The sequence below is a fragment of the Gopherus evgoodei genome, chromosome 2, assembly GCF_007399415.2.
Source record: "Gopherus evgoodei ecotype Sinaloan lineage chromosome 2, rGopEvg1_v1.p, whole genome shotgun sequence".
NCBI classification, from domain to species: Eukaryota; Metazoa; Chordata; order Testudines; family Testudinidae; genus Gopherus; species Gopherus evgoodei.
Genome location: NC_044323.1, coordinates 28,954,291 through 29,098,469, shown reverse-complemented (window position 1 = coordinate 29,098,469; position 144,179 = coordinate 28,954,291). Strand labels below are relative to the sequence as shown.

Genomic DNA, 144,179 nt, shown 5'->3' with positions numbered 1-144,179 from the left:
GAGTGATTGGGACATTACAAAACCTAAATTTCCCCCATACTAATTTCCTCCTACTGTTACTCACATCTTCTTGTCAACTGTTTGAAATGGGCCACTCCCATTACCACTACAAAAGTGATTTTTCCTCCCTTGGTATCCTACTGTTAATTGAATTGTCTTGTTAGACTGACCTCCCACTTGGTAAGGCAACTCCCATCTTTTAATGTGCTGTGTATTTATACCTACTACTGTATTTTCTACTTCATGCATCTGATGAAGTGGGTTCTAGCCCACAAAAGCTTATGGCCAAATACGTTTGTCTCTAAGGTGCCACAAGGACTCCTTGTTGTTTGTATCAAAACTTAAGTTATTCATACCTGTTATCTTTGCTACTCTCTCTCACCAAGGCTGTGATACACTTTCTGAAGTTTGTTCATATACCATAAACACAGCAATATCGATGGGATCTAATAAGTGCATACTGTTTCTCCCACTATACAATTAAAAAAAAACCCAACCACCACCAATTTTGCCTTTTACTGCTGCTTTGTACTTGGCTGAAGATTTTAATAACTCTTCCACAATAACTCCTTTTCTGATCAGTATGCTGGATGATTAGTTTTTCACTCCTTGACCAAATTTTATATATTTTAACTCTGATCTAAATTTATCTGCTGGTTCAGTGACCAAAAGACCAGTTTTTGAATCTGTTTTCCCCCAATCCCCACATTTGCTTAGCCTTCAGCATGAGTTCTTAGTTTCAGTTCTGTAATTCATAATAGTTTTATATTATGAACAGACAGGGGTGGCTCTAGGCATTTTGCCGCCCCAAGCACGGCAGGCAGGCTGCCTTCGGCGGCTTGCCTGCAGAGGGTCTGCTGGTTTTCCGTGGCTTCGGCGGACCTCCCGCAGGCGTGCCGCCGAAGGCAGCCTGCCTGCCGCCCTCACAGCGACCGGCAGAGCGCCCCTAGTGGCTTGCCACCCCAAGCATGCGCTTGGGTTTCTGGTGCCTGGAGCCGCCCCTGTGAACAGAGGTATTAAAGCATACCCTTGATATTTTTAACTTTTAACCTCTTTCTACCCTGAACTGTGTCTATGGCTGTCATAAACAGATAAGTAAGAGTTAATAGAACAGAAGTAGTTCATATTTCTTTTGCCTGGAAAGGGTTAACAAGATCAGTGAGCCTGGCTGTCACCTGACCAGAGGACCAATCAGGGGACAGGATACTTTCAAAATCTTGAGGGACGGAAGTTTTTGTGTGTGCTGTTAGTGTTTGGTTGTTGTTCACTCTGGGGGCTCAGAAGGACCAGACGTGCAACCAGGTTTCTCTCCAATCTCCCTGATACAGGTTCTTTTAGATTCATAATAGTAAATACTAGGTGATAAGGCGAGTTAGGCTTATGTTTGTTTTCTTTATTTGCAAATGTGTATTTGGCTGGGAGGAATTCAAATGTGTATTTGGCTGAAAGGATTTTAATTTGTACTTGTATACTTAGGCTGGGAGGGTGTTCCCAGTGTCTATAGCTGAAAGACCCTGTACCTATTCCATTTTAAATTCACAAAGATAATTTTTACTGGCTTTTCTTTCTTTAATTAAAAGCTTTTCTTGTTTAAGAACCTGATTGGTTTTTTATTCTGGTGAGACCCCAGGGGACTGGGTCTGGATCCACCAAGGAATTGGTGGGGAGAAAGGAGGGAAGGGGAAGAGAAAGGTGAATTTTCTCTCTGTGTTAGGATTACTTTCTCTCTCAGGGAGAGTCTGGGAGGGGGAGAGAGAAGGAGGGGGGAAGGTGGATTTTCCTCTCTGTTTTAAGATTCAAGGAGTTTGAATCATAGTGATCTTCCAGGGTAACCCAGGGAGGGGAAGCCTGGGAGAGGCAATGGTAAGGGAAAGGGTTTACTTTCCTTGTGTTAAGATCCAGAGGGACTGGGTCTTGGGGGTCCCCGGGCAAGGTTTTGTGGGGACCAGAGTGTACCAGGCACTGGAATTCCTGGTTGGTGGCAGCGCTACAAGTACTAAGCTGGTAACTGAGCTTAGAGGAATTCATGCTGGTACCCCATCTTTTGGACGCTAAGATTGAGAGTGGGGATTGTACCATGACAATGGCTACATAGTGTCTTTCTCCTAAGCTTGTTTTCTGTTTAACGCCTCACTTTATTACTTCACGTCATAACCCTCTACCTTAGCCATTAGTCTCTGACATGTTTGCGTCTTTTTAATCCTAAGAAATCTTATCCAAGTCCAGTGAATTAAATAACATCTAAGGTTTTTGTTTTTATTGCTTCCTAGATGATGCACGTTATTAGGATCTGGTGTTGTCTGCATTAAGTTCATTTGATTCCCCTTCTCCCCACCCCTGCCATATGCATCTAAAAAATTAATATAAAAATAAGCAGATTCAAAATGTAATAAAGTTCCAGTTAACAAGAGTATCAAATGTGTATGGTACCTGCATGCAGGAACTGCTTCAATGACAACCACAATAATCTAATCTATTTTTACACTTAGATTTTTACAATTTATTTCAGGCTGCACTTTCCACAAAAAATTTATATGACCATTTTTTACTTGTAAATTGAGCATATTTGATATATAAACATGAAACCCTATAATGCCATATTTAGTCACTTTCCAGAGTGGAACCCCCTTAAACGGTTTATAGACCATGGCTGAGCCACATCTGTCTCCTTATCTCAAGGCTGAACATCTTTAGAGAACTCCTAAAATCCGTGCATTCTCAAAAATCTCCAATGCAGCCCTCCCCAGCACCTTTTTTACCACCTCCATACCAGTTTTCAAACTAGGAAACCAGAACTGCATGCTGTACTCCAAATGAATTCTAAGTGCACCATTATCTGCATGGATATACAGTAAGTATGGTCTTGTGTATACACAAAACCTTGTGTACTCCGTAGCAAGTCAGACCTAAGGCCATGTCTACATTATTGAATTTACAGCTCTCCTGTCAGCATAATAAAACCACCTCAACAACCTGCGGAAGCTATGTCAGCAGGAGAAGCTCTCCCACAGACATAATGTTGACTTATGCTGGCAAAACTTGTCTCTCTCAGGAATGTGTGTTTTTTCCCCACACACTTGAGTGACATAAGTTTTGCTGACGTAAGTGGTAGTATAGACATGGTCTTATACTATGGCAAGGAAAGAAAGCTACGCTTAAGTGAAAAAAGATCTTTTAAATTAAATATAAAAATGAATAATACAGTCAGTATAGTAGCCTCTTATATTCAGTTATGTTACTTTGTTTTCATGTTCTCTGTTCCTGAGAAGCAAATATTTGTTTTTTTGTACTGACAATCTGGAACTGTATTGTAGAAGTTGGTGATGGTGCGGAAGCTGGGAGTTTTTTGATAGCTGGGATGGAGACAGTTTAGGACTCTGAGGACCCAAGAAAGCATGTGAGATAGTTTTCTTTTCTGGAATAATCCTTAGCAGGATGTTTCTACTAAAAAGATCAGCAGTGAAATAAATAAAATGTAAGAATGTAAGAACTTAATCTAACACCTGTAGGCTTCAGAGTTCATATCTCACAGAAGAATGCGGCAACTTACATCTCTCAAAATTATTGTTTCAGGTTGTCTGCAGACTCAAAGATACTACTGGATTTGTTTATGCTCAATTCATGTTTTGAAGCTTATTTTCATAACCATAAATGCTAAAACATTTTTTTTTAAATAATAAAAGCTTGGTTTTGGAGATGAGTTATGTGACAAAGATGGATTTGTGGCAGTAGAATCATGGAATATACAGGGACAGGGCCCTGTTTATACATGCTAGCTGATAGTTTGTAATAAAATTAAGGTAGAGGCACACTAATTCCCTAATTTACTTCAGTATTTCATCTATTGTATTGTATTACAATACACTGTCAGCAAAAGCAACAAGGAGTCCTTGTGGCAACTTAGAGACTAAAATTTATTTGGGCATAAGCTTTTGTGGCTAGAACTCACTTCATCAGATGCATGGAGCGAAAAATACAGTAAGCAGTATAAATATTACAGCACATGAAAAGATGGGAGTTGCCTTACCAAGTGGAGAGTCAATGCTAACGAGGCCAATGCAATCAAGGTGGACGTTGCCCATTTCTAACAGTTGAGCATGACAGAAATTATCTAAAATTCCTCTGCCTTTTATGGGGAGCCCACAAAAATATGATGAAAGTGAATATTCAAATATCTCTAGACACTCAGAGAATGCCAGAGTGCCTTTTTAGGGCTTTTGGAATTGGGACAAATATTAGGAAAAGAGGACCTTGATACCTTTTTAACCTCCTCTGCACTGAACCCCTCTTCTCAAATCTTCCCTGAAGGAAATGTAGATTTCCCCTGAGCCTTTTCTTGCTCTTTTCTCTCCTGGACCTGCACCAAGGGGGAGAAGATTGATCAGCTCCAATAATACATAGGAGGGGCTTTTTAAGAGGGCATTTTCACAAACCAGTCCCTGAGCTTGAAGATTCAGCGATTGAAATGCACCACTATACACTATCAGGAGGTCACCTCTGTCTGGAAGGATGAGTCTTCTTCCTTAGAACAAGTGGAGTAGGTCTGCAAGCCACCCCGGAAGTATCCCAGGCAGGGTTATCACTACCAGACAACTCCTCTCTCTTGGCCTTAAAGACTTTGCGGATGATGAGGAATGGAGAAGAGGGAAGGCATATCCTCATGCCATCAACCAGCTGATCACAAAGGAATCCTGGAGTCAGCAGTTCCAAATCCAGCTATCTGTTACAGTAGGAGTTGATCATTTAGATTGGACATGCATACAGCCAGAGATGACAAACGTAATTATTGCTATCCACTAGAAAACTTCTTTATGGAACTTCCATTTGGCTGGGTGGTTCTAAGTGCAGTTGAGCCAGTAAGCGTGGATAGTGAGGTATACAAAGTGCCTTCAAAGATCTGTAGTTTCTCTCTGCTCAGTAATACAGTAGGATGGTCTACTTCAGGAGGTGCTGGTTCTTGGTACCTCATAGGTGATTCAAAAAGACTACTACAACCATATTGTCCAATCCCATCAGGACATGTTGCCTTGTCGATTGCCTCAAAGAATGTCTGACTGCCCAGAGTTATAATAAATTGATATGAAACATCATTATTTGTGAGGCCAGGCCCCTGAAATAATCTTATGGGAGAGTTAGTACTCCATCTCCTCAGGCTGGCACTGGAGTTGATGGCAAGTTGCAGGGTAAAGGAAAATTGTACAGGAGGTACTCTTTTAGGAAATTAGAACTGTCCAGCCACCAGGTCAGAGATATCTTCACTGACATGGGGACTTCAGTTTGATTTCATTGGTGGTTTGAAGCAACAGGAGGAACTGTTGCAGGAGCTGAGAGCCACTGACACCAGGACATCAGGTCTTGGCAACACACCATAGTTTCCAGAAGGCACATGTAATTCCTGATAGGTGTGTGTCTCATATGCTGATAGGCCCAGATCTGCATCTTTAGCTATTTAATCCCTCCTGGAGATGGCAGCACTTTTCTGTTATTTGTGGTTATCACTGCTCGAGATGGGTGAACCTTTGGGAAAGGATCAAGAAGCTCTTGTTCTGATTCATTATGAGCTTCAAATGAGCAAAAAGATTTATTTAACACCTCATTGGCCTCCTGGAGGAACTGGACTCACATGAGCAAGTCACCCAGATAAGGGATTATGCAGTTGATATTACTGCCTTCATCCTGAACAAGGTCCAGGAGGCAGAGGCATGCCCAATGGTAATGCAATATGATTCACTGAAGCACAGCTGTCTGACTGAGAACCTGAAGAAACTCGGATGATCTGGAGCTATGATGATGTGTAGATGCACTCCCTTGAAGTCAGTGGATGCCAAGAATTCCTCATCATTGGTCACTGCCAGCATGAATCACAAATTTTATATTAAGCCATTAATTGGTTATGAATTTGTTAAACCATATCAAATCTAGAATAACCACAAATAATTGGACCTCTTGTGGGCTACAAAATATCTCGAGTAGATCACTTTGCCCAACAGGTCTAGGGAGAAAGGTGTGATGGATCCAATCTAGAGAAGATGGGACAAGGTTTCAGCTACTTCAGCTCTCGTCTAGTCTGATGAAAGTGGAGGATAACTATTAAGTAGTGCTCGTGAACTACTCAAAAGGATCTATGCATCCAGTCTGATGCTGGAGCAGACGTGCAGGAAATCTTTCCTCCTAGGATCTGCAATTCTGAGGCAAGAGAAAATAGGTTCTAAGTATGTCCTCCTTTACCCAAAGTTAGGATAAGATTCCAGTCTGAAGTCTGTCTTTCAAAAGGACTACTTGTTGGCGCTTGTCACTGTTGGACATTAGGTAAACTGGAGAACACTAGTGAAGAAACATCTTCTGTGAGACAAGGAAGAAGCAGAAATGGAGTCTTGCTCAAGTGGCTTCATAGAGTAGGGAGAGAGGTTTCTTTTTCTGAAAACTGTTGAGAGTGAAATCAAGGAGTCTTGGAATGGACCCTTAAGAGCCAAGAGTCTGAGCTGTGAGGACATGTCCTCTCTCCAAGGAAGAACCCAGAAAACTGGGTGAGGTAGCACCGAGGAAGTCAGGATGCTGGCTCTTACCTGAATGGAGTCTTGGGTCATGTTGTTTGCCACTAGAAGACACCTGGAGAGGTTCCTATGAGCCAAATTTTGGGAGATGGTGGAGAGATCCCAGTCAAATTGACTTTGTTAAGCTGAGCTCAGAGATTCTTGTCCAACATAGTCTCAAGAAACTCTCTGAAGAGAACTGAGGAGGTGGCTGTAGGTGCAGAAGATCAGGGCCCTCTCTTAGGCTATTTTGTGGGAAGAAGTATTGAATAAGAAGGGCATTCTCACAAAGACGGAGCAACAAGGCTGGATAAGCCTCACTAAACTAAGTTCTGGGCCCCCACTGAATGGAAAGAGGGCAAAAGAAGAAACAAAGATCCCTTTCCTGCATCTTTACTTGGAATTCATCCTCCTCACTGTCCCCTTGCTGGCTTCACTGAGGCAGTTATTAGTCCTACTGGGCTGGGAAGAATGGAGCATTCATCTAGTTCCCACCTGTAAGCATTCCTTTGACCCAAAAATCAGGACTGTCCCTATAAAATCAGCACATCTGGTCACCCTAGGGATAGCTTAATGGTTTGAGCATTGGCCTACTAGGTTGTGAGTTTAATCCTTGAGGGGGGCCATTTAGGGAACTGGAGTGTGTAAAAAAAAAACAAAACACAACAACAAAAACACACCTGTCTGGGGATTTGTCCTGCTTTGAGCAGGGGATTGGACTAGATGACCTCCTGAGGTCCCTTCCAACCCTGATATTCTATGTCTTCAAGTCAACATTGGGCATGGCCACACTATGGACTGAAGCAGGCAGAACTTTCTTCTTTTGCCTGCTTCTGCTCTGTGATGAATCATAGCCTGGCTGAGGTAAACTGGAGCATCTCTGCTGTCATCCTGGCAGGAAACAACTGGGGACTCAAGCCAGGAGAAGGAGGATTAGATCCAAAATCCTCCAGCAGCACTCCTTGCCTGTCTCACAAAAGGAGGAACAGCCAATGTCTGCAAGGGCAGAAGCCACACCTCAGAAAACTCATCATGAAATATAATATAGATAATACAGTAGAAAGCTGATATATTGACTTTTTTGTTAAATGCAGTTGCTGGTGGTAAGTAGAATGAAATTTGCCCATTTTTGGAGTGTAAGTTAAGATTTCATTTAAATAAAAAAAAGTTAAGTTTCTAACTTTTCTGAAGGTGACCAGATGGCATACAGTTGTCCTCTTTCTACAGCTATAAACAACAGAGATATAAATTGCCTGTATTTATCTCAACAGAGTGCTAACTCTAAAATCTGCCACTATTTGCATTAGTTCTACTTCTCAAAATGGCTATATATTTAGAAGTTCTGGAAGGCAGTAATATCCACACCCTTCCAAAAGCTTTGTGTATTTTGAGAATTGGCAGCAAGTATGAGGAATTTTTTGGTTACAGACTTACTGATTATTTGTCAATGGTTGATTTGTTACATGCACAGTTATAAAAAAGATTCTTGAATGAAATTACATTTAGTAAATTTCTACTGCAGTCTACACATGATGCAAATGAGTCACTTATAAAGTCATCTCAAAATGTCCATTGTATATTACTAAAACGATGGTGCAACTGTATTATTTACAGGATGATTCATAATCACTTTTCACTGATGCAAGAACAATAAATAACTCTGCTTCTGCTGATCTCTGGGAGCAAAAAGGCCATCTACAGGTGAGGTCTAAATGATGCAAAGTACCAACAATCTTTACTAGTTCAGAAGGCCCAGAACAGATTAGTGCAGCCTAAAAACAGAGTATTGTATCTAGGGAGGCTAAAAGATGCACTGATACAATATTCTGATTTCCAGCCTCTGCCAGTGGGGCATTTTTGAAGCCTTGACTGCTGCGTAAAGCTGACTTTTCCTGGCAGAAGCTCCAGGGGAGCACAACTGTTTGACCCCTGCTCACCATCTCCTGGGATGCACATGTCCCCACTGAGCAAAGGTTCAGACTGCACTTCCCTGAGCCAACCAGTTAGGTTGCTTTGTTTAAACTGTCCATGTGTAAATTATAATCACAGGGATGGTCTAGACAGTATTTGATCCAGCCATGAGAGCAGGAGACTGGACTCGATGACCTCTTGAGGTCCCTTCCGTCCTAGAATCTATAAGTTTCCCCCCAAATTAAATATCTAAATATATTCAGATTATTGGAAAAGACATTTGGTAAGTAAATGTGTTTTAAATATGCATTTAGACCTTTAGAAAAAAGTTTAGAGGATCAGTAAAATACTGGTTAGAGGGACAAACAGACTTCATTCTAGAAGATATATTTGATAAAAGTATTTCTGATGCAACAATTTTATAATTTGTAAATGTGACAAGGATCAAAATTATTATTTAAAACTGTATATACAAAGCATGTGCATAAGTCAAGTTATAAACGGTCAATTACACAAAAATACTCCATATAAATAGGCAAATTCCTTAAAAAAAATCTTTATTGTTCTCCACACTTAAATGTATTGGTTAACCTGTTGAGTTTTCTAGGCTGTGTTCGGATTATTTCAAACCCAAACAATGAACTAGTGTTTTTTAAACATGTTATTTTGCTTTAAAGTATACATATCTAAGGCCTGACTGTATCTTCCCACTGAGCTTTTAATTTTCTTATAAGCACAATACAGAGGTTTGCAGATAACAATGCATGTCTTTTGTGCCCTATAAAGATTTGGCTATTTACAGTCTTTTCTGTAGTATAAGAAAAAATTAAATGTAATGTTTTTGTCTACTCTTGCTCTAATTACAAAATAGAAATTAAACAAAGCAAAAAAAAACCCATAAATGCATCTGTTTCAGAATTTGGAAGAAAACTATTGTAGGTTTTACATTCCATATAGAAAATATGGACATTGAAGTAACAAGGGGCCCAAGCCCTTATTCATGAACAATCAAACTCCGGAAGACCTCACTAGAAGATTTGCATGTGCAAGGAATAGAGAAATAGGGCCCTTAATATTTAACTATCAGCTATGAAAATAATGTTTAACTTCACAACTGGCAGACAGTGGACTACTATCACTGTAAATTTATACCAAAACCTTCCCCAAAGTATGTATATGTAAAATGATTTCAAAGATTTTCATTTGAAGCCACTGCAAGATCATTTTAGGGGTGGGGCTAAAATCTTATTGAAGAAAAGAAAATTGATCTAGAGAGAGGATTAAAAAAAAAACCCTCCCTTTTCTCATTACACAAAAACGCAAGAGGCTGTGACAAAATGTTTGTTCCGATCCCTACTTCACCCAATATTTAAATAACACAGTTTAACGATCCGCTCCGACTAAAGTGCTCCACTTTGATAAAAGAAAATGAAAAGATACAATAGATCAAATCTTGCCCCACCTTCTCCCCCACCCCCCTTTCTCTTAGTGAAACGGACATACATTGTTTAAGAGCACCACAGCGCCACCAACACAGATCAATGCAAAACAAAAAAGATCTCCCACCGTGTGAAAAAAAATGCGCCTAGAAAAATGCCAAAAATTACAAAATGTCTCCCAAATGCACCTTCTCGGAGAAAAACAAGACATCTCTGTGAAGTGTGGCTAAATAGGAGCCTTTGTATAAATATGGCTTTAAGCTGAGTGCTGTAAGAGAGCTCATTTTCAGATAAAAAGGCCACTGTTTAGAAACAGACATAACAGGGTTTATATTAAGTTATGTCAGTCTCCACCTTCATATATCAAGGGCAGTTTTTTTCCCCTGTAGTTTGAATCAAAGTAATCCATCAAGAGCTATCAGAAACGGCATAATAAACTAGTTTAGCTACAGCCACAAGAAATATATTAAGATAATATATCCCTATATAAATTAGCCAATCCATTATATTTATAAATTGTGTGTAGATAGATATAGATATAGCGATGCATTTATCACTCCGTACAAAACAAGTCCATCTTAAAAATATTTGAGTTCTCATACACTTCGCAATAATTGAAGTGCCGTTTGTGCTTCAAATATATTAAACCTTGAAGACGGAAACAAAACTGATTGTCTTTTAATTGTCGAAATTAACTGGACAACGTAGGGTGAAATACGCACGAGATCAAAGGTAAAGAAAAACACAAAGATACATTTTGTTCAGTAACATAACGAAAATCCTTTATAGTAGATATTAATCGCAAAAATGTAGCAACAAATATTTTAATTTTTTTTTTTTACAAACTTACCTTTAGAAGCGGCAGAGATGATAGTCCTTGCAAAATGACTGTAACAATATAGGCTGTATACTTGTTCTACTACAAACAGCCATCTCCATGCAGCAAAGCGATATCCAAACATCTTTAGAATATTTTGTAAATAGAAAGTGGTACTTTCTTCCATGATCGCTGGTTGAATTAAGAGGTTTTCCTGAGGCTCTGTAGGCGTTTGGAAAAATCGGAGAAATATCCAAAAAAGATTAAAAGCAGCAGGAGCCAGAAGACTCTGGGGTTAACAACTTTGTAATGGCAAACAGGCGTGTTCTGATTGGTTAGGAGGGCAGTGTCCCTACAGTCTGCACTATCCCCCGCTCTCCCCCTTCTGCAGCCTGGAAAAAAAAATGCAGTGTGCCATTTTACACTTGAATTTTAAACACACAGCCAACAAAATCACCAAAGTTTATGCTTGATATTTAGTGACAATGCAAAACAAGAAGTTCTTTCAAGAGTCTACATTGCTATTTCAGTAAAAAACTCTTTAAAAAGCCCACAGAAATAATTCAGTCCTTTTCAGCCAGAGGCTTTGCCATTTTTCCGTCTACTTCCCTTAAGCAAGTTTTTACCAAGAGACACATTAATCAACATTTTTCAGACATCTCATGCAATTTTAAAATAAATATATCAACATTATTATGGTTTAATAATATTACAGAATCTAAGAAAGCCAGTCATGCCTGAAACAAAATCCATGACTCCTTGATATTGGAAGGCTTACATCCCAGAGAATATTCAGTTTTTTACAAATCTAAATACCTACCTTATAAAAGAACTAAAATAATATTAATTTCAACAGATACATCCATTATGGCAGGAATAGTTTTTCCATAAATACTGTTTAAAAACCCCTCCTTTAACTGACTGACAGAATTTTACCATGCTGCCCACAAACAAAATGGCTGTGGCACTGAGTTTTTCGGATCCTCCCACTGTGCCTCCCCTTGGCCTCAAGGAAGTGGTAGAAATCCAAAATAAAATCAATACTAAAAGTACAATGCATAGTCTAAACTGCATATGACACCATTAGGCATCCTGGACGGTGAGGAATATTTACAAATGTCCTAATTTCTCAGGGATTTTTATTGTTTTAAAAGGGAATCAATCACTGGACGTTTCCACAACTGTGTTATTTGAACTTCCTGCTTTACATATTTATAAAGTCTTTCACCTATTTTGGCAGGCTTTCAAATTAAGTGGGTTGGGAAATTTGATGCTGTGGCTCTTTAGCTGTGAGCTGAGTCAGGTACTCAGTGGCTTAACTTGTGTTCTTGAAATGAAGGCAAATTCTAACACTTTAATATTCAGTACAAAATTTAAAAAACCCTAACTTATTGCAATGTTATAGTGAGAATTTAAATACACAAAAGCCAAGACATTCAATGTATGGTTCCCACACTAACTGTAAGGTAGGCCCCTTGCATATAAAAAAGCATTTTGTATTCTTGTATGTTATTTATACTTATGGCTTAATGTAATGTAGGCGAATTATGGTTTTTGTGAAATAATCCGGATTTTTTTTACTTAATAATGATTTGTGTATTTTTGCAGCTTATAGCTTTTTAAAAATTAATTTATAAGAAAAATTTAAAGGGAAATGATTGCACATTCAAATCAAATTTGCTCATGAATAATTTAAAATGTTTAACCCATCGTTGAACCATGATGCTATTTGGTACTTACACCTCTCTTGTTGCAGACAGTTCCCTGGGATCCATAGGGCCTGACTCAACTCCCATGAAATCTTTCTATCTACATTAGTGGAAGTTGATTGCTTCCTCAATGACCAAAATGAGATCAAGATGTCAGTTTAAAGGCTTCCCTGAAAAACAGCAACATTTGAAGTGGGAGACAAGAGGAGAGGTTGCTGGACTTGCTGAGCCTAATTCAATGTCATATGAAAAATTGTAGATATAGATTCCTTTCCCCTTCCCCTCTAAATCCCTCTTAGAGGCACTGGAAATGACTCAGTGGGGTGAGTGGATTTTTTTCCTGACTCACCTCCCACTCCCATTCCTAGGTCACAGATTTCAAAAATTGCCTTGTTTTGGAGGATAAATAAAATGGCTTATGATCAATTTGTGTTATGAAAAAAGTCATGACACTTTTTGAAGGAATAAAGGTCGTGTAGTGGAGAGCTAGTCTGGATGACTATGTTCTGCCTATTTTTAAATTATTATTTATTTAGTGAATTCAGTGTTTATGACACTGTGGTTAGTGCTAATTATTGTGATGGTTTTTTATTATAGAAAAACCCGTTTACTAGACTCTGGACTAGGAGTGGGCAAACTACAGCCGAGGGGCCACATCTGACCCTTCAGACATTTTAATCTGGCCCTCGAGCTCCTGCCGGGGGGGGGATCTGGGGCTTGCCCCGCTCTGAGTGGCTTCTGGAAGCAGCAGCGTGTTCTCACTCCAGGTCTTACGCATAGGGGCAGCCAGAGGAATCCATATGTTGTCCCAATCCCAAGCTCCAGCTCTGCAGCTCCCATTGGCCAGTAACCACAGCCAATGGGAGCTGCAGAGGCAGCACCTGTGGATGGGACAGCATGCAGAGCCTCCTGGCCATGCCTCTGCATAGGAGTTAGAAAGGGGACATGCCACTGCTTAAGGTAAGCGCCACCTGAAGCCTGCACCCCTGGCCCCCTCCTACACCCCAAACCCCTGCCCTAGTCCTGATCCCCCTCCTGCCCTCTGAGCTCCTTGGTCCCAGGCCAGAGCACCCTCCTGCACTCCATTCCCTCATCCGCAGTCCCACCCCAGAGCCCGCACCTTAACCCCCTGCTCCAGTCCAGAGCCCCCTCCCACACCCTGAATTCCTCATTTCTGCCCCCACTCCAGAGCTCTCACCCTCTCCCATACCCCAGTCCCTAATTCTGTGAGCATTCATGGCCCACCATACAATTTCCATACCCAAATGTGGCCCTCAGGCCAAAAAGTTTGCCCACGCCTGCTCTGGACTGAAACCACCAGCTCACTGAGCACAGGTACTAAACAGACCTCAGTTGACCACAACTTTTGGTCACTATCAAGTTTTGTCATGTCCAAACTGGCAACCTAGAATTAAAAGGTTCCTTTCTCATGTTAGTTCTCTGAGACATGCAAACCTCACCTCCTGCAGTCTCTATTATTCCCTGCCCTAAACCATCATTTAACATTAATAAGGTTTGTTAAACAGCTTCTATGTTCTACCCCATCTCTGGTAGCTGCCTTGTAGTAGTGGATGCTACAGAGTTGTAAAGCTCTTTGTGGTTCTTGGGATGAAAGGTATTACATAAGTGTAAGATTATTATTAATTATTATTATTATTATTATTAAGACAATGTGAGGTGCTTGTGAAGTATGTTGGCTATCCATGATATACTTTAGATTTCCAGAAAGCCTTTGATGAGGTCCCTCACCAAAGGCTCTTACATAAATTAAGTTGTCATGGGATAAGAGGGAAGATCCTTTCATGGATTGAGAACTGGTTAAAAGACAAGGAACAAAGGGTAGGAATAAATGGTAAATTTTCAGAATAGCGAGGGGTAACTAGTGGTGTTCCCCAAGGGTAAGTCCTAGGACCAATCCTATTCAACTTATTCATAAATGATCTGGAGAAAGGGGTAAAAAGTGAGGCGGCAAAGTTTGCAGATGATACTAAAACGGCTCAAGATAGTTAAGACCAAAGCAGACTGTGAAGAACTTCAAAAAGATCTCACAAAACTAAGTGATTGGGCAACAAAATGGCAAATGAAATTTAATGTGGATAAATGTAAAGTAATGCACACTGGGAAAAATAACCCCAACTATACATACAATATGATGGGGGCTAATTTAGCTACAACGAATCAGGAAAAAGATCTTGGAGTCATCGTGAACAGTTCTCTGAAGATGTCCACGCAGTGTGCAGTGCCAGTCAAAAAAGCAAACAGGATGTTAGGAATCATTAAAAAGGGGATAGAGAACAAGATGGAGAATATCTTATTGCCCTTATATAAATCCATGGTATGCCCACATCTTGAATACTGTGTACAGATGTGGTCTCCTTATCTCAAAAAAGATATACTAGCATTAGAAAAGGTTCAGAGAAGGACAACTAAAATAACTAGGGGGTTGGAATGGGTCCCGTATGAGGAGAGATTAAAGAGGCTAGGACTTTTCAGCTTGGAAAAGAAGAGACTAAGGTGAGATATGATAGAGGTATATAAATCATGAGTGATGTGGAGAAAGTGAATAAGGAAACGTTATTTACTTGTTCCCATAATATAAGAACTGGATGAAATTAATGGGCAGCAAGTTTAAAAGGAGTAAAAGGAATTTGTTCTTCACACAGTCCACAGTCAACTTGCGGAACTCCTTGCCTGAGGAGGTTGGGAAGGTTAGGACTATAACGGAGTTTAAAAGAGAACAGGATAAATTCATGGAGGTTAAGTCCATTAATGGCTATTAGCCAGGATGGGTAAGGAATGGTGTCCCTAACCTCTGTTTGTCAGAGAGTGGTGATGGATGGCAAGAGAGAGATTACTTGATCATTACTTGTTAGGTTCACTCCCTCTGGGGCACTTGGCATTGGCTACTGTCGGTAGACAGAATACTGGGCTGGATGGACCTTTGCTCTGACCCAATATGGCTGTTCTTATGTTAAATTAGCAGTTTTTTTAAAAAAAGTAAATATGAAGTGTAAAATGCCAAACTGTTTTCAACTGAGATAATGATAGAAATATACACTGCAAATTTATCTGTTATTTGTATGACTTTAGTAAAGAAAGATGCATTAAGTATATCCTTATGCTTTGCAAATTGCCACAACTCGCCCCTAAATCAATTTTCTTATTGCTAGAAGTGATTCCAAAGTGTGCTACATTGCTATATCCCTCCTGTACTGGTTTCCTTTGTGAGTTGTGTCCAGTGAAAGTTTGGTGTTAATATGGAACTTTGAGAGTTGACATGGGGAGTTTCTACTCAAAAGGCAGAGAGTATAGCATACCCTCTACTGAAACAAGAAAACAAGCCTGCTATAGATTCAGAATTAGATTAAAGTGTACACAGAAAAGTGTGTGTGTACAAATAGCATCTTTTTACTCAATCTCTCTGCTCCCTTTATATGTTCCGAGTTCCGTCTGCTTGCATCACATACATACAAACAAAAGGTTTTGCTACCTTTTACTCCTATTAGCACTATATAGACAATTCAATTAATCTCTAGGAGAGCTAGTCAAATTGTATTTTGGTTTATGCATTTTTAATAGAATTAATGACTAGGCTCCAGTTGCAGAATCTTTATTAGTGGTGGTGATATGTGAGCCAGAAAGAACACAACTGATTTTTCACTGCTGATAATTAGAAAGCTCCTTTATTTTACTTGTAAACTGAGTAGATTTGAGCTGAAGTAAGTCAAAAAACAATATACAAGGAGGCTTACAAGGCCAGTTTCAGAATCTTTTCAGACTATAGCTGTACTTGATCATTTTATTGCAACTGGAGAAACAAAACTATAACATAGACCTACGTATTATTATTATTAAGTGGTCTTCTGAGCTTGCCTACCTTGGCAGTAGGTAAAGTATGGCAAATTTATGTAATTAGCACTGTGGATCTTCCAAAGCATCTATGAAGAGAACTGTTTCTTCAACTCAGTACCCTAATGCATTTAAAACAGATCCCAGGCTTTAACCTTAGTAGCATCTTCTTATCTAAAATCACTATACTGTTTATGTAAGTTGGACATAATTGTACTGTTAAATAAATACAGATATATAGATAAAAAGATTACTCGTTATACAAGATTCTCTGTAATAAATCCTCTTTTGAGATAAAATTCGTTCCTGTTCAGAGTGTCCACAACGACCTAAGCACTGACTATCTGAGACTGAAACGGTACCTATTATTAGTGAATGCACAGACAATACAGTAAGATGGAAAAGGTCCAAAATACAAAATATAAAGTTGGGAGATAAAACAGATGTATAAGTCAAAAAAGATAAAAATGTCAAAAGAGGTTAAGTAAACATCATACATGTTTTAGCTATTCAGTAGCTTCAGGGTCAGCAATATGCAGTCTGAAAACCCCTTGGTCCCAGCCCAGAGCACCCTCCTACACCCCCAAACTCCTTATCCCCAGCCACATCCCAGAGCCTGCACCCCCAGCCAGGGCCCTCACCTCTTCCCGCACACCTACCCCAATTTTGTGAGCACTCATGGCCCACCATACAATTTCTATTCCTTGATGTGACCCTTGGGCCAAAAAGTTTGCTCAACCCCCTGCTCTACCGCAAGAGCTAAAAGCAAACTGGCTGTTAGCTAAGGGTGTAGAGCAGACTTATTAATTGCTGTCTAAGTGGTCTCAGTGCCACTATATGGGACAGAACACCACACCCAGGAGGTGTGTGGGTTATACTAGCATGAGATGAGCAGCCATCCAGGAGGTGTACAGCATCCTCAATTGCATGACAGCTACACAGATGGCTGTTTCTGAGTCCACAGATGTGGTCATTTGCTGCACACTTCCCTGCCCCACCTCTAAAATGGTTGAGCTAGCCCGAGAAATAGGATGACAACTCAAAGCCAGGCAATGTCCCATCAGGTTGAATTATGAGGAAGAACTTCCTTACAGAGGGAGCATAATGTGACAGAGCCTAGACCTTGTGCATTCATCCTCAATGATATAACTAATATCTTGGTTCCCAAACAGGTGTACATCTTAAATAAGTATGATGTAATTTGTTTATTGCTGCTTAATGTGCCAGGTATGTCAGAAAAAGCAGCTGGTCCAACAAAAGGTATTACCTCACCCACCTTGTCTCTCTAATGTTTCAGAGAGATGGCAGACTTCTAGCATGGCTTCAATCTTGATGGCGCCTTTTTCAGACTAAGAGCTGGACCAGGCCATAAAGCTTATGAAAACAGGAAAGGCTCCAGGATTGTATCCCTATGGAGTTCCTTACTTTACCTAGTCCGAAAAGTTGACTGCTTTGGTTCAATTGATGTTTCCAATACAGTTGCCTCCCAAAAAATGGGAGTGGGGCAAAGGTCATAGCCATTCCGAAACCAAGAAAGCCACTGAAAGATCTCAAGAGTTACTGACCAACCTTTTTCATTTGTGTCACATATATGCTTATGGAAAGACTGATTCTGATGTGCTGATGCCACAACTTCCCTTTGTTTAAGCTGGCTTTAGACGAGGATGGTGTACTCGAGATCAAGTTATCTGGCTAACAAAAGACATCAAAGATGCCTTTGAGAAGGGCAAGAAAGTTGACACTGCTTTGGTCGATCTGTTAAACTGCATATGATAATGTCTGGCAAGAGGCGCTGACCACCAAGTTGTTGCAGGCTATTCCTGTATGCCCAAGGTGCAGTTCATCATGAAAATTATAATGAATTGAAGTGTCATCTTACAAGATGGAGACCAAGTCAGCTGGCTCAACTGTTTCCATAACGGACTCCTGCAAGGATCCATTCTAGCTCCTTTGGGCAGTGGGTATAATACCTGGGCCATGGTGGCCCCGCTTGCCCCTTCTCCAAGGCCCCCACCAGCTGCTGTTACCTGCCTGTCTGCCATGTGTCCTCCACTCCCCCACATCAGAGGTCTCAGCTGCTCATGGTGTCCCTCCTCCTTGGGGACAGAGGAGTGAGGAGGGACGCGGAGAGCCAGTGGCAGGTGGGGGAGTGAGGAGGCTCGGCTGGGTGCTTGGACTGGCGGCTCAGCTGGGGTGGGCCTTCAGGGGCAGGGGAGGCTGGCACCTAGGGGGGCAGCCTGGTGCTTGGGAGCTGGCCTGGCGCTAAGGAGGCTGGTGACTCAGCCTGGGTTTGGCCAGGAGAGGACCTTCAGGGACAGAGGAGCGGGTGGCTTGGCCCAGCGCTGGGGCTGGCCCAGCAGCTCAGCCCAGTGCTTGAGGGGGGCAGTGGGTTGGGAGGCCAATGGCTCAGCCTAGTGTGGCTGGGGTGGGCGGGCCAGGGCTTCCCCAGTGGTGGTGGGGCCCCTCAGGACTTCTTCTGTTTGGGGAGAGTTTGGGGGTCCGGCGTCGGGGGAGAGGGCTTGTGCGGAAGGGGCAGGGCTAGCCTCCCCAAAGCGGGGTTCACCCACTGCCCAGGGCTCCTATCTTTTTCAACATATATACTTATGATCTACCAACAACTAAGGTCAATAAGTACATATATGTGGATGACATCTGTCATGTTGATGTGGTTAATGACCTATCTTATATCGAAGGGTCACTCAGCCAGAACATGAATGCTCTGGGCACTTACCTTCATCAGTGGAGACTTACATTAAGTGAACCTTAGGCCTTGTGTCAGAGTTTTGTCAACGCAAGTTATGCTGATGATCAAAGCCCATTATAATTACATTGCTTGTGTATGTTCACACAATGATCCCCCTGTTGGCTGAGTGCATCCACAGTTGGTGCTCTAGCATCGACAGTGAGAGCAGTGCATTGTGAATAGCTATTCCACTATGCTACTTGCCACCTTCTGCATGTAGGAGTTGTGGAAAGGCGGAGTGGATCGCAATGCATCATGGGTGCCGGCTCATCATCTCATGATGCAGTTTTTTTCTGTCCCACCATTCCATGGGCTTCCAGCTGCATTACTCACCATTTTTCAATGGCTCCTATTTACTGTGCACCCTCTATCTCTGTCTGAAAGGATGAATCCTGCACTGCTCTCTACTGTTGTGATCATTGTTATGAAGACATTTTGGATGGTCATGCAGTGTATCATGAGCTCCTAATCTGAACAGGAATTTGAGGTTCATGACCTGCTGTGTGCCATGGAAAGAAACAACACCAGATTCCTTTTGGCATTCACGGATCAGCTGCTCATGGTGGACCATCACTTTTGGGATTGGGAAACAAGCACTGAGTGGTGGGATTGCATCATTATGTAGGTCTGGAATAACGAGCAGTGACTGCAGAACTTTCAAATGCGGAAAGTCACCTTCCTGGAACTGTGTGGAGATCATCTCAACACTGTGGCACAAAGACACCAAAATGAGAGCTGCCTTCTCGGTGGAGAAGTGCATGGCCATTGCTGTGTGGAAGCTGCTACTGATCGGTCGCAAATCAGTTTGGAATTGGGAAGTCCACCACTGGGGCTGCATTAACACAAATGTGCAGGATCGTTAATCATATTCTGATATGAAGGACTGTGACTCTTGGAAATATGCATGAAATAGTGGATGGCTTTGTGGCAGTGGGATTCCCTAACTGAAGCAGGGCAATAGATGGCACACATATCCCAAATTTGGCCTTGGACCATCTTGCAATGGAGTACATCAATAGAAAGAGGTACTTCTCTATGGTATTGCAGGTGCTTATGGATCACTGACATCAACGTGGGATGGTAAAGGAAGGTGCATGACACATGAATCTTCAGGAACACCGGCCTGTACAGAAAGCTGCAAGCAGGGATTTTCTTTTCAGACCAGAAGATTCCAATAGGGGATGTTGAAATGCCCATAGTGATCCTGGAAGACCCAGCATACCCCTTACTCCTATGGCTTATGAAGCCTTACACGAGAAACCTGGATAGGACAAAGGAGCATTTCAACAATAGGCTGAGCAGGTGCATAACGACCGTTGAATGTGCATTTGGTAGATTAAAAGCACACTGGTGCTGCCTTTATGGCAGGTTTGACCTAAATGAGGAAAATATTCCCATGGTCATAGCAGCCTCCTGTGCACTGTATAATATTTGAGAGGTTAAGGGTGAAAAGTTTCCCCTGCGGTGGATTGTGGAGGCTGATCACTTGATTTTGAGCAGACAGATACCGGGGCTATTAGAGGGGCTATTCGATATCTGTGTGTAAGTCCAGCTATCATTTTGGAAACTGTCCGAAAGGGTGGAATGAATGGGGTACTGAGATGGACAGAGAAGTTACAAGAAATGTATGGGAAGAGTTTGGGGAAGGCATGGCAGGCAGTTCTGTATATGCTGTGGGGCGGGCAAGCATGCATGTATTCTGCCTGTGGCGTGATTAGGGTCTGCAACATCTCCGTTTGCGCCTCCATCACTTTTATCATCTGCTCCAACTCATTAAAATTCCTCCTGGCTCTCCTTTTTATCCTGCCTATTTTATAATTTTCATTTAAAGATTCTTTCCATGCCCTGTATTCTTGTGTAATTGGAGTACCTCTTGAAACATGTCCTTGCTCCTTCTTGGTTGCTTCTTTGTCTGGTGAAGGTGTTCTCCTGAAGGCCACATGTGTAGAAGCACAAGAAATAGAAGCATCATTGTTAGTGCACTCACAACATTGAATCATTATAGTAAAATACACCTCTTTTTAAATACAAATCAGTTTCTCACAATCCCTTAGCAAGCACATAGCTTGGCAAATGCTTTAAACATAATGATTTGACTTTGGGGGAGGGGGAAGCTCAAAAAAAGGTAAAGGGTCTACATGCTTTTTTAAGGGGATCACTGCAGGTGAGTCGGGACAAAATTGTAAATTCTGCCACTATTTTCCACAGGCAGGGAGCATTGAAGCTGATATCTCACTCCTGAGGGTAACCAAGAATGCAAGGGTGCATCTCCTGCATACATGTGGCTTCAAATCAGGTCCCTATGTGTGCCACTTTGGTCCCTGCACAAGTGATTGCCAATTGGCGCATGTAAGTCTCGTACAATGGGAGAAGGAACAAAGCAGCTCTGCCAAGGAACCTTCAACAGAGAATTGGCGAGTACCTCCAGGAAAGTTTTCTAGAGATCTCTCTGGAGGATTCCCATGAAATTTTGGTGTGTATTAACATACTGTTCCACCCCAATGCAAAGCTGCACAGGGGAATGTGAAACTCACAAAAACACAAGCTAGTCTTGTACATTTCTATTCCGTCACTCTCTTCTAGCATATAACAAAGCAAAGAACAGCTCTACCTCATATAAATGAGAAGCATCAACTCAAAAAGATCACTTGCAGACCTCCCCTCTCCTGCATCATACATGCTAGAGATGGAGTGCTGGGACTGGCTCAAACCCTCCTGGGTCGAGAAGACGTTCACCACAGTACTGGATGACCCTGTTGCCAGTCCCATCTCATCCTCCAACTTGACATCCTTATACATGACTTTGTGCTTGAGGTTAAGTCTGCTGTCTGCTGTCTCCTGTCTCCAGCCCCTCCGAAGTATCCACAGGGTTCTTGGTGGTGACAGTGGGCATCCAGCTCCTTATAGAGGCACAGGTCTTTGGCACAGCATCAGAGCAATAGTTTGACTCCCTTGCCTTCTGATATGCCTGCCTCAGCTCCTTTATCTTCACACTGATGTGTGTTCCATTCATAGCCCTTATTCAACATGGCAAGAGAAATCTGATTGTAGGTATTGAAGTTCCTGTGGCTGGAGCGGAGCTGGAACTGCATAACCTCTTCTCCCCACAGAGCCAGCAGATCCAACAACTCAGGTGTACTCCAAGCAGGAGAGCATTTGCTGCGTGGAGTTGCCATGGTCAGCTGGGAAGCTGCAATGTGAGCTGTCCATGCTGATCAAACAGGAAGTGGATTTTCAAAAATTCCCAGGCCTTTAAAGGGGGTGGGGTGGATGCCTGTGTACCTAGGTGCAGGTCAGCGAAGTTCAAACTGCTGATCAGAGTGGTCAGGATGGGCATTGTGGGACACCTCCAGGAGGCCATCAATAGCAATATAACTAAGTGCAGTGTCTACATTGACACTTTGTCAATATAACTTTGCCATAAAAAGCTCTACACCTCTCGTTGAGATGGTTTTATTTTGTCAGCAAAGCAGGAGAGTTTTTTCAGTGGAAGGAGCAATGTTGTGCATACACCTCCTCTGTTTTGTCAATGAAAGCTGACTTGTAGACAAAACTCTGTAGTGTAGACAATTTCTAAGACAGTGGCTGCAACTTCCCATCTGATCAATAGCCTGGAAATCAACCCCCTGCCCTCAATGGGACTGGCCACTCCCTCTCCAGCCAGTTGTCATTATTATTTAGGAGTCAAACTGAACCGCATTTTAACATACCAGTCCCATCTAGAAAACAATCACCACTTGCACTGCTTTGATCCAGAACCTAACAGGAATCTGTGGGGAGCAGAAACCAATGTTCTTCGTCAAGTGATGATCCCTATGTGGATTCCAAATGCAGGTGCACATGCACACCATGTGCTGTGGCCGGAACTATTCACTGTAGTGTCCGTTGACCTGCACATGCATCATGTGTCGACTGCATGGCATGTCCAAGGCTTTAAGAGATTGTGCGGGTCGATGCTGTTCCAGTTCCCTCTTACCGCCCCACACAGGCCCTCTCAGAGGTCCAGAGAGGCCCAGGCCACTTCCAGCTTTTGAGGCCCCTAACCATAATAAAAATAAAAAATGACAACACATGAAAACAAAATAAGGCACCAAAAAACAAGTTGCGAAACTTATCAAATGCCAGAAAATTAACAAGTGTCTAAATTTGAGGCCCCCTTTGAGCTTGAGGCTCAGGCCAAATGGCCCTCCTGCCCACCCCCCATGATTGGCCCTGCCACCACATGGCCAGAGATGGAACCCCTGTTCCTAAGTGCTCTTAGCTCGCTTAGAGAACTGCTCTTTGTTTTGCTGTTCATAGTTTCAAGTTAGATATAGTTTTCCATTAGTTTTAATAGTTAGTTAGCTCTCCCTTGGACTTCTCTCCTCTGGGGGTTATTTTTCCCTGCTCAGGGACTATGCTCCAGCAAGCCAGCTTCAAGAACTATGCTTTGTGCCCTTGCTCCTTCTCAGTGAGCAATGAGCACACTCTTTGTTTTTAGTATCTAGACAAAGTCCACATCGTCTCTTGTTGCTCCATTTGCCACTTGTTTCCTTCCTGGACTTGAGCAGCTGGTGAACTTTGCCTCTGCAGATATCTGATGGAGGAGGCGATGTGCCCATATGCACAACTAGACCTGACTCCAACACACCCACTGGAACGATGCCTATCTCCAGCGATGAGTACTTCACTAGGCCCCTTCCCTGCGGTACTGGTGGCATCACCTCACCGGCTGAAGCCCTAACATGCACAAGAAGCGTGGGCACAGGCATAAGGGCACATTTCCAACAGGGACCACCTCAAATCATAGCATTACCTACCTAAGCTGTAGGTAGGGCAAGAACTCATATATAGCTGTGGATGCTCCTGCTCCAAAGAAGGCTTGTATGGAGGACCTTCAAAGCACCATTGTACACTACTGGCCCTGTCTTCTGCTCCAGCATTTGGTCCTCCTCCTTCGCCCTTGGTGACATTGATACCACCAGGAGGGGCAAAAACATTTGGAACGTAGGTGTTGGTAAGAAGAAATCTTCTAGCAAGAAAAAAATCTAAACATTAAAATAAATAAGTCCATTAGGCTTGAGGTTTTTTTTTAAAAAATTCTGGTGAATTTGAAAGTGAGAAATGAATAAGGAGTCCAGTGGCACCTTAAAGACTAACAGATTTATTAGGCATAAGCTTTCATGGGTAAAAAACCTTACTTCTTCAGATGCAAGAAATTAATATCAATTGACATAGTACCGCATGGAGAGATACAGTTGTCTTCCATGTCCATCCTGTTCTGCTGACCACCTTCATCCTGACAAGCATTATCCTTGTTATCCCGTTCCTGTGCCTTTCTTTGGCTGACTATAAATTGTTTTGAATAGTGATTTTCTGATTTGGACAAATGACCACTAGGGGTTAGAATAAGATTACCAAACTAATTTTCACTTTGAACCAATTCTAGCTTTTGAAAAATAAAAGGCAGTACAGATCTTATCTGAAACCTATTATTTCCTTATGAAATTTTTGCTAAACAAAATAAAATAAAAGAAAAACTTGCTGAATATATGTAGTAAGTGTCCCAATGAGTAGCATGAATTTAATGCAAACTGCTGGTACATATTTGTCCTTAACTGGGATCAAGAATGGAGCAGAAAGCATTTATCCCTCAAATTAGGTCTCATGCCCTGTACATTTTATTTTTAAATATGAAGCTGTTTGTGGACTACAAGGGCAGAAGAAGTAATAGATTACTCACTTCTCTTATTTATTTTATAATTCAAAACTATATTTACATTTTATGACAGAGACCTCCTATATCAATTTTTAGATAGGAGTAAATTATTACTAGTAAATTATAAAATACCTGAAAATTTGTATTTACAATGTAAATGCATATAGACTTTCAAGTTAAAGCTGTGTGAATGGTGGCACTATAATAATGACCCCTTCAGTACAGGCAATTTAATTTTTCCACTACCACACATCTGTAGTTTATACTGAATTTTTTTTATATCATTTAGTGATTGTTGAGAAGAACCACTGTGCTTGAAAGAGATGCTTTTGCCTCATCTTCTCCATTCCATTTCTGTGGCAGATGAGGACTTTGGTTTTGGAATGCAAGACTTGAAATGAGGAGCATTTTCAAGGAAGGTTCTTCCTCAATCAAGCAAGTTAATGTAACGTTGACTATCCTAATCAGATCATTCAAATTTACATTTCTCATTTTTCATACATCTTTGTTCTGTGTTTCTCTTTTCTTCCCTGAAGAATACTAGTGTAATTCTTATCCATTTTTGGAACATCTACTGTGACCAACTGCAGCCTGAAGTGATATGCCAGGTGTCATATCCAAAAAAACAATTATTCTTCTGTTTTATATAGTCAGCATGCTACCTCTGCAGAGGAGACAAACCCCACCATATTTCCTTAGGTCTGGGTATTAGTAACAGGGCCTGCTCCAGGTTTTCTACCACCCCAAGCAGCAAAAAAAAAAAAGAGCTGATCGGCGGCACTTAGGCAGCAGCTCAATCGCGCCGCTCCATTCTTTGGCGGCAATTCAGCAGTGGGTCCTTCACTCCCTCTCTTCCTCTTCGGCAGCACTTCAGTGGCAGCTCAAAGAGGAAGAGAGAGACTGAGGGAACCACTGCCAAATTGCTGCTGAAGACCCGCATGTGCCACCCCAATAGCGAATGGAGTGCTACCCCTTTGTATTGGCCACCCCAAGGACCTGCTTCCTTAGCTGGTGCCTAGATCTGGCCCTGATTAGTAATGTGCCTGGCAATTCGCCTGAACTTAGAATGAGTTCCCAATTTCTCCAGACTTGGCAACACAATCTTATTTCGTTCAAGTTTCCAATATACTCTGCTTAGTTTTACAGCAGTTAGATGCATTTTCCGCCCTGTGACTCGGTGAAACCAGCACAAGCTGAAGAGTTTTCTTTTCACTGTCCAATCAGATATGAGCAGCCACTCATAATGCAGGAATTTTAAGATCTCATAGAAGTTTTTCTACTGTATTTCCTTCTTTTCCTAGGTGAGCTCTTCCGTAGTTGAAAGATTTTTGGTTAGTCTACTCTATATCCCTGTGCAACTGAGAAAAAACAACTATATACTTTCACTGAAAAATGTTTACCTTCTGGATAGAGGTTGGTGCTTGTCCAACCAGAGTTCGTGGGGGAAACAGGGTGATGTGGAGGCCCTCTTGTCCCTTCTATGCCTTGATGCGATATACCTGGGTCAGCGTCTTCCTTCCAGATTGCTGGATCTCATAGCCAACCTCCTCCATTTGCCTTACCACCTCAAAAGGCCTTGCCACCAGGCCAGTAACTTAGATTCTGATGTTGGCAGTAGAAGAATACCCAGTCTCCTGGCTGGAACTTGTGCAGCTAGGCTGTCTTGTTACAGGCCTGCTGCTGGTTGTTCTGTGCCCTTTGCAGGTTATTCCTAGCAATCCAGCTTCAAGGTCTTCAACTTCTCTCTGAGATGTATAACATACTGCACTACATTGGTTGCCCTGAGTCTTGCTTGTTCCACATCTCATGGTGTAGGTCTAGAATTCCTCTTGGCTGCCTATCTCTCAATAATGTGAATAGGGAGATGCCTGTGGATGCCTGGGTTACCTCATGGACAGCTAACAGGAGAGGTGGGACCAGGTGGTCCCAGTGTCATGGCAACAAGCTTCCCCAATGTGTTCTTCGATATCTTATTATACTGTTTCACCAGTCTGTCAGTTTGGGAATATATACTGAAGTTCTCAAGAACTTGATCTGTAGCAGGTCACACAACTCCATTAACTGGGAGGTGAAGTTTGTCCCTTGATCTATTAGCATCTCTTTTGGGATCCCGACCTGGGAAAACACCTTCAGGAGCTTACCTGTGAGGACAGCAACTGTAGCTGTCTATGTCCTGAGAAGGATGGCCTTAAGATATCTGGTGGAATAGTACAAGGTCACCAGTATGTATATGTACCTGGCTGCAGACTTTTCTAATGGACTTACAAGTGCTACACCTATTCTTTCAAAGTGCACCCCTACTATAGGCAGTGGTACCAGGAGGGCTTTTGGGACTTTTTCCTGATGCGTTTACTGGCACTTGGGACATGACACACAATTATCTCATACCTCTGAATGGACGCAGAGACAGTACAACTTTATAATCTCTCAATCAATAGTCCTTTCTCTCTTCTAGAGGCCCTATCATAAACAGATAGTTAAGGGTTAATTATCAGAGGGGTAGCCGTGTTAGTCTGGATTCGTAAAAGCAGCAAAGAATCCTGTGGCACCTTATAGGCTAACAGACGTTTTGGAACATGAGCTTTCGTGGGTGAATACCCACTTCGTCAGATGCATGTAGTGGAAATTTCCAGGAGCAGGTATATATATATGCAGGCAAGCTAGAGATGATGAGGTAGTTCAATCAGGGAGGGTGAGGCCCTGTTCTAGCAGTTGAGGTGTGAAAACCAAGGGAGGAGAAACTGGTTCTGTAATTGGCAAACCATTCACAGTCTTTGTTTAATCCTGAGCTGATGGTGTCAAATTTGCAGATGAACTGAAGCTCAGCAGTTTCTCTTTGAAGTCTGTCCTGAAGTTTTTTTTGCTGCAGGATGGCCACCTTAAGGTCTGCTATAGTGTTGCCAGGGAGGCTGAAGTGTTCTCCTACAGGTTTTTGTATATTGCCATTCCTAATATCTGATTTGTGTCCGTTTATCCTTTTCCATAGCGACTGTCCAGTTTGGCCGATGTACATAGCAGAGGGGCATTGCTGGCATATATTACATTGGTGGATGTGCAGGTGAACGAACCGGTGATGGTGTGGCTGATCTGGTTAGGTCCTGTGATGGTGTCGCTGGTGTAGATATGTGGGCAGAGTTGGCATCGAGGTTTGTTGCATGGATTGGTTCCTGAGCTAGAGTTATTATGGTGCAGTGTGCAGTTACTGGTGAGAATATGTTTCAGGTTGGCAGGGTGCCTGTTGGCCAGGACTGGCCTGCCACCCAAAGCCTGTGAAAGTGTGGGATCATTGTCCAGGATGGGTTGTAGATCCCTGATGATGCTTTGGAGGGGTTTTAGCTAGGGACTGTATGTGATGGCCAGTGGAGTCCTGTTGGTTTCTTTCTTGGGTTTGTCTTGCAGTAGGAGGCTTCTGGGTACACGTCTGGCTCTGTTGATCTGTTTCCTTATTTCCTCATGCGGGTATTGTAGTTTTGAGAATGCTTGGTGGAGATTTTGTGTGTTGGTCACCGTCTGAGGGGTTAGAGCAGATGCGATTGTACCTCAGTGCTTGGCTGTAGACAATAGATCGTGTGATGTGCCCGGGATGGAAGCTGGAGGCATGAAGGTAGGCATAGCGATCGGTGGGTTTTTGGTATAGGGTGGTGTTGATGTGACCATCACTTATTTGCACCGTGGTGTCCAGGAAGTGGACCTCCCGTGTAGATCGGTCCAGGCTGAGGTTGATGGTGGAGTGGAAGCTATTGAAATCGTGGTGGAATTTTTCCAGAGTCTCCTTCCCATGGGTCCAGATGATGAAGATGTCATCAATGTAGCATCGGTAGAGAAGGGGCGTGAGTGGACGAGAGCCGAGGAAGCATTGTTCCAGGTCGGCCATAAAAATATTGGCATATTGTGGGGCCATGCGGGTGCCCATAGCAGTGCCACTGATCTGGAGATATATATTGTCCTCAAATTTGAAATAGTTGTGTGTGAGGATAAAGACACAGAGCTCAGCAACCAGTTGTGCTGTGGCATCATCAGGGATACTGTTCCCGACAGCTTGTATTCCATCTGTGTGTGGGATGTTCGTGTAGAGAGCCTCTACGTCCATGGTGGCTAGGATGGTGTTTTCTGGAAGGTCACCAATGCATTGTAGTTTCCTCAGGAAATCAGTGGTTTCACAGAGATAGCTGGGAGTGCTGATGGCATAGGGTCTGAGTAGAGAGTCCACATATCCAGACAGTCCTTCAGTGAGAGTGCCAATGCCCGAGATGATGGGACATCCAGGATTTCCGGGTTTGTGGATCTTGGGTAGTAGATAGAATAACTCTGGTCGGGGCTCTAAGGGTATGTTGATTTGTTCCGGTGTTAGTGTAGGGAGTGTCCTGAGTAGATGTTGCAGTTTCTTAGTGTATTCCTCAGTGGGATCTGAGGGAAGTGGCCTGTAGAATTTGGTGTTGGAGAGTTGTCTGGCAGCCTCCTTTTGGTAGTCAGACCTGTTCATGATGACAACAGCACCTCCTTTATCAGCCTCTTTGGTGATAATGTCAGGGTGGTTTCTGAGGCTGTGGATGGCATTGTGTTCTGCACAACTTAGGTTATGAGGCAAGCGATGTTGTTTTTCCAGACCTATAAACTGAATGCTTCCGCCGATGTGCACAGGCAGAAATTGTGGAAAAACATCGCTTGCCTCATAACCTAAGTTGTGCAGAACACAATGCCATCCACAGCCTCAGAAACCACCCTAAAGTTCACAGTGGGGAAGGAACCTTGACATGGTGAGCAGCGGTGTGGGATATTTTTAGGAACCAAAAGCCAGTAGGATTTTTTTCTCTCTCCTTTCTAGCTCCTTGGAAAGCAACCTGAAGGCAGAGGTGTTAAGTTTTTTAACAAGGGTCTTTGTTAAGAGGAGGCTTCAAGCTGTGAGCAAGCAGCCAGCAAAAGGAATTTACAAGCTGAATTGTTTTCCTTCTTTCTACCTCTCGGGTATAGCTAGTTAGAAGTCTCTGTTAACCAAGCAGCCCTGAGCTGAGTGCGTCCCAGTTTCAGTGAGCTGCAGAGGGGTGTGGCCAGCACAAGAAAGCAGGAAAATGAGTACCAGTGGAGCAACTAACAAACTAGAGCTGGCTAGGCTGGAAGCAACAGAGAAAGACAACGAACATAAGAGACAGATGGAACTAAAACAATTAGAAATAGCCAGAGAAGAGGCTGCCCACAAAAGAGCTATGGAGATGAAACAAAAAGAGATGGAGGCGAGAGAAAAAGAGATGGAGATGAAACAAAAAGAGGTGGAGGAGAAAGAAAAAGAGAGAGAAAGAGAAGAGAAAGCCAAAGAAGCTGCCCACAAGAGAGCTATGGAGATGAAACAAAAAGAGATGGAGATGAGAGAAAAAGAGATGGAGATGAAACAAAAAGAGGTGGAGGAGAAGGAAAAAGAGAGAGAAAGAGAAGAGAAAGCCAAAGAAGCTGCCCACAAGAGAGCTATGGAGGTGAAGGAAAAAGAGATGGAGATGAGAGAAAAAGAGATGGAGATGAAACAAAAAGAGATGGAGATCCAGAGGGAGGCCCACCAGCAGGCCCTGGAATTAGCAAAGGCTAAGCCGGATATACCCACCAACCCTAACAACCCTTCTCCAGGTATTGTTTCCCATCCCAGAAAATTCCCCACCTACAAGGCAGGTGATGATACTGAGGCCTTCTTAGAAAATTTTGAAAGGGCCTGCCATGGGTACAGCATCTCTGCAGACCAGTACATGATAGAGCTGAAGCCACAGCTCAGTGGACCCTTAGCAGAGGTGGTGGCTGAAATGCCTAAGGAACACATGAACGATAATAAACTTTTTCAAACCAAGGCCAGAATCAGAATGGGGCTAACACCTGAGCATGCCCGTTGGTGGTTCAGAGCCCTAAGGTGGAAACCAGATGTGTCATTTACCGACACGCCTACCACATTGGAAAGAATTGGGAGGCCTGGATATCAGGAGCAAATGCTAACTCTCTGGAAGAGCTGTCCTTCCTAATGCAAATGGAGCAGTTCTTAGAGGCTGTTCCTGAGGAAATAGAAAGGTACATCCTAGATGGGAAGCCCAAAACTGTAATCGAGGTGGGGGAGATTAGAGCCAGATGGGTGGAAGTGGCAGAAAAGAAAAAAACTACTAGCAAGGGGAGCGAATATCAGAGGGGGCAAACCGAAAATAAACACTATCACCGGGGGCAATCCAAGACCCCACCTACAACCCAAGGAAAGCCCCAGACATCCTATTGTCCCACCTCACCAGTCTCCAGCAACCCACCTTGGCCCAGTGACCAATCAGCTGGGCGACGTTTTAATTGTAATGAACTGGGACATAAAAAGGCCCACGGCCCCAAGAACCCCAACCGATTACAGTTCATTACACCTCAATCACACCAAAGATCCCCAGGCCCAGATGCCTCTCAAATACCCTCGGAGCGAAGGGAAACCTTGAGAGTGGGTGGAAAGAAGGTTATCGCGTGGAGAGACACGGGGGCACAAGTGTCAGCTATCCACCAATCCTTTGTGGATCCCAAATTCATCAACCCAGAGGTCCAAGTGACAATTCACCCATTCATGTCAATATCTGTAAACTTGCCTACAGCTGAATTGCCTGTCCAGTACAAGGGCTTGTCAAGAATGTGGACTTTTGCAGCCTATGACAATTATCCCATCCCCATGCTACTGGGGGAAGACTTGGCCAACCATGTGAAGATGGCCAAGAGGGTGGGAATGGTCACACGCAGCCAGGCCAAGCAAGCTTCCACACCCATCCCTGTTCCTGAGCCGTCCACAGAGGCCCCATCTGTGTTAACAGAGACCCAGACAGAGGTGGTGGACCTGGATCCCCTGCCAACGACTGCAAAAGCCATAGTGCATCCAGTCCCAGAACTGGAACTGGAAAAGCAACCAGCACCAGAACCGTTGCCAACACTGACTCCAGCGCTTGCAAACCCATCTACAACTTCAACGCCAGAGGGCACGAGCAGGCCTGAACTGGCAGAAGCAGCAGACAACCATACCCAAGAGGCTCAGCCAGAGCCTGAAATATCACATAGTGCACCAGCGGAAAGTGGTTCACAATCAACGAAAACAAACCCATCATCTACATCGCTTCCAGAGGGACCAAGCCCAAGTCCACAGTCTAAGGAGGAACTGATGTCTCCAGCCTCAAGGGAACAGTTCCAGGCTGAGCAGGAAGCAGATGACAGCTTTCAGGAAGCTTGGGGGGCGGCATGGAGCACCCCACTGCCTCTCAGCTCTTCTAATCGATTTCGGTTTGTTGTAGAACAAGGACTTTTATACAAGGAGACTCTTTCTGGTGGACACCAGGAAGACTGGCGTCCTCAAAGACAGTTGGTAGTTCCAACTAAGTACCGGGTAAAGCTCTTGAGTTTAGCTCATGATCATCCCAGTGGCCATTCTGGGGTGAATAGAACCAAAGACCGAGTGGGGAACTCCTTCCACTGGGAGGGAATGGGCAAGGACGTTGCTAATTATATCCAGTCTTGTGAGGTGTCCAACGAGTGGGAAAGCCCCAAGACCAGGTCAAAGCCCCTCTCCAGCCACTCCCCATAATTGAGGTCCCATTTCAGGGAGTAGTTGTGGATATTCTGGGTCCTTTCCCAAAAAAGACACCCAGAGGAAAGCAGTACATACTGACTTTCATGGACTTTGCTACCTGATGGCTGGAAGCAGTAGCTCTAAGCAACACCAGGGCTAAAACTGTGTGCGAGGCCTTAGCAGACATTTTTGCCAGGGTAGGTTGGCCCTCTGACATCCTTACAGATTCGGGAACTAATTTCCTGGCAGGGACCATGAAAAATCTGTGGGAAGCTCATGGGGTGAATCACTTGGTTGCCACCCCTTACCACCATCAAACCAATGGCCTGATGGAGAGGTTTAATGGAACTTTGAGGGCCATGATACGTAAATTCATCAATGAACACTCCAATGATTGGGACCTAGTGTTGCAGCAGTTGCTTTTTGCCTACAGGGCTGTACCACATCCCAGTTTAGGGTTTTCACCATTCAAACTTGTATATGGCCATGAGGTTAAGGGGCCATTACAGTTGGTGAAGCAGCAATGGGAGGGGTTTACGCCTTCTCCAGGAACTAACATTCTAGACTTTGTAAGCAACCTACAAAGCACCCTCCGACACTCTTTAGCCCTTGCTAAAGAAAATCTAAAGGATGCTCAAAAAGAGCAAAAGGTCTGGTATGATAAACATACCAGAGAGCGTTCCTTCAAAGTAGGGGACCAGGTTATGGTCTTGAAGGTGCAACAGGTCCATAAGATGGAAGCGTCATGGGAAGGGCCCTTCACGGTCCAAGAGCACCTAGGAGCTGTTAACTATCTCATAGCATTCCCCACCTCAGTCCTAAAGCCTAAAGTGTACCATGTTAATTCTCTAAAGCCCTTTTATTCCAGAGACTTAAAGGTCTGTCAGTTTACAGCCCAGGGAGGAGATGACGCTGAATGGCCTGAAGGTGTCTACTACGACGGAAAAAGTGACGGTGGCGTGGAAGAGGTGAACTTCTCCACAACCCTGGAATGTCTGCAGCGGCAACAGATCAAGGAGCTGTGCACTAGCTTTGCCCCAATGTTCTCAGCCACCCCAGGACGGATCGAACGGGCATACCACTCCATTGACACAGGTAATGCTCACCCAATTAGAACCCCACCCTACCGGGTGTCTCCTCATGCCCAAGCTGCTATAGAACGGGAGATCCAAAGCATGCTACAGATGGGTATAATCCGCCCCTCTAACAGTGCCTGGGCATCTCCAGTGGTTCTAGTTTCCAAACCAGATGGGGAAATACACTTTTGCGTGGACTACCGTAAGCTAAATGCCGTAACTTGTCCCGACAACTATCCAATGCCACGCACTAATGAGCTATTGGAGAAATTGGGACGTGCCCAGTTCATCTCTACATTAGACTTAACCAAGGAGTACTGGCAAGTACCACTCGATAAACCCGCCAAAGAAAGGTCAGCATTCGTCACCCATGCAGGGGTGTATGAATTTAATATGCTTCCTTTTGGGCTGTGAAATGCACCCGCTACCTTCCAAAGACTTGTAGATGGTCTCCTAGCAGGATTGGGAGAATCTGCAGTTGCCTACCTCGATGATGTGGCCATTTTTTCTGATTCATGGGCAGAACACCTGGAACACCTGGAAAAAGTCTCCGAGCGCATCAGGCAGGCAAGACTAACTGTTAAGGCTAAAAAGTGTCAAACAGGCCAAAACAGAGTGACTTACTTTGGACACCAGGTGGGTCAAGGAACGATAACTCCCCTACAGGCCAAGATGGATGCTATCCAAAAGTGGCCTGTCCCAAAGTCAAAGAAACAGGTCCAATCCTTCTTAGGCTTAGCTGGATATTACAGGTGATTTGTACCACAGCCAAATCGCTGCCCCACTAACAGACCTGACCAGAAAGACACAGCCAAATGCAGTTAAGTGGACTGATGAGTGTTAGAAGGCCTTTAACCAGCATAAGGCAACACTCATGTCTGACCCTGTGCTAAGGGCCCCAGACTTTGACAAGCCATTCCTAGTAACCACAGATGCGTCTGAGCATGGTGTAGGAGCAGTTTTAATGCAGGAAGGACCGGATCAAGAATTTCATCCTGTCATGTTTCTCAGCAAGAAACTGTCTGAGAGGCAAAGCCACTGGTCAATCAGTGAAAAAGAATGCTACGCCATTGTGTATGCCCTGGAAAAGCTAAGCCCATACGTTTGGGGACGGCGTTTCCACCTACAAACCAACCATGCTGCGTTAAAGTGGCTTCATACTGCCAAGGGAAACAACAAAAAACTTCTTCGATGGAGTTTAGCTCTCCAAGATTTTGATTTCGAAATTCAACACATTTCAGGAGCATCTAACAAAGTAGCTGATGCACTTTCTTGTGGAAGTTTCCCAGAATCAACTGGTTAAAAATTGTCCTTGAAATGTAGAAAATCTTGTAGTTTTACATAATTAGTAGTATATGTAAAGGTGCATGTGTTTTATTAATCTGTTTATTCTAAAGTTCTAGGAAGAAATCACCGCCAGTGTGGTTCCACACTGTCTGAGATTTGGGGGGCATGTCATAAATAGATAGTTAAGGGTTAATGCCTCTTTTACCTGTAAAGGGTTAAGAAGCTCAGTAAACCTGGCTGACACTTGACCAGAGGACCAATAAAGGGACAAGATACTTTCAAATCTTGGTGGAGAGAAGTGTTTGTTTGTGCTCTTTGTTTTTGGTGTTGTTCACTCTTGGGACTAAGAGGGACCAGACGTCCATCCAGGATCTCCAAATCTTTCTGAATCAGTCTCTCATGTTTCAAACTTGTAAGTATAGTCAGACAAGGTGTTTTAACCTTAATTTTGTTTTCTCAACTTGTAAATGTTTCTTTTTGCTGAGAGGATTTTACCTCTGTTTGCTGTAACTTTGAACCTAAGGTTAGAGGGGGTTCCTCTAGGCTATATAAATCTGATTACCCTGTAAAGTATTTTCCATTCAGATTTTACAGAGATAATTTTTACCTTTTTTCTTTAATTAAAAGCTTTCTTTTTAAGAACCTGATTGATTTTTTCCTTGTTTTAAGATCCAAGGGGATTGGATCTGGACTCACCAGAAATTGGTGGTGGGAAAGGAGGAGGGATAGTTAATTTTTCCTTGTTTTAAGATCTAAGGGGATTGGATCTGTGTTCACCAGGGAACTGGTGAAGCCTCTCAAGGCTGCGCAGGGAGGGGAAAGTTTTTGGGGGGACAGAAAGTGCTCCAGACACTGGAATTCTGGATGGTGGCAGTGTACCAGATCTAAGCTAATAATTAAGCTTTAGAAGTGTCCATGCGGGTCCCCACATCTGTACCCTAAAGTTCAGGGTGGAGAAGGAACCTTGACAGGCCCTCTCACAGTATCACATGGGCCAATTGCAGCACTCCCCTCCACCCTTTGGAACTTTCTTGGTACTAGTTGGTGCACTCTCATCTCTCCAGGCTTGGAATCCTTGATGACCTGAGATGCCCTTTCCTCTACCAACTCAAAATGGGTCCACTGTTTCAATTGCTGAGGACTTAGTACTATGCTGTCCATGCAGGTCAGCTGTTCATACATCCAGCCCAAGGTGAGGTAATTTCTCTGTTCTTCTATGAAACCTACTTTGCCAGACAGCAAGTCCACACTATGAGGCTGTGGTGAGCTCTTACTGTCTTGAATAGGCCCCAGCAGATGATCATCCCCCCATGAGGATGGTTCTTCCCCCAGGTCCTTATCTTCTCCTGGAGTCCTCTCCTCAAGGTTCTCTTCCTTGGCCACAGAGGCTATCTTCTGTCCTCCAGCGTCTTTTTGCCTCTGTGACATTGTGGTTCTGGAGGGACTCAACTGAGAGTGCCAATTCAGGACCAACTGCTCAAACAGGGCAGTCACAGCCCAAGGCTGGGGTTTTTCCACCTCTAAGGCAAACCAAACCAGCCAGACAAAAAGGACTTCAGTTTTACCCCACTGGCTAACCACAAGTCACACAAGCAATTTCCTTAGACACTCCAGTCTCCCAGTGTCACCACCAGTGCCACCTGTCCTGGGGATGAATGGTTATGAAAACCAACACCCCAGTAAAAGAAAAAGGTTCTGTTGATCCCAAAGGACCAAGCCCCAGACCCAGGTCAATATACACATTAGATCTTACCCACAAATCATGCTGTTGCCAATCCTTTAGAATCTAAAATCTAAAGGTTTATTCATAAAGGGAAAAAGATAGAGATGAGAGCTAGAATTGGTTAAATGGAATCAACTACATACAGTAATGGCAAAGTTCTTAGTTCAGGCTTGTAGCAGTGATGGAGTAAACTGCAGGTGCAAATCAAGTCTCTGGAGAACATCCCCCACTGGGATGGGTCCTCAGTCCCTTGTGTAGAGCTTCAGCTTGTAGCAAAAACCCTCCAGAGGTAAGAAGCAGGATTGAAGACAAAATGGAGATGAGGCCTCTGCCTTATATAGACTTTTCCAAGTGTAAGAACACTCCTTTGTTCCTGCTGTGGAAAGTTACAGCAAAATGGAGTTTGCAGTCACATGGGCCAGTTTCTGCACACCCTGCTGAGTCACAGGGCGTAACTGCCTTCTCTCAATGGGACAATTGTGTAGGTGATGGTCCTTAATGGGCCATCAAGCAGACTAAACAGAGCTGACACCAACTTGTCTGGGATCTTTTCCGGTAACACAACACAAGTTTGCAGTACAGACAGCATACAGCCAATATTCATAACTTCAACTACCAAAATGCTACAGACATACAGACAGCATAATCATAACCAGTAATCCGTAACCTGGTCTTAGACACCTTATATGACCCCCTTTACCTAGGATTTGGTGCCACTACCGGACCTTGGTTGCAACCCATGTTCTATATGGTCCCAGTTTATATCAATAACGTCACAGCCTTGACTCTCCCTCCACTAGGGATGCACTACCCCATCTCAGGACAATCTCTTCAAAACACCTGCAGTCCCACCCCAGGATAACCAGATAAGCCAGGCCTTTGGCCACTTTGGCCCACACTGTCTCAATGTGGTTTTACACTGTCTATCTCACCTCTCTTGTTGGATAAGGTCATTTATCTCTGTGGATACATAGATCATGCCCTGTGCTTCCCTCTCGGCCTCAGTAGCCATCTCCTGACCAGGATGTGGCTGCAGAATCTATTAGTCTCATCCTGTTACTCAGTCCACTGGCATTTTACCTGGGCCTCTTTTCCAAGCCCAATTGTCTGCTGTCCAGGCCCACACATAATTAATATCCATAAATGGGCAGTCCTGCTGGAAATGGCCTTGTTACCTACACACAAAATGGGCCCCTATTGTAGAAGGTGGTTCTATCAGGGGCGGCTCCAGGCACCAGCACACCAAGCGTGTGCTTGGGGCGGCAAGCCGTGGGGGTGGGGCGGCGCTCCACCAGTCACAGCGAGGGTGTCAGGCAGGTTGCCTTCGGCAGCATGCCTGCGGAGGGTTGCTGGTCCCACGGCTTCAGTGGACCTCCTGCAGGCTGCCACCAAATTTGCGTGACTGGGGACCTCCCACAGGCAAGGTGCCAAAGGCAGCCTGCCTGCCATGCCTTGGGGCGACAAAATGCCTAGAGCTGCCCCTGGTTCTATTGTTAATTGTCCTGGGGAAAGGATGGACTCTTTGGGTGAGGTCACTCCACTAAGCCCAAATCTGTGCCCGTTGGCCATTAAGCTGTGGCAGTGATCCTCTTGAAAGTAATGAGGGATGCCTCTAGGTCACCATGGGACCCATTTTTGTTAGTTTCAGTGGGATTGATGGTGTGAGTCACTGCTGGATGAACTGCTGTTGCCTCTCCTGCACCACCATTTCCTTAATCAGCTGCTGTTGCTGCTGGGCTGCCTACCGCTGCTGTTGCACAGCGAGATGCTGGAGCAGTTGGTTCTGCTGCTGCTGGGCTGCCCGCTGTTGCTGATTCTCCAGGATCCACTTCAGCCCTTCTCCACATCCATCTCTGCCTTTCCCCCACTACCCTTCACATTCTCTCTCCATCTGTGGCCTACTTTCAGGTCTAAGATACTATGTTGCCTGCATTATCCACCATGAGTGATAGGGTTGGAGGGTCAGATGGATTAGTTAGCTAGTGCACCTGACCTCTAACCCTTTGTCTCTCTGTTAGGGAGGTGGTAGTGGTGTCTGGTTCCTGACCGCAGTCTACAAGTGTTTGTTCCTCCCCTCTGTATCTGGTCCTTTGCTGTTTATTGGGACATGGTAGGGGGACCTGGGCCCTCTCTCTGCACCAGATCCCAGCATAGAGCCCTGGGTAAAATAATACCCGCAGGTTCCTCCACATAGGTAGTCTAAATCTGTCACCCTGGACTATTTCCTATCTATGTGCTCCTTCAGTTTGGGGCATGGACTCTATAGTATAAACAGTCTATAGCTTTACAAATACAATCCAAATGAGTTGGGCTGTGCAAGGCGTGGTGGTTTCCAAAGTGGATGGTGATTGCACTGCCTGGGAACCTTACCTACTATGTGGTCCCCTCTCAGGCTTCACCTTCTGTCTGAATTCCTGGAGAAGGATTTTTCTCTCCTTCAGTCTGTCCACCACTCCCTGACTAGCCTTCTTAACTCCTTTTAATGCCCTCCTCCATCTGGAGCATGCTCGGCAGACCTGTATGGGCAGGGCTACCTGGACTCAATACTGCCTTTTAACCTCTTCGGGCCCAATATGGGGCTTGTTTACCCCATCACAAGCACAGATTTCAGAGGTAGCTTAACAGTGCTTTTTACAACCCAAGAAGAAAACGGGGAGCAAACATGGCTTTACCTTCTTCCCCTCCTTCCCTGAGCTATCATTGAGCTGTAGGTGGGGAATTGGTCCTGGCATCCAAGATGTGACACTGGCAGTTGCAGGTGGGGAATTGGGCCTGGCATCCAAGATATGATACTGGCAGACAAGGTGCCAGCTCATGCCAAGGGCCCTGGGTCTCAACTGAACTCTGCCAATGCATAGCTGGAACCAGACTCACAACCAATTTGGGATTTGTGCCCTGCTTCTTAACAGTCTGCCGTGAGGTTGGGAGTCATCCTCTTGAGCCACATGAGAATGCGATCAGTCTTATTTCATCAGGGGCATGTATGCCTTTCTGCCCCAGAAGTCTGGTTGGTCCCAGACCTTAATGAATTGGACCATCAAGTCTTTTCATACCAGCATCACTTAGTGCAACACTCTACATTGATTTTAGTAAGCGACATGCTCCGAGGTATTGCTGATCACTCAGCCAAGCTTGGACAGAACTCATCGCCCCAGATTCTGATGAGAGCCCTGCCATCCATCTTGGGCCATTTGGTAGCACAGTCTTAGTGGCACTGTTTCAATCTAGCAAGAGGTATCTTTCCTAGAAGAGCACAGCAATCTCCCAGAAGTAGATGCTGGTGACCAGATGCATGCTGTAGGTACCTCAGGTGAATACAAAATATTATATACAGTGTCAAGGTCTTATTCCCACTTTGAACTTTAGCGTCCAGAAATGGGGACCTGCATGTACCCCTCTAAACTTAATTCCTAGCTTAGATTTGATAATGCTGCCACCAACCAAAATATAGTGTTTGGTACACTTTCTGTCCCCCAAAAACCTTCCCTGGGGAACCCAAGATCCAAATCCCCTGGGTCTTAAAACAAAGAGGAATAAACCATTCCCCCTCCTTCCTTTCCCCCCACCTAGCCCTAGTGAGCTTACTGTGATTCAAACTCCTTGAATCTTAAAACAGAAAGGAATTCATCTTCCCCCCTTCTCCTTTCCCCCACCAATCCCTGGTGAGTTCAGACCCAGTCCCCTTGGATCTTACACAAGGAAAAAATCAATCAGGTTCTTAAAAAGAAAAGTTGTTAATTAAAGAAAGAAAAAGTAAAAATTATCTCTGTAAAATCAAGATGGAAAATGTTTACAGGGTCTTAGCTTTACATAGACCAGAGGGACTCCCTCCCCCCTAGCCTAAGTATAAGTTACAGCAAACAGAGGTAAAATATCCTTCCAGCAAAATACACATTTGCAAATAAAGAAAACAACAAAAAGACTATTCCGCCTTCTAACTATTACTTACTATGTTGAACATGAGAGTGTTTCAGAAAGATTGGAGAAAACTGGTTGCACCTCTGGCTCCTCTTAATCCCAAGAGAGAACAAAGAACAACCCAAAAAGCATAAACAAAGACTTCCCTCCACCAAGATTTGAAAGTATCTTGTCCCCCGATTGGTCCTTTGGTCAGGTGTCAGCCAGGTTCACTGAGCTTGTTAACCCTTTACAGGTAAAAGAGACATTAACCTTAACTATCTGTTTATAATATACAGGAAAATTACTTTCTCTACCTGGATGCCTAGGGCAGGGGACATAGACTGCAAGAAGACCATTGTCCAGAGTGATCACTCTAGGGCAGTTAGGAGCAGAGTGAGACTCAGAAAATGCAGCTGTAGCCCCTTCACTTTTCACCCATACTATCACTGCAATGGTGGGAACTGGACCCGTGTGAGATAAGACCTTGTCAAGTTTTTTTTGGAGGTGATGAAATCATAATGATGGTGGGATGCTTGTGTAACATCGGTAAGATTTTTATGCAAAGTATTTTACAAGTATTGTAGGCAATTGAACTGGTGACAGCAATGCTAAAATTCTCTAGACACAATAGGTCTGAGTGCCTACAGCCTTTTAGGATATTTCCTGGTTCCATTTTTCTCAGTTTAGTTAGGCCTTCAATTCAGGTGGATGTAAAAAATCTGATTGAGAACTCAGAGAAGGCAGAGAGGAAAACTAGTAAGTGTTCCTCTTGTGGTGAAACAGAACAATTTACTATTCTCCCTGTAGTTAATCCCCCAACCCTCAAGGATATAGGTCTCCCTCCTCAATTCCTCTTTGACTTTCCCCTATTGTTAGCCAAGGGTTTAGTTGGAGCTAAAACTTACAAGGACACTACCTCTTCCACGATGGTCAAGCCTAAAGGAATGTCTACATAAACTTCTACAGCAGCACCGCTGCACCATTTCAGTGAAGACACTACCTATGCCTCTGTGAGGTTTCTCCCATTGGCATAGGTATTCCACCTCCCCAAGAGGCAGTAGCTAGGTCAATGGGAGAATTCTCCTGTCTAACTAGTGCTGTCTACCCCAGGGGTGAGGTTGGATTAATTACACTGCTCAGGAGTATGGATTTTTCACTCCTCTGAGTGACGTAGTTATACTGACTTAATTTTCTGGTGTAGACTAGGTCTAAGAAAAAACAGCTGCACAAATAAGCAAGATGCCTATTGTTAGACTCTTGTCTCTTCCAAATATCAAGGTTAAATATGCCCTCATCCCCCTCAGATCCATCCCATATTGTTTATCTAGATGCCGTGAATTATACCTTCCAAGAGAGGCCTTGGCTACACTGGCCCTTTACAGCGCTGCAACTTTCTCGCTCAGGGGTGTGAAAAAACACCCCCCTGAGCGCAGCAAGTTACAGTGCTGTAAAGTGCCAGTGTAAACAGTGCCTCAGTGCTGGGAGCACAGCTCCCAGTGCTGTAAGCTAATCCCCTCGTGGAGGTGGAGTACCTGCAGTGCTGGGAGAGCTCTCTCCCAGTGGTGGTGCCACGACCACACTCACACTTCAAAGTGCTGCCGCAGGAGCGCTCCCACGGGAGCGCTGTACAACTGCAAGTGTAGCCAAAGTTCTGAAAGTTACAGACAATAGCTTTTCAGCCTCTCCAAACCTACACAGGGTCATCCACAGCAATGTGAACATGATAGAACCTCATCTCTCTGGTGATGATTATATCAGGAAGGAAATTTACAATCAGTCCAGGAACTCCACTTCAGTGGACTTGCTTGTTTTCTCCTGAAATATCTATTTCTAGGAATGACCTTGAGGTGGTCCCTATAAGCTTTCTGGAGGGTAAATCTAATGACAAAATCTCTCTTCACCCTGCTGTTATACAGATGACTGATATTTGAGCAGCACCTAACATTTATTTCACTCATCCCATTAAGTCATTTAAGTTGTACAAACTACTTGCTGATAAAGAAATGATGCCTGACACTTCTCCTAAACTTGATGCAGAAGTAGCAAATTGCTCCAGCAAGTCTTTCCTCTTCAGACACAGGAATGCCACTATGAGAAACCCCCTACAAGTAGGGTAAGCAGATAGCAACTGTGAAAAAACAGGATGAGGGTGGGGGGTAACACGCGCCTATATAAGAAAAAGTCCCCAAAACTGAGAAAACAGGACATCTGGTCACCCTACTTACAAATGACAGTCTTTCAAAGTGGTGCTGTGAGTTTTCCTATACTCAGTACTGTCTTTGACTCTATCCATGAACGCTCTGGTATAGTGGATTGCAGAATCCTTTTCCTGACACAGAAGCCTACCTTTAAAATTCCTATAGGGTTTTCTCTTTATTTGACCTCCAGCTTTTTGTATAAGTTGTTCCAGGATTTTATTTGACTGTCTGCTCAGACAAGTATCATGTTAATAGTAGTTCATTTGACCCTCATGCTCAAATCCTTTGCTAGCTAAGTGTATATATAACTTTAATGCTCTTCCCTACATTATTTAGCTCCTTTTCAGTGAACTCTCTAGTCCAGCAGTTCTCAAACTGTGGGTTGGACCCCAAAGTAGGTTGTGAGCCCATTTTAATGGGGTTGCCAGGGCTGGCTTAGACTTGCTGGGGCCCAGGGCCAAAGCTGAAGCTTGAGGGCTTCCGCCCTTAGTGGTGGGGCTCAGGTTACAGACCTCCCGCCTGAGGCTGAAACTCTTGGGCTTCAATTTTCTCTGCTGCACCTGGGGTGGTGGGGCTTGGGCTTTGGCCCTCTCCACCTGGGGCAGCGAGGGTCAGGTGGGCTTAGGCTTTGATCCCCCCTTCTGGTAATTTTTGTTGTAAGAAGGGGGTTGTGATACAATGAAGTTTGAGAACCCTCGCCTTAGTCAGACCTTTAAACACTCGGAAACCCCTCCCTCAATTCTATGACTTTATAGAAGTACAAATTCTTATTTCTACAAAGCTAATCCTGTCCGAAATCTAAGTTTAGATAGTCTTCATTTTATAAACCAGGGAAGATTGGATAAGGATTTTAATAGACAGTTCTTACCTATAGGAGGAATTATTTTAGTATGTGGCACCCCAAACCAGTCCTCCGCTAGTGCCCATAGTCAGCAAGAGCAATTTCAAAGGTAGACAGTGCTGGCTGGCTGGACACGTCAGCATAGCCAGGATGACCATGAGAATGAAAAGTTTGGGACCCCCTCACTGTGCTCTGTTCAAGATTTCACATTCTAAGACGCCTATTTACTAAATTCCTAGTCTTTCCTTCTGTAGTGTAGACAAGGCCTCAGCATCACAATGCTTAATTTTTAGGCACTAGAAAACCACAGGAACAACACTGCAATCCACAAAGCCTGAATTAGGCATCTAGGCTGCTATACAATGAATGAGGAGAGACAGGCTTCTTTGAATGTGATCCACAAAACTATCATGCTGGGTGTGGAGCCATCTAAATTAGCCAATTGGAGGGGTGTGTCTTAAGTCCCACATCGCCTAAGTCTGCGCTGCAGGAAGGTGCCTATCTGTGCTTGTGATTCAGGAACTGGGGGAAAATAAGTGTCCAAATGTGTAAATCATCTGTGGGCCTCAATCCTGTAGGCATACTCAAATGCTGTTTACCAGATCAGGCTCCACATGTGAGTTAGGCATCCAAACGTCTATTTTTCCTGGTTTGTGAATCACTCTGCGGTTTGGATGGGAGATAGACTCACAGACACATAGAGTGAGGCAAAATTGCACAGTGCTCACAGGCAGAAATATAGGCATCTCGGGAACTTTTACTGCAGAAACGTAGGCCTGGTTTACATTAGAAAGCTAGGTTGACATAAGCTGCCTTGCATCAACTTCACTGTGCATGTGCATATACTTAAATTTGTCTCCCACTGATGTAAGTGCACTATTACGATGATGCAGTAACACCACCTCCCTGAGCAGCACTGAGCCATCATTAACGTACTAAGTACTTGAGTGTAGACACTGTGTTACTTATGTTGACCCTAACTGTCCTCCAGCAGCTGTCCCACAGTGCCTGACACGAGCCATTCTGGTCACAACTGTGAACTCTACTGTGCAGGGGTCACGAAGACTGGAGGACGCATCTCCCCTTTAAAGCCCTGCAAGTGTTTGAAATGCCTTTTCCTGATTGTCCAGCTTGGCAAGCACATCTAGTAGCTCTCCACTGCTGCGTACAACTGATCAGCTGACTATGCCAGCTACATGCTCCAGACTAGTGTTGCCAATTTTGGTTGGATGTATTTCTGGAGGTTTCATCATGATATAATTTTCAATTTAAAATTATTCTTTAATTCCTGGAGACTCCAGGACAATCCTGGAGGTTTGACAACCCTATTTCAGACATGCTCCAGCTTGGAATAGACAGGAGATAGTGGATCTTTTTGGCCTGTGGAGAGAAAAGTCTGTGCAAACACAGCTATTAATCAGCCACAGAAATGTGGACTTCTAAAACCAGATTGCATGGGGGCATGTGGGAGGAGTATGACAGGGACTAACAGCAGTGCCACGTGAAAGGGAAGGAACTACATCAGGCATGCCAGGGAGGCCAACAGTCAATCCAGTGCCAAGCTGCAGACCTGCCACTTTTACAAAGACCTGCATGTCATAATTAGCAGAGACCCCTTCTCACCCCACAAACATCACCATGGATACCTCTGATGATCCACAGGTCTGTGGCAGTGGCATAGCCAGGTTCTAACATCAGGGGGAGTGAATGCATAAAAAAAGCCACCACTCAACATATCAAATGACTTATTACATACTTTTAAATTCGTTATACATATTTATTTGTACTTAAAATAAAAACACAAGAATGATCCAGCCATGGAAGGGTTTGCACAGTCGACATTTCGCAGGAGAACTTTAGATTATACTTAGATATACTTTAGATTCTAGAAAGTAAATGACAGAATACAGTAGTTTATAATTGTCGCAGGTTTAAAATAAATATTGGCCATTTTTTCCAGTTACTAATTTCATTTTAAAATCAATCAATGAAATGCACTTTATTTATAATAGATCATAATACTAAAGTCACCAAAAAGGCATGTCAAACTCAAGTTTTATGAGAATTGGTGAGCAAGGATCTCATAGCTCTTCGGGGTTGGACAACACAGTAATTTCCCTTAAAGTAGCTTTATTCATGGGGTTTTTTTTTAAACAAAAGACATCTCTATGACACAGGTTGGCAGTCTAACATTTTTGAAACACTGCGTACTGAAAGTTAGGGAATTTAACCAATTTAAGCTGTGTGTACACACACACACACACACACACACACACGCACACACACACACACACACACAAAACCCAAACCTCTTCCTGCTTTCATATCACCAGTTCTGTTACTACAGGAATGAAATCTAGACATCCCGTAAAATAGTTAGTTCCAGAATGTTCTTCAAACCTCAGATCAGTGAAATGCAGATTTGCATTTGAGATACTGTATGACTGTAGTACATTTTGCACTGCCTGCATCTATGCTGACATCAGGAAAGGAGACGAGGACAAGACTGTCCCTAGCATATATGATTTTTTAAAAAAAAGCGAGACGCACCCACCCACTATCAATGCAACAAGAAGGGAGAACAGTAGCTGGGACCAAGAGAAGATGCAGTGAAACCATCCTGTACCCACAACTGACTTCTGAAAAGCATCAGTCACTCTGCAGATCAAAGAAAGAAAGAGCAGCCAGGATTCAGACAGATAGGATCCTTATGACCTATATAGGAGAAGTGCACTTTCTAAGTAAACTGTAGCAGTTTCCCAACACAGTTTTCTTACGGATCTATTTATTAAGCAAAAATTAAGATTAGGAGTCTGATTTAAATTATGTAAATTTTCAGTTTTAGTTAACTGTGGAACTATTGCAGCTACTTTTATTTTACTCCTGCCTTCATAAAAAACTACCGAGTTATAACAGATAATTAAAAAGACTAAAGTACATGCTTTAATATAATTAGCATCGGGCCACCCAAGATGAAAACTACACCTACAACCAGGTATTTGAGACCAATCCCTTTATAAATGGAATCTTCAACCAAAATGTGAGGAAGAGAAGAGTACACCCTCTAACTTTTGACAATAATTCAAGGTCAGCCAGCCACGAAGAAGACCAGCACCATTCATATTCTGGTTTTGGATAAAACACCTGATTTTGCCTACATCATAGAAACCTTCCTCCCTCCAAGCCTACACTCCACTATACCCTTTAGCAATAAAGTAACCATCAAACAATTTCTGAATCAGTAGTCTTTCTTCCCAATTTAGTTTTAACAAAAAAAAAGCTGCAATGTAAGTAGTTATGGGAGATAACAGTGCAACTACTAGGTATTGGTGGGGGAAAAGTGTGCTAGTAATGTCCTGGATATACTGGTCCATTAAGTGTTATTGCTTTTAATATGCTAATGAAAACACTGTATTAATGTCCCAATGTACTGTAGCTTGTTTTAACTTACCATAATACTAGAAGTGGTACATGTGAAGCTCTCTTAAAAGCTGACACTACAGCAGTGATATTCGCAAGCCAGCATGAGTAGGGCTGGGGGTGGGGAAGGGGAGTGCATGTAGGCATAAGTAACATCTCTCACACCAAACAGGAACTCTTCCACAGTTCATTGCAATTTGGAAGTGTGATTATTATACCTTGTCTTACAAATACCATTACATATGCACAAGGTCAATAACCCGCCCCCTCCATATACAAGTTGGATTTCTGCATATAGTATCTATCTGAGATGAATACTGAGCTCCCAGCTCTTCAGGAAGCAGTAAAAAGTCATCAGCCAAGCCACATGTTGAATCCTATTGCAAACAGTATGGGTGACGCATGAGGCATTCTGAAGCAAGAGGAGATTACTGGAAAACTTCAAATAAGACACAGAAAGAATAAAGTTTTCCTAGGTTTTGTTTCTGTTGGATTTGTTGTATTATGTATAGTAACTGTTTACTATAAAAATCAGGTAGTTGGGTTTACAATGTTATAACAAGAGATTATGCTATTACCATTATCCAGTCAATTTGCACACTACTATTCTGTATTAGTGATAATTCACAGAGAGAGAAAGCAAGCTGAATTTAGAGAACAATTATTAACCAGATTCCTGGTTATTCACCAGCCATTTTGCTCCAGTCCATAGCACAAAGCACCATAAACCCAGTAGAATCTGGCCAAGAGACTATTCACCTCAAATTGGCATCTGCTACACTCCCTTCCTCACCATTCCCAGTCACCACTATTCAGGATATAGCTAAGTGAAAAGGTAGCATGGCTGAAGCATTTAACAGGCAATTGAAAACTAGTATAGAGTACAGTAGCCCTGAGACCACTGCTTAATTCTGAGCACTGCGTCTGCAGCTAGTCAGCAGTGAGACTGAGGGTATGGCTACATTTGGAATTTCAGAGCGCTGCCGTGGCAGCGCTTTGAAGTGTGAGTGTAGTCAGAGCGGCAGCGCTGGGAGAGAGCTCTCCCAGCGCTGCATGTAAACCACATCCCTTACGGGTGTAGCGTGCAGCGCTGGGAGCCGTGCTCCCAGCGCTGCTGCCCTGATTACACTGACGCTTTACAGCGCTGTATCTTGCAGCGCTCAGGGGGGTGTTTTTTCACACCCCAGTTGCAGCGCTGTAAAGTGTGAGTGTAGCCAAGCCCTGAGGAGACATAACTGGCACCTTAAAGCACATTTACCTCTCCTTCCTTCACAAGCTGCACTAAGTACAGTTTCACAGCCCGGGGAGCAGCACGGGGTGGAGGGGCAATAACCCAAAGTCACTCCTTTGCCTCCTGGTTCTTTCACTCCCTTAGCCCCTTCCGCTGAAGAGAGACCATGAAAAAAAAACCCCTCCCCCCCTTTTCCTTTCTTCTCCACCTCTGCCGGCACCAGCTGGGCTTCAGAGCCACCTTCCCCGCTGCGTGACCGCCTCGCTCTGCATGGGGCTGCCAGGGGCCAATGGGGCTGCTGCTCCTCAGCCCCCTCCCCCATGCTGGGGGAGGGGCTGCGCTGCCGCCCCTTCCCCTCCAGGCAGAGGTCGCTCCGGCTTAGGGAGCTGCAGGGGGGCGGGAACATTTTCCATATTTGTTTTATACCATAAACAAATTAGGAAGTAAACCAAAACACAAACAAGGAAGCTGAACCCAGAGGAGCAGCCTGAGCCAATACAGCAGGCAGGGAGGCTGCTCTTCTCCTCCGATTAAGCCGGGCGCGGTGCCGCCGGCCCCTCAGCTTAACCTTCCCTCTCGCGCCTCAGGCGCAACCGCTCGGCGGTGGGGGAGAGACAGCCGAGAGGAGCGCTTCCCCCGCAGCGTGCGCGGGCTCCAGCTGGAGGGGCTCGCGCTACCGTTTGAAGTGCCGGGGAAGCGAACGGTGGACGGTTGCGGAGCGACGGCGCGCGGGCCGCTCATTCCCCGGCAGACCAGAGGCAGCGGAAATCATGCGTCCCGTTAATTGAACACCAAGTGTCACCTACAGGGGCTGGTCACAGAGGTGGGGCTCGTCTTGGAGAGGGGGGGACCCCAGAGACCCATGTCTTTAGGGATGTGGTTCCTTGCTTTCTAGGGTCTGGGTGAGCCGAGTGGGGAATGCTCTAACCCCCCGCCCCAGCCCGTCCTGGGTGTCTGGGTGAGCCGAGTGGGGAATGCTCTAACCCCCCGCCCCAGCCCATCATAGGGGCTGGGTGAGCCGAGTGGGGAATGCTCTAACCCCCCGCCCCAGCCCATCATGGGTGTCTGGGTGAGCCGAGTGGGGAATGCTCTAACCCCCCGCCCCAGCCCATCATGGGTGTCTGGGTGAGCCGAGTGGGGAATGCTCTAACCCCCCGCCCAGCCCATCATGGGTGTCTGGGTGAGCCGAGTGGGGAATGCTCTAACCCCCGCCCCAGCCCATCATGGGTGTCTGGGTGAGCCGAGTGGGGAATGCTCTAACCCCCCGCCCCAGCCCATCATAGGGTCTGGGTGAGCCGAGTGGGGAATGCTCTAACCCCCCGCCCCAGCCCATCATGGGTGTCTGGGTGAGCCGAGTGGGGAATGCTCTAACCCCCCGCCCAGCCCATCATGGGTGTCTGGGTGAGCCGAGTGGGGAATGCTCTAACCCCCCGCCCCAGCCCATCATGGGTGTCTGGGTGAGCCGAGTGGGGAATGCTCTAACCCCCCGCCCCAGCCCATCATAGGGTCTGGGTGAGCCGAGTGGGGAATGCTCTAACCCCCCGCCCCAGCCCATCATAGGGTCTGGGTGAGCCGAGTGGGGAATGCTCTAACCCCCCGCCCCAGCCCATCCTGGGTGTCTGGGTGAGCCGAGTGGGGAATGCTCTAACCCCCCGCCCCAGCCCGTCATGGGTGTCTGGGTGAGCCGAGTGGAGAATGCTCTAACCCCCCGCCCCAGCCCATCATAGGGTCTGGGTGAGCCGAGTGGGGAATGCTCTAACCCCCCGCCCCAGCCCATCCTGGGTGTCTGGGTGAGCCGAGTGGGGAATGCTCTAACCCCCCGCCCCAGCCCATCATAGGGTCTGGGTGAGCTGAGCGGGGAATGCTCTAACCCCCCGCCCCAGCCCATTGTAGGTCTGGGTGAGCTGAGCGGGGAATGCTCTAACCCCCTGCCCCAGCCCATCATAGAGTCTGGGTGAGCTGAGTAAGGATGTTCTAACTCCACACAGATCTCTCTCCCATAGGATTTGGGTGAGCTGAGTATGTATTAACCCCCTCTCCCCCACAACTCCACCTATGGTGACTGGGTGAGTTGAGTGGGGATGTGGTAAACCCCTACAAATCTGTCTCTGTAGTGTCAGGCTATGTCCACGCTACAGACCTTACAGTGGCAGAGCTGTACCACTTGAGTTCTGTCATTGTAAGATCTCCAGTGTAGCCATGCTATGCCAATGGGAGAGAGCTCTAGGATGACCAGATGTCCTGATTTTATGTCCTGATATTTGGGGCTTTGTCTTATATAGGTGCCTATTACTCCCACACCCTTCCTGATTTTTCACACTTGCTGTCTAGTCACTCTAGAGAGCTCTCCTACTGGCATAATTAGACCACCTCCCAAGAGTGTCGGTAGCTATGTTGGTGGGAGAGCATCACTTGTAGACATAGTGCTGTCCAGACTGGCGCTTTTGTCGGTGAAACTTATGTTGGTTGGGGATGTGTGTGTTTTTTCACATCCCTGACCGACAAAAGTTTTACCAACAAAAGTGCTAGTATAAACATAGCCTCAGAGTGAGCTTAGTGGGATCCCACAGAACCACTATAAGATTTTAGTTAGCTGAGAGGGGGGCTACTTTAAGTTTTACAGACTTTTCTTTATAAGGTCTCAGCCTACTGGGAATGCCATAAATCCCACAGATCCTACTCTGTAGGATCTCAGTATACTCTTTGGGATCAAGAACCCTTCAGATCTTCAACAGAGTGCTGGTGTGTTGAGTGACATTCCTATGAACCCCATAGATCCTCTACAGAAATGCTTTTCAACCTTTTTCTTATTGTGATTCCACGTTACTAGAGAAGAAATGTTGGGACTATTCCTTCCCTCTAGCTATAAAAAATGGCCCCCAGAAACCTGTTTATAATCTCCCTGGATTAAGAATCTGTATTCTATAGGATTTCAGCATGCCTAATGAAAATGCTACACTGATCCAAATTTTTCTGTATTTCCTTTGCAGTTCCGAATCAGATATCACCAGAGAAGGCATTAAAACACTCAAGAAACTCCTGATGCAGGTACTGCTATGAGGCAAGGCAGGGACAACTAGTCCTTGTCCCGATGCATTCTTTCAGTGTGTACTCCAGATCAGCTAAAGCAGTGGTTCTCAACCCATGGCCCAGTCAGTGCACATTTGCAGCCCATGTGAAATCCTCAGGGCCACACAGTTAGTATATATATTATATGGATGGGGCCCACGTAACATAAAGAGTTGCGTATGTGACCCACAATGGAAAATAGTTTGAGAACCACTGAGTTAAAGGGTCATATAGTAGATTGCGCCCAAAGAAGAGGATATGAACACAGCCTGCAGTAGCGAGCTTCTCAGCTGGGGCTGACGGACTCGGTCTTGTAGGGCTTGTGCTTGTGTTCTAAAAATAGCTATGTAGACAGACAGAGTTTTAAAGTGGTGGGTTGGGCTCTGAAGCCTAGAACAGAGTGGGCTATTGACTCAGGCTGGATGGCTTGCTGCTATGGGCTGTGTAGATATGCCTGAAAAGCCCTGAGTCCATATGGTGTGCAAATGCCTGAAAATGTGTGGGCCTCATCTTGTGAAAGTTCAGAAAACCTGTGTTCTTCTTTGAGTACTGTCCATGTGGGTACTCCATTCCAGGTGATGGTGCATCCCAGCGCCGTTGATCAAAGATCTTTGGTAGCAGTGTCTGGTCAGGACGCACACGCCCAGCTGCTATCTCGTGGCATCATTAGAGTCTTCCTGAGTGCGTGCGTCCTGCACCTCCCTCAATTCTTTCTCAACCGTCCTCGGCTGAAGACGGGACTTGGGGCAATGCTGGACCTTCTCCCTGATCACTGAAGGAAATAAGTACAAAGACATAGAAATAGTTAGATATAAATATTCCAGTTATTTCCCTTTCCTTAGAATAGTTACTTATTTAAAAAAACAAAAAACAAAACAAGCAAAAAAAAAAACAACTCTTTTTTCCTCACGTTCATCTCCCATTTAGACACCCTCGCCAGGCATTCCTAGTTCCATAATGCCAGGGTCCCCAGGATTTAAGAAATATGACTCCTGCAGGGAGCCTATGCCACGGTCTGATGGATGCTCACGCTGTGTGAAGCGCCTCAACGAGGCACACTTCCCTGCTAAGTGTATTCATTGTACCAGGCTGAAAACCAGGGCTTGTCGTGACAGGGACTTGCAGCTAAAAATGCTCCTGATGGAGAAATCCCTACAGCCACCTATGGAGACAGGCAATAATAAACCCACTGCCTCACGCTCCGTGGCAAGATCGGAACTGATCGGGAGCATGGCTTCACCTTCTCAAATGAAGAGGCAGGACGCCCCAATGTCTCTGGACAGAGATTTTCAAAAGGGTAAAGGGTCTCCTGCGAGATCTTTACCCTCAGTGCCGACAGCACTAGAGGCAGGCGCCTCCGACCGCCCCAGCACCTCAGCCATGGCTCATGCAGAGTACAAAAGGAAAGGGGAGGGATAGCTCAGTGGTTTGCGCATTGGCCTGCTAAACCCAAGGTTGTGAGTTTAATCCTTGAGGGGGCCATTTAGGGACCTGGGACAAAAATCTGTCTGAGGATTGGTCCTGCTTTGAGCAGGGGATTGGACTAGATGACCTCCTGAGGTCCCTTTCAACCCTGATATTCTATGAAATCAGGGAGCCAGCTTCCTGCTGCAGGAAGCTCTCCTCAACACTAAAGACAGACCCAGTGCCAACAAGAACATCAGTACTAAGCCTGCCTATCAGCCTTTTGCATGTTGGTGGGATGGAGGCAGGGGTCTGCCAGAGGGTGTCAGCTGGTTCTAGGAGTGCTTCGTTTATGGGTAGCATGATCTTTGAGGGTGCAAAGGGTTGGAGGATTTTAAAGAGCCTGTGTGGTGTCTCCTGGACCTCGTCTAAAGGAATGTCCTGGCTGAGTGCCACCCTCTTGAAAAATTCCTGGAATTGTTTAAAGTCGTCCACATTTTGTGCAGGTGGAGGCATAAGAGCTCCATCTGGAGCTGATGGAAAGTTAGGAGTTGATGAATTAGGGTTCATAGCCCACCTCTTCGGGATGGGGGTGTTCAGGAGCTCTAGATGTAAATGGAGCTGAAGATAGAGGCACAAAGCAAGCTTGTGGTCTGGTGGAAGAGTCACGAGGGTTAGTGGCAGAAGGAGCCAACCAAGGGTACCAGTGAGGTCTTGCCCACAGGAAACAAAATAGGGAAACTGAGGCTGGGGCTTGTGAGGCGCCGTGCCTTGAGATATATATGGTTCCGGCAGAGAAGCAGGTGGGGAGAACTCTGCCTGCTGCTGCATGTTGATCTTGCTATCAGTGTGGATAGCCAGGTCAGGCAGCAAGAGTGGCTGGCCAAACAGTGAGCGCTGTGTGTCAAGGAGCCTGACACCCTCTGGCAGACTCCTGCCTCCATCCCACCAACATGCAAAAGGCTGAACGTAAATATTATGTTACAGCTAAGGATGTAGATTTCTTATTTTCCCAACCACAACCAAATTTTCTTGTAATGGATGCAGCGACACACAGGACAAAACAGCCATAATACCCGCCCACCTCACAGGACAAGGATCTCAAACGGCTTGAACTTCTGGGCCGCAAGGCTTATACCTCCTTCACTTTGAAATTCAGAATTACAAATTACTCTGCCCTGCTTGCAAGCTATGACTTCGACAACTACAGCAAGCGCTTTGATTTTATCTCCCATATCCCAGAGGGCAGGAGAGCAGACTTTAAGTCAGTCCTTGTCGAGGGTCAACTGGTGTCCAGGACGGCGCTACAAGCATCCCTGGACATGGCAGACACAGCAGCCCACACTACCATGACTGCGGTGGTCATGCTCAGGTCTTCTTGGCTTTCTGAATCTGGTATCCCCAAAGATCTGCAGACAAAAGTGGAGGACCGCCCCTTTGATAAAGATAAGCTTTTTTCTAAAAAAAAACAATGAAGTCCTTCACACTATGAATGACTCTAGAGCAACCCTGTACACACTTGCATATACCTGTCCCACCCCAGGAGACAGTGGTATCAACCTTATCAGAGACCCCACGCACAACAATATCACCGGCCCCAGTCCAGACTGATGATATAGGGAGGAATCGCACTAGACCTCCTAGGCGCAGACAAAACCATGCACAACCAGTTACCTCCCATCCATCGGGAAACAAACAGCAATTTTCAAATGTTGGTTGGGGGTTTGTGCAACCACCTCTTGACTCCGCTGCCTATTTGCCCATTTGGCCACTGCCTCCAAGTTTTCCATCATGCCTGGCAACAGGTCATACAGGACCACTGAGTCCTAGAAATAGTTCAGTCAGCTTACTCCATCGGTTTCATATCCTATCCACCCTTCCTTCCCCGTCCCTCTTCAGGGACCCCTCTCACGAGCACCTACTTCGTGTAGAAATGGCTCATCTTCTACAGCTAGGTGCAGTGGAACCTGTGCCAACGCAACACTGGGAAAAAAGCATCTACTCACACTACTTTCTGATCCAAAAGAAAGGCGGGGGATGGAGACCTATACTAGACTTACGCCAGCTGAACAAATTTGTACGTGTACAGAAATTCAAGATGGTCACACTGGGCACAATAATGCCCATGCTGGAACAAGGGGACTGGTTCACAGCTCTCGACCTACAAGATGCCCATTTTCACATATCCATTCATCCAGCACACAGACACTTCCTGCACTTCACACTTGGACACAACCACTTTCAATACAGAGTACTCCCATTCAGACTCTCCACAGCACTGAAAGTATTCTCCAAGACCCTAGCTGTAGTTGTGGTCCACCTCCGCAAACGTGGGATTATACTTTTCCCCTACCTAGAAGACTGCCTTATCAAAGGCGGCTCATATGATGAGACTTTAAAAGTGACCCGTTTTGCCATCTCCCTCTTCCACAGTCTAGGTCTGCAAATAAACTTCCAGAAATCCATCCTGACACCCACACAGCAGATCGAGTTCATCAGAGCTCACCTGGACTCAATTCGAACCAGAGCCTTGCTCCCACACAACAGATTCCTCACTATTACACATTTCATACCAATGCTCTCCATTCTCCCCAGGATACAGGCAAGAACCTGCCTACAGCTTCTCGGCTACATGGCAGCCTACACTTTCATGGTCAAGTATGCCAGGCTGCATATGAGATGTCTTCAGGGTTGGCTCAACTCCAGCTACAAACCCAGAAGACACAGCTTCTGCATGATGCTAACTCCTCCTACAGGCACCAACTTTTGTTGGTGCGGGGGGTGCTCGGGCCCCCCTGCCCCGGCCCTGACTCTGCCTCCTCCGTGCCCCATTGGATCCCTCCCCAAATCCCTGCCCTGCCTTCACCTCTTCCTCAAGCGTGCCACATTCCTCCCCCCTCCCTCCCCAAATCCCTGCCCTGCCTTCACCTCTTCCTCAAGCGTGCCACATTCCTCCCCCCTCCCTCCCAGGCTTGTGTGAAACAGCTGTTTCACGGTGCAAGTGCTGGGAGGGAGGGGAGAGAAGTGGGACCTGGCAGCCCGCTTGGGGAGGAGGCGGAGGTAAGCTGGGAAAGGGGTGTTGGGTGGGAGCTGCCAGTGAGTGTGCTGCACCCACCAATTTTCCTCCGTGATTTCTCCAGCCCCGGAGCACTCACGGAGTTGGCACCTATGACTCCTCCAGCAAACATATTGGCCTCCCTACATTGGTGGACAAAACCAGAGAACCTATGCAGGGGCGTTCCCTTCCATCAATGCTCCCCAGTACTCATGCTCACCACGGATGCTTCCTTGATTGGTTGTGGAGCACACCTGGGGGAACACATGGCACAGGGCCGCTGGTCCATGTTGGAGACACTTCTGCACATAAATCTCCTAGAGCTCAGAGCAGTCAGATATACCTACCTTCACTTTCTCCCCATTATAAAGAACAAATCCATTCAGATCCTGATGGACAATATAGCATGTATGTTTTACATCAACAAGTGGGGGAGGGGGAACGATCCCACTCCCTGTGCACAGAAGCCATCCAGTTATGGAATTGGTGCGTATATCACATAGAACTCACCGCTTCCTGCCTGCCACAACACTACTGCCGACACACTCAGCAGACACTTCTCCAAGGAACACAAATGGGAATTGCATTTCACGATGCTACGACAGCTGTTCCCCCACTGGGACACCACTTCGATAGACCTCTTTGCCACAATCCAGAACCTCAAATGCCATCTAATTTTCTCCAGAGCAGGACTCAGGACCACAGCCTTAGGAGATGCATTCCTCATCCCGTGGAACAACTCTCTCCTATATGCCTTTCCATTGACCCCACTGATACACAGGGTCCTATGCAAGATCAGAGAGGACAAGGCCAGGGTCATACTTATTGCCCCAGCTTGACCCAGACAGACATGGTATCGTTACCTACTATGCGTGTCCATCCATCCTCCAAGGACTCTCTCCAATAGAGGAGACAGGACAACAGCCGGCTTCTTCATCTGCAGCTCCAGAAACTCCATCTGACGACGTGGTTCCTTCATGGTTCCAAATCCACAAACTAGCCTGTTCTGAGCAGGTCCAGTATGTCCTCCTACACAGCAGAAGAGACTCCACTCATAAGACTTAGATGCAAAAGTGGACACGCTTCTCTGCATGGCGCGCCCATAGATGCTTGGCGCCCCATGCCAAAACCCTCCCTGACATTCTAGACTACCTTTGGAAACTAAAACAGGACGGACTCTCACTCAGCTCCACCCCCTTCCATAATTTACTGGACGGATATTCACTTTTTGCCCATCCCATAATGAAACGCTTCCTCATTGGCCTGCAAAATCTCTACCCTGAGATTCATCCACCAGTGGCCACCTGGAATCTCAACCTAGTCCTCCAAAGTCTTATGAAACCTCCTTTCAAGCTCTTAACTACCTCATCCCTGCTCCACACGTCTATGAAAGTACCTTTCTTGGTTGCCATAATGTAAGCAAGAAGAGTAGGGGAAATAAGCTCCCTGATGGTCTACCCTTCCTACACGACCTTCTCTAAAGACAGGTTACCTTGCAACCCCACCCTAAATTTCTCCCCAGGGTGGTATCTACTTTTCACCTTAACCAGCCAATATATTTACCTGCATTCTATCTCAAACCTCATAAGACTCCATAGGAAGTGGCATTACATACCCTTGATATCAGATGGGCAATCGCATTTTATCTAGACAGGACTAAGCCATTTTGTAAATTCCCATGGCTATTTGTGGCCACTACTGAGAAATCAAAAGGTGCGGCTATCTCTATGCAACGATTCTCCAAGTGGATCTCTGACTGCATCAGATCCTCTTACCAGATTCAGAATGCTCAACCACCCGAGGGCATCTACTTGGGCGATGTCAACATCCGTTGTCTTCCTCCATAACATACCTATTACTGACATCTGCAAGGTGGCTATGTGGACATCTAACTACACATTTGCCAAACATTATGCTATCACACAGGATACCATGGCAGACACCATAGTAGGCCACACAGTACTGTCTACAATGGTCACTGCCGCAACTCCAAAATCCCACCAACCATAGTGGGTACTGCTTCACATTCACTTGGAGTGGAGCACCCACAGGGACAGCATTCAAAGAAGACGAGTAGGTTACTCACCTTGCAGTAACTGAGGTTCTTTGAAATGTGTGTTCCTGTGGGTGTTCCACTACCCACTCTCCTCCCCTCTACTTTGGAGTACTACTCTGACATCTCTACGGTAGAGAAGGAACTGAGGGGGGTGTGGAACACACACGCTCAGGCAGACCCTAATGATGTTGCGAGACAGCAGCTGGGCACGTGCGTCCCGACCAGGCACTGCTACCGAAGATTTCCAATCAACGGCGCTGGGATGCACCATCACGTAGAGTGGAGCATTCACAGGGACACACATCTTGAAGAACCTCAGTTACTGCAAGGTGAGTAACTTTCTCTTCCCATCCACCCCTGAAAACATCAAAATAGACCATCTTCCTGACCATTGTGCCTGAGGTCATGCTGCCCACACTTCATGACAGTACGTAAGACAAGGAATATGGAAAATCATGAGACTTTCTTTTTGGCTGACTCATTGTCTCTTAGCATGTCTCTCTGGTGATTTGGTTTAAAAATAAAAATTGATGTTGAATAAATTGAAAAAGAAAAAGAAAAATGTTATGTCCCCTACGTAAGAAGATTTAGGACAGTAATTGAAAACTTAAGTACTGTCTACTTTACAGCCTGCCTGGATTCTATAGTGCCAGTCTTTAGGTGCGTCCAGGGTGTGCAGACAGAGGGCCAGAGGAGTGAGTTTTTTGGTCACCTGTATGTTCTGTCAACCCTGTGGTCTGTCTGAAACTAGTTTGGTCCCCAACCAATTTGGAGCAACTTCAGAGCTGTTTTGCTTTTGACCACTCTTTACTGTTTACTTCAGAAAATGTCCTTTTTACTTTAGAAAATGTGCTCCTTTATAGTATATTGGATCTGTTTATTTCAGAACCGTATTTTGACTTCTATTTCATTTGACTTGACTATGAAAAAAGATCTGTAAGTATCTTGTAAGGAAAGATACTGAACACCCATTACTATTGTCATGCATTACTATTGTCCCTACATAGGCCTGCAGTATATGTAGATTTTACTTTTTGAAGGTACTGGCTGTTACTTCGCAACTGAGTAAGATCACATGATATTCCTGTATTCTGGGATTTGTATATATACACACACAATACAATTATTTTCTTTTGAATTATGTTTGACTTTGCTTTGTGTTATTGAAAAATTGATAATCTATACATTTAAAGAAAATAATGTTTTCTCACTAACTTGTTTTCTTTATAACTTTTGGTATAAATATAATACCCTCAAGTCAGATCCCTATTAGTGAGTTGATTCTTTTATTATTCATTGTTATATATAATATTTTATTAATTTTTCCAAATGCAGCAAATATATCAAAATATCAGATTCTCATAATATTCAAAGTAAATAATGAAGGTTATAATAAAGGGCAGGGAAGAGAAGCAACATATCGATCTATTGGGTCTACATTAATCATAGACCTTTAAAAAGTCAGCTCAAATTGTTCTGAATTTTTTAGCCATTCCCTTTCTGGAATGCCAATCATGTGAGGTGAGCTATATCACTGAGGCCAGCATCAGTATTTGGTGGGGATTGACTTTTTTATTTTTGCAAGATTAATTGGTTAGCAACCAATGCTTCACGTAGGAACTGTGTTGCCTTGTTACCAGGTAATCTCCAGGCATCAGGAATATAACCAAGAATGAAACTTATGTGGGATGGCTCCAACTTAGCACCCAATATCAGAATTGTCCTTTTACCCACCTCAGACAGGAAATTCTTGATACAGGAGCTCTCCCAAATCAGATGAGCTAATATAGTACCATGGGAGTTACATTTCCAAACAGCATGCTGCATTTATGAGGCCAATTACCATTAGTTTATGTGGAGAACAGTATATTTGAAAAAAATGTATTTTGGTGAATAAGCTATAGTCTCAGGTCTGAAGTTGCTTTTTTAACATTAGATAAAATTATTGGAAATAGTTCTGTATTCAAATCTCTCTTCCAAGCAACTCTCAAATGATCAATCTTTTGCAGAGCTTTTTGGGCCACAGAATCATAAAAGGATACCACTGGCTGAGTGAATTGAGGATGTTTCCTCCAAAATAATAAAATTGAGCTCTCAATGCCTTCAGTCCAAATACCTTCATAAGTAAATGTTTTAACTGGAGATACTTCCATGCTCTGGAACAGGGCAAGCCAAATTATTGCTGAAGATCTACAAAGGTTTTAAATTTATTATTGCCAATGAGCTGTGACAGTTGCCATTCCTCTCTCCATCCAACCCTCCAAATCAAGGTTTTGCCACTGATTTTAAGGATAGGATTGTTTCATAGGAGCCCTCTACATGGAAGAGTGGATGGAAACAACTTGCTAGCCAAATTTGACCAAGCTTGCTACATAGCCGTTGTGGGAGCTCTGGAGCCATCAAATCTATAATAATTTGATCCTACAGTGCCTGAAAGGCAGGGGTGGCTCTAGGTATGTTGCCGCCCCAAGCATGGCAGGCAGGCAGGCTGCCTTCGGCAGCTTGCCTGCGGGAGGTCCCCAGTCCTGTGGATTTGGTGGCAAGCCTGCGGGAGGTCCACCGAAGCCACGGGACCAGCGGACCCTCTACAGGCATGCCGCCGAAGGCAGCCTGCCTGCTGCCCTCGCGGCGACCGGCAGAGCGCCCCCCGTGGCTTGCCGCTCCAAGCACGTGCTTGGCGTGCTGGTGCCTGGAGCCGCCCCTGTTGAAAGAGGGAAAGGGTATAACAATTCTCATTCAATCTGAACCCAAAGTGGACTCTGTGTGGTCATATCTAACAGCAAGACGCCAGGCTTAACAAAAAGGAGATAAGATAATTTTCCAAGTTGGGAAAATGAAATCCTCCCAGAAATAGGTGGAGCTGTAATTTTCACAGAGAGAGTCTGTTTCTTATCTGTGCCCCAGAGAAACATTCTGAAAATATTATTGAATTTCTTATAATACGTGTGAGGAATAGAAATAGGGAGACTCCTCAGGATATACAAAATTCTGGGAAGGAAATTCATTAATAGTATATATTAATACATTTTATATTAATGTATATTACATTATAATGTATAAGACATATATAATACATGGATAATACATTATATATTAATGTATATTCATTGGACTGCACAAACTGAAGATTAATAAACTTAATCTCTCCATCCTCTCACTTGGGCAATGATTGGTTCTATATTTATCTTGGGGATGTCCTGAATATTTCTGGGAATCAGTATTCCTAAATATTTCATAGAGGAGGATTGCCATGGAAAGTCCTGTTTTCAGAAAATGCCTTTGTGGGCATATTTATTAATGCCTAAGATTTCTGATTTGTTCCAATTAATTTATACATTAAGAGGAGTCCAAACATATTAATAGTAATTAGAAAGTTAGGAATGGTAACCTTGGGTTTATATACAAATACAAGAACATCGCCACATATAGAACTAAATTATGTTCTATCTGGCTAATCCTGATACCATGAATACGTTGATTTGCTCAGAAGGCAATGGCTGAAGGTTCTAGAGCTCAATCAAGCAGAAGAGAAGACAGAAGGAAGCTCTACCTAGAATCTTTCTATAATGGGCCAGAAACAATAACGTTGGTAACTATCCTGGAAGTTGGATTAGAAAATAAAAACTTAATCCAAGCAATAACCATCAAATTTCAGATTTAAATAGCTCATTGTTGGCTCATGTTGCTGAAATCATGAAATCATGAGCTGATTTGTGAATCATGAACTGATTTAAATAGCTGAAATCCAACGTGAGCCAACAATAAAAATAGTAAACATGAGCCAGCAATGAGATGCAATTGTAGAAAAGGCTAACATCATTCTGGATGTATTAACACGTGTGTCATATGTAAGACACGGGAAGTAATTTTTCTACTCTGCTTAGCACGGATGAGGTCACAGCTGGAGTACTGTGTCCAGTTTTAGGTGCTACACTTTAAGAAGGATGTGGAAAAATTGGAGAGAGACCAGAAGAAAGCAACAAAAATGATAAAAGGTTTATAACACTTGACCTGTGATGAAAGTTTAAAAAAACTGGCCATGTTTAATTTTGAGAAAGGAAGATGGAGGTGGGACCTGATAAGTCTTCAGATATGTTAAGGGCTATTATAACAAGGACTGTGATAAGTAGTTCATGTCCATTAAAGGTAGGACAATTAGTAATGGATTTAATCTGCAGGAAGGGAGGTTTAGGTTAGATATTAGGAAAAACTTTCTAACTATAAGCGTACTTAGTACTGGAAGAGGTTACCAAGGGACGTTGTGGAATCCGCATCTTTGGATACTTTAAAGATTAGGTTAGACAAACCCTGTCAGGGATGGTCTAGGTATACTTGGCCCTGCCTCACCATCAGGAGATGGACTAGATGACCTCTCGAGGGCTCTTCCAGCCCTACATTTCTATGATTCTAGGTCTCCCTATATCACAGTTGCTACATTTTCTTTAGGCTGTATCTTTCTCATGGTTCTTATTATAGCGGCAACTATCATTGGAAGGTGAGCATTATCACAAAAATGCTGCTATCTATGAGGCCAGTTCTTATACTTCTGGTCATCTTTTCTTGTACATGACCAGGAGTCAGAGGCCGAGGTGGCGGGGGGAGGAGGGAGATAGCAGTACTTTTCCAAGCTTCTCCCACATGAGATGCCACTGACAGTAGATTGGGCACATGTTCAAAATAACATGCTCTCTGGTCTTGGCTCGTCTTCAGTGAGGTCAGAATATATCCATGGGATCTGCTAGACTCCTTGGGCTTGGCTTCCCTTCAGTGAGGCTCATATGCACCTCTGGGTTTTTTAATTTGTTGCCCCTTGGATCGGGCTCAGATGCCTGGAATGTGGTAGACTACTTGGACTTGGCTCCTTGGTTGTGAAGCGATGTCTCCCAAGCCCATTTACTAGTGGTGCTAGCATAAGCTATAAATCAGAATAGATTTGTGCTGATCTTCATACTATGATCCTTCTCTTTTCTTACATTCTTTGATGAGCAGTGAGTTAACATTGTTGATTTTTAAAATATTATCATTGGATAACTTAGTTAGCACCCACTGAAATTAATGGGGTAGGTCACACCTCTCAGAGATATGGTTTCAGGCTCTCTCCAAATGCAGCCAAATGTCACTGCATCATTTCGCTTAAAAAACATGAACTTAGTGTGTCTCAGCAACCATAACAACAAAGGATGTAGGGATTGTTTACATGAGGGAATTTTTGAGTTATACTGTTCTGCTGCCCCCTGCCAATGGTTATTGGGTGGTCTCTCTTCCCTAACTTGACCCTACAGCCAGCTCATGATTTAGTCAACCTCTTCTGGGGTAACAGAAAGCCCAACAGTATCATGTCCTTACAAGAGGGTCTGTGGCCCCAACTCCAGTCCCTGGGTCTTCACACCCTTCCCTAGAAGTTTTTAATATTTTTATCCCCTTCTCTTGTCTCATGCCACCTTGCCAGAGATTGGTAGAGTATCCCAGGCCCTCCCACTACATTGGGTTCCTGCTTCTGACCCCATAACCAGCAGCCAAGGTGTGTGTAGTCCCATTCCTTGCTGCTGTTTCCCTGGTCCCCTTCCTGTCCAGGCCCAATTCCCTGCAGCTTCTTTAGGTTGACCATTCTTTTAGATCTAGGACACTCACCTGGAAGGCACTCACCTGGAATCCGCTAATAAAATTGTAACATAAAGGTATTAATTTAAATGAACTTCCACCATGCTCTGTTCCTCTACAGAACACCTCCCAGGGCACTCTTTCCTAAGATGACCAGACAGCAAATGTGAAAAATCAGGATGGGGTGGGGGGTAATAGGAGCCTATATAAGAAAAAGACCCCAAAATTGGGACTGTCCCTATAAAATGGGGACATCTGGTCACTCTACTCTTTCCATGGCAGTCCTAATCCTGCCCTTCTTTCAGAGTACACCGCCAGAGCTTGTCTCACCCCAGTGGTTGCTTTATGCCTTCCTGGTTGCTTGTCAGCCTTCTCTGCTCTGGCTAGAATCTAGGGCTTATTCTTTTGCTGGGCTCCCGCCTAGGGTGACCAGACAGCAAATGTGAAAAATCTGGGGAGGGGTGTAATAGGAGCCTATATAAGGAAAAGACGCCAAAATCAGGACTGCCCCTATAAAATTGGGACATCTGATCACCCTACTCCCACCTCACCGTTTCTCTATTCCCAGAGAGTGACAGCAGACTCTTTCCCCTGGCAGTCCCTTCTTTTCTTTTTCTTTTATGGTGCATCTGCCTCAACATCTGAGGCAATGACCACCACCTACTTCAGTTTTTGCATAATCAAAATCTATATCTTCCCATCCTTTCCTATGTCCTTAATAAAGTGCAGTAATGCTTTCTTAATGCTATCCCAATTTCCCAGTACTCTCATCAGTCATTTCAGAATATATTTTTTCATCTTGAGGTATCTCAGTTCTTCATAAAGAATCTTTCTCTATAATTCTCCCTGCATTGCTATTGCAGATGCTCAACTGTTTCTTTAACTTTGTGTGTTTCACACAGCCTGTCTTTATGCATGTTTAGTAGATATAAATTACCATTCAATAACCTGTTAGCACTCTAAAGATAGTTACTTCACTTCTTCTAGCCTAGCTGTGAAGTATAACATTATCCTCAAGTTTTGGAATTTTTAAGATAGTTTGTCCTTTTTTGCCTTTGGTCCATATTTCTTGCCATTCCTTAAGTTCTCCCTTAACCAAACTTCTGAAGCCCTGTGTACTCAAAGGGATCTTTATATCAATCTCTTAATTTTTGAAGGCATTTTTCACTGTTTTATCTGCCATTTCATTGCCAGGTATTCCAACATGCACTGGAATCCATGCTATTGCTACATGAATACCTAATTGTACTGTCACTGCAGTTGAGAACCATATTTAATTGATTAAGTCATTCCTGCTTTCAGAGGCTCATAAATGCATAAGAACAGCCATACTGAGTCAGACAAATTGTCTGTCCAGTATCCTGTTTTATGATAGAGGCCAGTGATAGATGCTTCTGGAAGCTGAAGGTTTAGGAACATTTGGACTGTGGGTTTGGCTAATAGCCATTGATGGACCTATTCTCCATGAACTTATCTAATTCTTTTTTGAACTCATTTATACTTTTAGCCTTCACAACATCCTCTGGCAATGAGTTCCACAGGATATCTGTATGTTGTATGAAGAAGTACTTCCTTATTATAAAATCATAGAATATCAGGGTTGGAAGGGACCTCAGAAGGTCATCCAGTCCAACCTCCTGCTCAAAGCAGGACCAATTCCCAAATAAATCATCCCAGCCAGGGCTTTGTCAAGCCTGACCTTAAAAACCTCTAAGGAAGGAGATTCCACCACCTCCCTAGGTAACCCATTGCAGTGCTTCACCACCCTCCTAGTGAAAAAGTTTTTCCTAATATCCAACCTAAACCTCCCCCACTGGAACTTGAGACCATTACTCCTTGTTATGTCATCAGGTACCACTGAGAATAGTCTAGATCCATCCTCTTTGGAACCCCCTTTCAGGTAGCTGAAAGCAGCTATCAAATCCCCTCTCATTCTTCTCTTCTGCAGACTAAACAAGCCCAGTTCCCTCAGCTCTCCTCATAAGTCATGTGCTCCAGACCCCTAATCATTTTTGTTGCCCTCCACTGAACTCTTTCCAATTTTTCCACATCCTTCTTGTAGTGTGGGGCCCAAAACTGGACACAGTACTCCAGATGAGGCCTCACCAATGTCAAGGAGAGGGGAATGATCACATCCCTCTATCTGCTGGCAATGCCCCTACTTATACAGCCCAAAATTCTGTTAGACTTCTTGGCAACAAGGGCACACTGTTGACTCATATTCAGCTTTTCGTCCACTGTAACCCCTAGTTCCTTTTCTGCAGAACTGCTTCCTAGCCATTCGGTCCCTAGTCTGTAACAGTGAATGGGATTCTTCCGTTATAAGTGCAGGACTCTGCACTTGTCCTTGTTGAACCTCATCAGGTTTCTTTTGGCCCAGTCCTCTAATTTGTCTAGGTCCCTCTGTATCCTATCCCTACCCTCCAGCGTATCTACCACTCCTCCCAGTTTAGTGTCATCTGCAAACTTGCTGAGAGTGCAGTCCACGCCATCCTCCAGATCATTAATGAGGATATTGAACAAAACTGGCCCCAGGACTGACCCTTGGGGCACTCCGCTTGAAACTGGCTGCCAACTAGAAATGGAGCCATTGATCACTACCCGTTGAGCCCGATGATCTAACCAGCTTTCTATCCAATTTATAGTCCGTTCATCCAGCCCATACTTCTTTAACTTGCTGCCAAGAATACTGTGGGAGCCCATATCAAAAACTTTGCTAAAGTCAAGGAATAACACATCCACTGCTTTCCCCTCATCCACAGACCCAATTATCTCCTCATAGAAGGCAATTAGGTTAGTCAGGTACTGGATCTGATCGCTGTATGGGGAGAGGATTCCATACTAGCAGAACTACATTCCAAAAGACGGAATGCCAAAACATTTGAAAAAGTCTCCAAGGGCATGATGGAGAGAGGACATAATAGGGACTCACTACAGTGCCATGTAAAACTTAAGGAGCTCAGATGAGTGTATCAGAAAACCAAAGAAGCAAATGGACAGTCCGGTGCAGAGTCGCAGATATGCTGCTTCTACAGTGAGCTGCATGCAATTCTAGGGGGCGCCACTACCACTACCCCACCGTTGACTGTGGATTCTGAGACGGGGGTACTCTCAGCCATGCCTGAGGATTCTGTGGACAGAGAAGATGATGATGATGATGATGATGAGCACAAGCTTGTGGAGGGCACACAGCACACCATTCTCCCCAACAGCCAGGATCTTTTCCTCAGCCTTACTGAAGTAGCCTCCCAAGCCTTCCAAGGTGGTATCCTGGACCATGAAGCCATAGACGGACCTCTGGTGAGTGTACCTTTGTAAATATAAAACATGGTTTAAAAGCAAACATTTTTTAATGATTAATTTGCCATGAGGACTTGGGATGCTTTTATGGCCAGTACAGTACTGGAAAAGTCTATAACGTGTCTAGGGATGGAGCTGAAATCCTCCAGGGACGTCTCCATTAAGCTCTCCTGGAGGTACTCCAAAAACCTTTGCAGAAAGTTTCTGGGCAGGGCAGCCTTATTCTGTCCTCCATGGTAGGACACTTTACCATGCCATGCTAGTAGCAAGTAATCTGGTATCATTGCATGGCAGCATATGGTCCTGGTGTTTGCTGGCATTCAAGCAACATCCGTTCTTTATCTCGCTGTGTTATCCTCAGGAGAGTTATATCGTTCATAGTAACCTGGTTGAAATATGGGAATTTAATTAAGGGGACAGAGGTGGCTGTTCCTCCTGGGCTGTTTGCCTCTGGCTGAAAAGAAATCCTTCCTTGCAGTTAGCCAAGTGGTGGGGAGGGGGGCATTGGCACTGAGCTGTTCACGCTGGCTAGCAGGGATCTTCCCTGATACCAGCCACGCAGTGGGGAGAGCGGTAAAGTGATTATCCCAGAGAATTGGATGGGGGGGTTAGTTTGGTTTCTGCTGCTGCACGTTAACAAGAAAACCGCAGCACTCAACGGGCTTCGCTTGATATGGGAAAGGAGAGCGCTGCTTTTATGAAGGTTGCATAAGCCAAAAGCCAATGGCCTACCATGGCCGCATGCAAGCCGAATTCTGTTGCCTGTCCCTGTGTCTGTGATCTCTAACATCAAAGCTGCAGGCACTCAATATTAAGATGCAAAATGTGACCTTGTACCGAAATCACATGCTATGTAACGTGAATAGTGTTGTTCACCATGAAAGAGTATACTCATTGTTCTGTAAAATGTATCTTTTTAAATACTTCTCTCCTTTTTTTCCCTCCTGCAGCTGCAACTTTTTCAAGCCTCCCTTCTCCGTCCCGAAAGCTATCTCAGATAAGGCGGCGAAAAAAATGCAAGTGAAAAGAAATGTTCTCTGAGATCATGCAGTCAATCCGCAGTGAAAGAGCTCATTTGAATGAGTGGAAGGACACAGTATCACAGTACAGGAAAGTGGCCAATGAATGTGAGGACAGGAGGGATGAATGTGAGGACAGGAGAGACAAACATGAGGACAGGAGGGACGCTCGAGATGAGAGGTGGTGGCAGGAAGATCAGAGGAGACAGGATGCAATGCTGGAGCTATTTCGGGATCAAACAGACATACTCCGGCATGTAGTGGAGCTTCAGGAATGGCAGCAGGATCACAGAGTGCCGCTGCAGCCCCTGTATAACCGCCCTCCCGTCTCCCCATGTTCCATAGCCTCCTCACCCAGATGCCCAAGAATGTGTGTGTGGGGCGAGGCTCCGTGCACCCTGCCACTCCACCCCAGTGGACAGCCCAAGCAAAAGACTGTCATTCAACAAGTTTTGAAGTGGCCTTTTCCTTCCTTCCCTCCTGCCACACCCCACCCGGGGTACCTTGTCAGTTCTCTCCCCATTTTTATAATCAATTCATAAGGAATACATGGTTTTTAAACAATAGCAACTTTATTTAGTTTGAAAGCAAGCTGAGATCGAAGCGGGGAAGGTGGGTGGCTTACAGGGAATGAGTCAAGGGGGCAGGTTTTCATCAAGGAGAAACAAACAGAGCTCTCACACCGTAGCCTAGCCAGTCATGAAACTGGTTTTCAAAGCTTCTCTGATGCGTAGCACTTCCTGGTGTGCTCTTCTAATCACCTTGGTGTCTGGCTGTGTGTAATCAGCGGCCAGGTGATTTGCCTCAACCTCCCACCCCGCCATAAATGTCTCCCCCTTACTCTGACAGAGATTGTGGAGCACAGAGCAAGCAGTAATAACAATGGGAATATTGGTTTGGCTGAGGACTGAGCGAGTCAGTAAAGTGCGCCAGTGACCCTTTAAAGGTCCAAATGCACATTCTACCACTATTCTGCACTTGCTCAGCCTGTAGTTGAACAGCTTGTGACTACTATCCAGGCTACCTGTGTATGACTTAATGAGTCATGGCATTAAGGGTAGGCTGGGTCCCCAAGGATAACTGTAGGCATTTCAACATTCCCAACAGTTATTTTCTTGTCTGGGAAGTAAATCCCTTGCTGCAACCGTTTAAACAGATTAGTGTTCCTGAAGACGTATGCGTCATGAACCCTTCCCGGCCATCCCATGCTGATGTTGGTGAAATGTCCCTTGTGATCCACCAGTGCTTGCAGCACCCCTGAAAAGTACCCCTTGCGGTTTATGTACTGGCTGCCCTGGTGCTCCGGTGCCAAGATAGGGATATGGGTTCCATCTATCACCCCACCACAGTTAGGGAATCCCATTGCAGCAAAGCCATCCACTATGACCTGCATGTGTCCCAGAGTCACTACCTTTGGTAGCAGCAGCTCAGTGATTGCTTTGGCTACTTGCATCACGGCAGTCCCCACAGTAGATTTGCCCACTTCAAATTGATTCCCGACAAACCAGTAGCTGTCTAGCATTGCCAGCTTCCAGAGGGCTATTGCCACTCCCTTCTCAGCTGTGAGGGCTGCTCTCCTCTTGGTATTCTGGCGCAGGTATTCAGGGCAGGGGGAAGCAAGTCACAAAGTTCCATGAAAGTGGCCCTATGCATCCGAAAGTTTTGTAGCCACCGGGAATCGTCCTACACCTGCAACACTATGTGGTCCCACCAGTCTGTACTTGTTTCCTGGGCCCAGAATCAGCGTTCCATGGCATGAACCTGCCACATTAACACCATGATCTCCAAAGTGCCGGGCCCACAGTTTGAGAGACTTCTGTGTCCTTGTCTTCACCACTCTCTTCGCTGCACTGCCGCCTCCTCCTCACCTGGTTTTGCAGGTTCTGGTTCAGCATAAACTGCACGATAATGCACGAGGTGTTTACAATGTTCATGACTGCTGCGTTGAGCTGAGCGGGCTCCATGCTTGCCATGGTATGGTGTCTGCACAGATAACCCAGGAAAAAAGGCACGAAACAGTTGTCTGCTGTTGCTTTCACGGAGAGAGGGAGGGAGAGGGGGGCCTGATAACATGTACCCAGAACCATCTGCGACAATGTTTTTTGCCCCATCAGGCATTGGGATCTCAACCCAGAATTCCAATGAGCAGGGGAGACTGTGGAAACTATGGGATAGCTACCCACAGTGCAACACTCTGGAAGTCGACACTAGCCTCAGTACTGTGGACGCACACCACCGAATTAATGTGCTTAGTGGGGCCGCATGCGCTCGACTTTATACAGTCTGTTTCCAAAAATTGAATTCTGTAAAATCGGAGTAATCCTGTAGTGTAGACATACCCTCTATTTCTTGGCTGTATAATCACCGCCAAGTCCCTCCCCATCTTGGCATCATCATCAGTTAAGTCTGGCTTGCATTCTCTCACAGGTGCGCTCAGGTAACATAATTGGCTTCTCAGGTCCACATTAACCTATTCAGCGTACACACCCCATCACACCCTCCCATTCCCAGCACTGTGTGTGGGAGAAGGGGTGTCTAACATCCCACACCTCCTTTGACATGCTTCAGCATACAGATATATTCTGCCAGACTTCATATTAAGAACAAAATAACTTGCCTCCAGTAGAATTTACAACTGCAATCTTTTTAAGCAACAGGAACATGTAAGCAGTACTTTTACTGCTGTTACCAAGAGTGCATGGCCTGGTCTACACTTATAATTTAGGCTGAGAATAGCTATGTTGCTCAGCAGTATGAAAAAGCTACATCTTGAGTGAAGTAGAAATGCTGACCAACCACCAGTGTAATGCAGCTACATTGATGGGAGAATTTTTCTGTTGCCCTTGCTACTGTCACTCAGGGAGATGTTCCTACACTGAGAGAAAGAACTCTTTTGTCAGTGTAGGGTGTATATACATTATGGGTTCATGCTGGCATAGCTACAGCATTGTAGCTATGCTGGTACAGTCCCGTAGTCTAGACATACCGTCCTGTGTCTCTGTAGTTATTTTGAGTGGTGAAATGAAAGGAGAATTCGAGTCAACCTAACATCAGAAGCACTGCAGCTCTCACAGCAGTCTCCTTGCATGTGTGTAGCTCACTGTGGTGATTACAGGAAGTAGGTGCTGTTATGAAAAGAAGTGTGAATATAGTCACCTTCTTTTGTTCATTGGTAGATCTTTCCCCAGGAACAAAAGTAAGCTGAATAGCATTTTTAACTCAGTTTTGTTTAATTTTGTATCTCATTTATTTTGGCTCACTTTGGCTGTTACTCTTACTTGTCTACACTAAGTTTTTTGTCAAAAATATCCCACTGAGTGGTGAAGCACAGGTGCAGGGGTCCACTTGTGAAAATAGTTGCAGGATCAAGGCCCAGGCCACACAGACTTTTGCCTAATCATTAGCTCTCATGGGTGTTTTACCTGAGTTTTTTATCCTACATACCTCTCAAAGCAATTATTTAATAGCTTCACTGTAGGGTGTTTATAATTGTTCAGATAATAGGTTGGAGATCTTATCCTTGTGTCTTTTCATTATGATGAGAGTTACTGCACAAAGTGGTTGTAAACATGAGTAGTTTTGTTGTAGACACTTGTTGACTACCCAATAATTAATTTTGTTTAATTGTGTTTTAATATAAATTCACTCAGATGCCTAAGCAAGGAATTTATGTTTTTATAAACAAATATAAATGAGTTACATTTCAATCAGCAAATTGTGTACATCCCCTCCCCCCCAATTATGTTGTTCTTTGGCTTATAGGGTGATATAATAAATCTTTTGTCATCGATGCTTGGAAAGATAATGCAAATACCAATATGAAAGCAACAAAGCAGATGAAACCCAGCACTACCAGAGAAATAAATGCAGGAACATCAATTTTTAAAAAGAGTTCATCTGTATTACAAGGCTCATCTCCTAGTAATTCAAAGATAAAACGTAAAATAAAGTTCTTGGCAAATGAAAGTGAGCCACTGGTGCTTGGACCTCCATCTCCAGGAGAATCTATGGTAAAGTATTCCATACCAATTCCATCTGAAAATAAACCTGATATGATAGATGAACTGCAGATGCTAAAGGACATCACTGATCATCTAAATGAGGTATAAATTTCTCTTCATTAATTGTGACTTCATAGTTCAAATAAAAATATTTGAGAGATATTAAGATAATAGGAGAAAATATGCTTACTAATTAACATACAATGTATGTTAAAACATTTTTTTCAGCTTGTGCACACAATGGAATATGTGTATGCTAAGAAAGTTGAGGAGGAGGACGAGGAGGAGGAAGAGGAAAAGGAAAAGGAAAGCTCAGTTGTATGTGTAATTATAGTTCCATATATTAAGAGATTTTAGAAATATGTTTTACTTCTAGATTTAATAGTATCAGAGGGGTAGCCATGTTAATCTGGATCTGTGAAAGCAGCAAAGAGTCCTGTGGCACCTTATAGACTAACAGACGTATTGGAGCATGAGCTGTCAGGAACAGTATCCCTGATGATGCCACAGCACAACTGGTTGCTGAGCTCTGTGCCTTTATCCTCACACACAACTATTTCAAATTTGATGACAATATATACCTCCAGATCAGTGGCACCGCTATGGGCACCCGCATGGCCCCACAATATGCCAACATTTTTACGGCTGACCTGGAACAACGTTTCCTCAGCTCTCGTCCACTCACGCCCCTTCTCTACTTATGCTATATTGATGACATCTTCATCATCTGGACCCATGGGAAGGAGACTGGAAAAATTCCACCACGATTTCAACAGCTTCCACCCCACCATCAACCTCAGCCTGGACCAATCTACACAGGAGGTCCACTTCCTAGATACCACGGTGCAAATAAGGGATTGTCACGTTAATACCATCCTATACCAAAAACCCACCGACCGCTATGCCTACCTTCATGCCTCCAGCTTCCATCCCGGGCACACCACACTATCCATTGTCTACAGCCAAGCACTGAGGTACAACCGCATCTGCTCCAACTCCTCAGACAGAGACCAACACCTACAAAACCTTCACCAAGCATTTTCAAAACTACAATACCCGCACGAGGAAATAAGGAAACAGATCAACAGAGCCAGCCGTGTACCCAGAAGCCTCCTACTGCAAGACAAGCCCAGGAAAGAAACCAACAGAACTCCACTGGCCATCCCATATAGTCCCCAGCTAAAACCCCTCCAATGCATCATCAGGGATCTACAACCCATCCTGGACAATGATCCCTCACTTTCACAGACCTTAGGTGGCAGGTCAGTCCTTGCCCACATACAACCTGCCAACTTGAAGCATATTCTCACCAGTAACTACACACCACACCATAGTAACTCTAACTCAGGAACCAATCCATGCAGCAAACCTCGATGTCAACTCTGTCCACATATCTACACCAGCGACACCATCATATGACCTAACCAGATCAGACACACCATCACTGGTTCATTCACCTGCACATCCACTAATGTAATATACACCATCATATGCCAGCACTGCCCCTCTGCTATGTACATCGGGCAAACTGGACAGTGCCTATGGAAAAGGATAAATGGACACAAATCAGATATTGGGAATGGCAATATACAAAAACCTGTAGGAGAACACTTCAGTCTCTGTGGACACACAATTGCAGATTTAAAAGTAGCCATCCTGCAGCAAAAAAAACTTCAGGACCAGACTTCAAAGAGAAACTGCTGAGCTTCAGATCATCTGCAAATTTGACACCATCAGCTCAGGATTAAACAAAGACTGTGAATGGCTAGCCAACTACAAAAGCAGTTTCTCCTCCCTTGGTGTTCACACCTCAACTGCTAGAAGAGGGCCTCATCCTCCCTGATTGAAGTAAACTCGTTATCTCCAGCCTTCTTCTTGCTTGCATGTATATACCTGCCTCTGGAAATTTCCACTACATGCATCCGACGAAGTGGGTATTCACCCACGAAAGCTCATGCTCCAATACGTCGGTTAGTCTATAAGGTGCCACAGGACTCTTTTCTAGATTTAATAGTTTCACTTAAAATGTCAGCACCAACACTAATTTTAAATAAAAAAAATTATTAGATTCTTATCAATAAAAATAATGTAGTATTGTAAATTTGCAAACATAAATAGCTGCTCGGTAATAGGCATATAAATACCAAGGTAGTTAGAATACTAAGTTACATGTTCCAAAGGTTTCAGTATTTAAGGGCTCAGGGCTCAAATCCTGAGAAGTTCTGAGCACCTTCAACTCCCATTAAAACCAGTATTTAGTAAGATTGGCCTCTGTGTAAGGGGTACTCTACAAATAGTTTTTGTACCAGTTTAACTACATCTGTTTATTTTACCTCAGTATAGAAACTGATATAATTAAATCAGTATAACCCACTAGGAGGGATTCACTTACACCATTTTAAAAGTAAGTATTATAGGTAGGGCCATCGTTTATGTACATTGCCCAACACTTCTCATTAAGAACATACATCTTTGCCAAATGTTAACCCTTTGGACTGAGATTTTCCATCTTAGCTGTGTACCTCAGGGTGATTTTTTTTTTCCTTTGAAAGTTTCAGCTAAAATGGAGAGTCATTTCTAAGAATGAAGTCAGGAAAAAATATACTGTTTCACAACTAAAAAAAAAAATTCTGACAACCTTTTCTTTAAGAAATTCTGATTTTTCTGCTTTGAAACAGGGACCTGAAATTTGACAGGGGGTAACCTTTGTGTCATGGATGTGCCTTTTAATGTTCCAATAAAATTCTGCCAAAATCTGACCAAATCTTTGAACAATCTTAGTTCACACATGCCCAAAAGAGATTTAGAATTGGCAGCTAAACTATCCTCCTAGTGCAGAATGGACTGTGCACAAACGATCCCCCAGAGCAACTGAGCATCCATTTCAGCTTCTACTTGTGACTTGGCTGTGCACGTGCCATTCCCGCAGACCTATTGATCATTCTGTAACACAAGGACACAGGGGCAAAGCTGGACTTTCTCTGTAATTGTTTCTTAGGGCTGGGCTGGGGATGAGTCAGAAGCCATTTGTGTCCAGTACAGCACATTGCCCTACAGAACCTGGAATGGAACCCAAGTCTCATCATTCTTCTGCTGTTAGCAAATATCCATGAAACCCACTGTCAAAGTTTGTCTCTCATTTCCCTCTAGTGCTGACTCGCATAAAGGATGACAACCTAGTATTATTCTTTGATTAGTGTCTTTATGCATGCTCCACTCTAGGTGAGCTTGCAGCCCATGCACTTCAGATTGGAGATTTTAGCAGTGTCCGTTCTGCCTGCCCATATGCCCCTCCTTCCCTGCAGCCTCGGAGGGAGGGTCTCTGATCAGATAGACAGCTTTGGCACCTACCAACCTCCAACTCAGTACCCATGAATCTGCAGGTTCCTCAAATACCTTGACCACCAGCAAGCCTAAGGACTCTAAGAGTTATGGCTGTGGAAGATCAGTATCATCAGGTGATCAGAGTGGCAGAGAGAAGACCAGCTCTTTTAAATTGGTACCAACAGAGCATGTACTAGGACCTCAGTACCCAGCACTTCAGCTCTGCAAAAGACAGGACTGACATCTACTGGTCTTTCTTTGGAGTATATGAGACCTTTGGTACCATCGGTGTCTTTTGCGACAATTACCTCTGCTTCATTGGTACCGTCCATTATTCTGGTACTGCAAGAATTTTGATTTCCTCAAGACTTGGTAACAGGAACAGAAATGCCTGAATCTCCCCTGTTAGGCACTGACCCGTTCTTGGTAACAATCACCTCTCGTTCTCCAGAGATTCACTGGGTACTGACAGTCTCTGCTTATTTCTATGGCTGCTCCACCTCTACCAAGTGACGAGGAAGAGGTCTTGTTTTTTTCTCATGTTCTTGTAATTCTGCTAGAGCTCATTTGATTCGGCACAGCACTGAGCTGTGTCTCTGGAGTACTCCTTCTTGTACATTTACTGGCATAGCCATTCATAAATCTTAACATTCTGGTGATGCTTGATAATATGGAACTGGAAACCTGTCTCTCCTCAGAAGGCAAGGAAGTCCAGGACCTCCAGATCAAACCATGCTGAATCATGGGGCATGGCTGCTAAAATGAGCTCAGGGTATATGAACTTGTCAGAAGCTGGAATCACAAAGGAGGTGCAATTGGGTATGTGCTGGGGGTGACATAGGGAGGTGACATTTAATCAAGATGACCCTGAAACAGTGGAAGGCACACAGATAACCAGACAGGCTCATCTAGATGTGAAACAATGCCATATGGGATAGCACTGGGAGGAATATCTGAAGCTTTATAGTTAATTCAAAATAGTTATGCATACACATGAACCTGAGTGGCATTCATTCCAAAATAAAGTTATGTTGCTTTCAAAGTGGATTCATTAAAGTGGAATGAGACAACAGATACATTTAAAAATAACTTCTGTATATTGATGCCAAGTTACTTTGTAGTGAAAAAACTGTGTAGATAACTTCTAATCCGAGGCGATACAAAGCTCTAGAGTCTCAAACAGGGTTTTGCTCCCTTTTAACACTTGATTGCCAGTTAACTAAAGTTGACTTACATCTTTATAATGTTTATCTAGACTCTTCACTATTGTTTGTTCCAGAACACTTGATACTCTAGTGCTTGACACCCTAGGGCTCAATAGAACCCAAAATCTTGAAGTTTAGCTGTACTGTTACTTGCTTACTTAGGCACAGTCTGTCATAAACAGATAGCTAAAGGTTAACATCTCTTTCACCTGGAAATAAGTATCTGAAGCACCTGACCAGAGGACCAATCAGGAAACAGGATTTTTTCAACTCTGGGTGGAGGGAAGTTTGTGGGTGAGTCCTTTGTTCTTGGTTCTGCCTGTATGCTCTTTTAGCTTTGAGAGGATTTCTATTTCCTGCTTTCTAATCTTCTGTTTCCCAGTTGTAAGTACCAAAGATCAGATAGGGATTTATGTGTTCTTTTGTATTTACATGAATATAGTTGCTGGAGTGCTTTGAATTGTATTCTTTTTAAATAAGGCTGTTTATTCAATATTTTTTTAAGCAAATGACCCTGTATTTGTCACCTTAATACAGAGAGACCATGTTTATGTATTTTTCTTTCTTTTTATGTAAAGCTTTCTTTTAAGACCTGTTGGAGTTTTTCTTTAGTGGGGGACTCCAGGGAATTGGTGGGAGGAAGAAGTCAGGGGGAAATCTGTGTGTGTTAGATTTACTAGCCTGACTTTGCATTCCCTCTGGGTGAAGAGGAAAGTGCTTGTGTTTTCAGGCTGGAAACGGGGGAGGGTGGAATTCCTCTGCTTAGATTCACGGAGGTTGCTTCTGTGTATCTCTCCAGGAACACCTGGATGGGGGAAGGGAAAAGGTTTATTTCCCTTTGTTGTGAGACTCAAGGGATTTGGGTCTTGGGGTCCCCAGGGAAGGTTTTTGTGGGGACCAGAGTGCCCCAAAACACTCTAATTTTTTGGTAGTGGCAGCTTTACCAGGTCCAAGCTGGTAGCTAAGCTTGGAGGTTTTCATGCTAACCCCCATATTTTGGATGCTAAGGTCCAAATCTGGGACTAGGTTTTGACACAGTCTACACACAATTTTTGTGTAACTATGGTGGTTAAGGGTGCAATTTTTTACTGATCTAGTTATACTGGTACAATGCCTAGAATAGATGCAGTTATAGAAGTATAAACAGCCTTACACCAGTATAGTTTTGTAACAGGGAACTTGGAGGGCCCGTCTGCCTAGTGGTTGAAGTCTGTGTGTTCCTGCCTCCTGCTTCTTGTGATTGAGATGCCTCAGTCTTTAAGACAAAGGTTAGGGGAACCTAGTTCCTCCTACTCCACTGGGTTCTAGCCTAGCTCCCTGTAAAAGTCAACTTCTGAGTAGGGGAACTCCCAGTAGGGAATCTATGTCCACTGCTCTGGGCTACTTCCTACTGTTGCCCCTTCAGTTTGGGCATGGCCCCTATAGTTCAAGTTCCTGTGGTGGCTTCTCTCTAGTAGTGCCTCCTCATGGACCCTGGGCAACATCCTGCTGCACTTGTAAGTTTGGCAGGGTCGGAACACTCACAAGGTCTCTGCACTTTGGTCATCCAGGTTCCTCTTAGACCAGGTGTTCCTAGGCCTCTTTCTCTGACTCTTTTGGCCAGGAAGATGGGTGTTTAGTTCCCGGTGGCTGTGTTGGCAGACAGGCTAGAGATTCTTCCCTGAGTTAGGGAGGCAGCTAGCTTCTGCCTCTTCACCAGTCAGCCACAAACTGAGCCAGGCTTCTTCCTTTTCTCTCCACTCCAGTCCTGGCATTGGCTGCAGTTATAAAGAGGTGGGGATACCTGGGCCCAAGGGCTCTCTTTAACCCCTTCTGTGCTGATCGGCAGTTTCTCTGCTTCACCACAAGCTTATTCCCCCTCCCTCTACAGGATTAATTATATTGCTGTAAGACCATTTATATGGATATAATTGTATCCGCATTGTCAGGGTGATACTGGTTTAACTATATCAGTATAGTTAAAATAGTACAATTTTTGCATATAAACAAGGCTTTAATCACACAGTTGCTGAGGTAAACTTTTAGAGATTATAGCTGAAGAAAATGTTTTCATTGTTTCAGCCTAAAAGAAGTGGGACACTTTTTTTTTCATTTTTTTTTAAATAACCTGCACTGGATAGATATTTGAACTTAATGCATATGTCCAGTATCCTTTGCTTAAAACACCACCACCGATAGATCAGACTGATTTATCATCATATGTAAGATTATACACTGCTTTGAATCAATTGCAATATCTAAGTGTAACAGTAAGGGAATGTCTATTTAAATTTGAATTTTTTTTTAGTTTAAAGGGATATTACTATCAAATAGGTTGCACCCCGAAACCAGTTTTACTTAAAAAATAAAACCATAGTAGGACTTTAAATGTTCTGATAATTAAAAAAATATTGAACAGTGTTCTTTAACTTAAAGAGTTCCCTACAGTTTTGAAAACCCAAACACAACATTATGGTAGTTCATGAGAATCAGGAAGTGAAACTGTCGGTAAGCAAAATGTGAAATTAACTACTCTGTTTACCCTTATTCAACTTGTGCAGTGAAATGAAATACTGTAATGGAAAAAAATAAATTAGTGTTCAAATATTTCCATTTTAATAATCTAAACATAGCCTAAAATGAAAATTAAATGACTTTAGAAACACCTCCATGATTAAATTAGAATTTAATTGGTTCATTTAATCTAAGTCAATATTTTTTCATACTTTAAGTGTTCCTTAAAACAAAGTGTCAGAGTATACAGAGTTTCAGAAGAATATGGATGGATTGTGTACAAAATATTTTTCTTATCTCTTTAAAAGGAAAGTCTTGAGGATATAACTACATTCCTGCTATGTTTTTCATCAGCTACAACACAACTAGAAACAGCATCTGAGGAAGAAAAACAAGTATGTAGTGTTAAGCTTTGAAAAGAAAGTGAATGGATTTATTTTTTAAACTTTTAAAAATTTTGATTGGATTTTCTTTTGAGAGTTGTCTCTCTAGGTATGCATTCGGGAGGTCTGCACAATTCTCAGTCTGCAGTTTTGGAACTATTTAGAAAGCAGTTATTACTCTGGAATATATAAGAACCTGTGGCTCCATTCCTTTTTTGCTGCCATAGGCTTTAAGCTCAGAAGCCATCTTTCTTTACATCAATGTTTTAGTTAATTGTATGTTTAAAATGTTCTCATTGGTAATTAGGGGTTGATTGTTTGACTGTATTTGTTCTGTGCCATTGCATAGTCCATATTTGAATGTTGTCTCCTCCCTCCTCTCCTAGCCTGCCTTGATTCTAGTATAGAGTCTGTGAGGATATGTCTACACTTAAAACACTACAGTGGCTGCAGCTGTGTCTCTGTAGCACTTCAGTGTAGACACCACTTATGCTGACGGGATTAGTTCTCCCACTGGTGTAGATAATCCACATCCTTGAGAGGCAGTAGCTAGGTTGATGGAAGAATTCTTCCATTGATGCAGCTCTGTTTACATCGGGGGTTAGGTCAGCTACCTATGTTGGACCAGGGTGTGATTTTTTCACCAGGTCTGAACATCAAACAGTTCATAATTGGTGCTGGTTTTGGTCCTGTTAATTCCTTCAATCGATTCTTTGAATCACTGGTAATACCTTCTTAGCTTTTGGTCCCTGGGTCCGTGGGGCCTGTTGCTTAGCTGAGAGAACAGTTTGATCTTAAAAGTAATCAGATTTTCAATGGCGTGTGTCAGATGATGTTAAATGTGTGCTACAGGTCTGTATACCAACTGCTGACTGGGATAGGACTCACTCAAGGCAGGGTTCTCTATATATGAATCAGGGAGTGGCAGTTAAGATTTTCCTCCAGTGCGGAACTATAGAAGGGGATCTCTTTATCACTCACCTGAAAGAGAAACCTCTGTTTGTTTGTTTTTGCCCACAGCACTTGGAAAATATCACATTAGCACCTTCTTCAGCCACTGAGGAGGGAGGTTCCAATATGCTTTCCCACATATCACTTTGATTGCAAAGGTTAGGAGAGATAAGGGTTCAGTGATCATAATAGCCTCAGACTGACCCAGAACAGGTATGGTTCTCAACTCCATTGTAGGTGACACAAGCTGATCTTTTCAGACTGTACATGCATCTGAAGAAGTGGGTATTCACCCACGAAAGCTCATGCTCCAAAATGTCTGTTAGTCTATAAGGTGCCACGGGATTCTTTGCTGCTTTTTCAGACTGAGAATCTGGCCTCTGATCATTATCCAAACCCAGGGCCTACTGCAGATTTGCAGGACTCTAGTCTGAGGGAAGACAGAACACAGAGAAACCGAGGACAGACAGAACTGAGGAGAGGCAAAAAAAAAAAAAGCAAGAAAGACAGGCAGCAATGAGCACAATGTGTCCCTGGAAAAAGCTAGAGAGAACTTTTCAGTCTATTGGCTAATGAAGCTTGTGGCTGTAAGCTAAGAAACTGCTCCTTGTGTTCTTGGTTCCTCCCACATTCAATGTAAATAAAAAAGACTGTAATCAAAGAAAATACCAGACACCATCAATTTCTACTTCTAACTGGAGCATCCCTGGGTCCCTAAAGTTTGACTAACTGCTTGGGTGTCGTGCAGTGAATAATCAGGAGCCTTACTTATCCTGTTACTGCTTCTGCAAGTGACCAAAATTCCTGCAAGGGAGTTCCATCAGTCTGACACAAAGGAAATCAGGAGCAGGAGTGGAATACTGTTAAATCAGAATTACAGGTGAGTAACTTTCCTTTACTAGTACAGTGTGCACCCATCTGATTTTTCTTTGATACTTCCCAGATGCTTCTCAGTTCTTGGAAGCTCCATCTGCTCGGCATGTCTAGGCATAACATCATATTTATACTATATGTATGTGACTATGCTAGCTGGAGGATTAGATTGTTAGAGTTCAGTCAACTCAAAGGGTTCATATATCTTTTCAATTTAACTGTACCCTCTTTTGAACTATGGGGTTGTAGCTAAATTGGGAAAAGTCCACTCTAACACTAGGTCAGAGTCTGACACTTATGAAACAAATCTTAGAATTCTGGAATCAAGATTTTTTTTCTATACTTTTCATCGGCTATCTCTTCTTCCTCATGCAATCAGGAAGATATAGTGATCAGGTTGCTGGTATCTGGACGCATCAGTATTGATACTCTCCTGTCCGTAGTTCGTGGTCTTCTGTCTCAAGAGTGGAGTCATTCTCCATTCAGACCTGGAATCTCTTCACCTAGCAGTATGGATTGTGGAACCTTGCTACCGAATGCTGAACGCTGAAGTACAGTAGATGTTCTTCAATTCTTGCAAAGCTTTAATTAAAAATAAGTGATATCTTCAAATGGAAAAGATTCTTGGCTTTTGAGAAATTCAGTCCCCCTCTCTGTTACTGCTTCCTTATTATGTCCTTATATTCTAGGCTACCCTCTTTATTGAAGAATTTGAGATTAGCTCTTGCAAGCTTTCAGGGTGCACTCAGTATTTCAGCCATCTCAGTCTTCACTGGCTCTAGAGTGTAGCGTTTTCTGAAGGTGCTATTACTGTTTACTTATATCACCAAAAAACAAGAAGATTGATGGAGGCATCCTTTAATTATCATCATTTGTTCCTAAAGACTGTGGGTCAGGTTCACCAGCTGCCTGCACTACTCCAGCAACACAAAGTAGCCACTAAATGGCTTAACTGGTCGTGGTTCTTAAAGATGTGTATACCACTCATGGTGTCTGTGTGCCTAGTACATGGCCACCAATTTTTTCCCTCAGGGGTACCCGGTAGGTGGCTCAAGTTCCCTCTCCTGCTATGTGCCATTGTGTGCAGGAATGAAGAGCAGAGCCACTCCTAGTCTCCCTCAGTTCCTTCTTACCACCAATAGCTATCACTGGAACCTCTGTTCATACCAAAAGAGCTTTTCTCTCAGCTTTGTATATAATACAGTTAGTAAGTTTTAGTTGTATTTTGAAAAAAATTAACTTGTTTTTCACTGTTTTGGGGTTCTGCTGATGGCACCAAGGTATGCTCCAGTTGCTGAGCTTCCACACATGTGTTTTTAGCTTAAGGACTATGCTGGTGAGTGACCCACACACTAGTTGCCTGAAGTGCCTGGGTGAAGCACATGTAAAAGACCAGCGCTGGATTCATGGGGAATTCAAGCCTAGAAGGAAGAAGGATCAGGAGGCTAGGATGAAATTCCTGCTGATGGAGGTGGCACTCAGGCTAATGTCAGACCCATCCCGGTCTGACTTAGTGCTACATATTGGGGCTTCAGTGAGAAACATGCCTCCAGCGTTATAGGAGTCTGGAATCAATCTCCCTCACTCGTACTGAGGAAGAAATATAAGACTTACAAGGAGGTTCTGGCCTGGAAGATCTCCATCATCTCAGTCTGGTAAGAGGAGTGAGAAGGAGTTGAGTAGAGTTCATTTGAAACCTAAGCAAACCTCTTCCCAACCAGTGCCTCAGCTAGCTCATTTGGCTCTGGCACTGAAAAGGGCATCGTTGAGCCTGTACCAGAAGTGGCACTGTCAACTTATTCAGCAGAGTAACAAAATACCATTTTGGTGTCGACTACCCTGGAGGCATTTGCAGCGGTAAGAAATTTGCTCTGCCTCTCGGTGCCAGTGTCTCCATCAGTACAGCAGTAGGATCCCTCTGCACCATCGTCCCATCTGGTACCAGCTCCAACTGTTTAACCTGCGGTACCACAGTTGCCTACTTCCCAGTCATCCCACCCTTTGGCACCATCCAAGGGGAAGCCAGTAATGATGGTGACATACCATCCATCACATGCTCCTGGCACCAGTCCCTGGCCCCAACTGGATCAGCCCCTCTATAGTCAGAGGAAGGAGAATCTTTGTAGTTGGACTCAGAGGTGGGATCTTAAGTATCACAAGGCTGAAGCAGGACCCACCAGTCTCCTCACAGATGCTTTCTTCCTGGCCACTATCAGGATCTCACTATGGGAGCTCCCATGGCAACATGGGCAGTTCACTGAGTTCTGGCACTGTGTCGTGGCCTTTCTTGGAGGGCGGGGGTACCCCCAGCTTCCGGATCTTCCCCTAACCATGCATACTCAGTGCCCTTGTCTAGACTGGGGGAGTCTGCTCACCAAGCTGCTCCAGAGTCCAGTACCAGAGCCAGTACTGAACATCAGGAAGAGGTCCTATAGGCAAAGAAACAGCCTGTGGAAGAGATTCAACCACCTCCAGTCTTGACTTTTTCCCCTCTAGAAGAAGCAATTTCTTCGGAGGCAACTTCACTCCCTCCTGATGATTTTAAAGCCTATTAAGAGTTGTTAAAGAGAGTGGCTGCAGACTTGGGAATACAGGTTGAAGAGGTCAGGGAGTCCTCACATGTCTGATTGACATTTTGTCAATTGTAGGTCCCTCCAGGGTAGCTCTGCCAATTAATGAGGTAATGTAGAGCCCATAAAGGTTCTACATCAGACCCCATCTTCATTGCCACCCACCTTGAAGAGGGCAGAGCGAAAATACTATGTGCCCTCCCGAGGTTTTGAGTACCTTTACACTCACCCACCTCCAGAGTTTTTAGTTGTGACAGTGGCTAATGAGAGAGAGTGATAAGGATATCAGGTTTCCACCCCAAATACAAAGGATGCAAAGAGACTGGACTTATTAGGCAGGAGGATTAATTCAACTGGGGGTTTGCAACTTCGAATTGCTAACCAGCAGGCTCTGCTGAGGCAGTACAGTCTTAATTTATGGAGCTCCATGGAGAAATTCAAAGAACTGCTTCTGAAGAACACAAGGCAGAAGTACTCTTTCGTGGTCAGTGAGGGAAGACTAGTTGTGAAAACATCTCTGCAGATTAGGCTGGATGCAGCAGGCTCAGCAGTTAGAATAGCATCTGCGGTTACCATAGAACAGAGGTTGGCAACCTTTCAGAAGTGGTGTGCCACGTCTTCATTTATTCACTCTAATTTAAGGTTTCGTGTGTCAGTAATACATTTTAATGTTTTTAGAAGGCCTCTTTCTATAAGTCTATAATATATAACTAAACTGTTGTTGTATATAAAGTAAATAAGATTTTTAAAATGTTTAAGAAGCTTCATTTAAAAAATTAAATTAAAATGCAGAGTCCTCCGGACTGGTGGTCAGGACCCAGGCAGTGTGAGTGCCTCTGAAAATTAGCTTGTGTGCCATCTTTGACATGTGTGCCATAGGTTGCCTATCCCTGCCATAGAATCATAGAATTGTAGGACTGGAAGAGACCTTGAGAGGTCATCTAGTCCAGTCCCCTGCACTCATGGCCGACTAAGTATTATCTAGACCATTCCTGACAGATGTTTGTATAACCTGTTCTTAAAAATCTCCAATGACGAGATTCCACAATCTCCCTAGTTAATTTATTCAAGTGCTTAATCATCCTTACAGGAAGTTTTTCCTAATGTCCAACCTAAACCACCCTTGCTGCAATTTAAGCCTATTGCTTCTTGTCCTGTCCGCAGAGATTAAGGAGAAATATTTTTCTCCCTCCTCCTTGTAACAATCATATGTAATTGAGAACTGTTAGCTCACACCCTCTCATTCTTCTTTTCTCAAGACTAAACAAACCCAATTTTTCAATCTTCCTTCATAGGTCAGGTTTTTTAGACTTTTAATAACTTTTGTTGCTCTTCTCTGGCCTTTCTCCAATTTGTCCACATCTTTCTTGAAATGTTCTCAGAACTGGACACAATACTCCAGTTGAGGCCTAATCAGTGTGAAGTAGATCGAAAGAATTATTTTTCATGTCTTGCTTACAGCACTCCTGCTGATACATCCCAGAATGTTTGCTTAATTTTTTTTTTCAACTGTGTTACATTGTTCTCTCATATTTACATTGTGATCCACTATGATCTCCAGACTCCTTTTTGCAGTACTCCACAGAGATCCACTTTCTGGGCACTACAGTGCTAACAAGCGATGGTCACATAAACACCACCCTATACCAGAAACCTACTGACCGCTATACTTACCTACATGCCTCCAGCTTTCATCCAGACTACACCACATGATCCATTGTTTACAGCCAAGCTCTAAGATACAACTGCATTTGCTCCAACCCCTCAGACAGAGACAAATACCTACAAGATCTCTATCAAGCGTTCTTACAACTACAATACCTAGTTGCTGCAGTGAAGAAATAGATTGACAGGGCCAGAAGAATACCCAGAAGTCACCTACTACAGGACAGGCTCAACAAAGAAAGTAACAGAACACCACTAGCTATCACCTGCAGCCCCCAACTAAAACCTCTCCAGCGCATCATTAAGGATCTAGAATCTATCCTGAAGGACGATCCCTCACTCTCACAGATCTTGGGAGACAGGCCAGTCCTCGCTTACAGACAGCCCCCCAACCTGAAGCAAATACTCATCAGCAACCACACACCAAAAACACTAACCCAGGAACCTATCCTTGCAACAAAGCTCATTGCCAACTCTGCCCACATATCTATTCAGGGGACACCATCATAGGACCTAATCACATCAGCCACACTATCAGAGGCTTGTTCACCTGCACATACACCAATGTGATATATGCTATCATGTGCCAGCAATTCCCCTCTGCCATGTACATTGGCCAAACCGGACAGTCTCTACGCAAAAGAATAAATGGACACAGATCAGACGTCAAGAATTATAACATTCAAAAACCAGTTGGAGAACACTTCAACCTCCCTGGTCACTCAATTACAGACCTAAAAGTCTTAAAAAAAACTTAAAAAGCAGACTCCAACGAGAAACTTCAGAACTGGAATTAATTTGCAAAATGGACACCATTAAATTAGGCTTGAATAAAGACTGGGAGTGGATGAGTCATTACACAAACTAAAAACTATTTCCTCATGCTAATTTCCCCCGTGCTGTTGCTCACAGCTTCTTGTCAGTTGTTTGAAATGGGCCATTCTCATTATCACTACAAGAGTTTTTTTTCTCCTGCTGATAACAGCCCACCTTAATCGATTAGTTGCATTAGAGTTGGTATAGCAACCCCCATTTTTTCATGTTCTCTATCTATCTATCTATCTATCTATCTATCTATCTATCTATCTATCTATCTATCTATCTATCTATCTATCTATCTATCTAATCTTCCTACTGTATTTTCCACTACATGCATCTGATGAAGTGGGCTTTAGCCCATGAAAGCTTATGCTCAAATAAATTTGTTAGTCTCCAAGGTGCCACAAGTACTCATTGGTCTTTTTGCTGATACAGACTATCATGGCTACCAATATGAAACATATATTTGGCATACTTATAATACTTGAATTCTAATTATAGTATGTTTAAAATATGTAGTGATCTTAACTTTTGTTTTTCTAGATATTAGAGTCTTTGCTTAAGGTAAGCATTTTGTTTTGACATACAGTATTTTGTCATTTTCATGCTTTTATTTTGAAGTAGAATTCTGATTGCCAGTGGCTGATAATCTTTATATTTTTCTCTTAAAGTGGTTTGGAAAGATAGTTCAGCAGACGGAAGAGGTAAATCTAACACCTAAAAATTGTTGGTTTTAGTTTTGGCTTAATTTTGATAAGAAAGAACTAGGATATAGTGAGAGTTTTAATCAAACACCTCCCTATCTCACATATATAAATACATTATAGTTAAGATTGAGACTCTGCTGGTATGGTCAGAAATTGTGACTTTCCTCCTAAAAAACAATCAGCAAAACAAACAAAGAATCACACCACCAAAAACAATTGCTCAGGGCTATCCTTGGTAATGTAGTTTGTTAGAGAAAGTGCTTTATTACATTTTGAATAACTTTACATTAAAATCTTTTAGAATCCTTTTTCACAGGACAGCTTTTCGAAAATTTCTAGAGTACATTAGCACTTTGAACTCCTTATAATTCTTGCTTCCCTCGTATGATCTATAATATATAGCAAGATGTGCAATAATATTAAAAATACTCAGTTGACATGGCTAGTTCATTATATTTTTTGTTGAAAATAATCAGAATACAGAGTCAGCCATCCATTTTGAGCATCTGTGGTGTGTGAACAGACCGTTGACAATCAGTTGCAAAAAGCAAACAAACTACCAACACTATTTCTCACTATGTAAGTTCTGTAAACAGAGACATGTAAAATGCTAGCATTCTAAAGATTTATGCTTGCTTATGGCTATGGAAAAAATATTTTGTAACAGATGCTTTTTTCTCACTGTATTGTAAATAGATCTTTAGAGACTGACTATTTCATTGTCTAATGATATTTCAGCTAGGAGAAGATGAACTTATTCCAGATTGGCAGCTACCTTTGGCTGATAAAGACATAACAAATAACATTGCTAAATTAGTGCAACGCATCCAAAAGCTTGAAGAACTGAAAGGCCGTGTTCAAGACCTGCCCAAGTCCATCCAGGTTCCTGCAGCCAAGCAGTAAGAGAATTGTAAATTAATATTAGGATTACTAAATATAGAGGAAGAGTGAAGCACAGAAGAAAATTGAGAATTTGAAAATGTTCTTTTGACCTATAATGTACAAATAAATATAGGGAAAACTGCCTATTTAAATGTTCTTCTGACCTTATTAGGGTGACCAGATGTCCTGATTTTATAGGGACAGTCCTGATTTTGGAGTCTTTTTCTTATATAGGCTCCTATAACCCCCCATCCCCATCCTGATTTTTCACACTTGCTGTCTGATCACCCTAGACCTTATGTTCCAAAGCAGAAATTGAATCATAATTTGAAGATTTAAGAGTGACAGAGTTTAAATTAAATTATATAAAAATGTGACTTTTAAACGGGTCCAGAAAATGCCCATAGCAATATGCAAGTTGCTCTACTTCTGAAAAGGAAAAATTAAGATATTATTTCTGATCTGAGGCTGGGAGATATATGAAATCAAACTGCTTCTTCACAAGGAAGGTGAAATGTTTTTAATTTATCTACACTGACTCTTCTAGCTGAGGAGTGGCACTGCATACCTCTAAAGGGGAGTCCAGTTCTGGTGAACAGAATGGAAACCTTTGAAGATGGGGCAAGGGTGGAAAATGGGGAGTTCCTTTATACTCTGTCAAGGATGGAAAAAACTGGTTTCAAGTACATTTTTTATTCAACTGTTCTGTAAATATTTGTTTTAAAGTAATGGGCTATCAGTGACTATTTGTAATTAAAAAGTGAAGCTAAGATGACCAGTGGTGTGCTGTGGTACAGCACTTCAAAGGTGCAGTCTTTCAGGTAAAATATAGTAGTTAGAGTCCTGACCACTTGTATCTGTTAAAAATACTGAGATGGGGTATACTACCCAGGAGACGCTAGAGCGTTCCTGGGTTTCAAAGGCATGGACATCAGGCCTGGAATCAAGGGGCAAGGGTTAACCACAAAATAGTTGAATCCTGTTAGCCTCTCAGAAAGCCAGCCTGGAGCATATGAGCTTAGGGGATGGGAATAAATTAACAGGTCAGTGATTTGGTTGGGCTGGAGAAGGTCAGATTCTCACAACTGTAACACTACTCACTTCAGCATATGTTTGAAAGACGGCCTCCGCTCTGAAGAAGAAAAGGCAATGATTGTGTTAGTGTAACCCACTGGCGTGTGTGTTTCTGTCTATCTATTTTATAGGTTCCCCTCCATGTTGATCTGTAGAGGATAGGAGTTGTTATAGCCCCAGCTATAGTATGTGCGTCTGTTTAGCTCAAGCTATGACAGCTTATGCTTTTAACTCTGGATGTCCCTGTGTGTTGGCTAAGATGGTAGCCATTGCAGTAGTATTCTGTTTAAAGGATTTACTTTATCATTTCTCTGGAGAGGAAAAGGATTATATGCTTTTCGACCATTTGTAGGTTTAGTGCTCCTTTCTCTCTCTCTCATACACACACACACACACGGACACACAGAGAGAGAGAGAGAGAGAGAAATAGAGACTGTTTCACCATGAAGGAGAAAATAGCTTTAGGAAGGTACAGTTTAGGTAGCAAACTCAGGTTGTTGCCTCAAATTCAGGGCCCAAGACAGGAAGACTGCAGGGTGGACTGGAATTCACCTCTGTTCAGTACTGAAACACTGGTAGGAATCTACTCCAGGATTGATGGCATGACATAAGAAGTGGAGGAAGCGCCTTAAAAGTGTGTGTGGAGGGGAGGGGAGGCACAGGTGCCTGAATTGTGGCCTTGTGTCACACCACCCCCCCTGAGGCCTTCTCCCCTCACTGCCCCTTCTCTTTGAGTCCCTGCCCTCATTCTGTCCATTCCCACTGAGCCCCACCCTCATGCCACCCCTTTTCCCTGAGCCCCCATCCTTGTGCCCCCTCTTTCGCCCAAGACCTCATCCACCACTCGCTCTTCTTTGCTCTTCTCCATCCCCTCACCCCCATTGCTCACCTTTATGACTGGTAAAAAGTGGGAGGGGAATGGGGGGACATGGCCCCTGTTGCTCCCTGTTCCAGCGCTCCTGCGTGACATTTTTACTAGAATAAGACATTAACTACAGACTCCTGAATAAAATGCAGTTTGGGAGTACAGGTACAGTGAACAGATTATAGTTACCCCTTGCATCTTCAGTTGTATATATTGGTCTTTCCTACACTAACACTGTTGCTTGTATATGCTGCTAGTGTTTCACCCAGAAAAGGCTGGATTTCAATATCAGGTGAAGTGTTCTATTTATATAGTGTGACCATATCATTTTGTTAAGTCTGTTGGGAACTTTATGAAAAGTACAATACATTGCATTTAATGTTACTAAATTATTAAGCCATAAAGATAAGGATTTAGGATGGAAACCTTATTAATAGTGATGCTTAAGAAGCTGTACAATGTACAGTAATGCTTACAGGCAGGTAAAGAATACAATTTTATGTATAAATTACTTTTATTTTCCTGCTTTTAAAAATATTTTAATGCAAATAACTGTGCATGTGCATTTCAATGTTATACCAATGTTTCCTTACTTTTAAGATAGCACAAAATATGTGGAATAAAACAAAGTTACATATGTGTATTTCTTGGCAATATAGATAGATTAAAAATCATTTGGGGTTGTCTTCTATTCTCATAAGACTCCCAGTGGTCCCACTGGGAATTCCACCACTGAAACAAAGGTAGAATATAGGCCTTAGAATATGGGGGACTCTCTTCATTAGATTGGAAGAATTTTGAGGTGGGTACAATTTTTAGATCTTTACTACTTGATATTATCTCTTTAAAACTAGATTTAGTCTTTGAAATACTGTACATTTTGACAGGGAAAAGAAAAAACGAGCAAGCCCAGTACCATCAAGTCATAGAGATCCAAAGGCTATTTTAGAAGGTGAGAATAATATTGATTTATTTCCATATTTTGGAATGCAGAATATTTTAAGTCAACACTTTTCTATCCATGTACAGTATTAAATAGCCATGTTGTTATGTGTTCTATTAATATGGTATACTTACAAAAGAATTATTTTAGAAATAGTTCAAACTAGTTTTAAAAGTTCTACAATTTTGAGTGGTATTGTTTTTTCAATTTAATCTGTAAAGCCAAGCTGCACTAATTACTATGAAAACACTTCACTGGCCTCAGAGAGAGAGAGGAACATGACATAATATAATTTTTCTATAAATCACAACACTGTGATATACTTTAAAACCATATACTTCCAGGACTGGAAGAATACCTCTTTTACTTCCCAAAAGGAGGACTTTCTGGCTTTTTCTAGCTCTAATGATTCACAAGTTTATACCTTAAACCTGTCAGTGACTTAGGACTGAATATTGTCCATCTAGGGAAATGTGATTTTCGGAGAAAGAGAGAATATACAAAGTCAGTGTATTCAAGCTTACCTTTTCCTGAGGTTTGGCTTCATTAGTAGTTGAAACAGCAACAACATAGCATGAATCTCAACTTAAATTTCTATCCAAGATTAGTTATTGCATGCAGAGACCTCTAATAAGAGACTTCTCTGCTGCATACCTTAATTCCTTCTGAGAAGAAGGTGAATCCTACCTCACCTATATTTTGATGGAGTTAATGAGTTGCTCCTCCCACAACAAATAAAAGCAGAATTTACTCAGCAGATTGATGCAGAATTCTAACTCCTGCTAATAAGGTGGGTAAATAGAAGAACCCCACCACCCTTTTGCAAATAACATTACCACAATTTTGCTTTCACTTGTGAATTGGTGATATAAGTTAGATTATTTTAAAAGATTTCTAAGAAAGGGTATCCAAGTGTTAATATTGCATAAAATGGTGTTTTTTTTTACTGACAAGCACTACAATAATGTAAACATTACTCTATTAGGGGGGAGGGATAGCTCAGTGGTTTGAGCATTGGCCTCCTAAACCTAGGATTGAGAGTCCAATCCTTGAGGGGGTCATTTAGGGATCTGTGGCAAAAATTGGGGATTGGTCCTGCTTTGTGCAGGGGGTTGGACTAGATGACCTCGTGAGGTCCCTTCCAACCCTGATATTCTGTGATTCTGTTCCAGATCTTGTAATGAAACATGCAACTGAGGATGTAGTCAGCATGACACATGCTCTTGAAGATGACCTGACACCACGTAAGTTGTTAAGACTGCTAAAGATTTGCTAAAATATAAAATGTCAGTCAAAATATTTTAGATTTTTTTTTTACCCTGTAATGAGTTGTATCACCCTATTCAGACCCAAGGGGACTGGGAAGTGCCCAAGGATCACATCTGTGGGATTTTTATCTGAGAAAGAAAGAGTTGATAATACTGAGAAATGGCTGAATCTGGTTAGTCTGACTGTAGCTTACTTGAGGTGGTGTTAATCCGCTGGTAGGCTGCTTGGAGTGTGGAAGCAGTCTTGTGTGCCTGGATTATGGGAAGGCTTGTTATACCCCTGCCAGCAAACCTTCTAAAGCTATTTTTTGTTTTCTGGTGGGACTTTGTTTGCTGTTCTAACCTTAAACGGTTTTAAAGACACACTTGAAGGGAAAAGTGTTTGTGTTTGGGTGTCTTTGTTGTTGTCAATCTGTTAAAAGGAATACTTTTCACTCTTATTGGATGGAAGATTTGCAGAGGCGGGTTTGTTCTCTGCTCTATTTGATCTGGGAACCACTCTTTAAATTACGATGATCCCAGAGGTTTTGGGGGAGAAAAAGGTGGACTTGAAAGGCAGAAGTGGGTTTGGTTGTCATATCCTGATTGCTGTTTTCATTCAGACTCAAGAGAGAACCTCCCAGGTTGAGGAAGCGTGGCAACTCTCCTGTCCTCTTGACCACTAGGAGGCATCTCTTTGACATATCCACACTTCTGTACACTAGCCGCTTTGAAATGAAATCTGATCTTCATACCAAAAATGATTTTTTCCCATCAGATGCAAAGTTTTATTAATGTAGGGCCACTAGTAATGATTATGAGGCTTTTTAAGGAAAGGTAATAGATGTAGCAAATACATTTAAGGAAGAAAAATGAAGTCGAATTTTCTTCAGTGTTGATAGCTTCCTTTAAAAGTTCTTGTGTAATCCTTCTGCCCCTCTGAGTTGGCAGCAATAGGGGCCGGGTTGGGTATGTAGGGGTTCTGTTTCAATAACACAATACAAAACCAGCTCGAGCCCCCACCCAGTGACCTGGGACAATTACATACCATCCCCCGAGCGCCTCTAAGAGGCGATACTACCCCTCTCACAAAGCACAGAGTCTGAGTGTAGCAAAATCCTTTTAATAAAGGAGAGAAACAATGGAGCATTATGCTGGGGAAACACCACAAACAGGATTCATAACACAAACCATGAGCAAAAGACCCACCCCCAAGTAAGTTTGGCAGTATCCTTTTCCCCTCAGGGTCTTAAGTCCAACAACCCAAAAGATCACCCCTAAGTCCCACACCCCAAAAGTTTCTGTTCCTGGTCAGTGCAGTCCTAGAGTTCAAAAGCTTATCTGCAGAGTTTTACTCCCCAGCCTGGGTGGAAATGGGGTGGGGGGAAGGGGCTCACGGAGTGTTAAGGGACACCTTATGTTTTCTGAGGCCAACTGTCCCGCCTCTCCGTGGGGTTCTGCTGCATCCTTCACCACGAGCCACTCCACTCCACCAGCCGTCTCATGAGCTGCTCCAGCCATGACATGAACTGCTCCACTCTGCCCTGCTTCACTCCACTCCCAGTCCTATGGGCCGCTTCAACCATCCCGCAAACTGCTCAGCTCCACTCCACTTCACTCGCCGTCCCATGAGCCACTCCAGCTGTCCCACAAACTGCTCCACTCTGGCAGCTGCTTAGCAATATATATCTTTAGGCTCCCCAACTAGTTAACACAGCACTAAGTGATCTCAGCTCTTAGTAATTTCAGCTTATACTAGGGGAGCCACAGTGCTGGTGCACCATTGGCCCAAAGTGAATTCAACACAGCAACCTGTAACTAGATTCTTAATAGAATCAAAATTAGCTTTGCTATTCAACAGTGGAGAGAGAAGGCAGTGCAATTAGTGTTTCAGACCCTCAAAAGGGGCCAATACAATCAGGTACACATACCTGTCCTTAGCCTTTCTTAATTCACTAGGTTTTGGAACCCATGTCCCTTTCTAGCGAGTGTTACTTAGTTGATGGTGAGTCTCTCTGTCATAAAACAGTTCCACTGGCCTTGATTCACATAATCAGGGTAACAACACTTTATTCTTCCTGCCCCGCTAACAGAGAAACTGGGGATCCCACAGCAGCCAAAGTGACCATTTGGGCAACTGTGGGCTCATGTTAGATGGGGTGGGTGTTCTTATGCAAACAAGCCCAGCCCCTGAAGTTCTTTTCCAAAACTTGCCACAATTCACCACCAGATGTCAGGGTAGAGCTCATCCTGATTCTGCTTACAGTTGTATAGTAAATAAATGTTTGACAAGTTTTTTTTTCTACAGAAACAATTGAAATGATGAGCACTCGCATACTAGACATAATGAAAGTATTTGAAAGACAAACAAATAAATTACAAAGGTAAGAAGTTTTTCTAACAGATAAATATATTTATGTACATGGCATCTGTGTATAGAGATACAGGGCACTGTACTGACTCATAAAATGATAATCTAAGGCCAAGAAATAAAACCTATGTAAATTGAAAGCCCTACAGTATTCATAAGCAATTACTTGCTAGAATTATGTTGAGTAGTATCAATAGTTGATAATGTCTGAAATTTTTCACATTGTTTCTGGTTTCATTGCCTAGTCTGTCAAATGTTGCTTTTGCTTTTAGGAACTACAGAAACTTAATCTTTCAAACTATATTATCTTGCACCTTTTTCAGATACAAGATGAGGAATTTTATCAGGGCTATTTTATGTATGGTGGTAATCTTCAGCAATTCCAAAAAGAATGGATTGGATCCATGGTGTTTTCCTTAGTTCATATGAAGAATTAATTAGAACTGGCTGAAAAAAGAATTCTTCTAGTGATAGTACATGTCCATTCCACTGTTGGTGTGTGCATGCCTCATGCACAATTGTCAGAGATTTTCCCCTGAGCAGTACCCATCAGGGTGGTGTGAGTGCCCTCTGCTACCTTGTGCCACTGCATGCAGGTATAAAGGGTGGATCTGCCCTTCCTTTCTACCACCAGTTGTTCTTGTTGTGTTAGTTTTAGGCTAATTTAGAGTTTTTGTACGTAGTTTAAATATAAAAGTATTTATTAGCATGGATTCACTGGTTCCTGTTTAGTACTGGTACTGTCTTCATACCTCATTCTCTGGGCTTCAAGTCCTGTCACTCATGCCAGCTGTCTTAAGTGTCTAGGGAAGGTGCATGTGAGTGAGTGTAGTGCAGGGGCAGGCATCTCTCTTCCTCTGGGTTGGAGGGAGCCCACACCACCTCACTTTGTCATTGTGGTCACTGCCTAACATCAGGGGAATTAGCAGGCTGGGTGTTAGTGGCCTGACCCTCTCGGCAGGTCAAAGCACTAAACAGTCTATGGGCTCTGACCCTCAGGCAGGGCAGAGCTAACAAGCAGTCTGTGGGCTGCGGCCCCCTGACAGGGACCACTGCAAACAAGCAGTCTATAGGCTTTAGCTCTCGGGCAGGGGCAGAGCATATAAGCACACTATGGGCTCTGGTCCCCACTACTCCACTGGGTCCCTGGCCAGGGCCCTAACAGTGTTGGAGTGTTCTGTCAGTGGGGATCCAGCTGCAACGCACTGACCTGGATTCAGGCAACCAACCAACCAGACTACGGTATAGTCTCCCTGGGCCACTTCCTACCACTCCATTGTTTGATACCTTGGCTCCGTGGGTGTCCTCTGTCTCACCGGGGTATACTGCCAATAGCAGTCCCAGCAGCTCCCCTGCAGACTCGGTCTCCTTTGGGGTCAGGGCACTGCTTGAGCTTGGCAGCAGTCAGAGGCCTGCTGCAAACAAGGTACCTCTGCCTTTTTCCCTGGCTGGGCTCCAACTGAGCTGGAAGCTCTGCCTTTTGTATTTTCTCTCCCACCTCTCAACTTTTGGTGAGTGAGGTGAACCCAGCCTGACTCCATCCACCTAGGCACAGAGAGTGGTTCCTTCCTTTCTGGCTCAGAGGGAGGCCATACAACCTCACTACAGTGACAAATGTCACATTTTTAGGGGATTCAAACCCTGCTCAAAGAAAGATAGGGGAGCCAGACTCAAGTATCGGCTCATAGAGTCTGTGCCTCGCCTACCATCACAGCCTTTTCTGCTCAGAATGAATAATCAGAGTGAATAGAAGTGCTCCCATTGATCTGACTGAGTTGAAGGGCAGATCTTTATCATTAGTACTGTAGAAGAGGCAATGTAAGTCCTCTAAAGACTTGATACTGGGGTCTTCATAATCTTCAGTGAACACACTGAATAGAGACAAGGACATGGAGGTCTTTTAAAACCAATCCCTGAAATACTGACGCAGATTTTGGTACCACAGAACTAGGAGCCTTCTCTGGTGCTGTCTATGCCAGAGGCTTATGAGGCAGCTTGGGAATTGTTGAACCTGTTGGTACCAATTTCCCCAGCTATTCAGGACTCCTGCCTGGTTACTAGGGTCTGATGTACATGATTCAATAGTTCGGGCTCCAGACCTGACAAACTGTTTGGTGCTGGAGGCTGCTACAGTTAGAATCCTCTTGAGAGGTGCACTGTCTAGAGAGAAGCCAGAAATGATCTTGCTGGTACCTCCAGCTCCAGGCTGAGAACCTCCCCGGTACCAACGGATCAGCTCCCCCTTGGTCTGAGAAAGTGGACTCTTCATCAGACTCTGAAGTCAGCTCTTATGTGTCTCGGACCGGATATGTTCAGCAGCCCCAGTGTGGTGCCTGTCCACCATGGTATTCCACAGCATTCTAAGGATCAATGGCCTGACATAACTGGGCCCATCTCCATATCTGTGGCCCTTTTGGAACCCTTGAGGATACCCTCTACAGTCTAAAGCATCTCTGCTCCCTTTCCACCCTACTACATCAGCTAGGCCAGGGGTCGGCAACCTCTCAGAAGTGATGTGCCGAGTCTTCATTCATTCACTCTGATTTAAGGTTTCGCGTGCCAGTAATACATTTTAACATTTTTAGAAAGTCTCTTTCTCTAAGTCTATAATATATAACTAAACTATTGTTGTATGTAAAGTAAATAAGGTTTTTAAAATGTTTAAGAAGCGTCATTTAAAATTAAATTAAAATGCAGACCCACTGACCAGTGGCCAGGACCCAGGCAATGGGAGTGCCACTGAAAATCAGCTTGTGTGCCGCCTTTGGCACCGGTGCCATAGGTTGCCTGAGCTAGGCATTGGGAGCATCTACAACAGGGTCAACATCTACCCACCACGAGACTGGTACCATGCACAGGGAACTTCATGCTCTGGATTCGCTTGTGGAGGAGTTGGATGAGATTCTATCTCAACAACCCTTAGTCTGCTCTTCTTCATTTCATGATGAGGCAGCGATAAGAGGCTGTTTCTCCTGCTCATGAGGATTGTAAAGTTTATCAGAACTGTGACAGGTTGGATCACAGAAACCTCTTTGGGACTGCCACCTGATGTGCTGGGACTACCTCAGAGCCAGTTTTCGCTACCAGCTTGGGACATCAGTACCTTGTCTTATTTGAGCCACACACGCTTGACTACTGCAATCTCAGATCCAAGTCTGAACCACACAAACAGCTTAAGAAATGCTCCTGTCTACAACACCCAGACATCCAGTTCCGAAGGGGATCCAAACCCCAAATAAATCTGTTTTACTCTGTATAAAGCTAATACAGGGTAAACTCATAAATTGTTTGCCCTCTATAACACTGATAGAGAGAGATGCACAGCTGTTTGCTCCCCCAGGAATTAATACTTACTCTGGGTTAATTAATAAGTAAAAAGTGATTTTATTAAATATAAAAAGTAGGATATAAGTGGTTCCAAGTAATAACAGACAGAACAAAGTAAATTACCAAACAAAATAAAATAAAACACGCAAGTCTATAGCTAATACAGTAAGAAACTAAATGCAGGTAAATCTTACCCTCAGAGATGTTGAAATAAGTTTCTTTGACAGACTAGCCTCCTTTTCGTCTGGGTCCAGCAATCACTCACACCCCTGTAGTTACTGTCCTTTGTTCCAGTTTCTTTCAGGCATCCTTTGGGGTGGAGAGGCTATCTCTTGAACCAGCTGAAGACAAAATGGAGGGATTTCCCAGGGCTTTATATAGTCTCTCTCTTGTGGGTGGAAACCCTTTGTGTTTTCCTATGCAGCATCACACCTACAAGATGGAGTTTTGGAGTCACATGGGCAAGTCACATGTCCATGCATGACTCAGTTCTTTACAGGCCGATGCCATGGTTCACATGTTAGCCTGTTGCCAGGAGAGCTCAGATGTGGATTGGCATCTATCAAAGTTCATTGTCAGCTTAAGTGTTTCTTGATTGGGCACTTATTGAGAATAGTCTTTTCTCAAGAAGCTGGACAAATGCTTCACTGAGGCTACTTAAAATCAAACAACCCTTCCAACCCTGATATTCTATGATATCCACAGGTACCCAACCAACTTTCCCCATGGAAATTAAATTTAGTTCTAGTAAAATTGATGGGTTTTCCCCCTTTGATCCAGTGGCAACACTTTCTCTGTTACACCTTTCTATGGCTTTTTTGGTTGCTGTTACCTCAGTCAGGAGAGTAGGGGAATTTCAGGCCTTAATATCAGAAGCTTCTTAAATAATCTTCTTTAGAGACAAGGTTTACCTTCGACCACACCCAAAGTTCTCAACTAAGGTGGTTTCCAGTGTTCACATTAACCAAGCAGATTATGTACTGACTTTCTTTCCAAAGCCTTATTTGAGTAAAAGTGAAGAAAAGCTTCATGCTAGATGTTAGAAAGATTTAGCTTTTTACCTGGATCAGATTAGGCCATTTAGGTCTTCATCACAACAGTTTGTTGGGGTTTTGGACTGAATAAGGGCACCTAAAGGAACTCTTCTTGGATTTCCATCAGTATTTGTTTATGCTACAGATTGGCTGGAATCATACTCCCCAAGTAAGCGTTATGGCTCATTTGACCAGATCACAGGCAGCTTCCACAGCCTTTCTGGCTCATGTGCCCATTCAGGACATTTGCAAGGCAGCCAACCTAGTCATTTGATTGATATGATTACCTCTCACTGTGCCACCTCTCATCACTGTAGAGACAATGTCAGATTTGGGCAGGTGGTCCTAGAGTCTCTGTTCAAGTAGACTTCGAGCCCATGTTAGTTCAAACTGCCTGTTACTCACCAATAGTGGAATAGACATGTGCAATCACTTGAAGAAGAAGAAACGGTTACCAACCTTTTTCTGTAACTGTTGTTCTTCAAGATGTGTTGTGCATGTCCATTACATGACCCTCCCTCCTTTCTCTCTCTTATCGAAGACATTGTGATAGGAAGGAACTGAGGGGAGTTAGGGTGGCTCTGCTCTTTATACCCATGTGCAGTGGTGCGAGGCAGCAGAGGGTGCTCATGATACCCAGGCAGGTTCTGCTAAGGAAAAAATCTCCAAGAGTTGTGGGCAAGGTGTGCGCACACCTACAGTGGAATGGACATGTGCCACATATCCCAAAAAACAACAGTTACAGAAAAAAGTTAATAACTGTTTCTGTCCATAGGAAATTTTAGGACTTCAAGATTTTATTTCATCCTGAATTGGGACAAAAAGTCAAAATCTCAGAATTTTTCACAAAATAGAAATATATTGAAATCTCATTTTGACATCATCAAAATGTTTTGTTTCAGTAAGGCTGAAAGTTTTCATTTCAGTTTTTATTTTGACTTTTATATTAACATTTCAATTTCGATAATTTCTCATCAATTTTTGACAAAAATGATGTTCCTGCAAAACTGTTCCATCAGAATATTTTAGACCAGCTGTAGAATTAATGTCATGCAAATCCTTCTCAATTTACTGCATTTTTATTATTTATATACAGCTTACAGTTTGGTAGAAGCTGTTTAACACAGGAACACAGTCTTCATACTTCTCTGTTCTTAACAGATAATTTAGAACAATGGAAAAGTGAATGGGCAGCCACAAAAAGTGGATGAATATGTTATTTTACTTCTATGATTTTTATTTTACACACATTTCAATCTATTGAGTTCAGTTTTAAGGTTTTCATTTATTCATTCATTAGAACTCCCATGCAGGATGTGGAGTGTAGCCTGGTCAAATCATGGAACTGTAGGTTTATCACAATTATAAAGTTTATTGATTATCACAGGTTCTTCAGAGGTTGGCTACAGAGAAGTTTTACTTTGGTAATGGGATTGAAGTAATTTGTACTAGAACTGTATACCCTTGATGAGGACTTTACATAAAAGCCAAATTAGTATGCTTGTTATAACTAAACAGAAAAACATGATAAACAAAGTAATTGCTTTGAGGAGTATTAGCATAACATACTCACATCTTAAAACTAAAAAATAGAGATAGAAGTAAGTCAATGGAGCCATGGATCAGCTGATGCTGTTTCAGGAGCCTGATACATCCAAAATTTAGGCAACTAAACCAGATCATTTTTACTCCTCCTTTACGTAACTATTTGGATACATAACCATATTTCTTCTTTGAGTAATGTACCTAGGGGTGCTCCACTATAAGTATCTTTGTGTGCCTGCGCTGCTGATCAGAGAACTTTGGTAGCAGTGTTCATTAAGACAACATAAGTGTCATCTTTCCTTGTGCCCTGCCATCAAGCTAACCAGTGTGCAGGATTAACCCCCCTCAGTTCCTTCTCAACTGCCCCTGGCTAGAGATGGAACCATTAGATCGTTAGCTTCTTTAGCATTTGTAGTAGTTAGTTATTCTCCTCAGTCTTCGTTGTAGTTTTTTCTCTTTTTTTCCTCTTAACAAACAGATAAACAAGACTTCTGTCAGAGAACCCTTCCCCCAACAGGGTATGCCCAGTTTACTGAGCTTCAACAGGTGCCTCTCCTGCAAAGAGATCATTGCTGTGGCAGACAAGCACTCTTGATGCATATGCTGCCACGGGGAAGGCCACATCCCCAGACACATGGTCTCTGGCAACAGCTTAGACCCAGGTCTTGAAAGGACAAGGAGTTGAGACAAGATCATCTACATGGAGGCAGGCCTCAAACCCTCTCTGGATCCACACTGGGTGTCACCTAGCACATGCAAGTCTTCCCTGCAGTCCTCAACATCCAGGGACTGAGGGTTAAAGAAATCAGCTGTGGACCCCTTTTTGTAAGTCATCAAAAAAAGAGAGCGGTGAATCCTCAGAGCTAGCCACAAAAGATTTTGAGCACACTCAGTATTGTCAGTACCGTCGGCATCGAGACAATCCCAGCCCAGTACTCACAAAGATCTGGAGCAGCAGTACCATTGTCACACTGAGGATCTCATAGGCAAAGGCACCGGGTCAACAGTACTGACAGACAAAGAAGAAGATGCTGCCAGTATGCACTATATCTTGGCACCATCATTGACGCCCCATCTGGCACCAGAGCAGTAGTGTGGGTGAGATATTCAACTCCCTCTGTACCACCAGCAGCACTGGGTTGGCAGGTGCCACCAGAATTTCAGAAGTCAAAAGACCTTAGGACATCTGACATACCAGATTCTTCTCTTCTCGACACCGGGACCTCAGGGCCGAGTCTTCTCCAGTACCCTGCCACGCACCTCCACTTTCTAGTGGGGAATCAGATAAGGAGCCAGAGGAAGCTGTTTCCTATTCCCCCATCATAGTCTTATGGTGCCCACTATCAAGAGGCTCCTTGGGTATACACTCAGGCTGCCTCCCCATGGTATTTCCAGCCATGGGCACAACCACTGGGCTCTATTTCACCACCCCAGTGGCCGTACTGGGATTCCTGGGCTGCATATTGCCCCCATGCTTCTTGGACTTCCAGCCTCACCAGTGAGCTTCCGAGACGTTTTTCCTTGGCTATGGTATCTAGAACCTTGGAACCTCCAGGGGAGATTGTTGAGTGATAGGAGGGTGGGCTTGAGGAAGAGATGACTCCGAGGACCAACATATCCTCCTCCTCCCCAGATGAAGTTGTCATACCCTTGCCACTGTCCTTAGCTGATGGTTTCCAGTTTTTCCAGGACTGGCAAAGAGAGTTGCAGATACATTGCAGATACCCTTTGAAGAAGTCAGGGACACTCATCACAAACTCCTTGACATCTTACTCTCTTCCTCATCCTCTAAAACAGCTCTCCTTATTAATGAGTCTATCCTGGACCCTGCAAAACCATATAGCAGACCCCAGAATCGGTGATGCCTAGTTTGTAAACAATAAAAAATATTGCATTCTGGCTATGGAGATGGAATTTCTTTTGTCCTACCCTCCCCTGAACTGCATCATGATAAACTCCTGGGGCCATCAGCACCAAATGCTGTCCACCCTCCATGATAGGGATTGGAAGTGCTTGGACATCTTCCATAGGAAAGCTTATTCCTCAGCCATACTACAGTTTCAAATCACTAATTATCAAGCCTTACTGGTGAAATATGACTATGTCAACTATTTGAAACTTAAAAATTTTATTGATCAGCTCCCAGAGTCACAGCACAACCAGTTCTGAACTATCATCCAGGAAGAGCAGCCAGTAGCCAAAACTTTGCTACAGTCTGCCCTCAATGCAGCTGACACAGTAACCTGGTCCATCTCCATGGTGGTGGTTATGAGATGTGTGTTGTGGTTACGCCTTTTGGTCTTCCCTAAAGAGGTGCAGTTGTCTGTCAAAGACCTTCCCTTTGAAGGAACTAAGCTTTTTGCGGAGAAGATGGATGCTTCTCTCCATATGCTTCAAGATTCCAGGGCCGCTCTCCGCTCATTAGGGATCTACATGCCTTCACAAAAGAGATTTAGTCCACAGCCCCAACATAAATCACATACCTCTCAATACCTGACAATGCTTCCATGAACCTGAGAGAAAGAAATCCAGGTTCCCCAGGCGGAAACCATCAGACCCACAATATTCCACATCACAATCATCCACCTCCAAACACCAATTTTGAAGTGTTGGCCAAGGTGTTGACAGACCACTCCCTTCAACTGCTACAGCTGACCAACTTATTCTACCTATTTAATTTCCATCTTGCCATGTTCCACAGCAGCTGGGAATGCATAACATCAGACCAAGGGGTCTTGGAAATTATTTGCAATGGGTATTCCATCCACTTTACCTCTCTCCCTCCACAACACCTTTCGCCATCCCTCTTCAGTGACCCTTCTCACAAGAGTTTACTATGACAAGAAGTAGATCACTTCATTAATTAGGAGCCATAGAACCCGTACTTCAACATCTATGAGGCAAAGGTTTTTATTCTTGCTATTTCCTAATACCCAAGAGGAAGGGATGTTGTAGACCTATACTAGACATCAGATTGTTCAACAAGTTTGTCAAAGCTCAAAAATTCAAGACGGTCATTCGAGCAATGATTATTCCAGCATTGGAAGAGGAAGACTGATTTTTGGCCCTCAACTTTCAGGGAAGGTTACCTTAGGGATGAATGTTGGGTGTGGCCTGAGTGTAACCTTGTCCCAAAAGAATACTATATAGGGGGGATGTGCCATCAGATCTGCTATTTCTCCTATTCTCCTAGCCAAGGTGATTGCTACCAGGAAGGCTATTTTAACTGACAAGTATATAAGTGAACAGGTCGGCATGGATTCGGAGGAAGGTCTAGTCAGTCCTTTCAATGCTAGGTTTAGATCCCATGTAGGGGTGGGATGTTGAGGTTGTGGAAAAAGTTTTACTATATGCCTAAGGAATTGTTTTGTGGTTGGGTATGATAGCACCTACAGTAGAACACCCATAGGGACATTACTTGATGAAGAAGTTACTCACTGTAATGGGTTGGAGACTCACTACTGTGGTGCCTCCCACTGGTTGCTCTGGGAAGTAGTTCTGTCCAGCTGTGGTGCACCCTCTTCAGGTGGTGTCTTACCTGTTGTCTGTTCTGCTGTGTGTCCGAGACCCGCGTTGCTCCCTGGCTTGTGGCGTCCTCATCTGGAGACAGCCCTCCAGCTGTGCCTCTGCTCTGTTCTATCCCCTTCCGGGGGTGTCAGCAGTCCTCAGTCTGCACCTGCCCTCGTGACCAACTGCAGCCCCAAAGTCTATATTGGGCCATGCTCCTCCACGGCCAGGTGCAGTGTAAGGGGGGAGGGTGGACCCAGGCCCACCCACTATTCTGGGTCCTGACCCTCTACTGCTCATGCTCCCTGGGCCATTTCCTTTTGGCCCTTGCACCTTCTTGGCCCTTTCTTTCAGGGGTCTCAGATTGGCAGGTATCAGGCTGGAGCTTTTTCTTTGCTTCCCCTGCCTAGCACTGCTCTGTTTAAGGTGCTATCCCTGGGAGCCAGTCCTCTTCCCTTGCTTGTTAGGGAGAGACCCTTGTCTCTTCTGCTTTGCAGCCTTTATATAGGGCCAGCCTGGCCCTCATTAGTTGCTTCTAAGCCTTCTCTGATTGGTTGGGTTCTCACAGCTACTCCAAGGGCTGCTATTAACCCTTTGTCTGCCAAAGTGGGGTAACTGCCCCACTACACTCACCTTGTGCACTAATGATAGTTATTCAACATGTGTGTCCCTGTAAGTGCTCCACAATCCACCTTCCTCCCCTGTACTTCAGAATTCTTGTCAATGGCTCTGCGGTAGAAAAGGAACTGAAGTGGGTTAGTCTGCATGCGCTGCTTAGCTTTGTGGGGGGCGCAAGGAGAGACAGCACATATGCAGACCTAATGGACGCTGCTACCAAAGTTCTCTGATCAGCAGTGCAGGGATGTAAGCACACCTAGAGTGGATCATGCATAGGGACACAATCTCAAAGAACCAACGTTACTGCACAAGATAAATAACTTCTTGTCCATTATCCATGACCAGAATAAGATTTGTACCTGCCCATTATTAATATGTGGAAATTCTGGATGTCCATAACTTTGCTTCTGACCATGACTGAAGCAATTTGCATCAATCAGTTTCTTAATGAATCTTATAAGTCAATTTAGTCTAATTGCTAAGTTACAATATTGCTGAAGTCCCCCTTATTTCCTAATTACTTCTGTAATTATGTAGTGTACCTGTTCTTCTGCAGTCAAGTGTCTGACTCTCAGCTTGAGAGTGACGGGTTAATTCCTTGGACCTTTTTTGGTTCATTTTAAAATCAAGTATAAGCCATTCACACTAGTCCTTACACCTATAAAACAGGCCTTTTCTTATAACAACACCTAATAACCCCATTATTTGTGGTCTCCTACTTGCCCTCTAGCGTGTTTCAATCTAATAAGCAGTACAACTTTGTCAATATTGTACCACATAATATTACTAATATCTTTCTGAGCAAAGAGAGTGAAATATCAGATTTTGGAAATAAGATAGGGTCATAGGACAACAGGAAGTTAGAGTTTTAAGTCATTTGGAAAACCTGTATTTAAAAGGTGGTGGTGAATTTATGAACCCTGTTTCCCTTTAAGGAGAGAAGGAGGTTATGAATAGAACGGTTAGAAAAAGGGACACTGAAAAAATTGTCCCTTTTTGACTGAAAAAAATATACATTTTTTTATAAGCTTTAATTCAAGCTTACTTTAATCTTATCTGAAAGGGAATGTAACAAGCTGTCACTCCTATAGTGAGTAATTAACAGCTGGGCCTGGTTAGGAAAGCAGGCTTTTATATAGGCAGTACTGGGATTTTGGGAAGGGCCCTTGCCTCCAGTGAGAAATGTATTTGGCCTGCATTCCAAACCAAGAGAACCTTGGTTTAAAGGACCTGGGGTTGAACTGTACTGTAGGGCTAGAGACTGTATTCAGTCTATATTAGATTTTCAAGCCTATTGTATTATTCCTTGGGAGTTCACTTCTCCAGGGTATCTTGAATAAAACCTTATTTCCTTCCTATTTCTGGGCATAGAAAGCCCCAGAATGAGAGTGGGAGTATTTGGCTTCTGTACTTACAAAACCAGGCTGTTGTTTCAAAAATATGACCTGGAATGTGTTCTGAGGTGTGGATTCTTAGACTACAGGAAAGTGAATGAACAATAAATGATCTTAACAATCCCATTTCATTTTAGAAAACACTATTGGGATAGGTGAGTTGTAATAGAATAAGGGGTTCTAAAGGTGTGAGCAGTCCAGATAAATACTCAGCAAGCAGACAAAACCTGGCTTCTGTTTGACCTGTTTTTAAAAGTACATGTGTACTAAACTGTGTCTGCATGCTCAGACATCAGTCTGGAAGGAGAATATTTTCAGAAAATTGAGTATAGGAAATCAATTTAAACTACCTTAATTATTGTGTTTGCTACTTGCAAACATTATTGTATCTTTCACTTGGTTATGTGCTGTTGAATATGCTATTCAATTAATGTCAAGTTCAATTGTTCAAACTTTTAAGTTTAAAAGAGCGGCATTCTCAATTTTTAAAATCTAGCGGAAAAAATGAGTTAATCCCAGTTAAAAATTGTTCTGACAGTAGCTATCTCACAGTGCCATTGGCGCTTCATCTAGTGCTCATGCGATCTGACTCCATCAGTTCCTTCTCAGCCATCCTTGGCTGCAGACGGAGCTCCAACAGCTTTGTCGAAAAAACCTAGAAAAGAGTTAGAAATAGTTGTTTGTTATGTTTTAGTTATTAGTACTTAGACTGTTCATCGTTAGTCTTAGGTTTCCATTTTTAATTAATTAGATTTTTCTCTAAAACAAAAAACAAAGACAGAAACAAAACCTTGGGAATAAACCCCTCAGTTTTCCCTCTTTCATTGAACCACTTCAAAAAAAAATAGAGAGAGATAGAAAACGAAAATGCTGGGCACTCCTTGTTTTAAAAGATGCACTTCGTGCAAGGACACTATGCCTGTCTCCAATGGACGCTCACAGTGTCCGTTACTTAGGGGAGATTCACATACCTCAAAAATATGCCCACTGCAGCAACCTTAAAGCCAAAGTGAGAAGGGATAGAGATTTCCAACTCAAAATGATTCTTAAGGAGAAATCCCTAATGCTACATTCTGACCCTGGAAAAACCCCACTGTGGAATTGTCCAGGCGCTTCCTCTCTGGACAGAGTGAGTACCCTTTTCTCCAGAAAATCCAGGAAGAGGGAGACATCTGCAGCACATGGAGAACCATTAAAGGGAAAATGGTCTTTGGTGAGATCGCTACCCTTGGTGCTGACGGCCAGCAGGGTGAGCACATTCGATGCTCCAGGCACATCCAGCACCTTCCGTTCTGTGACTCCTGCCAGCAGAGACAAGGAGTAGAGTAATAGACACAAACCAGCCTCCTTCTCCAGGGCACAGAATACTCCCAGGAAGGACATGGTGCCAAAAGCATCGCCAATTACAATGCCACCTCCACTAGTGCCAACTACTATTGAACCGTTGCCCGAATGACCTAAAACAGCACCACCAGCACCGAACAAGGCTGCACACAAAAGAGTGGCACTGACTGGACTGACCTCCCAGGTGTCAGCACAGAAAAGCACAGCACCGGCACCTGTAACACCGTGCACCTTCACTCAACCAACAGACATGACAGTATCTTCCACTCCAGATACTCCTATACTTGTCACCGATGGTTCCCTGGTATGACAGCACCAGAACAGCCAGATTCTCTGACTGCAGTTTTCCAGCAATGAGGAAGACAATCTGGAGAAGGCAGTCTTCTACTCTGGGCATTCCTCCCCATCAGGCACTGAGCCACTGACGTTGCACATGAGTGACAGGGACAGTCTTAACAGAGACATACCCCCATGGCTAGATAACCCATGCATGTGCCCCCCCATGCCATTACCAATGCAATGGGCACATTGGGACCCATGGCGGTCTACAGGTCTCAGATCCACAGACCTCATAATTTGCAAAGGTGACAGATATGCCCTCCTGCTGCGACAACAACAGAGCCCTTGGAGGCACCTGAGGATTCCGTGGAGGAATTGGATGATTCCAATACTCACAACTTCTAACCAGCCCACAACTCATCTTCATTTCTGGATGAGGCGGTAATGCCCCCTCCGACCACCATTGCAGATGATTCAAAACAATTCCAAGACTTATTCAAACAAGTATCACAGAGCCAGAATATCCCTCTTTAAGAGGTGGCTGAAAACTAACATAAGCTCTTGAAAATCCTACGGCCGGCTTCCAGGTCAAAGATAGCACTGCCAGTAAATGATGCCATGATGTAGCTGGCAGAAGCAGTATGGCAAAAACCAGCCACCATACCTCCAACATGCAAAACAGCTGATAGAAAATGTTATGTGCCCAATAAAGGCATGGACTTCCTCTTCTAGCATCCACCACCAAACTTCTTGGTGGTGGATGCAGTGAAAAATGAGGGAAACAACCCCAGTATAAAAACACACCACATGACAAAGACTCTAAGGGCTAGTCTACAATGACAATGCTAAAGCATTGCTGTGGCAGCGCTTTAATGTGGCTTTTATGATTGCCACCTCCACAAGGGGCATGGCTCCCAGCGCTGGTGCACTCTCTACACTGGCATTCTAAAGGACTGAAACTTGCTGCGCTCAGGTGGGTGTTTTTTCACACCTCTGAGCGAGAAAGTTGCAGCGCTGTAAATTGCCAGTGTAGAGAAGCCCTGAGAGACTGGATTTCTTTGGTTGCAAAGTCTATTCATGAGAAACCCTCCAGTTTCGCATAGCCAACTATACTGCCGTACTTGCAAAGTACTACCGTGACAATTACCAGAAACTCAATGAATTCCTCACCAACATCCAAAAAGACAAAAGGAAGCAATTCCAAACTATCCTGACTGAAGGACGACTTGCAGCAAGGACAATGTTACAAGCATTTCTTGATGTCATGGACACAGCTGCTCATATGATGGCTACAGCTGTAGTCATGTGGAGGGCCTTGTGGTTACAATCCTCTGGAATTAAAGGGACCTCCAGACTAAAGTTGAGGACCTCCCCTTTGACAGAGAAAAATTATTCTCAGTTAAGATGGACTAAGTCCTACACTCAACGAAGGGCTCTTAAGTGACACTCCGAACTCTCGGCATCTATACACCCCCAACAGAAGTAGGAGGTATCAACCATACCTTCGTAAATGGGACAACACAGCACAGCACCCACAGAGACCTTCGAACAACTCGAGACCTTGACACCGGTCCCATAGATGTTGATCACCTCAGTCTCAATCAACAGTGTCACAGGCACCACCCACCAAGATGCAGTTTTGAAGCTTTGGTCGAGGGTCTGACCAACCTTCCTTGACATCCAGCACAACATTTACAAAATATCCAGATGTTTGGTCATCGATTATGGCCATTCTACCCAGCATGGGCATTCACTGGGTACTGGAGATAATAAGATTGGGCTATACCATCCCATTCACTTCCATCCCACCTACTCATCCCCCTACCCCATCCCTCTTCAGGGACCCTCTCATGAGCATCTTCTATGACATGGAGTAAACCATTTTGTACATTTAGGTGCCATGGAACATGTTCCAGTACAGCACCATGGGAAGGGATTCTACTCCCATTACTTCTTGACACAAAAGAAAAACAGAAGATGGAGACACATTCTAGATCTCAGAATACTCAAAAAATTTGTAAGTACCCACAAATTCAGAATGGTCATGTTGACATCAATAATTCCAGTTCTGGAAGAAGGGGACTGGTTTTCAACCCTTGACCTACAAGATGCATATTTTCATATCACTATATACCCCACACACAGACGATTCCTATGGTTCACAATAGGGAGAGACCACTTCCAATACAGGGTGTTACCATTTGGACTCTTAATGGCTCAAAGAATCTTTACCAAAACACTGGCCGTAATAGTAGCATTCCTGCACAGACAGGGAATAATGATATTCCCATATTTGGACAATTGTCTACTGAAGGGTCACACTCAAGCGGAAACAATAAACTTCACACAGAGGACTATAACTAAGGCTATGATTTTATCATGGATATTTTTAGTAAAAGTCACAGACAGGTCATGGGCAATAAATTAAAATTCATGGAAGCCCGTGACCTGTCCCTGACTTTTACTAACAATATCCCCAACAAAAACGGGGAGCCCTGCTGTGGGGTCCCACACTGCCTGCAGAGGTTGGGCAGCTGTGGGGACTGCTCCAAGCTCTGGTGGCCCCAAATGCCTGTGCGGGCTTGGAGCTCCAGGGTTCCCTGGCTCAGTACTCTGTGGTACCTCTGCCACCTGTGGTGGCCAAGAGCTTTGAAGGACCTCCGGCGCCCATGGCAGCTCAGAAGTCTGGGGCCCCCGATGACCTCGGTGGCTCAGAACTCTGGGGCAATCCTGCCGCCTGTGGTGGCTCGTAGCTCCCAGGTCCCTACCCCCCATGGCAACTGGGAGCTCTGAGGGCCCCCTGCCACCTGAATCAGCTGGGATCTGCAGGGAGGGGCCTCTACTGCAGCCAGGAGCTGTGGCCCCAGCACCTGTGGTGGCAGAGAGCACTCCAGGGGGCCCCCAGCACCTGTGGCCATGGGGAGCTGCAGGATTCCTCCACTGCAGCAGGTGGTGGGGGGACCCTTCAGCTTCCAGCTGACAGGGCTGAATTCATGGAGGTTGTTGGAAGTGACAGATTCGGTGACTTCTGCAACCTCCATGAAAAAATAGTATCCTTAACTATGACACTTTTCCATACCCTAGGATTACAAATAAATGAGAAGAAATCTACTCTAGTTCTGGTTCAATAACTAGAATTTATCAGAGCTTACCTAGACTCAATAGAAGCCAAAGCTTCACTAACAATTACCAGATTCTTCACAATAACCACTCTCATATCGGTAGTCACAAACAGCCCAAGGGTCTTTGCATGCAGCTGCCTACAACTATTAGGACACATGGCAGCCTTCATTCACAACTGCATGTGCGCTGTCTCCAGGGATGGCTAAGCACAGTATTACGTGCCACTCAAGCACACCCTAAACAAAATCCTGACAATACCACCAAAAGTCCTGCAATCATTACAATGGTGGAGAAACTCATGCTATATGTGCGTGGGGGTTCTGTTTCAGCAAGACCCAACATCCATCCTGATCACTACAGACCCCTCAGTAATCGGATGGGGCCACATTTGGATCAACACACAATCCAAGGTAAATGGTCTTCTGTGAAGACACTATTACACATCAATCTACTTGAATTATAAGGAGTTTGATACATGTGCCAACATTTCCTACCAATGATAAGAAACAAATCGGTAAGAATAATAACAGAAAACATAGCTTGTATGTTCTACATAAACAGGCAGGGAAGAGCTCAATTTCATTCCCTATGCACAGAAGCCATAAACTTATGGAACTGATGCATTATCTACAATATTACCATTACTGAGTTGTACCTCCTGGGCCAACAGAACACGATAGCAGACAAATTGAGCAAACCATTTCCCCAAGAACACTAATGGGAACTGAATGACGACATCACACAGCGCATATTCCGCATGTGGGGGTTACCACACATTGATCTGTTCGCAATAGCACAAAACCACAAATATTCAAGGTTTCTCTTGCGAGCAGGACTAGGACTACGATCCCTAGGGGATGCCTTTCTCATCTGATGGAACTCGCCCCTCCTGTATATGTTTCCACCAATACCATTAATATCCAGAGTGATACACGAGATACGGAACAGCAGAGCCATGGTCATACTGATAGCTCTGACATGGCCCTGACAGACATGGTGTTCATACCTGAACCACTTGGCATTCTGTGCCCCATATACTCTTCCTCTCTATCGGGATCGCCTCTTTCAAGACGGGGGTCAAATTCTTCATCCGAATCTGTGAAAACTCCACCTGAAAGTGTGGCTCCTCCTTGGCTCTATCATGATGAACTAACCTGTTTGGAACAGGTTAAAAAGGTGTTTCCAATCAGAAGGAAATTAACACGCGTACCACTTACCTCCAAAAATGGAAGAGGTTCTAAATGAGGTGTCACAACAATCACATACTTGCACTTACAGCACCAATTCATTCGATTTTGGAGTATGTTACAATTGAAACAATCAGTCTATCAATTTGTTCCCTTAGGATATACCTCACAGCCATAATCGCTTTCCATCACAAGATAGATGGTGTTTCATCCTTCACTCACCTGATTACGAAACACTTCCTCACATGCATTCAGAACATGTATCCTGAATTTCGCAACCCTACACCAGCATGTGTAAATCTGGTCCTCAGAGGCCTTACCAGAGCCTCTTTCAAACTACTTGCTACCTGTTCTTTACTCCATTTATCAATGAAGGTAGCATTCCTGGTTGTGATCACTTCAGCACAAAGAGTAGGTGAAATAGGGGCCCTCATGGCCCACCCTCCATACACCATATTCTTCAAAGACAAAGTGACTATGCAATCACATCCAACATTTGTACTGATGGTACCTTTATCATTCCATCTTAATCAACTCGTCCACCTATCTGTGTTTCATCCTAAGCCATATGGGTCTACACAGGAGACTACCTTCCACACTTCTGATGTTAGAAGAGTACTCGCATTCTACGTAGATAGAATGAAACCTTACCAAAAGTCACCGAGACTCTTCATTTCCACCATTAAATGATCAAAGGGCGCAGCAATTTCGAAACAAAGATTATTGAAATGGATCTCGAAATGCATCTGTTTATAACATCAAAATATAGACAGCGATCAGAGTCCATTCAATGAGATCACTTTCAACCTTGACAGCATTTTTACATAATGTTCCAATCAGAGAACAATGCCATGCTGCTACCCGTGCTTCTGTACACACTTTCACAAACTACTACACAGTAACTGAGCTCAGAGGCTGATGCAGTCCTTAGCCTTATGGTACTAGCCTCAACTGTACATACAACTCCAAAACCCATTCTTCCATGATGGGGCACTACTATACAGTCACTTGACGTGGAGCACCAGCAGAGACAGCACTCAAAGAAGAAGAGAAGGTTACTCACCTTGTGCAGTAACTGAGGTTCTTCGAGATTTGTGTCCCAGTGAGTGCTCCTCTACCCAGCCACCTCCCCTCTATTTTGGAGTTCGCAGGAAGGACTCTATGGTAGAGGGTCGGGCCGCATAAGCGCAAGATGAAGTGCCAACGGTACTGTGAGACAGCTACTGCACATGTGTCCTGACCGGGCACTGCTACTGAAAATCTCTGATTGACGGCACTGAGATGCCCCGATACCTAATTGGAGCACTCTCAGGGACACACGTCTCAAAGAACCTCGCAAGTTATTCACAAGATGAGTAATCTTCTCATATCTAATGACATCAGAGAAGGAACTAATCTGATTGTATTCTAAAGTAAAGGAATAGAAAAATATCTATAATTTACAATGGAAACTCAAAGAAATACAGAAACTCTTTATGTACAAGAGATATGGGGAAATAGTGATATTGTTTTAAAATCCATTATTCACCTTGGGTTTAAAAACACGAAACGATCTCTAACCACAAATACTATAGTACATTTTATTCATTTAAACCAAAGATGACTAAGTATTTCATGATATGTCATTATATAATGGTTTGGATTCCATGCAGCTTGGCTTCAAATAAGAATTACTGATGGAAAATATAAATCAGAAGGATATTGTGCTTTATTTTTCAGAATTTCAAATGAACAAGATGTCCTAGAAAGTGTAAGTATGTTGTATGTTAAAATTAAAATTGTGATTTTCCTAGGGCATAGTTTGATGTAAAACCCATTGTTTTATGGAAGATAGTGATTAAATTATTACTGTTTATCCTCATTACTTCAGCGAAGGGAAAAGGTTTTTTAAGAGTCAAAATAAAGTCCAGAAAAGTCACATATACCCAGCTATATCAGATAGTCTGAGTCCATTTTTCTTGCAGTTATAACACTTACACTTTCAGGAATATACTATAAAATAGGCACGTAAAATGTTAACCACTAGTTAAGCATCAGTCTTACCGATTAACCTGTGTTAATCATTAACCCAGGGCCAGCCGACCAGCCAGCCGGCTCCGGCGGCCCTGTGCCAGCCAGCCGGCTGGCCAGCTGATCCTAGCAGCTCTGCACCAGCCAGAGCGGCCCCAGCCACATCGGCCGGCCAGATCAGCCCAGGCCCCAGCCACTTTGATCGGCTGGATCGGCCCCAGCTGTGCTGGCCGGCCAGATAGGCTCCAGTCATGCCGGCATGCTGGATCGGCCCCAGCCCCAGTTGCAGCCACACCAGCCAGCTGGCCCTTTAATCGGTTAACTATTTAAATTAATTTTTGTTAATCGTTTAAACGGTTAACTTTTTAAATGATATTTACATCCTACTATAAAACCAAGAGGACTAATTTAATCCAGAACTATTTTGCTTCCACTGTAAGAGGAAAAAAACCCTAAATTTAAATTTAATAAATTCACAAATCCAAGAAATAGAAGACTTAAAATAAATAAAGTCTGGGAAAAATTAAGGGCTTGAACTTGCACAGTGCTGAACATTTCCCTTAGTGCTGAGTAGAACTGGTCAGAACTTTTCCAGCAAAACATAGTTTTTATTGGGAAACACTGATTCCTTATAGTGAAATGTTTCACCGTTACAGATTCAATGAAAATTTCACTGAAACACAGGCAACTTTCCACTGGAAACTCGAACCATGGCAGGGTGCCTATCAGTCCATGGCCACCAAGCTGGAGCCAGGGTCTGTGGGGGCAGGCAGGCTCCCTGATCCATTAGCAACAGCCGTGGCTGGAGCCAGGACTTTTTGGGTTGCTAGGCTCCATAGCAGGGAGTCAGCCAGAGCCCATGCTAGAGCCAGGACTCTGCGGATTGACAGCTACCCACACCCTGGCAGCAGCCTTGGGACATCTACCTGGAGGTGGGACTCAAAGGCTGATAGGTTCACTGCTCTGCAGCAGGGAATCTTCCTGCCCTCCCCCTCCACTTTCCTGAGCCCCAGCTGGAAAAGGGAGCCTAGCAGCCCCAAGAACCCTAGCTCCAGCACTGGTGGAATCTTCCTGCTGGAGCAGCTAAGTGATATAGGCATTCCTGTCAATTTTCATGCAAACTGTGCAACTGACAAAATTGTCAATTTCACATTTTGTTTCAGGAACACTATATTTTCATGTTTCTGAAATAATATTCAGGGATCTCCAGTTTTCCATGGAATTTTGGCAAATTTGCTTTGGTTCCAAATTGGGATGAAAGAAAATTCAGAAATACCAAAACTTTTGCTGAACTGAAATCTCCAAGTTTTAGCAAGCTTAGGACCGAGTACCCTCCACCAATTTCAAAGAGCACCCAGCACCTTCCAGGATTGAACCCTGAAGTATTTCTTCCTCTCCATTTAGACATTTCATTCTTTCTTATGTAACGGGGATAACTATAAGTAAGGCTACGTTTTAGTCACAGGTATTTTAGTAAAAAACATGGGCAGGTCATGAGCAGTAAACAAAAATTCACGGCTCGTGACCTGTCCATGACTTGTACTCTTTACCCCAAATCTTAGGTGCTTGGGATGTGTGTGTGTGTGTGTGTGTGCGCGCGCGCCACAGGTGCTTGGGGGGCAGGAGGGCAGCTCGGGGGTGCTGCAGGTGCTCAGGAAGAGGGGGGTGGTCAGAGGGCACTGCAGGTGCTCTGGGGAAGCAGCCCAGGACCCCACTGGTGCTGGTGGTTTTTTTTGGCAGGGTTGGGAGGCTCTCTACCCAGCTCCATGGGAGGCTCCCTGCCCAGTTTCATGTGGCTCCCTGGAAATGGCAACATGTCCCTCCTTCAACTCCTAGGTGGAGATGTGGCCAGGGGGACTCCGCACGTTGCCTCCGCCTTGAGCACTGTCTCTGAAGCTCCCATTGGCTGGTTACCATGGCCAATGGGAGCTGTGGGGGCAATGCCTGCGGTCAGGGGCAGCGTGGAGAGCCGCCTGGCTGTGCCTCTGCCTAGGAGTTGAGGGGACATGTCGCTGCTTTGGGGACCCTCCCCGACGTAAGCGCCGCCTGGAGACCTCCCTCCCTCTTGCACACCAATCTCTGTGACTTCCATGACCTCCGTGACAAACTCGCAGCCTTAATTATAAGAGGTAAACTGAAATCCGGATATCTTGTTCTTGCAGTAACTAACATAATATGTCTGTACTTAGAAATACCAGAAGATTCAAAATGAATATCAGTTGCTAGCAGAAGAAAAACAGATAATGGAGAATGAACTTCAAAAGATGAGAGAGGAAGAGAAGCTAGGGGTTAGTATAAACATACAAAGTGACAAAAAATAAGTCTGTTGTTCAAAATAGCAACTCGATTTATACCAGAAAAATGCCTTTAGAATGTCTTGTGTTTATCTAGTGTAAGTAAATACAAGAAAATATAGTATCTTCTCTCCTGTTTTTTTTAAACACTTATATTTTTGAGGTACTGGTATATAGTCTCACTTGTGGGATGCACCCTCATCCCCAGTGGTGCTGAACTCTAGGACCCTTCTGGAAAGCATGGTCCTTTTACCTCATCGAAAATTTTGAGCCAAGGTTGTTAAAAAGGCCCCGTGGATGCCTGTAGTCTCACTTCATCCCTTTGCATGACAAGCTGAAGATGTAGGGACCTTCTCTGGGGTGTTGATTTTTTAATTTAAAACTTCCCTAACTTTTTTTGTTCTATTGTGTGCATGCTGTTGCACACCTTGAGCTAGTTTGTAACAGCTGTACCAGAACAGATGTAACTGTGCCACCCCAGCAGCAGTGCAAAGAAGGTGTCATGGATTTTAGAGTATGGTATGCTTTGAAACCCTTCTGCAAACTCTTGTGAATGCATCCTTTCCAGTGATAGACTTTGTGGCTCCACTTCACTCCAGGACAATCCTGTGACACTGCCACTCTCAGACCAGGTTCCTAGGCTTCAGCACCCCTGTTTCAGATTGTTCCATTAGAGGGGCCAATTTGGGTAGCTCACTGCAGGAGTCATCTTTCTTGGGAGCTTTGTAACAACAAACAAACTAACTAACAAACAAAAAAGCACACAACAACACAGTTCAGTCTTTGCAAAACAGTATTATTTTATGGTCAACAGAAACACAGCAGTCAGAGATATGGGTTAAAAATCACAAAAAAGGCCTATACACTGAATCTTACTTCACCTTTTAGCTTCTCCTTGCTTAGTTAAGGAGGTTCTGCTTAGCCCATGCAGCCTTGGGTTGGGAAGAGAGCCCAGATGCCTGCAGCCCCTGCTTCTGGCTCCCTGCCATCATCTCTCCTCTTACAGTTTCTCAGGGCTGCTTTTTAACAGAACCAAATGCCCTTTGTTTTAGCTTTCCCTCCTCAAGGATCATCCCCTCCTTTATCCTAAGCCAAGAGTGTCTGCTCAGCTGGGTGTGAGACAACATTTTACAGTTGTATGACTGGTGAAGCATTGAGTGATAGAGTTCATTCAGATCTCTCTCTCTTCCTGGTCCCCTGCATGGAGAGCTCCGGACAGGAGTTAGCCCTTGAAGTCTATGTAACCCACAATACAAAAGTGGGTAGGCAAACTGAGTCACAATATTTTCTTTAAAAATGCCAAAATCTCCGATATACTTTACAGAAGGAATCATGCCTTTGAAATACAAATCTTTCTCTGCTCTCTCATGATATACAGTATGCTTCTTCTTTCCCTGGAAACAGACCTACATCCTAGCTGTTTGTTCTTCCTGGAGGAAGTCCAGACCCTGGACTGCTATGTGATGTGTAGGGACTTCACCAGGGGCGGCTCCAGGCCCCAGCACGCCAAGCACGTGCTTGGGGCAGCAGGCTGCAGGGGCCGCTCTACTGGTCGCTGGGAGGGCAGCAGGAAGGGTGCCTTCAGCGGCATGCCTGCGGAGGGTCCGCTGGTCCCATGGCTCCACCTGCGGGAGGTCCACCTGAGCTGCGGGACCAGAGGACCCTCTGCAGGCATGCCTGCGGGAGGTCCATCGGAACTGCAGGACCGGCGAGCGGCAGAGCGCCCCCCACGGCATGACGCCGTGCTTTGGGCGGCAAAATGTCTAGAGCTGCCCCTGGACTTCTCACCTCAAACCCTCCCTGATAGGCAGTGCAGGCATTTTACCTTCCTCACCAAAGAAGCCTTGTGGAAGGGCATCCTGGAGGAATCTTCTGCAGGGATTGTACTTCAAACCTGTAGATCAAAAAGCATAAGTCTCTTCAGTTTAAGTGAAAGGACCAGATCCACTCATAAGCAGTAGCAAGTAGATAAACCTCTGGGTTTTAGCTAGGGGAGGAGGACAAAGAGATACATTGTTTCTGTGTGTTACCCTTTAGAAGCCTTGTCCCCAGTCTTCCAGACTGTAAAGTAAGTGTTCTTACACCACAAGGGTTTAAAAAATATAAAACCACTTCAGAGGGCAGTTTTCTGGCTGGCTGTCTGACATATTTGGTCTTTATGGCAATTTAGTGCTGGCAAGCTGGGGTCTGAATTTACACACCTTCCTGCTGTGGACCCTGCTACTGTTCATTAAATGTTCTGTATTACATAATGCTTACTGTGCGGCAGCAGGGTCTGTGCAGCAGGCTGATGCACTGTAGATTTATACCCTGGCTTGCCATGCTCAAAATTGCAGTATAAGTTAATAGACTTTAAGTCCAGAAGGCACCATCATGATCATCTACTCCGAGGTGGGCAAACTATGGCCCATGGGCCACATCCAGCCTGCCAGCTGCTTTAATCTGGCCCTCGAGCTTCCGCTGAGGAGTGAGGTCTGGGGCTTGCCCCACTCCAATGATCCAGCCAGGGAGCAGCATCATGTCCCCCTTCTGGCTCCTACATGTAGGAGAAGCCAGGGGGTTCCAATCCACATGCTGCCCCCACCCCAAGTGCTGCCCCTACAGCTCCCATTGGCCGTGGTTCCCAGCCAATAGGAGCTGCAGGGGTGGCACCTGCGGACAGGGCAGTGCACAGCAAAGCCACCTAGCTGCATCTCCATGTAGGAGCCGGAGTGGGGAACATGCTGCTGCTTCTGGGAGCCGCTTGAGGTAAGCACTGCCTGGAGCCTGCACCCCTGAGCCTGTGCCCCAACACCCTGCCCCAACCCTGATCCCCCTCCCACCCTCTGAACACCTAGGTCACAGCCCGGAGTACCCTCCTACACCCCAAACCCCTCATCCCTAGCCCCACCCCAGAACCTGCACCCCAGCTGGAGCCCTCACCCCGCACTCCACCCCCTCTGCCTCAGCCTGGAGCTCCCTCCTGCATCCCATACTTCTAATTTCTGGCCATGGCCCGGAGCCCGCACCCGAGCCAGAGCCTTCACATCCCCCTCTCCCCCGCACTCCAACTTCAATTTTGTGAGCATTCATGGCCTGCCATACAATTTCCATACCCTGATGTGGCCCTCGGGCCAAAACGTTTGTCCACCCCTGGTCTACTCTGACCTACTGCACATTGCAGGCAACAGAACATCACCCACCCACTGTTGAAGTTCTCAAATCTTGATTTAAAGGCTTAAAGTTACAGAGAATCCACCATTTGCTCTATTTCAAACTATCCAGTGACCCAGGCCACATGCTGCAGAGGAAGGTAAGCCCCCCGGTAATGTCTCTGCTAGTCTGGCCTGTGGGAAAAATACCTCTTGACCCCAAATATGGCAGTCACTTAGACACTGCACATGTGGTTAAGAGCCACCACCCAGACACCTAGGAGAGCAACTCAGAGCCCTTCTCATCTGGTGTCCCATCCCCAACCATGCGAGATATTTGCTAATAGCAATTGCAGATGGGCCTTATGACATTGTAGGCAACCTCATCATACCATCCCCTCCATAAACTTACCAAGCTCAGTCCTGAAACAAGTTCGGTTTTTATCCCCGGTGGAAGGCTGTTCTAGAACGTCAGTCCTCTTCATCTGATTTCAAGCCTAAACTTGTTGACGACCAGTTTATATCCATTTGTTCTTGTGCCAACATTGGCCTTTAAATAACTCTTCTTCCTCTCTAGTGTTTATCCCTCTTATGTATTTATAAAGAGTAATCATATCTTCCCTCAGCCTTCATTTTTTAAGGCTGAACAAGCCAAGCTCCTTAAGTCTCCTCTTGGAAGGCAGGTTCTCCATTCCTCTGCTCATATTAGCAGCCTTTCTCCTCACCTGTTCCAGTTTGAATGCATCTTTCTTCTTCGAGTGATTGCTCATGTGTACTCCACAGTAGGTGTGCATGCTCACCATGTGCACCAGTGCCGGAAGTTTTTCCCTTAGCAGGGGAGCTGTAGTGGGGGAGCACCGCTGCGACCCCTAGAGTGACGCCTCTGTATTGCACTATAAGGGGAGTTGCACACTTCCCCCACCTTCAGTTCCTTCTTGCTGCCAGTGAAGGTAGTCAGAACTTCATGCTCCAGCTCTGCTGTAGTGCTTCTAGCCTTAGTAGTACAACTTTTCTTCATAGATTGCTTTTCTAGTTAGTTGCCTGGCTCGGGGCATGCCCTGTGCCCCAGGCTTCAAGTCATGCAACTCCTGTCACAGTTCTATGCCCAGGAGTGACCCACACTCTTAGTGTCTTCACTATCTGGGCAAGACTCACGTAAGTGAGCATTGTAAAATCTGCAGATTGTTCAAGCCTTGAATGAAGTGTGAAAGAGATATCCGACTCTGGGCCCTACTAATGGAGTTGGCATTGGCCCCGGCACTGGCACACCGACTCAACTTGGCACCGGGCACCATGTCATTGGTGCAGAGCGAGGCTCCCTCCACCATTCAGCACCGCTCCCCTGCCAAGAAGCAAAGGAAGACTCAGCAGCGCCGAGAGAAGGACGGGGGTAAGGCCGGACCCGAGCTGAGCAGCCCACGATCTCCCTCAGGAACCAGACCTGTGACTCGTGCTGAGCGGAGTAGTCTGGTCCCATCTGCACATGCCTGTCCTGTGGTGAGGATGTCGTCGACGCCGGAGGTGGCACAGGCAGCACATGACATCATTGCCCTTTTGATGCTGGGTGCGCTGCCTGAGACGGGCCCCTGATCCCAGGGGATGCCACCGTTGGGAGCTCATCAACCCTCCCCAGTTCGGCATAGCCCCCGCTCCGAGGATGAGATACCTACCCGTTCCATGGGGCCATCCCAGAGCCTGCACCAGACTTCCACTTCGGTGGAGTAGCATTGTACATCAATGAGGAGGTTAACTGTAAAGAAATAAGAAGTGATGGAATGGACAAGACAGAGTCTGTCTGGGCAAAAAATCACACTGGAAAGAAAGCTATTAGAGCCTCCCCTGAGATAGTGCTTGGAGTGTGCTACAGACCGCCGGGATCTGATTTGGATATGGATAGAGACCTCTTTAATGTTTTTAATGAAGTAAACACTAATGGGAAATGTGTGATCATGGGAGACTTTAACTTCCCAGATATAGACTGGAAGATAAGTGCTAGCAAGAATAATAGGGCTCAGATTTTTCTGGATGTGATAGCAGATGGATTTCTTCACTAAGTAGTTGAAGAACCAACAAGAGGGGATGCCATTTTAGATTTGGTTTTGGTGAGTAGTGAGGACCTCATAGAAGAAATGGTTGTAGGGAACAACCTTGGTTCGAGTGATCATGAGCTAATTCAGTTCAAACTAGATGGAAGGATAAACAAAAATAGATCTGGGACTAGGATTTTTGACTTCTCGAGGGCTAACTTCAAAGAATTAAGGAAATTAGTTAGAGAAGTGGATTGGACTGAAGAACTTGTGGATCTAAATGCGGAGGAGGCCTGGAATTAGTTTCTGCAGCTGTGACTTAAAGTATCGGAAGCCTGCACCCCAAGAAAGGGGAAAAAACCCACAGGCAGGAGTTGTAGACCAAGCTGGATGAGCAAGCATCTCAGAGAGGTGATTAAGAAAAAGCAGAAAGCCTACAAGGAGTGGAAGAAGGGTGGGATTAGCAAGGAAAGCTACCTTAATGAGGTCAGAACATGTATGGATAAAGTGAGAAAGGCTAAAAGCCAAGTAGAGTTGGACCTTGCAAAGGGAATTAAAACCAATAGTAAAAGGTTCTATAGCCATATAAATAGAAGAAAATGAAGAAAAGAAGAAGTGGGACCGCTAAACACTGAGGATGGAAAGGAGGTTAAGGATAACCTAGGCATGGCCCAATATCTAAATAAGTACTTTGCCTCAGTCTTTAATAAGACTAATGAGGAGCGTAGGGATAATGGAAGGATGACAAACAGGAATGAGGATATAGAGGTGAATATTACCACATCGGAGGTAGAAGCCAAACTTGAACAGCTTAATGGGACAAAATCGGAGGGCCCAGACAATCTTCATCCGAGAATATTAAAGGAACTGGCGCATGAAATTGCAAGCCCGTTAGCAAGATTTTTAATGAATTGGTAAACTCCGGGGTTGTACCGTACGACTGGAGAATTGCTAACTAGTTCCTATCTTAAGAAAGGGAAAAAAAGTGATCCGAGTAACTATAGGCCTGTTAGTTTGACATCTGTAGTATGTAAGGTCTTGGAAAAAATTTTGAAGGAGAAAGTAGTTAAGGACATTGAGGTCAATGGTAATTGGGACAAATTACAACATGTTTTTTTATTAAAGGTAGATCATGCCTGTCATAAACGGAGTGTTAAGGGTTAATGTCTCTTATACCTGTAAAGGGTTATAAGCAGGAACTGGACACCTGACCAGAAGACCAATCAGAAGGCAAGGTACTTTTAAATTTGGGTGGAGGGAAGTTTGGGTGTGAGTTCTTTGTTCTTGTTCTTCTCTTGGAGGGTCTGAGAGAGACCCAGGACATTACTACAGGCTCTCTAAATTTCTTTCATATAGTAAGTAAAACAGGCAGTTTAGGCTTTTTAATTGTTTTACACTATTTGCATTTGTGGATCTGGCTGGTTAACTTTTATATATGTAGTTGCTGGGAATATTTTGATTTGTATTGGTACTGGTGGGAAAGTCTCTTTCTGGTGTCTGTAAGCTATAGGACCCTGTATATTTACATCTTGAAGTTACAGAGATAATTCTTTACTTTTTCCTTTCTTTTATTAAAAGGTTTCTTTTAGAGAACCTGATTGATTGTTTTTTCTCTGTTTCCCTTGTTTATCCCAGGGGATTGGGATATCTCACCAGGACGGATGGGGAACGGGAGGGGGAGAGATAAAATCTCTCTCTGTTTTCCTTGAATCTGTTTGCCTCTTTGTGGAAGGGAAGGGAGATGCTTCTGTGTATGGTGATTTAAGAGGTTAGATCAGTATCTCAGGATAGCCCAGAGAGGGAAGTTCTGAGAGGGGGAAGGTGGGGGAATGGCTTATTTCTCCTTGTTTTAAGAACCCAAGGGATCTTTGTTCTTGGGGTCCCCAGGGAAGGGTGGTCAGAGTGCCCCAAAAAGCTATATTTTTGGGTGGTGGCAGCCTATCAGATCTAAGCTGGTAATTAAGCTTAGGGAAATACATGCTAGTATCTCATTCCTGGACTCTAAGGTTCAGATTTGAGAAAGAATGCTATGACATAGTGTGCAGCATGTGGGAAGATAAGAATCCAAAAACCAGTAAGATTATTAATTTGCTTCTCTGCTAGCTGGTTAATAGCAGAGGGAAGGGGTTATTTTTTTTTAAACTGCAAGCCAGAGAATTTTCTTCCTTGCTCCGTTCTCGCTGTGCATAGGGAGGGCTATTAAGGTTTAACGACGGTCGTTTGTTAAACAAAGCAGCCTTAAGTGGTCAGCAACGCACTCCAGCCAGAACACATTTGTAAATGAAAGACAGTTTCTTTGCTTTTTAACTCTTTCGGGAGAGGCTAGGAAGTTAAAAGGACTCTGTTGCCTAAGCAACCCCAGGAAGCCAACAGAGAACCTGCATTTCAGGCAGTAAACACCAGAGGGCACATCAACACAAGAAAACAGGAACCATGACTACCAAGGACCTGAAACAGGAACCTGGCAAGACTGCAGGCAGAGGTACAAATCAGAAACGCAGACCATAAGCGAGACATGGAAAAGAAACTATAAGAACTAGAAATAAAACAAAAGAGATGGAGCTGAGAGAAAGAGAAGAAAAAATCAAAGAGGAAACCTACAAAAGAGAGCAAGCAGCCAAAGAGGAAACCTACAAAGAACAAAGAACTCACACCCAAACTTCCCTCCACCTGAATTAAAAGTATCTTGTCTTCTGATTGGCCTTCTGGTCAGGTGTCCAGTTTCCTGCTTGTAACCCTTTACAGGTATAAGAGACATTAACACTTAACTCTCTGTTTATGACAGTGCCAAACCAACTTGATCTCCTTCTTTGAGAAGGTGACAGATTATTAGACAAAGGAAATGCAGTAGACCTAATTTACCTCGATTTCAGTAAGGCATTTGACACGGTTCCACGTGGGGAATTATTAGTCAAATTGGAAAAGATGGGGATCTTTTGGATTGGAAAATTGAAAGGTGGATAAGGAACTGGTTAAAGGGGAGACTACAACGGGTTGTACTGAAGGGTGAACTGTCAGGCTGGAAGGAGGTTACTAGTGGAGTTCCTCAAGGATCTGTTTGGGACCAATCTTATTTAACCTTTTTATTACTGATCTTGGCACAAAAAGCGGGAATGTGCTAATAAAGTTTGCGGATGACACGAAGCTGGGGGGTATTGCTAACATGGAGGAGGACCGGGATATCATATAGGAAGATCTGGATGACCTTGTAAACTGAAGTAATAGTAATAGGATGAAATTTAATAGTGAAAAGTGCAAGGTCATGCACTTAGGGATTAATAAGAAGAATTTTAGATATACACTGGGGACACATCAGTTGGAAGTAACAGAGGAGGAGAGAAGGACCTTGGAGTATTGGTTGATCAAAGGATGACTATGAGCCACAATGTGATATGGCCGGTAAAAAAGCTAATGCGGTTTAGGATGCATCAGGCGAGGTATTTCCAGCAAAGATAAGGAGGTGTTAGTACCGTTATATCAGGCGCTGGTGAGACCCCACCTAGAATACTGTGTGCAGTTCTGGTCTCCCATGTTTAAGAAGGATGAATTCAAACTGGAACAGGTTCAGAGACGGGCTACTAGGATGATCTGAGGAATGGAAAACTTGTCATATGAAAGGAGATTCAAAGAGCTTGGCTTGTTTAGTCTAGCCAAAAGAAGGCTGAGGGGGGATATGCTTGTTCTTTATAAAATATCAGGGGGATTAATATTAGGGAGGGAGAGGAATTATTTAAGCTTAGTACCAATGTAGACACAAGAACGAATGGGTATAAACTGGACACTAAAAAGTTTACACTTGAAATTAGATGAAGGTTTCTAACCATTAGAGGAGTAAAGTTCTAGAACAGCCTTCCAAGGGGAGTAGTGGGGGCAAAAGACATATCTGGCTTAAGACTAAGCTTGATAAGTTATGGAAGGGATGGTATGATAGGATAGCTTAATTTTGGCAACTGATCTTTGATTACCAGCAGATAAGTATGCCCAGTGGTCTGTGGATGGGATGTTGGATGGGATGGTGTCAACCTTAGTCCCAGATTTGACCTTAGCGTCCAAAATATAGGGGGTTAGCATGAAAACCTCCAAGCTTAGTTACCAGCTTGGACCTGGTACTTGCTGCCACCACCCAAAAATTAGAGTGTTTTGGGCACTCTGGTCCCCCCGAAACCCTTCCCTGGGGACCCCAAGACCCAAACCCTTGAGTCTCACAACAAAGGGAAATAAATCTTTCCCTTCCCCCTCCAGGTGCTCCTGGAGAGATACACAGACACAAGCTCTGTGAATCTAAACAGAGGGAGTCCACCCTCTGTAATTCCAATCCTGGAAACAAAAGCACTTCCTCTCACCCAGAGGGAAATGCAAACTCAGACTAGTAAATCCAACACACCTAGATCTCCCTCTGACTTCTTCCTCCCACCAATTCCCTGGTGAGTACAGACTCAATTTCCCTGAAGTTTCCCAGAAAAGAAAAACTCCAACAGGTCTCAAAAAGAAAGCTTTATATAAAAAAGAAAGAAAATACATACAAATAGTCTTTCCGCATTAAGGTGACAAATACAGGGTCCAATTGCTTAAAAGAATATTGAATAAACAGCCTTATTCAAAAGAATACAATTCAAAGCAATCCAGCAACTATATTCATGTAAATACCAAAGAAAAGAAACATATAACTTACTCCTTGATCTCTTTGTCTTACAACTAGGAAACAGAAGATTAGCAAGTAAAACTACTTCTCCAAGCTCAGAGACAGCAGGCAGACAGAAACAAAGACTCAGACACAACCTTCCCTCCACCCAAAGTTGAAAAAACCGGTTTCCTGACTGATCCTCTGGTCAGGTGCTTCAGGTGAGAGAGACATTAACCCTAGCTATGTTTATGACACGCCCCCCAAATTGCAGACAGTGGGGAAGCTCACTGGCGGCGATTTCCTTCTAGAACTTTAAATAAACAGATTACTACAACACATGCACCTTTACATATACTACTAAGTATATAACTAACAGACTTTTACATTTTAAGAACACTTTTAACTACTGAATTTGGGAAACTTTTATGGGAGAGTGCATTAGCTACTTTGTTAGAAGCTTTTGTGATGTGTTGAATTTAAAATTAAAAATTTGGAGAGCTAAACTTCAACGAAGAAGTTTTTCTTGTTGTTTCCCTTGGCAGTATGAAGCCACTTTAGTGCAGCATGGTTAGTTTGTAGTTGGAACCGCCGTTCCCCAAACATATGGGCATAGCTTTGTCAGGGCGTACACAATGGCATAGCATTTCTTTTTACTGACTGACCAGTGACTTTTCCTTTTAGACAGTCTTTTTGCTGAGAAACACGACAGGATGGAAGTTGTGATTTGTTGCTTCCTGCATGAGCACTGCTCCTATACCCCGCTTAGATGCATTGTGGTTACTAGGAATGGCTTGTCAAAGTCCGGGGCCCTGAGCACAGGGTCAGACATGAGCATTGCCTTAAGCTGGGTAAAGGCCTTTTGACACTTATCAGTTCACTTAACGGCATTTGGCTGGGTCTTTTTGGTCAGGTCGGTCAATGGGGCAGCGATTTGGCTGTAGTGTGGTACAAATCACCTGTAGTATCTGGCCAAGCCTAAGAAGGATTGGACTGCTTCTTGGACCGTGGGACAGGCCACTTTTGGATAGCATCCACCTTGGCCTGTAGGGGGTTTATGGTTCCTCGACCCACCTGGTGCCCCAGGTAAGTTACTTTGTTTTGGCCTATTTGACACTTTTTGGCCTTAACAGTTAGTCCGGCCTGCCTGATGCGCTCAAAGACATTTTCCAGGTGTAGTAGGTGTTCAGGCCAGGAGTCTGAAAAAATGGCCACATCATCGAGGTAGGCAACTGCAATTCTCCAGTTCAGCTAGTAGACCATCTACCAGCCTCTGGAAGGTGGCGGGTGCATTTCGAAGGCCGAAAGGAAGGACATTGAATTCATACACCCCCTCATGGGTGACGAATGCTGACCTTCCTTGGCAGGTTTATCTAGCGGTACTTGCCAGTACCCCTTGGTTAAGTCTATTGTAGAGATGAACTGGGCACTGTCCCAACTTTCTCAATAGCTCATCGGTGCATGGCATTGGATAGTTGTCCGGACGAGTTACCTGCATTTAGCTTACGGTAGTCACGCAAAAGCGTATTTTCCCCATCTGGTTTGGGTACCAGAACCACTGGAGATGCCCATGCACTGGTAGATGAGCGGATTATACCCATCTGTAGCATGTTTGGATCTCCGTTCTATAGCAGCTTGGGCATGAGGAGACACCCGGTAGGGTGGGGTTCTGATTGGGTGAGCATTACCTGTATTAATGGAGTGGTATGCCCGTTTAGTCCGTCCTGGGGCGGCTGAGAACAATGGGGCAAAGCTAGTGCACAGCTTCTTGATTTGTCGCCGCTGCAGACGTTCCAGGGTGGTTGAGAGGTTCACCTCTTCCACGCCACCGTCTTTTTTCCCGTCCTAGTAGACACCGTCAGGCCACTTAGCATCATCTCCCTGGACTGTAAACTGACAAACCTGTAAGTCTCTGGAATAGAAAGGCTTGAGAGAATTAACATGGTACACTTTAGGCTTTAGTGAGGAATTGGGAAATGCTATGAGGTAGTTTACAGTTCCCAGGCGCTCTTGGACCATGAATGGCCCTTCCCATGATGCTTTCATCTTATGGGCCTGTTGCGCCTTTAAGACCATAACCTGGTTTCCTACCTTGAAGGAACGTTCTTTGGCATGTCTGTTATACCAGGCCTTTTGCTCTTTCTGAGCATCCTTTAGGTTCTCTTAGCAAGGGCTAAAGAGTGTCAGAGGGTGCTTTGTAGGTTGCTTACAAAGTCCAGAATGTTAGTTCCTGGAGAAGGCGTAAACCCCTCCCATTGCTGCTTCACCAACTGTAATGGCCCCTTAATCTCGTGACCATACACAAGTTCAAATGGTGAAAACCCTAAACTGGGATGTGGTACAGCCCTGTAGGCAAACAGCAACTGCTGCAACACTAGGTCCCAATTATTGGAGAATTTGTTGATGAATTTTGTATCATGGCCCCCAAAGTTCCATTGAACCTTTCCACCAGGCCATTGGTTTGATGGTGGTACGGGGTGGCAACCAAGTGATTCACCCCATGAGTTTCCCACAGTTTTTCCATGGTCCCTGCCAGGAAATTAGATCCTGAATCTGTAAGGATGTCGGAGGGCCAACCTACCCTGGCAAAGATGTCTGTTAGGGCCAGGCACACAGTGTTAGCCCTGGTGTTGCCTAGAGCTACTGCTCTCGGCCATCGGGTAGCAAAGTCCACTAAAGTCAGTACATACTGCTTTCCTTCTGGGCGTCTTTTTTGGGAAAGGGCCCAGAATATCCACAGCTACTCGCTGAAATGGGACCTCAATTATAGGGAGTGGCTGGAGAGGGGCCTTGACCTGGTCTTGAGGCTTTCCCACTTTTGGCATACCTCACAAGACCGGACATACTTGGCAACGTCCTTGCCCATCCCCTCCCAGTGGAAGGACTTCCCAACCGGTCCTTGGTTCTGTTCACCCCAGCATGGCCACTGGGATGATCATGGGCTAAGCTTAAAAGCTTCCCCGGTACTTAGTTGGAACCACCAACTGTTTTTTGCGGCTGCCATTCTTCCGGTGTCCACAGAAAGAATCTTTTGTATAAAAGTCCTTGGTCTATAACAAACCGGGATCGATTAAAAGAGCTGAGAGGCGGTGGGGTGCTCTGTGCCGCCGCCCAAGCTTTCTGAATGCTGTCATCTGCTTCTGCTCAATCTGGAACTGTTCCCTTGAGGCTGGGGTCACCAGTTCTTCCTCAGACTGTGGACTTGGGCTTGGTCCTCTGGAAGTGATGTAGGTGATGGGGTTGTTTTCGTTGCTGGTGAACCGCTCTTTGCTGGTGCACCTGAGGTTATTTCAGGCTCTGGCTGAGCCTTTTGGGTATGGCTGTCTGTTGCTTCTGCCAATTTTGGCTCGCTGGCGCCCTCTGGCATTGAGTTTGAAGAGGTGGTTGCACTGGCTGGTGCTGGTTGCTGTTCCAGTTCCGGGCCTGGGACTGGAGCTGCTGTGGCTGCATCAGTGGTTGGCATGGGATCCGGGTCCACTACCTCTGTCTGGGTCTCTGGTAACCCAGACGGGGCGTCTGTGGACGGCTCAGGAACAGGAATAGGTCTGGAAACTTGCCTGGTTTGGCTACGTGTAACCATTTTCACTCGCTTGGCCCGCTTCACCTGGTTGGCCAAGTCTTCTTCCAGTAGCATGGGGATAGGATAATTGTCATAGACTGCAAAAGTTCACATTCCTGACCAGCTTTTGTACTGGACAGGCAGTTGAGCTGTAGGCAAGTCTACCGCTTGTGACATGGAGGGGTAAATTGTCACTTGGGCCTTTGGGTTGATGAATTTGGGGTCTACGAAGGATTGGTGGATAGCTGACACTTGTGCCCCCGTGTCTTTTCACACAGTAACCTTCTTTGCACCCACTCTTAAATTTTCCCTTCGCTCCAAGGGTATTTGAGAGGCATCTGGGCCTGGGGATCTTTGGTGTGATGGTGGTGTAATGAATTGCACTCGCATGGTGTTCTTGGGACAGTTGGCCTTGATATGTCCCAGTTCATTACACTTAAAGCATCTTCCATCTGATGGGTCACTGGGCCGAGGTGAGTTACTGGAGACTGGTGAGGTGGAAGAATCGGGCGTCTGTGGCTTTACTTGGGTTGTATGTGGGGTCTTTGGCTGTCCTCGGTTGTAGGGTTTATGGTCGGTGTGCCCCCTGGGTATCGTCCCCCTTGACAGAAGCTTTCTTGCTTTCTGACACTTTTATTTATTGGCTCCAATTTTCCCCGCCTTAGCGAGATCTTTGGGTTTTCCATCTTGTATGTACCGTGTGATGTCTTCAGGAACACCATTCAAGAACTGCTCCATTTGTATGAGGAGGTGCAGTTCTTCCAAGGTTTTAACATTGTGTTTTGATATTCAGGCCTCATAATTTTTCCCAACGTAGTAGGCGTATTTGGGAAATGACACATTTGGTTTCCACTTTGGGTTCTGAAGCGCCGACGGGGCATGATTCGGGAGATGCCCATTTTGTATCTGGCCTGGTTTGAAAAAGTTTATAATTGTTTATTTGCTGCTTAGGCATTTTAGCTGCCACCTTTGACAAAAGTCCACTGAGCTGTGACCTCAATTTTACCATGTACTGGTCTTCGGGGATGCTGTACCCAAGACAGGCTTTTTAAATTTTCCAGAAGGCCTTGGTGTCATTACATGCTTGTAGGTGGGAAATTTTCTGTGCTGTGGAGCAATAATTGGCGCCGGGTTGTTAGGGTTGGCTGGACATGCAGCCCAGCTTGCGCCAAGTTCAGTTTATGTTTTTTTTGTTTTTTTCTTTTTTTTTTTTTTTTTTTTTGTTTTTTTTTTTTTTTTTGTTTTTTTTTTGTTGTTTTTTCATGTCTCAGGTGTGGGCCGCCTCTTTGGCTGCCTGTTTTCTTTGGTAGGCTGCCTCTCTGATCTGTTCTTTTCTTTCTTTTATCTTCATCTTTTTTTGTTTTATTTCCAGTTGTTGCCTGTGTTTAGCTTTTTTGAATTGTTTTTTAGCCTTAATTTTTTCCTTAGAAGTCATGGTTCTTGTTTTTTTGTGTTGGGGTGCCCTCCGGTGTTTATTTTTTGAACTGCAGGCTCTGTTGCCTCCTGGGGTCTGCCTAGCAACAGGGCTTTTGCCCTTTGTTTTTAATGTAAAGCAAACCAGAAAAACCACTTTATTTGCATGTACAGAGTGCTGGTAATTGACTCCTAATGGGAGTGCTATTGTGTGACAAAAGACCCTTAACAGCCTTTTAATGGCTTCTTGCTTACTATGCAAGCCACAAACTGCCAGAGAGAGCAGAAAAAAAATTCTTTTTGGTTTCCTTTTAAAACCAAACTGTTTCTCTCTGCTAAAAAGCCCTTAGCAGAGAAAAGAAAAATATAATATTTCTACTGGCTTTTGAATTTTGTCTATCCCACCGCTGCCACCTTGTCATAACTGTAGTCCCAGATTTGGACCTTAGCGTCCAAAATATGGGGGTTAGCATAAAAAACCTCCAAGCTTAGTTACCAGCTTGGACCTGGTACTTGCTGCCACCACCCAAAAAATTAGAGTGTTTTGGGGCACTCTGGTCCCCCCGAAACCCTTCCCTGGGGACCCCAAGACCCAAACCCTTGAGTCTCACAACAAAGGGAAATACATCTTTGCCCTTCCCCCCTCCAAGTGCTCCTGGAGAGATACACAGACACAAGCTCTGTGAATCTAAACAGAGGGAGTCCACCCTCTGTAATTCCAATCCTGGAAACAAAAGCACTTTCCTCTTCACCCAGAGGAAATGCAAAATCAGACTAGTAAATCCAACACACACAGATCTCCCTCTGACTTCTTCCTCCCACCAATTCCCTGGTGAGTACAGACTCAATTTCCCTGAAGTTTCCCAGAAAAGAAAACTCCACAGGTCTCAAAAAAGAAAGCTTTATATAAAAAAGAAAGAAAAATACATACAAATGGCTCTCTCTGTATTAAGGTGACAAATACAGGGTCAATTGCTTAAAAGAATATTGAATAAACAGCCTTATTCAAAAAGAATACAATTCGAAGCACTCCAGCAACTATATTCATGTAAGTACAAAAAGAAACAAACTCTTTGGTACTCACAACTTGGAAACAGAAGATTAGAAGCAGAAATACTTCTCAGCAAGCTCAGAGAAAGCAGGCAGACAGGAAAACAAAGACTCAGACACAAAACTCCCTTCACCCAGAGTTGAAAAAATCCGGTTTCCTGATTGGTCCTCTGGTCAGGTGCTTCAGGTGAAAGAGACATTAACCCTTAGCTATCTGTTTATGACAGATGGGATCTGAGTTACTGCAGAGAATCTTTCCTGAGTGCTGGCTGGTGAGTCTTGCCCACATGCTCAAGGTTTAGGTGATCGCCATATTTGGGTCGGGAAGGAATTTTCCTCCAGGGCAGATTGGCAGAGGCCCTGGAGGTTTTTCGCCTTCCTCTGCAGCGTGGGGCATGGGTCACTTGCTAGTGGATTCTCTGCAGCTTGAGGTCTTCAAACCACAATTTGAATACTTCAATAACTTGGACATAGGTTAGGGGTTTGTTATAGAAGTGGATGGGTAGGGTTCTGTGGCCTGCTTTGTGCAGGAGGTCAGACTAGATGATCATAATGGTCCTTCTGACCCTAAAGTCTATGAGTCTATGAGGAGCAGGTCTCGACAACCATCCGCACTGACGCTCAGATTCGAGTGTTCACTCTGACAGACGTCAGGCTCAGAATGGCCTTCGACTGTCGTTAGCACCCGGCGTCGTAGCCATTGTCGCCGGGGGGAATCTAGAAGCAGCACCTCCGATGGGTACACATCTTATCGTCGAGATCTAAATCTTGAGGTCAGCACCGACAACAGCTGTGGACGCTCCCGACACTCGTACAGCACCGTGCGTTCCTCAGCGACTTCGGCATCGGCCACCAGCCACTCATCCCTGGGCTTGCGCCGCCCCCCACGATCAAGTGGCTCTGCTTTGTCCCCCAAGTGGGTCAGTGGCAAGGGGCGCATTGGCAAGGGCAGTGTGTCATTGGGCACCGGGCCCACTTACCTGCACCAGCGAGATCATGTTCAGTGACGGGGGCATCACAGGTGCACTCTACATCCCTGCCTCAGCACAGGAAAAGTCAACTGGTACCGAACCAGCGGCACCGCCCCCAGGCTTGGACTTGGGGGTTGAACCACCGGTACCACCTGATGTCCTGGGGCAGAATCGGTCCCCTCACCGGCACCGGAGGATCCATAGCGATGCCACCACCCACCCTACAGGAAGATTTTAAGGCTTACCAAGAGCTCCTTAAGCGGGTTGGCCTCAAATCTCCAGCTTCAGGCTGAGATAGTGGAGGATCCATTGGACAGTCTGTTCAATGGTGTTGCCCTCTTGACACCAGGTCGTGTGGACCTACCTCTCCTCCAGGGGGGTGACCAACATATTGACTTCGCTTGGTGAATCCCGGCCTCCTAGACACCTATTTCTAAGCAGGCGGAGAGAAGTATTTTGTGCCAGCAAAGGGGCATGAATACTTGTACTCTCACCTGGCACCCAACTCTGTTGGTGGAGTCTGTAAACCACCGAGAGAGGCTTGGTCAACTTGCGCCCACCCCGAAGGATAAAGATGCCAGGAGACTGGATATCCTCAGCAGGAAGGTTTATTCATTGTCGAGCTTCCAGTTCAGGGTGGCAATCACCAAGTCCTACTGAGCTGGTATGGTTTTAAACTTATGGGGGTCCCTGCCAAAGTTTGAACCTCTTCTTCTGGAAAGGGACAAGAGGGAGTTCAGAGCCTTGGTCGATGAAGGAGCGGCGGCGGTGAAAGTGCTCTTCAAGTGGCTTTGGACGTGGCGGATACAGTGGCCCATTCGATGGCCTTGGCCATTTCCATGTGCAGGGCATTGTGGCTCTTGCTGTCAGGACTGTCGGCAGAGTCCCAGTCCTCATGCAGGACCTGCCCTTCGATGGGAAGGCCCTGTTGTGGATCAAACAGACATCCATCTGCATGGGATGAAAGACCCCGCACCACCCTGCAAACTCTGGGCCTATATGTCCTGCCAGCAAAGGACAAACCCAGGCCACAGATCTTGGCCTCTCCAGCTAGAAGCAGATATAAGCCCCTACCTAAGAGGCCAAGGGAGCAGAGATGCAGGTCCCAGCACCAGTCCCACTCGGCCCTGCTACCTTGGCCCCTCAAAGGGCAAGAGGCAGGGCAAGAGGCACTTTTGACTCTTTGTGGGGGGCCACTGGGCCTGTTGCCGGGGGAAGTCCCCCAGTTGAATAAAGTCTGTGTTCTGCAACTGTTTATCTGCCTTCAGAGTGCAATGGTCCCATATAATGTCGGACCCGTGTGTCCTCAGCACCATTTTCAAGGGCTACATGTTGCAGTACACTTAGCCCCCACCCCCTGGCCTAGAGGTCCTCGAGGACCCGGAGCATGCCCTCCTTTTAGACCAGGAGGTGATGCACCTCCTCACCCTAGGCGCGGTGGAGAAGGCATCTTGGGAATTTCAGGTGCAGAGGGTTTTGCTCCTGGTATTTCCTGTTTCCGAAGGCAAAAGGTAGGCTCAGGCCCATCCTCAACCTGTGGAACCTCGACCAATTTATGGTCCATTACAAGTTCCGTATGGTTTCCCTGGCCTCTATTATTCCATCTCTAGACCCGGGGGATTGGTTTGCAGCCCTGACCTCCAGGATGCATATTTTCACATCCATATTTTCGAGGGTTACAGGCACTTCCTCCGCTTCTGGGTAGGGCAGGACCACTACCAGTTTACAGTCCTTCCCTTTGGCTCTCTATGGCCCCAGGTTTTTACCAAATGCATGGCAGTAGTGGCAGACCACCTCAGGATGAACAGGCTGCAAATTTTCCCCTACCTGGACGGCTGGCTGCTCAAGGGCAGTCCCGGTCCCAGATGCAGGCCCATATGGAATTTCTGCTGGCCACTTGTGAGAGTCTGAGCCTAGTGGTTAACAAGGACAAATCCACGTTAGTGCCGGTTCAGCGCATACACTTTTTAGGGGCACTGTTAGACTCGGTGGTGGCCACGGCCTCTCTCCCCCAGGATAGGTTCGAGACACTCAAAGTTTCATAGCTTCAGTCACGGCCTTCCCCGTGATGATGGCAAGGGTATGCCTTCAAATCTTAGGTCACATGGCAGCATGCATCTCCATGGTGCAACATGCCAGGCTCATGCTAACTCTGGCTGGCCTCCCAATATCCCAGGCCAGGATGACCTAGACAAAGTGTCACGTACCTACCAACGTAGTGGCCGACCTGCAATGGTGGTCCCTCTGAGCAACATGTTACAAGGGATTCCCTTCCAAGAGTCCCTTCCTCACTAGATCTGGGTTCAGACGCCTAGGATCTGGGGTGGGGAGCCCATACAGGGAGCTTCCAAACCCAGGGCTTCCAAAACCCAGGAATTGTCCCTGCACATAAACATCAGGGAACTCAGGGCGGTACGCTTGGCGTGCATAGCTTTCAGCCTGCACCTACGGGGAAAGATGGTCAGAGTCCTCATGAACAATACGGCCACGATGTATTACATCAACAGCAAGGGGGCACACGCTTCTTAGCCTTTGCCGAGAAGCCTGGACCTATAGGAATTCTGCATAGCCCACGATATCTCTCTGAGGGCTTTTCATCTACCTGGCACTTGCAATATGCGAGCCAGTCACCTCAGCACGGTTTTCTCCCACCAATACGAGTGGGTCACTCCGCTGGGAGGTCGCCCAGCAAGCTCTTCTGAGAGTGGGGAACTCTCCAGGTAGATCTCTTGCTACCACCAGAATTGTCTCTGCCCCCAGTTCTGCTCCAGGGCCAGGGTGGGCAGGGGGGGCAATGTTGGACATGTTCCTGATTCGGTGGTTGGGCCACCTGTTCTATGCTTTCCGCCGTTCCCCTGATAGGCAAGACCTTACAGAAAGGAAGGCAGACAAGTCGAGGGTTATCCTCATAGCCTTGGATTGGGCCCGCAATATTGGTATGGAACCCTCCTGCTGCTTCTAATGGCCCCCCCGTGCAGGCTGCCGCTTCAGCCGGATCTTCTCTCCCAGGAGTGGGGATTGCTTCCTCCATCCAACCTGGCATGCTTCATCAGACAATGTGGCTGCTCCATGGTTAGACGAGGAGAAAGGGAGGTGTTTCAGAGATGTCAGGCAAGTTCTGCTGGAAAGCAGAAAGCCGTCCACACGATGGACCTTCCTGGCCAAATGGTCTAAGTTCTCTAGGTGGGCGAGAGAAGGGATACTTCCCATCTTCCACATTGCTCCAACCCATTCTCGGTTACTCCTGTCCTTAGGACCCAGGGGCTAGCTCCTGCCTCGACAGGGTATATTAGCAGCCATTTCGGCATTCCCCCTCCAGTGCATGGTCGCTTGGTATTTCCCATCACATGACAATCCGGTTTTTGAAATGACTGGATCGGGCATTCCCTTACGCCAGGCCCCTGGTCTGCTATGGACCTGAACCTAGTGGTCCTCTCTCGCCTCATGGGTTTTGAACCCTTGGCCATGTGTTCCCGGTTCAACTTCTCACGGAAGGTAGCGTTCCTGGTGGTGATCACCTCAGCCCAACGTGTCTCAGAGCTTAGGGTCCTAACCTCGGAATCCCCGTATATGGGTCTTCCACAGGGATAAGGTCCAGCTTTGCCCACACCCTTGCTTTTCTGCCAAAGGTGGTCTCGATTTTTCATATGGATCAGGACATTTTCCTTCCGATACTCTGTCCCAAGCCCCATTCTTCTGATGAGAAATGACGCCTACACATGCTAGATGTGCATAGGGTGCTGGCCTTTTACCTAGACCAAACCAAACCATTCCGGAAATTGTCACAACTTTTCATTGCATCTGCCAAATACATGAGGGGGCAAATGGTTTCTACCTAGCGAATTTTCTGCTGGATCACCTCGTGCATATGCATGTATTACGACCTGGCAGAGATTCCCCCACCGTCTATCATGAAGGTGCGTTCTATGAGAGCTCAGGTCTCGTCGGCCACCTATGTAGCTCACATCCCTATTCAGGACATTTGTAGAGCTGCCACGTGATCCTCTATCCACACCTTTTCATCGCACTATGTGATCATCTCCCAAACATGAGATGACGCCGGGTTTGGTAGGGTGATACTCCTTCCCAGAAACCCTTAAACTCCTACTCACCTCCATCAGATATAGCTTGGAGTCACCTACTGTGGAATACACATGAGCAATCACTTGAAGAAGAAAGGACAGTCACCTGTTCCATAACTGGCATTCTTTGAGATGTGTTGCTCAGGTGTATTCCACATCTCGCCCTCCTTCCCCTCTGTTGGAGTTGTTTGGAAAGAAGGAACTGAGAGTGGGGGGAGTGCGCAGCTCCCCTTATAGCGCGATATAGAGGTGCCACTCTAGGGGTTGCAGTGGGGCTCTCCCACTATGGGTACTGCTAAGGGAAAAACGTCCGGCACCAGTTCATGTGGCGAGCATGCACACCTACTGTGGAATACACCTCAGCAACACATCTCGGAGAACACCAGTTATGAACAGGTAACTGTCCTTTCTTAAACAGAGGAGACCAGAATTGCATACAGTATTATTGATTAGGTGCCTTGTACAATTGTAACAACTCTTCCTTACTGCTGCTGGAAATACCTCTTCTAATGCATTCTGGGATTGTATTTGCCTTTTTTCACAGCCGCACTGCATTGTAGCTCATAGGCATCCCGTGATGAATCAATACCCCAGGTATTTCTCCTTGTCTGGTTGCTTCCTATTGATAAGTTTCCAATATATAGCACAAATTCTTCTTGTAGTCCCTAAGTGCATGAGGTTGCACTTTGCATTATTAAATTTCATCCATTTCTATTACTCCAGTTTTCAAGGTCACCTAAATATCCCAGTCCTCCATATTGGCAGTATTTCCCAACTTTGTGTCATCTGTATATTTTATTAGCACACTCCCACTTTTTGTGCCAAGGTCATTATGAAAATATTAAACTAGATTGGTCCCAAGATGATTGCTGATGAACTCCAGTAGTGACCTACCTCAAGCCTGACAGTTCACCTTTCAGCATGACCTGTTATAATCTCCCTCTTACCCACCTTTTGATTCTTGTTCCTTACCCACCTTTTGATTCTTGTATTAATTCTCATATTTTCCAATTTAACTAATAATTTCCCACATGGAATATAGCAAATGCTTTACTGAAATTCAGCTAGATTAGATCTCCTGAATTTCCTTGTCTATAAAATCAGTTATCTTCTCAAAAAAGAGATCAGGTTGGTCTGATACACTATACCTTTTGTAAAACCATATTGTGTATTATCCCTGTCACTGTTTACCTCTGTATTAATTACTCTCATCTTTCAAATGTGTTGTAAGTCCTTGATACAACTGAGGTCACACTAACGGGCCTGTATTCTTCGAGTGCTGTCCCTGTGGGTGTTCATGTGCCCCTGCGCTCATAGTCAGAGACTTTTGGTAGCAGTGTCCAGTTGGGTCTCATATGCATGGTCCCTGCCTCACGCTGGCTGCTGGCAGTTAACCGACACTGTGCGACCAACCTCCACTCAGTTCCTTCTCTACCGCCCTTGGCTACGAATCGAGTTGGAGCAATCAGCAGCGCCTTGCTACTTTGTAGTTAAGTAGTTACAGTCAGTTGCTTTGTTGCCTTGTTAGCAGCTACTTAGCTTGTTTCCCTTTCTTGTCTCCTTGGTTTAAAAAAAGAAAGAAAAAAAAGAAGACCTCACGGCCAGGAACTTAAAAAAAAACAGCTATTTTTAGAGTGAAAGTCCCCCCCTCCCCAAACAGGAATGCCCAGATTCCCGAGTTTTCAGTGCCTTGCCTCCAGGCTCACAGTGCCTGTCTAACAGCCATGGTTGGTGTTATATGCTGCCTGGGTGAAGCAGGCATGCCACAAAGTGTTGCATTGCCTCAAGCTCAAGGCCAGAATGGCAGGGAGTGGAGCAGTCTCTTGGACCTGTGGTCGGGACATAAGGCTTGGGACCCCCGCCCCCCGTCATGAAGCGTGGCTTCGGCAGGTTTTTTTTTCTGCAACCTCACATTGGAATGTCCTGCCTGGCATCACTCCAGGAAGCACCTGGGTCCCCCACTGCAAGAATAAAAAGAAAAAATTGTCTATAGGATAATAATAGCACCGGCTGTGCTGTCAGCAATGGGAGCTTGATGTGGCTGAGAGCTCTGGCATCACTGCAGACAGAGGCCTGGTCTACACTACGCGTTTAAACTGATTTTAGCAGTGTTAAACCTATTTAACGCTGTACCCGGCCACACTACGAGGCCCTTTACATCGATATAAAGGGCTCTTTAAATCGGTTCTGTACTCCTCCCCAACGAGAGGAGTAGTGCTAAAATCGGTATTACCATATCGGATTAGGGTTAGTGTGGCCACAAATCACATATTGGCCCTCCGGGTGGTATCCCCAGGTGCACCACTGTGACCGCTCTGGACAGCAATCTGAACTTGGATGCAGTGGCCAGGTAAACAGGAAAAGCCCCGCGAAATTTTGATTTTCATTTCCTGTTTGCCCAGTGTGGAGCTCTGATCAGCACGGGTGGCGATGCAGTCCCAAATCCAAAAAGAACTCCAGCATGGACCGTACGTGAGATACTGTATCTGATCGCTGTATGGGGAAACAAATCTGTTCTATCAGAGCTCTGTTACAGAAGACGAAATGCCAAAGTGTTTGAAAAAAAAATCTACAGGCTACACAGTGCTGCGTGACAATCATAACAGGAAGCCAGAGACTCAAATGGACGCTCATGGAGGCAGGGAGGGGGTACTGAGGACCCCAGCTATCCCACAGTCCCCAGCAGTCTCCGAAAAGTATTTGCATTCTTGGCTGAGCTCCCAATGCCTGTAGGTTCAAACACATTATCTGGCGTGGTTGAGGAAATAGATCGTCAATTTACTCCCCCCCCCACGTGAAAGAAAAGGGAAAGAAAGCGTTTGACTTCTTTAAATGTCACCATATGTCTACTGAATGCTGCTGGTAGACGCGATGCCGCAGCAGTGAAGAGCAGTATCCGCTCCTCTCCCCTCCCTGGTGGCAGATGGTACAATATGACTGATATCTATTGTCACCATCAGCCCGTGAGTGCTCCTGGCTGGCCTCAGGTGAGGTCGGGGGGGGGGGCGCCTGGGTAAAAATAGGAATGATTCCTGGTCATTCCCAGTAGATGGGACAGAACGCTGGTAACCGTCCTCATCATAGCAACTGAGGGCTGAGCTCCATCAGCCCCCTCCCTTTCCTGTGTAAAGAAAAGATTCTGTACTGCCTGGACTATCATAGCAGTGGGATGCTGGGCTCCTCTCCTCCGCACCGCTTAATGTCCTGCCTGAACTGTCATAGCACCTGGAGGCTGCCTCCTCCTCATTTTATCTCACCTAACAAGTCACTGTTTTATTCCTGCATTCTTTATAACTTCATGACACAAATGGGGAGGACACTGCCACGGTAGCCCAGGAAGGTTGGGAGAGAAGGGAAGCAACGGGTGGGGTTTTTGCAGGGGCACCTCCCCGTGAATGGCATGTAGTTCATCATTTCTGCGGGATCTGACATGGAGCAGCTGTGCTCTCTGATACACTGGTTCTCTAGTACACTTTGCCCCATATTCTAGGCAGGACTGACTCTATTTTTAGAAACCATAAAGGAGCGATTGACTCGAGGAGTCATTCCCAGTTTTGCTTTTGCACCCCCGGCTGATCTCAGCCAGGGGCACCCATGATAGCAGCGGACAGTACAGAAAGACAGATAACCGTCATCTCATTGCCAATTTACACTGGCAGCAGACAGTACAGAACGACTGGTAACCATCTCTGCTATCATGCAAAAGCAAATGAATGCTGCTGTGTAGCGCTGGAGTATCGCCTCTGTCCAGCGCTACACAGCAGCATTGAAACCCCATGGCTCTGCACCGTACACATCCAGTACACATACAGTGACTAAAAAAAAAAGCTGAACGGGCTCCATTGTTGCCATGCTATGGCGTCTGCCAGGGCAATCCAGGGAAAAAGGGTGCGAAATGATTGTCTGCCGTTGCTTTCCCGGAGGAAGGAATGACTGATGACATTTACCCAGAACCACCCGTGACAATGATTTTTGCCCCATCAGCCACGGGCTCTCAACCCAGAATTCTAAGGGGCGGCGGAGACTGCGGGAACTATGGAATAGCTATGGAATAGCTACCCACAGTGCAACGCTCCGGAAATCGACGCTAGCCTCGGACATGGACGCACACCTCCAAATTAATGTGCTAGTGTGGCCACGTGCACTCGACTTTATACAATCTGTTTATAAAAACCGGTTATGTAAAATCAGAATAATTCCGTAGTGTAGACGTACCCAGAGACTGCGGGGGATGGCTCCACACAGCCACTGAGGGGAGGTCGGAGTCTGGTGCCTCCGTTCCACAATCTACAGCCACTCCGTGGCCAGGTATCCAGTGCCAGCACCCTCCTGGGCTGTCAGTTCTGGGAGCCGAGGTGGTGGAAAACCCCAGCATTGCCGGCACCACTAGAGCCAGAGACTCTATAAGAGCCGGCTGTGACACAGGCACTAAGGGGAAATTGAAACCCTGTGGCTCTGCACTGTGATCTACAAATGGTGGCCCGGTGCCGGTTACTAAAGGCAGCTTCTTAAAAGGTGCACCCAATACCCACAGAGGCACAGCCCAGCAGCACCGCCTTCTCCTCCGCAGTCCAGGCACTGACAAGGAGACAGTCACAGGAGCCAATCAAACCAGCACAGTAGCAGTTCCTCAGACAGAGGGTTCTGGTATTCAGCTCTGCCCCTGATCCCCCTATTCATGGTACCAATACGAAAATGATACCCTCAGCACCAAATCTCTCTGTGTCCCCAACACCACTCGCTGTCTTGCTCCTTATTTGAAGGAGGAAGATGAGGAAGAACAGGAGCTTTTCCTCATCTGGCTCCTATCCATCAGGAGTCAGTCAACCCAGGAGTCTCTCCTGAGGCATATTATGGTGTCCCTGGGTACTTACAGTGGTATGAGGACCCCCTATGCTGCTCCCATCCCAATGGGCATACTGGACTCCATGGGTCATATGCCCCATACAAGGGGGGACTGGCCGCCACGCCAGACCCAGCACACAGTAATTCCCCACAACTTCTGTACCAGCACCCTCAGTGGTACCAGGGGAAGAGGAGGAAGAACCCCTGCTCCTGCAGGGGACATTATCTACTGTGACAAAGTTCCTCCTCTACCTTGGTGGGTCCTGTGCTTAATGGCAGATTTGCTCACCTCAGTGATCTTCCCCACAGTCTGGGTCAACTCCTCCTGTGTCTGATCAGGAGTTGGGAGGTTTGAGGGGAACCCGGGCCCGCCTTCTACTCCAGGTTCCAGCCCAGGGCCCTGTGGATTGCAGCTGTCTATAGTACCTCCTGTAACAGCTACATACTCCCTGGGCTACATCCCCATGGCCTCCTCCAAACACCTTCTTTATCCTCACCACAGGATCTTCCTCCTGGTGTCTGATAACGCTTGTACTCCTTAGTCCTCAAGCAGCACACCCTTTCACTCTCAGCTCCTTGTGCCTCTTGGTCCCAGCTCCTCACATGCACTTCCTCTCCTCTGGCTCCCCCCTGCCTGACTGGAGTGAGCTCCTTTTTAAACCCAGGTACCCTGATTAGCCTGCCTTGATTGGCTGCAGGTGTTTTAATTAGCCTGTCTGCCTTAATTGGTTCTAGCAGGTTCCTGATTACTCCAGTGCAGCCCCTGCTCTGGTCACTCAGGGAACAGAAAACTACTCCTCCAGTTACCAGTATATTTGCCCTCTACCAGACTCCTGTACCCCACTGGTTTGGGTCTGTCACATATCCCTCCGTCCTGCTCAACACCAAGGGGTTGGGCAGCTTGGGATGCCAGACAGTGCGCACGTGACAAGCCATCAGCATTGCCGTGATGGCTTCCTGGTCTGTGTTGCACATGGAACTGGAAAGGTTGGAGGGATAAGAACTGCCTGGTCACCCTTGTGTTCTTCTCCTTGTTCTGCTGAATCCATTGAAGAGAGGCATGGTCGATCACGAGGACAAATCTGCGCCCGAGCAAGTAGTAGTGCAATGATTCCATGGCCCTGTCATGGTATAATTCCCCACTCTGAACCTTAGCGTCCAAAAGATGGGGTACCAGCATGAATTCCTCTAAGCTCAATTATCAGCTAGTACTTGTAGCGCTGCCACCAACCAGGAATTCCAGTGCCTGGTACACTCTGGTCCCCGCAAAACCTTGCCCGGGGACCCCCAGACCCAGTCCCTCTGGATCTTAACACAAGGAAAGTAAACCCTTTCCCTCACCGTTGCCTCTCCCAAGCTTCCCCTCCCTGGGTTATCCTGGAAGATTACTGTGATTCAAACTCCTTGAATCTTCAAACAGAGAGGAAAATTCTCCTTCCCCTCTCCTTCTCTCTTCCCCTCCGAGACTCTCCCTGAGAAAGTAATCCTGACACAGAGAGAAATTAACCTTTCTCTCCCCTTCCCTCCTTTCTCCCCACCAATTCCCTGGTGAATCCAGACCCAGTCCCCTGGGGTCTCACCAGAATAAAAAACAATCAGGTTCTTAAACAAGAAAAAGCTTTTAATAAAAGAAAGAAAAAACAGTAAAAATTATCTTTGTAAATTTAAAATGGAATAGGTACAGGGTCTTTCAGCTATAGACACTGGGAATACCCTCCCAGCCTAAGTATACAAGTACAAATTAAAATCCTTTCAGCAAAATTTGAACTCCTTCCAGCCAAATACACATTTGAACTCCTCCCGGCAAGTATACATTTGAACTCCTCCCAGCCAAATCCACATTTGCAAATAAAGAAAACAAATATAAGCCTAATTCACCTTATCACCTAGTACTTACTATTTTGATTCTATAAGAACCTGTATCAGGGAGATGGAGAGAAACCTGGTTGCACGTCTGGTCACTCTCAGAACCAGAGAGAACAACAACCAAAATCTAACAGCACACTCAAAAACTTCCCTCCCTGAAGATTTGAAAGTATCCTGTCCCCTGATTGGTCCTCTGGTCAGGTGACAGCCAGGCTCAGTGATCTTGTTAACGCTTTACAGGCAAAAGAGATATGAAGTACTTCTGTTCTATTAACTCTTACTTATCTGTTTATGACAGGCCCATTTTATGGTAAGGCACTCTCTCTCCAACAATGCATATTTTTGTTCCCTCGGAAGGAATTTCCTACTGAGGTAGAGAATTGAGTGTTCCTCCTCCTTGACCGTCTGTGATAGAATGGCCCCAACCCTACTTTCGATGCATCTGTCTGCAGGATAAATTCCTTGGTGAAATCAGGGGCTATCAGTACAGGGTTACTGCAGAGGGCAGTCCTTAGGTCTGTGAATGCTTCCTCTGCTGTGTCAGACCATCTTACCAGATCAGGTCTACAGGCTGTTACTAGGTCTGTCAGGGGGCTTGCCCTTGTGGCAAAGTGGGGGATAAATTGTCGGTAATACCCCACTACAGCTAGGAATGCCAGGGCCAATTTTGGATGGCCTCTAACTTGTCACTTGGGGATTTTACCAGACCTTTTCCCAGAATGTAGCCAAGATATTTGGCCTTCGTAAACCCTGCAGCGCACTTGGCAGGGTTTGCTGTAAGGCCAGCTCTCCTGAAAGTATCAAGGACTGCCTCCACCTTCTCTAGGTGAGTTTCCCAGTCTGGGGTATGAGTGACCACATTGTCCAAGTAGGCAGCACCATAACGGTTATGTGGGCGTAATAGCTTGTCCATGAGGTGCTGGAAAGTAGCTGGGGCCCCATGTAGTCCAAAAGGGAGAACAGTATATTGAAAAAGACCCTCTGGTGTAGACAACGAAGTCTTTTCCTTTGTGTCTTCTGCAAGGGGAATCTGCCAGTTCCCCTTTGTCAAGTCTAGAGTAGTCAAGTACTGGGCATTACCCAGATGGTCCACTAGCTCATCTATGCGAGGTATGGGGTACGCATCGAACTGGGATATTTCGTTA

General features: G+C 44.7%; 2 protein-coding genes and 1 long non-coding RNA gene across 4 annotated transcripts in view; 1 reads left to right on the top strand and 2 right to left on the bottom strand.

Annotated features, from left to right (window-relative positions):
• EPC1 (enhancer of polycomb homolog 1) overlaps positions 1-11,640 on the bottom strand; it is a 113,948-nt gene extending 102,308 nt beyond the window's left edge. Inside the window, exons 1-2 of one of the 2 annotated variants that reach the window (XM_030550201.1) lie at positions 11,521-11,640; positions 10,734-11,092 (exon numbers count right to left, since the gene is read on the bottom strand). The gene's annotated coding sequence lies outside the window, so the exon portion shown is untranslated. The remainder of the gene's footprint in view (positions 1-10,733; positions 11,093-11,520) is intronic. The other variant, XM_030550202.1, reaches the window with a different exon arrangement.
• A 60,578-nt stretch (positions 11,641-72,218) lies between these two features.
• Positions 72,219-84,890, bottom strand: LOC115644844. The gene is made up of 3 exons (XR_003998604.1): positions 84,818-84,890; positions 82,010-82,016; positions 72,219-72,246 (listed from the first exon to the last, which is right to left on the bottom strand). It is a non-coding gene; the product is annotated as an uncharacterized LOC115644844 (long non-coding RNA).
• An 890-nt stretch (positions 84,891-85,780) lies between these two features.
• On the top strand, positions 85,781-132,277 carry CCDC7 (coiled-coil domain containing 7). The gene is made up of 10 exons (XM_030549271.1): positions 85,781-85,795; positions 86,262-86,282; positions 86,390-86,422; positions 87,164-87,324; positions 90,134-90,198; positions 91,362-91,433; positions 93,745-93,820; positions 112,885-112,915; positions 115,365-115,463; positions 131,918-132,277. Exons 1-10 carry the CDS (start codon positions 85,781-85,783, stop codon positions 132,275-132,277), a joined length of 933 nt encoding a protein of 310 aa, XP_030405131.1.
• Positions 132,278-144,179: the final 11,902 nt, after the last annotated feature.

Bases quoted from the DNA above. Each gene is read 5' to 3' on its own strand.
- CCDC7 (XM_030549271.1), top strand. The intron at 86,283-86,389 runs GTAAGCATTTTG...TTTCTCTTAAAG, and splicing joins TATTAGAGTCTTTGCTTAAG to TGGTTTGGAAAGATAGTTCA. The intron at 91,434-93,744 runs GTAAGTTGTTAA...TTTTTTCTACAG, and splicing joins TGAAGATGACCTGACACCAC to AAACAATTGAAATGATGAGC.